Raw genomic sequence first — 144,179 nt, 5'->3', positions numbered from 1 at the left:
CCTGAGCACTGGGTTCATGCGTATGCTGAATAGACCTGTTTCAACTTGAACATTAATAGAAACACTGAATTCTGATTACATATTACTCAGTCTGCTATTTTAATCCACAATTTCTAACACTTCGTTTCACTCTATGCTTTGGGTATTTATTCCATTAAGAGTTCCTTAGACATGAGCTTAATGCCAGAAAGCCAGAATGAGTGCAGGTCAATTTCCAAAATGGAAGTTAAAGCAAAAACTAAAAATCACATAACCTTGAAACAAAGTCTTTGCTTTAGAAAGTTAAAGCAATTTTTCTGCTTCCTGAATTAATAAGATCATAACTAGTGCTTATTTTTCCTTTGCCAATGTGGTCTAAAATTATATGGTATTCATTCACACACACTAAAAAGACATAACATGAAATTTAAGCATCAGGAAAAAAGCATCATAGATAATAAAAAGGAGCAAAAGACAATAAAAAAGCCTTGTTATCCACCCCCAATATTTCTAGAACACACAATCGGTAAGCGATTATGAACTCAGAGAATGCCCTCTATCAGTAAGGTCTATGAGGTAGAACTTTGTCCTTTTAGGGATTTTCACACACCAAAATCACCCACATGACAAATCAGGAAGATGGAACCAGGTTGCAAAGTCCTGTAACAGGCAAGAAAGCATGGGCGTCACTGTGTCTTTGAGGTACAGAGTCCTAGGACTGATAAATCTGAACTCTGGCAAACGCATTTTGTTATTTTCCTTTCTTTAGTACTGCACTATATTTCTAGTAAAATACCAAAACAAAATTGTGCTTCTCAATTTTGGAACACTAACTTTTGGAGTAGATAAGGCACCCCTGCGTTTTAGGAAAGCAGACTCTCTGAAGGGTAGGCACTTATAAAAAGAGTGGGTCTCAGCCACGGGATGGTGGACTGCCCACTGAAAAATATATACTGTATCTTTAAAATTGTATGTCCATTTTTATAGACAACAAATGGACTTGAAAACCCGTTCTGCTTGGTCTTTGGTTCTTCTCTTACCAAACAGCCCCCCTCCCCACACTGCAATGATGAATAAACAAAGTATAATGGAATCATACAGGAGCTAACACAAGTGGGATCAAATCGGTCCCAACAAACATGACAGCTGGGTTCAGAAGGCTGGACAACTCAGTATGAGACTGTGTGACCCTCTGGGCAGAGCTGCAAGAGGCAGCCAAGCCATTTCATTCAACAAATCAAGCAGGGTCTTTCCCCTCAAAGAGAGGCTGTGCTGAGGGGTGAATGCATTACAGGGTCAGGGTTTCAGAAAGAAAAAGGATGCTTTTCCTACATTCTAGAAAACAAGGTGATTTAGACATATGTGAACAGCCCAAAAGAACCTAGCTGACTCTTTCTTGATGGAGGAGAGCTACAAATAAGGTAATAAAATTCCAATTTCATGAAGTCAGTGTTAGAGAGTGGAAAGATTTTCTCTTTCTGCCGTGGGTCATGGTGGGGGTGATTTTAAGTCATCACCATGGAATTCGCACAACATGAGCCCAAAACGGAGCCTTGGCATCAATGGACTGCCTGCTTTCCACTCTTCAGTCCTTCATGATAGCTCTTACATGCGTGGTATTTGCTTAGGGTGTTTTTCCTCCTCACAATTTTGATACATAAATAGCTTCTTTCCCATAAGTTTCTTATTTTATTTTGTTGCAGAATCTAATGACTTGATAAGAATAATTAAAGAAATGTAAATCTTTCCTTACTAACCAAGCACCTTAAATATAGAACGTGCTCCATAAATACTCAGGAAATTAAACTCTGCTTAATCAACGTCTGTTTGAGGTAAATAAATGCAAACATTATTCATCAGGGTCTAGGCCATACTTTGAAAATTTGCTCCTGCTATAGTCCTGAAAAGTCATACGCATGAATATTTAAATAAGTGCAACTTCTTCGTGGAAAAAAATGTAGACAGAAAACAGATGGCAGGTGCACTCCACAACCTCGCTCTTTCCTACACCCACGATCTCCGCCACAAATTCTGTCCCACCGTACAGCATGTAGAATTTCACATTTTTCTCCCTGTGGCAAGTCGTGTGGATTTTCCCTCACAACTCCATCCACTCCTCTTGAGGCAGGAAAGCTAAGGGCTCCCCAGGCCGATGTCTCCAGGGCTCCCTCTATGAGCTGGTCTCCGCCATGGAGATGCTCTGCGTGCGATTTGGGAGAGAGACAGGAGACAATGTATACTCGTGCTGTTTCTTAAAATTGACAACCACAGTCACGGAGTGTTTTGGGTTTTCTGTACCAGCCTCTGGTCCATAGTATTGTGAATGCCAAGATGCAGTGCCATTTCTGCAGTTGGGGGCATGGCTGAGCTGGCACACTCCTGAAACAGGTATCTGCATGGCGGGCTCCCCAGGGTGGCAGAAATCAGCTACCTCAACGGGCAGTGCCTGGTGCTGTTCTTATTTAGTCCCGAAAGCTCAGCCAAGAGCTTGTTACTGACCCTCCAACTATTTTGTTAGCACCTAATTATTTTCTGCTAAACTAGCTACTAAAACACTGCCACCCTTGCATCTTTTTTCCTTTTCTTCTTTCTTTGATTTGCAATAATCAGGCAAGTTAAGGAGGAAAAGATTCCTCTAAGAAACTCAAAGGTTTATACGTGTACGTCACTATGTAAGCATGGACAACTACAGCACAGAATTTTTACAGGGAGCCATGGACTAGACGGGAGGGGGCTGTACAGTAAGGCTCCTGCTACACGGGACACAATAAGCCTCTCTGGGAAGAGAAAGACTGAGCAGAGTACAAGAAAGAAAGTGTCCAGACCCAAGGCTCCTGACTCACAACTCCGAAGGTAAAGCCTATGGAGAGAAGGAGAAATACACAGACAGTTCAGGCCACAACTGGTAATACCAATGCTCTCCTAACCTAAGAAGACAGCAGACCTCTTAGAAAAGCCCCACATTCAACACGACAGAGTGAAGGTAGCAATGACTAAGGGCAGGCGGGCAGAAGAACAACCACATAAGTTCTACTCCACAGTGACACAGAAAGAACAACCAGAAGTCCTGCCCCACCCCTCACCAGGGGGACAAAAGTAAATACTGGAGGGTTCAGGGTGGCAGAAGGACAGGAAGATGTCTGAGGACAAGAGGATGTGACTGCAAAGATAAGCGCCTTTGATGTTGGAGGCCAAGGCCAATGCTAACCTGCCACACCTCAGTGGATGCCAGGCCAAGAAGTTCAGGGAACAGGGACACCGAGGAACATCACTGCAGGTACCACAGTGACAGAGACTGACTGAAGTCCAAGCAGAACCAGAAACCTCGAGCAGAGGCCAGCAAGACCATGTATTACTTGCCTGATGCCAGAATTCTACATAAGCTCTCCTGTGACAACGGGTCACCTCTGAAGGGTGGAGAAGGACAAAAAGGAGGCATAAAGAAAACGTGAAAGACCAAGAATGCACATAAATGCAGTTAAGATGAAACTGGACTGCGATCATGATAACATTTAAATTCAACTAGAAAGTTACCGATTGGACAGAAAATAACCTAAACAGGAAAAAAGGAAGTTGTCTGGTCAAGGCAGATTGGGAGATTCAAGGATAAAATGAGCTTAATTATAGAAAACAGAACTAATTTTTTAAAACATGTCAGTCATCATGGGCTAATTTTGATCCTATCACAGTAGGTAGAACTTGAATGCTGGCAATGTGACTAATTAAATGAAATCAACATTATTTCATTTATTCTTGGTATAGTCTAATTATCTGCATTTTATGAGTAAGGAAAGTGAGTCTCACAAATATTAAATAACATACCCAAGGATGAACAAAATTATATATGATAAAGATATGATAAAGCCATACCTACAGATGAGCAGTATTTCACAAATATCTCCAATGAATAATCCGATGTTTTCTTCGTTCTGCATCTTTTTGGCACCGTATGCTGCAAAGACGCTACTGATCGCTGTTTGGAGTGTGAGTGTGAAGGGAAGAAGACAATTCATCTTACCGAAGCTGAGATTGTCTTCCAGCAATTAGAGTTTGCTTTCCTTGCTTTTTTCCTCAATAGTATTTCCAGAATCATAAGAACAGACAATGGATAGAAAACAAACAAAAAATACAGATATTTGGACGTGGATTAGAGTGTAGTTGCTATAAATCAGACATTTCTAAAGTCTCCTTCCTAGACTAATTTACTGTGTGGCTAATTCACATAAAAAAGACTACCACATATTCTTCATTTCTAAGTCCTGCAATTATGAAATCAAGTACATATTGTTTTAAAACTTCTAATGCAACATGATTTAGGTGTGCCGTAACTTAATATACAAGAACTTGCCTGTGGCGTTCATTCTCCTGCCATCCCTTGGGACTGGACCCGGATGTGGTGTTTTTCAATGTTCCCAGTTCGAGCCCACTCAGTCATCTCTACTTCTTTACGACTGTAAAAACCTTTGCTCACAGCACCTGAGTCAGAGCATGCAGGCTTGCAGAAGACACCCCAGGCTGGACACCTCTGCCCAGCCCTGTCATCCAGATTCCACTCCCTTGTTTTTGCCCATCAAGCTGACCTCTGAAGCAGAGGAGGCAGGCTTGGGTGCCAGGCGTCAGCTCTGAGTTGGAGAGCTGCAGTTGGCCCAGGCCCAACTGGGAGCCCAGAAACCAAGTTCTCCCAGCCAAGCAGCGCCTGGTTCCCAGCCTGACTGCTTTGCTAGGAGTTTCCAGGGCACAGGCAACGCCACTGAGCAGGTTCTGGAGGGCTGGGTCCACAATGTGTGCTGCCCTCGTCAGACTGCTGAGCCAGGAGCTTCTCCCAGAGGGCTAAAAAGATTTTACATTCTAGCTTCAGTGCTTCCTTCTGCATTTTTTTAATTAAAAAAACAAAACAAACAACAACAAAAAAACCCCAAGAATTTCTTAGCATGCCTTGCTTGCTTTTATATACACCCAAAACATGACAAAGCACTCATTTAATGTGTATGAATGAATGAATGATAGAATTAATCAGGAAAGCAAAGATAACCATGTAAAAATAGATTAAATTTTAAAACAGCTTTTCTTGAACCTGACATCATTGTCCGAATGCCAAGGAATGATCCCCAGTGATCTCAAACTTTAATGTGCTTAAGAATCAGCTGGGGATCTTGTTAAAATACAAGTTTTGATTCACCAGGTCTGTGGTTGGGCCATATCTGCATGTCTGAAAATCTCCCAGGGGGTTCTGTGGGCTCAGACCTCATTTAGAGTTGCTATGTCCTAATCAACATCAACTCATCGGTCTGACCAACATTAGAATCTTAGTGAACTTCTCAGGTCAGGCAAACTAGCCATGGTTAATAAGGTAACATATATGTCTTGGCACATGGTAAGTAATCAATAAATAAACATTAAATCAAGATTATATCAGGAGAAGAATAATCTTGGTTTATTTAAGGGACAGAGAAATTTCCCTAGTGATTCCAAAGGAGAGTTCACATTTAAAAATCTTCTCATTCCTTCACCTCGGAATGAATTTCAGAGCTCATTATCAAGTGAAGGCAGCGTGGTCACCTTTGGGCCACGGCCTGAATTTACCAGCCAAATCTTCAGTTAGAAAAAATCTTCAGACTTGGGTATAATTCTTCCAAACACCTGTGTAAATTTCATGTTCATGAAAGATAGAAAAAATAGTAAAAACCTGATCATTATCCCAGAAGAGTTTTAAAATTTTAACATTTGTTGTTGATAAAAAGAAGAAAGAAAGTAGAGAGAGAACAAAATGGAACTTACTGAGGAAAATGACAGATGAAGTTGCTTGTGGTTTTCCAGGCACCAAAGTCTTTGACAATGGAAGAGGCAACATATTCCCGCCAATAATTTAAAAGCATGATTTCATTTGTTTACGGTGGCTTTAGGACTCATATTGGTATATAGTACAGTAAGTATAGGAAAGTCTCTACTTAAACATTTTTTTTCTTGGCAACAAATATGTAAAATTGTGGCCATGGCCAACTAGGAGATAGTGAGCAAGCTTGCATCTTCATAGGGCTCAGCTCGTACAAGTAGAACCTAAATGCAGAGGGCTGAGTTGGTCCTGGCACAGTCATCACCCACCACGCAAGGTCCCTATCTCGTTTCCTTAAGTTCTTCTTCCTTATCCTCACTCACCACTCCTAATCTACTCCTCTGTCTGTAGGCAATTACTCTAACATGTTTCACATTTTTTTCCTTCTTGGACATGTAGATATATTGAAATACGGTACTATTTCATTTTGTGTTTATGTTTTAAATTTGCCTAAGTAAATCATGTTACAGGTCTTGTTCTTACTTTTTCCTCTCAACTCTATGTAGGAAAGATCTTTCCAGATAACTCTATCTTTACTTTGTTACTTCTGTGAGTATCCATAAGACTTCCCCATCTGTACCCTAGAGACAGATACCCGGGTTGTCTACAATGCCCCCCTCTACAAAGAATGCTTAAGCAAACATTCTCACACACGCCTCCTTGGGAACCGGACCACAAATTGCACAACAGTGGAGTGGATGGGTCATGGGACCTACACATACTAAATTAAGCTAAGCATCTCCTGATTGTTCTCCAGATTAGTTATTTGAGTCCATAGTCTTGGCTTTACCCATATTCCTGTTGGTTTCCTATTTTTTATAAAGGTTTCTTAAATATTCTAGATATTATCCTTTGCCAGTTTTGAATTCTCAGATAACTTCTCCCAACCAATTCCCTGTTATTTGACTTTATTGATGGTGTTCTTCATTGAATAGAAGTCTATAATTTTTATATAATCATATTAATCATTTTTATCTTATACCTTATACTTTTGGGGCCATATTTAATAAATCTTCCATAACTCAGAATCATAGAGATACTTCCTGATTCATTTTTATTTATTTTATAGTTTTATAATTTATTTTTAAGACTATAATTAATCTAAATTATATTTTTGAGAACCAACAATTTTTTCTATATAGCGGTCCATTTTCCCAATATATCTAATAAATAAACCATCCTTTTCCAGTAGGTCCATTTCTATGATCTACCAGGTTCCCTGGAACATGGCCTTGTTTTTGAGCACTCAGTTCTGTTCCAGTGATGTATATACATGTTTCTGCACCATATTATTTCATTTCTATGGCTTTGTAGTGGTCTTCTGGTCAGAATTTACCTACATTTTTCTTAGCTCACCTCGACTACATTATGATTTTTTTGGATACTGTCTTCAGCTTGCTAGCATTGGAGTATGATTTTTTGCATCAATATTCATAAGTGAGAATAACGTAAAGTTATTCTTTCTTGAACTATTTGTAGCCAATAAGATTCCCCTATTATTTCCTGGCTAACAAATCACAGCCTTTGTAGCAGACATAGATCCCTTGATTTCAGGAGACGGTAGGTACCCCTCTGACCCCACAAGATGAATCCTTATTGGTCTAATCAAGTCTACTTTCCTCTACCAGTGTTTTCTCTGGGTACCTGTGTGTGACCCAGTTCTGACCAATGAGACATAATAAGGTGCATGCTCGCGAGCTTCCCTTCCTCATGTATAAACAGCTTCGCCTGGGAAAGCCTCGCCCTGACTTTTTCTCTCCTTGGGAAGTTTGAGATCGTGCAGCACTAACTTAGAGCATGAAGTAGCAACCATAAAGATAAAAAGGCAATACTATAAATGGTCAAGGAGAAAATCAGACAGAAACTAGGCTCCTGATGGCATCATTAAGCAAGCGAATCACTTCTATCAACTTTAAGCACAATAATTTATGTTATGTGAGAAAAGTAAACCACTAGTTGTTTAAGCATGACTAAGTTTTCGTGGTTTGAGGTTGAATTCACCCTAAATTATACACTCTCTGTGCTATAGTAGGTTTTCCCAGAAGCAGATTCTAACAGAAGAATTCAAGATGTAAAAAATCCTATATAAAATATTAACAAAGTACAAAGATATGTGAAAAGGACAAATTTGGTTTATTCTAGTGTTACAAGGCTGATTTAACATTTGAAGATCAATGTAATTCACTACATCAAAAGATTAAATTAGAAAAATCACATGATCATCTCAGTAAATCCAGGAGAATGATTTTATTAAATTAAGCATCTATTCGTGATAAAAATTGCTACCATACTAGAAAGAGATGGGAACAGCTTATTGTGTGAAAAGCTATCTTTGATCCTACAGTAAAAATGAAACTTAATGGTAAAGTATTGAAAGCTTTACCCCTGAGACTGAGGACGAGATAGGGACGTCTGCTGTCGCCACCGCTAATCCCCGCTCTCCTGGCTGTAGCAACCAGGCAGGCGCAGGAAAAAAGGGAAGAAAAATGTCTGGAGGATGCTAACTTTGTTGCCCTGTATCTAGAGTTCTTCAGTGCAGAACAAAATTAGGGAGCCGGTTTTAAAAGACTTTTGAGAGACTAACCCCAATAGGGCTCTTTTTTTCCATTCTTCTTTTTCAAAATAGTTCTAGCTATTGTAGTTTCTTTTTCCTTCCATATACACTTTAGAATAATTTTTATCTATATTTATAACAAAATATTGCTGGCATTTAGATAGGATTTGCATTAAACGTGTTCATCAATTTGGGGAGAGCTGACATCCCTTTTTATGTTCAGTCTTTCAATAATGCCTCAACACGAAATTCTCTCCATTTGTGTAGATCCTCCTTAATTTCTTTCATCGGCATTGTGCACTTTTCAGCACATAAGTCTTGTACATGTTTTCTTATATCTGCACTGAAGTATTTCATACTTTTTGAGCAATTGTACATGGTAATTCAATGTCAGCGCCCATAGGCTAATCGCTAATACACAGACACTCAATTGATTTTGATGTTTATCTTGTACCCTGTGGCCTTGCTGAACTTAGTTATTAGGTCCTCTAATGTTTTATTTGTTCAGCCTCATCCTTTTTTTCATTTTGTGGACATTTTAAGTCCTCAAGAATCTACAATATGCTACTACTTTCATAGTACAAATTTCATAAAAATTATGTCTGAACTTCCTGGGGGGTCTAATTCCAGTGGCACTGATTGATACACATGGTTATTTCCATGTGTGCTTTTTATTTTGCAGGCAATAATCTCCTCTATAAGTGACACATTATTAGACGGAAATCAATATAAACTAGTTTATGCCGTTGATGTGATTGTACATTTTCTCCTCAAGCACTCCAGAGATGGTATTACCTTAGGACTATTCTTTATGTCAATTAACAATGTACATATGCATTAAAATGACCCACAATTAAAAATTATTTGAGAAGACATTTTTCTTCTATGAAAAAAAAAGAATCTTTCCTTTTAGGCTGGTGAGATAAAACACTAGAAAAATGACAGAATTATTCTGGTCCATTTTGCACTCAGGGTTTAAGCTTTCGGCATCTTTGGGTTCGAATTTCCCACCCCATGTAGCCTGCGTTCTTTGACCATTAAGACCAGTAGCCCCTTGGGTAGTGTGACCAACATTCTATCTCTAAGGCAACCACAAAATCAACTGCATTTGTTTCTCTGGTTTTCAGCATTCCTACCCACCTCCACTTTGGGTCTTTGCTGATTTCCTTTACTTTCTTAGAACTCAGTTATGCATTTAAGGCTATTTGTTATATATTTTCCAACATTTCAGGATATTCTGTGGTATGAAGGGTTTTTATTCTATTTAGATAGATGTAATGACAGCCATATTTTATTAGATTTAAATTCTCTTAAGATTTTACTTAGAATTTATCATCTAGGCTCATATGTGAAATAAATAGGCTTATAATTTTATCTTTATACGTTTCCTTGGCTATGTAGCCAAGCTTATAGTAGCTTCTATCTAAATGAGTTCAATAATGGCTTTAATATTTTTCTATTTTCTAGAACAGTATGTGTAATACAGAGAGATTATATTACTGAAATTTTTGGTAAAATTCTCCTATAAAGTATTCTGGGTCTGAGCCCTTCCTGGCAGGAGGTCATTGACCCCCCATTGCCTTTTCTAAATGATTACTGGTTTATTCATATTTTCCCTTTTCCTCATACCAATTTTGGCATTTTCAGAAATTACTCAGTTTATCAATGCTTTCAACTGTATGCATATATTTCTTAACAGTATTATTATTTGAAATCCTGTGCTATCTATAATTATTTGGAAGTTTTTCTCTGTATTTTGATTTCTTTCTTCTCTCTTCTTGTCTAGTCTAGATCAGTTTTATTGAGGTTAGTCTCTCAAAAATCTTTTAAAACCCGCTCTTAATTTTGTTCAGTACTGACGAACTCATAGAAACAGAGTAACCAAGTTAATGTCCTCCAGACATTTTAGTTATAAAGATGTTTCCTGTTGGTATAAACTCAAATTTCCCCAAAGCAACTGAAGAGTGTAATCACATGTAGACAGCACTCAGGGTCAGTGGGACCCTTTCCTATTGTGGCCGGGATGAAAGGACGACCAGTGCCCACACTGGCCCGGCCCTCATGCACCTGCTAATCCCCTGACATGTCATCTGTGTCACCCATCACTACGAACACTCCCCTGGAACACGCACAGCACCTGAGCTGCTATTGCGATGGCTCTGTTCTAGAAACCACCACATCGTGACAAATATCATATTCCATAATCATATTCCCTGAGAAAACACAAATGTCATCTCCACTTCCATTGATAAAAATGTATTCTGTGGGATTACTAACTATACTTACTTTAGAGAAGACAGAAAGCTAAGTGAACTCTTTCTGAATTATTTTTCATAGGGGCAATGAAATGAAGAACCGCAGGATTTTCAGACGAAAAGTGACCACAGAAATGAAACCGTTCATCACCCTCGTTTTGCAGTTGCGGCGTCTTGGCCTGCAGCGTCGGTGTGTACAAGATGGCCTGTGAGAACCAGACCTCCGACCACCGATTAGAGCCTGATGATAAACTGATTTTTCTTCCCTACTGAAACATGGTAGGAAAAAAGCAAAACTGTCAGAAACTACAAATTGGGCAATGATGAAGAGAGATGGAGAACGAGGAGTGCAAGGGAGGAAGCAGAACTTAGGGAAAGAGTCTAAAAAGCAACTTGAATGGGAACCCATGAACTTGAGAACACTCCTTCAGTTACCGTAGGATAATAAAAGAGAATTGAACTTTTGCTTCATGCCGTATCTAAATCAGAGCCAGAGGTTTCATTTGCAGCTTATTGCTCATGGGTCTCATTGTTAAAGCAATGATACATTTACCTGCAAGTTATCTTGGCAAGTGTAGAGGATGGGGTGCAAGAAAGAAGGCCAACTGAAAACAGGCATCAACAATTCACCTACTAGATAATGCTAACTCATGCCAGCATTTCCTGTCTGTCACATTTGCAATGCAGGAGGGAAAGGGAAAATGTACTATAATTTAATTTAAACTCGGAGCCTAATCATCCATGACCTTTAAACTCTGAAACCAGTGCTACTGCCCACATGGTAAATGCAATTAGGAAATTTGATTTCCTATGTTGTAGACAATGAAATTTGTTTTAATTGACACTGATATATATTTGCAATAACTTCTGTATAAATTAAAAATCAATGCCAATTTCAACTCTCTGGGTAATTTTTTATTGAACAAAATTTCACAGGGGCTGAACATTTGCAAAGGGCAAAACAACAAAACTGATCACTCAACTTTTCTAAATCCAGGAAGGGTCTTTCGGCTCCAGGGCTTACCAAGCCCATTAACCACACTAGCCAGGCCCTACAGTGGCTTCAGAATGCAGGGAGATTCCCAAAATGGTATGGCAGGTAGCAGCCCCTCAATCACATCCCCATTTCTCCCCTGCTCACCTCAGATTAAACCACCATTACAGTGTCTGCTTCCTCCTCTTTTCTGAGACCCTTTCGTTCTGCTTTAAATGAGACACAGCTGAGCATAATGGAGCAGTCCTCTATAATCAGGTGGAGAACCACGTTCAGAGACTGCACATGAGGAGGCGGCTAACACCTCAAACCCTGACCAGTCACCAGGCTTTGATTGCACTGCGCTAACCAGAAAAGCCAGCATGCATGGAACATGTGTGTGAACACACATTCGTGTGTACATGCACATACAACCTCCCCCACCCCCTCCATGTACTGGGTGAGAGGCATGCTGTTGAGGCTGTTCTGACCTCCAGTCGGTAATTACGGGCAGATAGCTCACGGTGCCCTTCATCACCAGTGAGGGCGATGGCGCTGTGCTAGGGGCACCGAGCGTGGCAGAGCACCAGGCGAATCAGAACCGAGGCTGTCTGAAAGAATAACCAGCCCCTCTTCAGTGCTCCACTTAAGCTTTTCCTTCCTCTCTACACTGCTGGCTAGAATTGAACAACGTTTTAACACAGAGCAAATGCTGCAGAGAGGGAAAGCCATCGGGGCTATTACTTCCTTTTTCTTTTCCACATGGATTTCACCCGAGACTGAGCATATCAGCAGTCATGTCTATCAACCCTAGATGTAAACATCCTCTGTGTGGATTCCCACATGTACACAACCACACCTGGGGGTTGCCTCCACTGTCACCATTGAAAAGTTCCTTTTCCAGCCAGGCAGCATTTCTCACAACAAGAAGCATGAAAATGAGGGTTATATAACACAAATAAATAGCCTGCTATGATATTCTATGCTTTTATTTACTTTTAACTTACCTATGTTTTCTAAGGTTTCTACAGCAATCTTGCATTACTGTTGTTGTAACATAATTTTTTTACACTAGCATGAGATGAGCTACAGGAAGAATGTGTAAGGGACATTAGAAGTCTCCTTATATGGGCCCAGCATACCCAAGTGTTTATAAACAGAAGGAAATGTACAATCGTATGTAAGTAAACATACGAGCTCAGGAAAATGGAGCTCAGCTTGCGAAAACAGAGCTAGAATCACCTCCCAAGAATATTTACACACACACAAAGATATTTATGTAACTCGCGGTCAGAGACTACCCATGTTACTTTCTCGCGATTTATGCGGCCCTGGACACTCCAGCAGAGCCTCCTTTCCAACCTTGTGTTGAGTGCCCTGCCCTTCCTCTGACATATAAATTCAAATGGCAGGGAATCAGAATATGGGGAATCTTCTCTGGTAACAGCACAAAAAAACAAAACTCACACCAATGCCACGCTTTTTTAAGAGAACTAAGAGACCAGGGAAAACAGGGGATGGTTAAAACAAACACACACAAACACAAACAAACAAAAAACGTATTTCCTTCCTTCAAGCCAAAAGCACTAAATTTTAACTACCTTGTAAATCTCTACCAATTTGTGCTCCAGGTAAATCTCAAACAAGAGTTCCCTTAGTGAACCCACCCTGGAACGTGCTTGCTAGGATGTTTATAAAATCATTACTGGGAGGTTTTTCTCAGCAGGAAAAAGTCACGGCTGCAGCTGCATTTGTTAGGGGTGCAAAAACGTATTGCGGGGGGCAGTAAGCCTTTTCATTAAAAAAAAAGAAGAAAAACTTAGTTCTGATCATAATTATATTCTCACAAAGATATTCAGAACTGGAATTTTCTTTTTTGGTAGATCAATGGCTTTATCCAAGCAACAGCTCATGAATAAATCTGTTTAAAGATCTAAAATGTGACAGAAGCTCATTATTAGAAAATACTCAAATAACTAACTATATGGCTCTAGGGGAGAAAAATTATGGTACAGTATTCTGAACCAGAGCTGCATTCTCAATGATGTATCTTTTTTTTTTTAATTATTGGGCAAGTACATTTTTAGTTAAAGTGTGTCTTCTGTGAGATCACTTTTCCTACATATTTCAACTGTAACAAAATAATGCAACACTAATCTTTAAGACTTTTTTCAGTAATAGATGTTTTTCCTCAGTAAATCAATGCAAAGGCTAATTGGGGTGGAAGGTGACTATCTCTCGTGGTTATAAATACATTTGCATTGCTATCAATCTTTTCCACTACCGCTGTTAAACGAGGCCGAACCACCGAGAGAAAAATGAAGTTCATGCCAGCACACAGTAAATGCTGCCATCAAGTGGCCACGTGGATAGTTGCCCTAACGAAAAATAAAGTTGTCAACTAAATTCCTAACACAACGTTTAAAACCAGAAATCAATCTTACTCAGAGCTTGGCGGGCATTTTTATCATAAGCAGGGGCTCTAAAGCTATGACCCACGGGCCAGGTCCATGGCCCATTTTTGTATGGTCCTTAAGCTAAAAATGTGGTCTGCCAAGCCGACCAAACACTAGAACGAACAAAAACTACAACACTCTGCACGTGAATATTCTTTAGTTTGCAGTTGCTTATTGCTAAATATGTCCCCGCCCCTAATCCTGTCCATGGTAATGTTATATGTTGGTGGCATTCAACTTGAACTATTTAATGTTAAATGTCATTGAACTCTTTATTGTCTGGTGTTAAACATATATACTATTTAATGATCTTAGCACCTTTAATGTGTGGGAATTTGTTTTAATAATCTTCACTATTCACTACTTAGAATTAACTTGGAGGTGGATGGAATATGTCTGAATTATGAGAAATGACTTTCCTAGAACACAACCTGATATTTTTACATGTCAGACAGGGGGAGATATAGGCTTTAAACTTATTAAAGATTGGCCCTTAAATCTCTATCATTAATTGTAATATCAACCTATTTCTATTATGCATGGCAGGAAAGAAAAGTGTAACACAGAAGTGAGAATTACAAAAACGTGCAATTTTTTTAAATCAACACATTTTAATGACATTCACGAGAAACCAATTTTTTCATTTACATAATGACATACGTGAAAGCAGTGAGCCCTAGTTAAGGTGTTTACTCTCAAAGCCTTTATAAGTGACGCAGATAATTAAATAATCATTGCTCAGTGAACAAAAACACATTTTCAAAATACATTTCACAATTAAAACAACTTTAAAAGTAGGGGTTGGTCCTAAGGTTTTCAAAGTTCTGTAATATCTGTGGTATAAAGTACTTCCCAAAACAATCTACCTGCACAAAATCGTATGCAGGTCTTATAGAAAATCAGATTCTTAGACTCTATTGTGGGACCTACTATGTCAAAACTTTAAGGGATGGAATTTGAATTTTTATCAAGTCCCATAGGTCATCTCTATGACCTTAAACCTTAAGAACCACCTCATTTTAGTAAACAAGAGGCAAAAGTAAACTGATTTTCTTGAGATCGCAAAGCTAGTGTTCGAATCAGAAATAGAAGCCAGCCTTTCTGCCCTCCTGCCCAAAATTCATTATCCTATACTACGCAAAGTGGAAAATAGTTTTCTATTTCAAGGTTTAGAATCCTTGCATTATAATTGAGAGCTATGAACCACAGAGAGTAGAGACACTTCTTAAGTTATATCTTAAGGTCTTATTAAACAAAAAATAAAAGGTTCTAGGTTATTTTAAAAGATAGAACAGTAGGAATTTTCTTATTATTCATTACCATTAAAACTTGTAGCTGACTTCCTATAAAGGCAAGAGTCTAAAATTATCTCTAATCTTTTCTTTAACAGGAAAACAAACAAAAATAAGAAACAAAAATTAGAAGACAAAGATCAGCGTGTTAGCCTGTTCACCCAAAGACAGGCAGAGCAATACCTCCCACCACTGGATGCGCACCCTTCTACAAAGTGATGCTGCCATCCCTTGCAAGTGGACTGTCCTTGTGACCTGCTTTGACCAACAGGATGCAGCGACGTGTTGATAGGGACCTAGGTACCTTCAGCCTGGAAAGGTCTTGCGCCTTCTGACTCTCTGGGCATTCTGAGATCACCACGCTGTGAAGATATTTAGCATGAAAGACCTTGTGGAGAGGGAAGCCCAGACATCCAGCTGCCTCAGCCATCACAGTTGAGTCTCCAGCTGACTGCGGCCAGATGAACGAACCCAGGGGAGACCAGCAGAACTGGAAGGATCAACAGAATTAGGAGAAGTGATATATTGTGGTTGATTTAAGTCACTAAGTTTTGGCGTGGTTTATTACATAAAGATAGAAAATTAATAGGCTAAGAAACAACCATAACACTAAACTACAACATAGAAAGAAACAAGCACAATGCCAAGTGCAGTGAAAATAATACAAAGGCAGGGAGAGCTCCACAAGAGACACAAGCCAGTGCAGGCTCTCAGGCAGTGAGGCATTGATCATAGTAGGTGGGATACACCAAGACAAAAAGAATCACTTTTCACTTGAATGCTGACTGGTTTCATGCAGAAGTTGTAGGAACCTCAGTAAACCTTACTTCATACCACAGAGTGGCAGATATTGCTAATCTAACTAAGGAAACATACAGACACGGCATCTTTTCAAGAAAGCTGCTGCGGATGACACAGGGTGGTAAAGAAATTATTGGGGGTAAGTAGCCATGCACAGAAGCAGGGAAAATCAGTATAGAAAGAAGGAAGGAAAAAAGGAAGGGAAGGAGAGAAAGGAGGGAGGGAAGGAGGGGAGAAAAATGAATGCATGCACACACCCCCACACTCACAAACACATTTGTGACTTCACTACGTGCCAGTGAGACTTGTAGCCAACCCAGATTTGATTTATATGCCTAAGGTAGAATATTAGTGAAAATATGTTCAAAAGCCATGGTCTAAAAGCAAACTTCCTGCTGCACTCTACCCAGCCCTCCTCTAGACGATCCGTCACCAAATGGCTGATCCAGGTGTGTATTACAGGTGAATAATCCTCAGGAAAAAATCAGCCGGGCATATACAAAAATAGTTCCAAAAACCTAAAGAATAGGGCAAGCAGAAGGCAGATAAAAATATTTGCAAGGTTGTAACACAAATCAGACAAAAAATATATAAAGACTATAGTGCTATTTAAAGAAAAGTAATTTTAAAAATTACAACCCCTTGAAAACAAGAGTTCATACAAGACACAGTAGAACTCAAGGAAAAAGACAAGAAAATAGATGTAATAAAAAGTAGTGTGTCAGAGTCAAAAAACAGAAGAGAAAATTATTACATAAATGAAGGTCACATTAGATGCATCAGTAGAGAAAACACAAGCCATTTCGGAAGGAACAGAAATACAGAAGAAGAACAAAGATTTTTAAAGTATTTGAAAGCACATTACTGTTGTGGGAGCCAAAGAAGATTCAACATGTGTACAACTGACATTCCTAAATAGGAAACATAGAACTATTCAAAGATCGAATAAAAGAAAATTTCCCTGCAATAAAGGAAGAATCAAACATATAGATAAAATGAGTACATTGTGCAACAGGAAAAGGGTTTTATGGAATGATCAACATATAACCTGAGAAACTCACTGGACTTTACTGATAGAGCATGCAAGGGAGGAAAGAAGAAATCAATTTCCCTACAAGAAAGAATAAAACCTGGCTGACCTCAGACTTTTATAAAAGGCACTGTAGAAGGCAATAGAGCAATATCTACCAGGTCCTCAGGGAAGAAAAATATAAACTTAGAATATTCAGTCTGAACCAGTTATCATTGAAAGTATAAAAGTAATTGATGGATAATAGGAAACTTGCAACATAATATGACACGTGGCTCCTTTGAGCTCTTCTTTGAAACAATTATTGTGCTAGGATATCCCATACACTTACAGATGAATGGAGAAATCATTGTAAAGACACCACTCCACTGTGTGAATTATAGGTAGAACAGTACATAAATGTTGAAGACCACAGCAATTTAGAAATAATAATACAATAAGGACAAAGCAGTAAAGTAAACAGACAGACCTGAAACTGCTGATCAAAGAAAAACCAGAAATCCCGCAAATTTCCCCACAGAGATGGGAGACTTTACCCTCCCTCATCCGTGGGGAGGGCGAGGAAGCCCATATCTGCCTGCAGGAAGTGCACTCTAAAATGGAAAACCGATTTCAACAAATAATTATAATAAATCATAGCCCTATTTCAACATGCCTCACTGCCTCATTCAACATTTATTCAACAGCATCAGCAGTATGAAAAAGTACATTTTTGCCCTGGCTGGTGTGGCTCAGTGGATTGAGTGCTGGCCTGAAAACTGGAAGGTTTCAGGTTTGATTCCCAGCCAGGGCACATGCCTGGGTTGCAGGCCAGGTCCCCGGCTGGGGGTGTGTGAGAGGCAATGGACTGATGTTTCTCTCCCTCTCTTTCTCTTTCCCTTTCCCCTCTCTCTAGAAATAAATAAATAACATTTTAAAAAATAAATAAAAATAAGCTTTGATGTTTTTGTATTAATTAGTCATTTTAAACTGAGAATGAACCTATTCTGAATTTTTAAAAGATTGTTTCTTGCAATAACAATGCTAAAGTGTTATCTTTGGAAAAACATTACTTCCCTTTTTCCATTTTTTTAAGAACTATCTTTCATATCATTGGCTCAGGGGTGAAGAGAGAAAGGGGAGTTTATCTAAAAGATGACGGCAACCCATTGAGTTTGATATTCTTCCTTTCACATTTGCATAACTTTTACAATATGCTTCAAAGCTTCTTCAAAACAAGTTGGCAGGAAAATCTCAGACATTCCACGCAGCAACATCCTCACAGACACATCCCCTAAAGTAAGGGACATAAAGGAAAGAATAAACAAATGGGACCTCATCAAAATAAAAAGCTTCTGCAGGGCTAAAGAAAACAGCACCAAATTACAAAGAGAACCAACAGTATGGGAAAACATATTTGCCAATGATACCTCAGACAAGGGCCTGATCTCCAAAATATATAAAGAACTCACACGACTCCACTCCAGGAAGACAAACAACCCAATTAAAAAATGGGCAAAGGACTTGAACAGACACTTCTCCAAGGAAGACATACAGAGGGCCCAAAGACATATGAAAAGATGCTCAGCATCACTAGCCATCAGAGAGATGCAAATTAAAACCACAATGAGGTATCATCTCACACCAGTCAGAATGGCCAACATAAACAAATCCACAAACAAATGTTGGAGAGGATGTGGAGAAAAGGGAACCCTAGTGCACTGTTGGTGGGAATGCAGACTGGTGAGGCCACTGTGGAAAACAGTATGGAATTTCCTCAGAAAACTAAAAATGGAACTGCCCTTTGACCCAGTAATTCCGCTGCTGGAATTATACCCTAAGAACACTGAAACACCAATCCAAAAGAATCTGTGCACCCCAATGTTCATAGCAGCACAATTTACAATAGCCAAGTACTGGAAGCAACCGAAGTGCCCATCAGCAAACGAGTGGATCCAAAAACTATGGTATATTTACACAATGGAATTCTACGCAGCAGAGAGAAAGAAGGAGCTTATACCCTTTGCAACAGCAAGGATGAAACTGGAGAGCATTATGCTAAGTGAAATAAGCCAGGAAGTGAGGGACAAATACCATATGATCTCACCTTTAACTGGAACATAAGCAATAGAAGGAAAAAGCAAACAAAATATAACCAGAGTCATTGAAGTTAAGAACAATCTAACAATAGCCAGGGCGGGGGTGGGGGGGTGGGGGCGGGGACAGTGGGTAGAGGGGATTACAGGAACTACTATAAAGGACACATGGACAAAACCAAGGGGGAGGGTGGAGAGGGGGGAGGGAGGTGGGTTCAGCTGGGGTGGGGTGGAGGGATGGGGAGAAAAGGCATACAACTGTAATTGAATAACAATAAAAAAAAAAAAAAAAGATTTGATGGCCCCAAAAAGCTGTGGTATAGTCCTCTAGGAAAAGATACTCGAATTTTATTCCAAGAACCTTAGAACTCTAAGACTCATGAAACCTATTAGCTGTTCCTGACATTAAGAGAATTACAAGACAATCAGAGACTGCTGTTTCATTTTCTGCCACCCTGGATGTGATAGGGCTTCCTACTAAGGAGGTGATGACCAGAGGTGACAATCTGGGTCATAGCTTAGAGCCAAAACAAGAAGCCACCAGGATACAGGCAGGGAAAATTTTCAGAGGTGGCAAGTTCAAAAGAGACCAGGAATACCACAAAACTGGGCATACTAGTGAAGAAAGAAACCCTTGGCAGCAAATACCAATATGCACTGCGCTCAGAGAGAGGAACAAATGATTTGGTTGATTTAAATAGGTAAATAAATATTAAAGTTATAGGTACTTAACCATGACTTCTTAAAATTACTTCTAGTTAAGCTGTAACATTTGAAAGTGACTTCAGTTTAACCTTCCCACTAAAGTGGATCCACCAGGTTCTGGGGGAGTGCTTGAGCCAATAAAACAAGGAGGAATCACCAATTCTCTCTCTAATGAAGTGATTACACAATGCTCACACTACTTTCATGGTTGACTGATCATATCTAAATGAACTTTTAAAATCCATATCTTGGGTGTCATCATGTGTGATGTCAGCTGAGAACAGTATGTCCCTCGTTGACTCTGAACAACCGACCTAAGTGGTGTATCTGAAGGACGAGGTGGCAACAGAGAGTAAGGCAGAGACGTCAAAGAACAAAAGGCTGAACGCTAACATAACACCGTACTTTTCCTTATAATCTAGATGCACGTGGGGCCAACAATTCACTTTCTTTATAATAGCCGACCTTTATGGAACACTTAGTATATAGAGGCGCTATTCAAAGTAATCCTATGAGGAGTAGGCATTACCATTTCCTCCAATTGTCACCTTGGGAAGTGGGCAGAGAGCTTTAGTAACTCACCCAAAGTCACAAAGTCGAGGTGTCCGTGATTCCTACCCAAGTAAGTGGGTACTACAGTCTGTGCATTTAATTTTTATATCCACCCCTTTGAATTTGAGTTAAATTTCTTGAAAATGTTTAATGTGAAAAATTCCTAGTAACTATAACACATTTATATGAATTCACTTAGGTAATCTAATTGCTTAATTACAAAACTGAACATATAATTTGCTACTACATACTTTACCTTTAGCAACTTAAGTTTTTATCTAGACAGCTACTAAAGACTGCCTACTTGATTATTTGATATCTTCTTTTTTAAAAGACCCATTTGGAAATATTTCCAATTAACCAATTGAGTAAAATAAACAAGGTACTATTCCGGGTCCTTTGAAGGTGTTTTATTTCACATAAAACTACCCTGAAAGGAAAAAATTTAAAATAAATAGAAAAGTTTACTGTATTTTGATGCATTCACATTATTTGACTCAAATAAATTTAAATGCCAGGTATGCTTCATCCTTCTGTTGTTGATTGGTTATCACTGACAAATCAGTTTCAAATGGTCAGAGAGAATCCAGCAGGTCATCATTGGCACCCTCTCCTCTGAGAACACGGGTCACCTCGTTTGGGTCTCTTTGAGACACAGTCGTCATCCTCACACCTTTTCTCTTCTTCGTGATAAAGTGCACACTCAGCAGAGAAACATCCAGCTTCTTTCAGAACAGCAACTTCTTCATATCTGGGTGGCTCATTTTTTTTACCAAGGTTCTCATGCTCTTCATTATATCTAGTAGCTGTGACAAGTAAGTTCTGTTTTCTTTCAGCATCAGACTTTGTGATAAACAACTTTTCATAGTAATTCCTACCCTGGATGCACCAGACAAAACGGCAGGCGAGGCAGTTTGCGAAGGTGTGTAGGAAAGGTCAGTATCCATCAGTGTGACTCCATTAAGAAAGTTAGCAGCTGTTTTCCTCAAAATTTCTGACTCTCCAGCATGGGGTGGCAGGTTTAAGTCAATGAGAAAGCCTTCAAAAGCTCTGTAACAATAATTAAGCTGCTGTATAAGAAGTGGTTCACATTTCAAACTCTGTTCAAGTGCCTTCTCTTGTCCAAGAGGACTCCCCCACAGATTTCCAACAAATGGACTACATACATTGAATTTGTCTACTTTGCAGGCCAAAAAATGCACAAGTGAACATTATTTTCCAGGGGTGATATTCCATTACTGAGTTATTAAGATAAAAATGCTTGAAATACATATAAGCTGTACCCACAACAGACCTTGGCACTGCTGGCTTAAACACCAAACGAAATTTCAAAAATCTCTTCTCACAGTATTCGCAGAGTGTCATTTTTCATGAGTATCAAGAGAGACTGGATCATTTGGAAAAATCCCTGTTCGCCACTGCTTTGCATTTGAACTTACAGCTGGCATTGGCGGCAGTGGTGCCAGCTGCTCCTCACGGGCCAAAGTCCAGTGCTGCTTCTGGCTATTGTTGTGGTACGTTGTTAAGTTCGAGGCCATGCCTGGGAAATCTGGAGAAAAAGACCCCAAAGGCCACAACACCGTGCTGTAAGTCAGCTAAGCCACCACAGCTGAGGGTGGCAGGTTGGCCATGTGGGTGCGGTGATGAACAATTAATTCACTTTGAAGCCATTCACTATTTTAGCAGAATCACCTGCTCGAGTAATTACCTATGCCATCTAATGTAATCCTCACCACAATCCTGAAAGATAAGTGGTAGTTGTTCAATATTTTGCAAAAGAGCAAACAGGTAAGAGATTTATGTAACTTCTGCACTCCTCTCAAACCACACCTCCTCCAAGCAGCTTTCCTGAATTCCTCTCCTCCCTAATTGCATTAGGTGGTATCAATCTCGCCACCTCAGCATTCCCTTAGTACTGGGGTACCTGCTTGTTCACCTCTCCCTCTCGCTCTAAACAGCCTTGAAGGCAGTAACCGTGCTTCCTTTATCTCTACATCTCTCAAAGTGTGGCTGGTATATAGATGGGGCTCAATAAATATTTCATAAAAGTAAAGATTCCTCAAAGGGTGAGGGCAACTTCTGATAGCTGGCCCGCCAGTGCGGATGTGATATTAGTGGTCTTCTGGTCCTTGTACAAGTTCTTATGGCCCTGGCCAGTCTTCTCACTTAGGAACAAGCCCAGATAACACACTTCACATTCAGGCCTGAGGCAGATTAAAAACAGTAAGTCTCTCTGATTCTTATCACCAGTTGTTTTTAGCTAACACTGCCATTTAAAATTACATAAATTTGTCCTAAACTATCCCATAAAACCCTCAGTGTTTATCTAAGGGAAAATATAACCATTTCTACATAAAGTACTTTTACTTTTTTTTTTGACAACCTACCTTGTGTATAATGTTTCTGGCCATTAATTTCGGTTCGGGAAGAGGGAATTCAGCCATTTTTCATAGTCTTGCAGAAGTCATACACATTTCTGCTGAATCAAGCTCAAGGTAATGAAATGCTACAAGACCCACTCAACTGAATCGCATCACCTCAGCAGCCATACGTTACTATTAAAACAAAAGGGGAATCGGTTTTTCAACCCAGTAGTTTACCTAAAAGTCTCTCTTAGGCAGGTTTGACCTTTACATTATGAATTTCATTTTTCTGTAAGCTCTTACATTTATATTACTGCTTAACATTCACTCCGCACAGAAATCTGCCCTAACAATTTCTAACTATATTTACTCAGGCTGACCATTCTGCTTAACTACTGTCTAAAATGCAGTACAGTTACCGGAGAAATATTTCCTGTTATTTCAGACCTGTGAAGGTCAGACCAGTTTCACGCAAAGAAAAATGAAATGTTTTGTGTCTTTAGGCTGTGTAGTACAATTTATATGCTTTTTTTGCTCTTTATATTGAGGCTTTCGACAGTTCCTCATTTTGCTGTTCACCATTGTTCTCCCCTGCCTTGTCTCTCATGTCTTTTTAACTAAAGCAAGGTTATTTCTAACGCTCTACCACCTATAGGTATTCTATAACATGCACAGCATCGAAAATTTAAGTTAAAAGCAGCCATTGTTACCAGAAAGCAAGAAGAATGATATTCATGAAGTAGTTCTGCAAAGTTGATTAATCCAGTAATTAATCCTTTGGATAAAATAATTTTTTATTCCCTATACCACTTTGAGGAATCAGATGATCTCATAGAGATCGCCTATTGTTGGGTTCCTATTAAACTGGCACACAGTGGTGACATAAGCCTGTCCCCGGTGTAAGTGGCTCTTTTCCAATGGGACCTTATGGCCTTGCGGCTCTGGAGTCAGAGAGACCTGGATCCGAAGCTGACTTCTACCAGCTATTTGCTGTTGTATAACCTTCTTTGTTCTGCATTCAACAAATTGAGTGCACGCTGTTCTATTATTCCTTGTTTATGAAACTACAGCAAAATGAGCCTAGGTACAATTGCTGAATTTGTAAATATTTTCTTCATTGAAAATGCAATGTGCATGGAAATCAGGCCAGGACCCCCACAATATGGCTGAGAATAGGAGAAGTTCTACAGGAACAGATTATATGTTAAAGTTTGTGTCTACATAGGGTCAGCAAAGTAAAACGCAAAAAGAACAGAGCCAACTTCGCTGGGGTTGGGGCAAGTGTCAGTTCAGGGGAGCCCAGCCTTGGGGATGAGGCAGAGCAACAAGTCAAGTCCTCACCACATTCAAAAACAGGTCCTTAAAGGTCCTTAAAACAGTCCATTGGTTTTTCAACCACCACTGCAATAATTCATTATGTTAGAGATCAGGGGGCAAAAAGGAGGTGGCGTTGTAGCTAATTCCTCAACAATTTCACATAAATCCCAGCTTATGACTTTCCTGCACATCACCTTATTAATGATGTGTATGTCAGTCATACATGAAAATGTTCTCTAACATGTGTTTTGCAAGTATAGCAGGTTGAATGGTGGCCCCTAAAATATATATCCACCCAGTACCTATGAATGTGACCTTATTTGAAAAAGGGATCTTTGCAGATATAATTAAGGCTCTCAAGATGACATCATCCTGATTAAGCTGAAGGAGGGCCCACCAGGTAGGCCCTAAATCCAGTGACAGTGTCCTTGTTACAGGAAGAAAAGATGACATACATACTGTGGAAGGGCATTTGAAGACAGAGGCACCAGGTAACAGGGCCTCAGGTGAGGAGTCAGGGTTGAAGCCTGACTCTAGTACTAGAAGGTAATTAAGGCATTCATTCATTCCGCAGCCATTTTATGGAAGTGCAGAATTTGATGGGGAAGGTCAAATAATGTAAGCTGGGTAGTAGGAAGGTGTTTCTGTGATTTGTCAGCCACCTAAATACCTTGGGCTACCAGGGGTGTCCAACCTTTTGGTGGCTCTGGGCCACACTTGAAGAAGAGTTGTCTTATGCCACACATTAAATACACAAACACTAATGAAAACTGGTGAGCAGAAAAAAGGTTTTAAGTAAACTTATAATTTTGTGTTGGGCCACATTCATAGCCATTCTGCGCCGCATGCGGCCCATGGGCCGTGGGTCAGACACCCTTGACTGAGCGCACTGTTAACTCCAGGTCTTTACCAACCAATGGATCTGGGATTGTTAACATCTTACCTTGTTCAAGACCGTCTCAGGAACCAAGGAAGTGCAGTCCTTAAGAAAAAAATCCCAGTGGCTCTCACTGTGACAATCAGTGTCTCAGCAACTAGGGAATACTTCTTTCCCCTTCAGTTTCTTCACCCTGCAGGCAGCTGCCACTCACGCTTCCCGGGCACTCTTCCATAGCCTTCCAAATGTGATAAAGATAAATGCAGATTCCAGTGTCATCATAGCATGACCTCAGTATCTCCAGGCTGAAAGGGGATTGACAGCGAGAGCAATGCTTAGCCCAAAGGGATGACCGCCTCATGTGACCATCATGAAATTGTCTAGTTAGTATGGCAGGGCTTGGACTATCTTCTTTGAAACAAACTCAAAACTATTTCCAAAATAAAAGCAGAAATATGAAATGTAAATGCACATGTGTGGGCAGCCACAATGGCGAACCACACTTTAAGAAGTTTGCCAAGGACCGTTAGTATTAGACCTCACTGAGGGGAACGCTGAGAAAGCCACAGCATCAGGCAGCGCTCCAGCATGACAGGGAAGTGACCAAATGAGGAGTGAAATCGACACCTGCTTCCTTGCAAAGGCAGGACCCAGGTGCATGGGGTGCACTTTAAGGTCCCCACATCCATTTGACAATCTACTGTGGCAAAAGACATGGAGCCAAGTGAGGAAAAACTGACAAGTTGAAAGAAAAACTTACCTGTTGAGATGAGAGAAAAGAGACGGAGGAGTAACCTGTTATTGATGATGTAAGAAGTAAGTACACAAGAAAAACTGTGACATAGGAATTATCAATGTGACCCAAAAAGTTCTAGATAATAGCAGAATCCGACCCACAAATGAGGTTTTTCTTTAATTTGTGAAGCCTACAAAGACAATTATTAACCCTGCTCACTCTTGCAGCCCTTCCACTACACATTACCTTCAAAAATAACTGTCCCGCCGAAACCAAAATGGAATTCCAAACCTATTTTACTCATCAAAAATTGTGTGTTCATGCTATTCTATCTTTGCAGCATCCAATGTCCTGACTTCTCTTAGGGTTTTATTTTTCTCTTCATTTCTTTTTAAGCTCTGCCAGTTCACTATTTATTTCTGCTGTTTTATCATTTTTCTTTTTGTGTTTTTCACTTCTTCTCAATGTTCTTGTTTCAAAGGGGCATATCTTATTTTGCCAACAGACTCATCTTTCCCTCCCCTTTTGTCAAAAGCCTTGGTTTTACAATGACTAATAATTAGAAATGAACTAGCATAGAATATGTAAAGAGACACTTCAAGAAAAATGAAAGTACCGAAATACATTAAAAATACTTCAGGAAAAAAATCTAAAAGACAGCCAAATACTACACTAGAAAAACTATTTCACAATGCATACAAAGAAAGTAGATGAAAGTTATGGGGAGCTTTTATATAGAATTAGTAAAATAGAATAAACAAAAATAAAATTGCAGTTTAAATGTATGAACCACATTGGTAAAACTGGAGCAAAATAAAACCAAAAACAGAAAACACTTCACAAATAGTAGATTAAAAATGAAAAAAAAATGACAAACACACAGGTTCTAAAATAGATAAAACTGATATTGCTGAAAAAGGAAACAAAACAAATAAAACAGAATTTAGCTAAAGGTAGTAATAGAAAAAACCTTCCTTCAAACAAGATTTAAAAGGTAAAATTTGCCCCTCCAAGGCTGATACAGAACAATCTCTCCCAAGATTTCAAAGATGGACTTCAAAAACACTTTGAGCTCCCAGACCCACCCCCAAAATGGATCAAGTGACTGACGGGGGAGGGGTCCATGAGGAACTGAGCTCACTTTCCATGGAAACCTTTATTGTCAGTAGACAGTGAAGCAGGTCTAGAGGGTACAAGGGGCAGAAGGGTGATGTAGAAACTGTATTCCCAGCCAAACTATTTGTCAAAAATAAAGGCAAATAACAAATTCTCAAACATGAGGGAACTCAAGAATAATTGAACAAAAAATAATAGTTATAGGAATGGTGAAGTAAATTGATTCTTTTTTGATATAAAAACTGGAAATTGTGGTGAAAGAACTGAAATGTTATAGGTCATGAATATGTTGAAAAACAATCTAATTAATAAATATTGAGATGGCTCTGGCTGGTGTATGAACCAAAGGGTTGCAGGTTTGATGCCCAGTCAGGGCACATGCCTGGGTTGTGGGCCAGGTCCCCAGCAGGGGGTGCATGAGAGGTAACCACACATTGATGTTTCTCTCCCTCACTTTCTCCTTCCCTTCCCCTCTCTATAAAAATAAATAAAATCTTAAAAAATAAGAAATAAATATTGAGATGAAGAATTCAGGAAAGACTACAGTATAAGTAAGGAACATAAGCACACTGACTTTTCTAATTTTCTAAGCAGATATTGTTTAAAGCTAATAAATAAAGCAGTGGAGATAATCTTACAAAGGGAAACTCTTAAACGATATACAAACAAAAATACAAACAGGTAAATTAAGGTGATATGCATACACTGTTATTACATAAGAATACTCTTAGTGACTTTAATTCTCCAAAAATCAATCTATTGAGTCCAGAAAACTTTTACAGGATTAACATTTATACACTAAAAAACATGAATTTTAAGGATTTAGTCAAAAACTAAACATACAAAAACTGGTGAGTAGCCTAATCTGACATTTAAAGATATTACAAAGCTATGGTAATTAAAAAACTGAATAGATTAGTTGACTGGACAGAATACAGCCCGATTATACATGGAATTTATTCTATATGGAATTTGCATATGGATATACACACGAAATTTAGCATACAACAAACGTGGACATTGCAGCAGTGGAATCTCCCCAGCAGAGAGGGCTGGGGAAAGCAGCGGCTATCTGGGAATGGATCTAAATTCCTACCTCACTCCTATCAAAATAAATTCCAAGTAGATCAAAAGTTTTTAAAAGTTGTAAATATACATTCTCTTTGACCCAGCAATTCCAATTTTAGGAATATGCCTAATTTATGTATTTCCTAATAACTAATACTTATGTCAATATGAATTTCTAGATCTATTTTTAAATAAAAAAGCAAAGTACAAAACAGTTATGGGCAGTATGTTTGTACTTTATATATTTGTGTATATGTGTATATATACCTACAAGTAATATAATGCATACGACTATACACACACAGTTTGCTCATCATAGAGCGTTTCTAGATAGGGTTTGCAAGACATTTACAGGTTGCTTCTGAGGAGGAGGTCTGGTAGACAGCGTAGCTGGCATCAGGAGGCTTTCCTTGTACAACCATCTGTACTATCTGGATTTCTATCATTGGCATAAATTATTCTTTGGAATAATGAAGAGTCATTTAAAGGCTCCAGTTAGCAGAGGTAGTCAGACAAGCTGGACCCTGGGCTGCACTTCCTGGGACTCTAGGACCCCAGTAAGGAAAGTCACAGGTGATGTTGAAACAAGTCATCAAATACTTGATTAATTGAAAGCACAAACTCAAAAGATACATAGAGTCATTGAGATATTATACTGTTGTAACATACTTATTCAAAGAGTTAATTCTAGAGTCACTGGCCTAATATCTTAATACCAGGATGTGAAGATAGAAGAATTAATTTTATATATTCTACAAAACAAAACATAGTTTAGGAAATTATGGAATTTACTTCAGCATCAAATCTGATCTTTTACTGGAAGACAGATATTTTGATTTCAAGACACAATTAGAATAAACTGTGAAAAGTACCTGGTGATGTCTGAGACCCATAAATACGAGGATCACAGTCAAAATAATTTGTTGTGACCCAGTTGAATATGAAAATTTTATTTTCCTAATCAATTACAGATGCTTTATGGAAATAGATCCCAGTTGCAAGTCGGAGCTTTGTCATATTCCTGGTGATAACTCAAGTTTCAGCCGTAACTCAGAGTGAACTTAAAGCCGTAATTTCACAAGAGCTTTCTTTGAGCCAGAAGGAATTCAAAGCTTACAGTGTAGTTCACGGGAAACTGACAGACCCATTCACTGACTTTGTCCTGAAGACATTTTGCAGGTCAAGCACATGTTTTTAAGATAAATAATAATGGCATATTCAACTTGGTGAGAGAGAAAGGAGTCCAGGGTATTGTTGCAATTTAGATATAAGTTATCCACCAAGAAGGCTCTAGAAAACTTCTCACAAGTTAACTACCTGTCATTTTCTGACTGAACTACAGGCTTCTTTTACTATCCTTACAAAACAGAAGAGTCAATAGTTTTAGAAACTTATTCAGTGTAGAGACTCTAGGAGTTAGATGCTATACAAATCAACAGAAATTTTAAAGTATTTCACTAATAGTACTAGGTATACTATTGATGTTATTTAAAATGTTTGTAATACATATATTTTAGTTATATAGAGAATATAAACACAATTGTAAGAGGAACATATTAATGTAACACGTTGAGTCTAACTACCATCCAATTTTTCTTAGCCCAGCTCAACCTTATTAGTACAAAAATCACACTTGCTGTTTAATAGACTTATGTCAATCAGTGCTTTCCTTCCTCCCGAGCCCTGACAGAGTCTCATTATATGTAGTCCCTACATAGCTTAGAAAAAATTTTCATTAGGCTCCAACAAAAAAACCAAATAACAAGCAATTATTTATTGAGTACTAATTATTTGTAAAGCCCTATACTAGGCTCAGAGAGATTCCAACATCTGCTTCAATATCCTCAAGTCCTTGGATGGAAGGATACTAGGGAAAGTCCCTCTCAGCCTGTTCAGTGGGTTCTTGCCATATGAGCATTTAGGCACCTAGCAGAGTCACTCAGATCTAGAATTAAAACACACATATACACTGGTAGAACAGGAAAGATGAAAGAATTAGATTTAGCGGAGTGATCCTTAGACTTAAGCAACTAGAGAGAGAGGATACAGACAATACGAGAACCATTTCATCCTGCAGAACCCGTACAAGGCCAGAGAATGGGAGACACCAGGAAAAGAAGAGTCATGGGTTAAGACCTGGATTAAAAACAGGGAGATGGTTGATAAATTAATGAAAGAAAGACATGTCCCCTTTCTATCCACCAAACATAAAACACTAGGAACTAGGCAAATACCCTTCAATGGGAGAGATGAAATCTCAATAGATACTAAACAATGTCAGATAAAAAACACTCACATGCCAGTAAGTAGGGGAAAAATGGCAAGAAAGTGAATGATTTTTCTACCCATATGATGTTTTGAAATGAAATTTTAATTTCCAAGGCACAATTTATGAGATAATGGTAATGGTATCTCATGAGATCTTGCAAGAGTGTATTTGACTTGTTAAAGAGATTTTTAAACTAAATGAGGATAAGGGAGAAAGATAGTTTTTAGGGTGAAAGAAGGAGGTGGAGGGAAGTATGCTGAGGTGATGTACACCTACAATGATACTCAGGACACCCAAGGTGAAATGCACTACAGAAAACATTTGGGCAACGCAGAGAGAAAAAAATTGGAATTATGAAAATACATAATTCCAGACCAGAGACAGAAAAATAGATTAATGCACACAGCTCATTGCCTGCCACAAGGTGTTAAAAAAACACCTGCTGAACACATAAAGTAATTAAAAGTGCAAAATCAGGAAAGAGAATTCAGTGGTGATAGAGAGCTTCAAATGTCCAAACAACATCTCTAACTTTCTCCCCCTAAAACCAGAGCATCTGACAATTCTTTATAAGCCAAAAAGCTAATCTCTCTGAGAGTAGACATAATAAATGACCAGCAAGAAGGAAATGAAAAAGTGGAAGTGTCAGGCACCTTGAGAGAATGTGAACATGTCATCTTAAGATCGGTGATACCTACTGAAGGGAACTCAAGACTGTGATCTGCAGTTCACACTGATGTCATCAGGACAAAAGGAATAAGCTTGCAAAAACAAGTCTCTTCTGACAAGCTCAACTTTTAAAAGAACATACACAAGAACTGAAATAATGCGCAGAGGGAATAAATGAGAAAATGTAAAATCTTTACTCCCCATTAGTTGAGTATTTCTAAAAAAAAAATACTAAAGCCAACAAAGAAAGGGTTTTATAAAGTCAGTATAAGGCAGGTTAAGGAAAGGGTTGAGAGATGACAAAGAGAATGGGAGGCCTTGCTTCCTTTCATTTATTTTTCTTTTCCTGTTTTTTTTCTTAAATCAAGAATAACCTTCAGCCTGGAAAGTTAAGGGAGAAAAACAGCAAGAAGGAAATGAAGCCCACCATAGATATATGTTTAAAAAGGACGACTAAATCTCCAGATCTGGACACATTTCATACTGAGAGACCACGCGGGTGGTGAAGGAAGCAAGGCAGAACAACTAGACAGGAAATGGAATTTCTATTTCAAAAAAAAAAAAGAAAGAAAAAGGTGAATTACACTACAGATTGTTGATTCCAAGTGATAATATTAGATACTGAAATCGTGGTCCTCAGGGATAAATATGGGTTCACTGGAAAAAAATTGTATCAAACTTAATCCAGTCCCTTATTTTTTGATGGGATAATGGGCTAAATTTAGGTGGACTAAATGGCTCACCTGAACTTCAACAAAGCATCTTGTAAATACCTAACGGTAGTCAAGAGATGGAGAAAGATCACCATTCATTAGAACACTCTGACATTGTGTTACCGGTTCAGTGGGCTGACCTTAAACTAGCATTACAGTGGCTTGACACCAGGTTTTGGCCTGGATCTCCTGTTTGTCTTTTTTATCAATAAGGGTACAGAATAAATGATTCTGAATTCATCAATGCCACTGAGTCAAGAGAGCTAATTGTGCAATGTGATAGAATTGGGTGCAAATATTTAAAAACAGGAATAATGACTTCAGTCTAAGGCAAAATGTAATAAATACTAAGCAAACATCCAGTGTGGCTTGTCGGGGGGCTTTACCACAGAGCCCCGCGTCCTCCGCGGATGAGAATAAGTCTACCAAGACATGATCTGCTTGGGAAGGAAGGGTGACCAATCTCTCCAAGGAGAAGGGCCAAGAGTCTTTTCCTCCATAGGCTTTTATTAGGTTCATTTTGCACAGGAATACAGGTAAAGCTCATCAATCATTGTCAGGCAGTAAGGGTCAAACAATAGATAACATACAAAGAACTCTGAGGGCTTATTCTGAGTTAGGGTCAGTTAGTTAAAGGGCTATAAAACTTTGGGAAACAAACTCATTTCAGGCTTGGACCCTTATCATTTAAGCTGAGGGTATAAACAAAGCAGGTTTCACAGGATTGTATGCATTCTTTCTAGACCTGATTCCCCAGGGAATCAACCCTTTCCAGCACAGGACTGCACTGCCCTCTGTCATTGTTTCAGGCTTAAGTCAGGCAGGGGAAGTAAGGCAGCCAAGAGATTAGGAGACTTCTTGCAGACAGAAAGAGGACTCAGGCTATGTCAAAGCCGAGGGGCGAGGGTCCATCACCCCCTTTTCCTATGGCCCCCCGAGTCCTTCCCTGTGGGCCTTTTTCGTGACCATGCCTGTCTTAGGTCATCCCTCCCTTGAGGAATCTTACCCGTCATTGGCTAACTGGTCAGGCTCAGGGCCTAGTAGGGTAAAGTGGGCAGAGATGGCACCCCTGCCAGGGAGATAAGCTTTGTCTCCTTAGTGGCTTACGGTCCCAAGGTCTCTGACTCAGCCTTAGCCATGGGGGTTTACAGCTTCTGAAACCAGGCAGGGTGGTTCCCAACAGTGGCTCAGTTCATTGGGCGTTATTCCGCAAAGCAAAGGGTCACTGGTTCAATTCCCAAGTTGGAGTGTATATAAGAGGCAACTGATCACACTGATGTTTCTCTCCCTCTCTTCCCCTCTCTAAAAATAAAGTCTTGAGAACAAAATTGTAAGTACTAGGCCTTATTCTTGTCTCAAAAGGCAGAAAAATCGCTGAGCATGAGGAACTAAGGTGTTGCTCAGTTTTAAACTATATTATGAGGGTCATGGTAAACATACCCTGCACTGAGAAGCACTACGAAAATTTCTAATCCTCAGAACCATCCTGCAAGTAAGGCATTATCTCTAATTTGAGATGAGGAAACTAATGCTAAGAAGTCAAATAATTTGCCTCAGTTCTCACAAGTTAGGGGGCTGAGAATCAACTCTATTTGTCTGACCCCCAAATTCATGCTCTTTCCAAGACCACGCACTGCTTCAGCATTGAGGTTCATGTGAGAGCCAGACTCATATACTTAATCCTAACTCCCCCGCATGTGCTGTGATACATTTTCTTTAACATTATCACAATTCTTGATGCTAATTTAAAATGGCCCTTGAATTTATAAAAGAAATAAAGATTATCCTTTGGTAAGAAGTGTCATTCAGTTCAGGAAAAAAAAAAAAAAAAGCAAAACAGTACTTTATGTCAAACATCCAAATCTTTCCAAAGTCTAGAACAGAGGCTGGCAAACTGCCAGTCCAGTCTGCAAGTCAAATCTAGCCCACTTCCTGTTTTTGCTTGACTCACAAGCTAAGAAGGATATTTACATGCATAAATGGTTTTAAAAAATCAACAGTATTTCATGATACATAAAAATTACATGAAATTCTAATTTCAGTGTCCATAAATAAAATTGTATTGGAACACGGCCCTGCTCGTTTGTTCGCATATTGTCTTGGCTGCTCTCACACAACACAGGCCGAGTGAAGAGCGGAAACACAGACCAGACGCAGCACCCGCATCTGCGCACTGCTGTTCCACACACCACAGATCCCAGCAGTGCGGTCACAGTTTGACAGCATTTACAATTTCCTATTACTAATGCAGACTAACTTTGTAAACCAAAGGAAGGGTGAGCTTTGAGTGCTGTGCTTTTAAGGCACAGTGGAATATGAATTATCCTGTTATACAATTATATGGCAAAGTATCATGTTTACTATGCAATGACACTTCAGCTGTGCTAATACAATTTATTTTAACATTACTGGACTAAGCACTGATCACGGTATCTCCAACTAACAGGAAGGCAATGGTCGGAACAATTAGAAAGCTTAGAATATCTCATTACAGTAGAATTTATTCACACACAAAAAGATGAGTACACTGATATAACCACAGTTACTTTGCAAGTGGCTCATTTGCTAGCCAAAGAAAACTATTTACCAATGCTAAGTTAAAGTTAGTCGTGTTTGATTGCAGCAGCCAGAAAGTATGCCGAGAGAAAATAAACTTAGGACTACTAGGTTTCTAGCAGAGTCAATTACATGAAGACACAGACAGTCAACTAAAAAACAAGGCAAATGATTTCAAGTAGTTTTCCTTGGCTTTTGATGAGTGAATAGACATAAATGTAAACAAACAAAAGAAAATTAAATGGAGCCACTTAAAAATGGAGCCAGAGCTGCCACACCAGAGGAACTGCTTTGCAGTCTTATGCCTCAAATCTTTGGAATGTTAAAACAGGGCAAAATAACCTTTGAACTGGGCCTAAACAACCTTGTGTCCCAAAGAAGTGTTTGCAAAGACAACAAGAAAGCAGTTACTATGATTACTGGACCGATGACTACTAAATAGAAATTAAAAACACTGTTTAGAATTAATACCACTACATTACCTGCACCAATAGAAATGCCTTCCTTCTACTGATATAACTTTTCTCATAAATACCCATTGTTTTTGTCTCCTAACTGGAACATTATCTGGGCCTCTGCATCAATTAATGATAGCCGAATAGCTATTCTTATTGCTATCAATAAATGGTTGTTGCCTCTTACTTTAAGAGGCCTTTTATTTTTAGGTTAACGTTACCAATACTGCCCAGTTGTTGTTTGCTAGAAAAGTCATTGCTGAGTTTGAAGTCCCTCAAGAATTAATCAGCCTCTGTGGACAGTCTTCATGGAACAGCTGCAAGAAAGAATTCTTTTAAAGACCTTGAGAAAACACCAGTTCAGAGCAAACTGAAGTGGAATCTGCAAAGATATAATTGAGGGTGGTAAAAATGTGTGTGGAGCAGGAAAACGTTTACTGGGCAAATTCACGAAACTTCTGAAAATATAAGATGATTAAAGTCAACGTCTATACTTTATGTTATTCAACACCAGGTATTTTGTGGAAAATACGTGAATCTGGCATGTTATTGAACTAAGAAAGTCAATTTCATTTATTGAATTTCATTCAGTTTCATTTATTCACGCGGTCTAACCGACCTCACTTCCATTAAGCTTTGTCAGAAACAGAAACTCAACCCCTGACTCACCCAACTACAGAGCAGTTGGAGGGCAGTGGTTCCTGAGCTGCACAGCAAGACTGACATTTTTCTGAATGAGAATCACCCTCACTGAATGGCTTTGGAAATTAGCTTCTGCTGCAGATTTGATCATATTTCTTAAGAAATTCAAAAGTAAGGCAAAACAAAACTTACATGTGAAACTTATACTGCAACAAAGCCATTTTGATGACAAGTAATGCTGTTTATAGCACAAGTAATGCCAAGCTACTTTATAAACTTCCCACGCTGGCGTCAAACAAGCAGCAAGATCTCCATTTTTCCCACACAAATGTGCAGTGGCTCCATTTTCCAAACTCAACTACAGTTCCAGCTGTATTTTCGGATCTCAGGGCAAGTGCAAGGAAATTTCCATATTTCAAAATCTAACTGTACAATTGAGGAGCACCTAACTATCCTTCAATAGGAAGTGATTAATCTGCAATGGAATGAAATGCCAAAAGGCAAGTATCTAATGGAATTCTATGTACCTTCCAAATTATGAATATGCTCAATTAAAATCATGTACTAAAGGACTGATAACAGTATTTAGTAGTATCTATATCTGTCAAGATAATTTCAAAGATGAAATAATGTAAAATCATATCACAAATCAGCGAAACAATTAAGTGAAATATTATCCCCTCAAAATAATTAAATTCTTATCAGTAGAGCTGTACTACAAAACTTGTACTCAAGTTTTAATATGTTTTAAATTTCCTCAGTTCAAAATTAATCAGAACTTTTCTCCATTGTTACACAAATATATAAAAGCCTCAATTCTGCCTTTGGCCCACAGTCTAAACTTTACCAAAAATGGTTTGGCAGCCCCAAGTCTAGGGCAGCGCAGGAACGTTTTTCCATTTAACTAAAGTCACAGTGTGGTAAACATCCTTCGAACTATTGTTCTTTCTAACAAAGCCAAACGTTTCTCAAAGGGACTCAGTCACCGTGATTTCTAGTAATATGTTCAGATTAATGAGTCTCAATAATAATAATGTTTTATAATTTAAGACAATTAGGTTTGCATCTACGCTGTACTTTGTTTTCCTCATATGGCAACGGATATCTATTGATTTTGCCTGTGCAGTATCCATTCACTCACCGTCTGATAATCATACTTTTCACTTCCTTTTGGGTAACACCCCTTCTACATCCTATCTCAGTCAAATGTGTCCTGGAAGGTGGGCAAACAGCATTCCTCTGGCCCTAGTAATTGGCTCAGGGGTGGGCATATGCACAACTGAAGGAATGTTAGTCTTACAATTGTTATCGAAACTGTTAAGAGACAATGCCCCTTGTTTTGGCTGCAGAGAAGTCTGAAGCTGCTGGGTGGCTTCTTTACCATCACGTGAAAAATATCTCTGACAATCAAAACAGAAGGGTAGAAAGCAAAACTGAGAAATGGAGAAACACAGATGCCTGACTTTGCACGAGGATCAAGCATGTCTAAAATCAATTCTACTACTGGACTTTTCAGCTAAATGTGCTATTGCATCAGCCAAGTCAGGTTTCTATTACCTGCAATTCAACGGGTGCTCACTATGCAACTATGTAATCATTCAGATTGAATCTTAAATCAGATTTTTCTACACAGGGCCTATTAACTATTTCCTGAATGCTCATGCTTGGTGTGTGTTGCTTTGCCTTATCTTACCTGTAACATCTTCTTGGTGTGTGTTGCTTTGCCTTATCTTACCTGTAGCACCTTTTAGTAAACAGAGAACCATTAATACCACTTTGTGAAATGCCTTAAATCACCCAGGGCAATGATAAACTGTGAGATATTGTCACAGATATATGCCCTCCATCTGTGATAATAAAGTCATATTCATGTAAAGTTGGATTAGTAATTTCATTTCTATGAATATAACAGTATAACTACATTCTTAAAAGGAATAAAATGATTCTGTTTCTCTCCTTTGGTTTACTAGTGGTACTCATTTTAATTAATTGCTTCAATAAGTAATTCACAGAAGTGTAAAAAACCTTTTTAAACTTTCATTAATGAAAGGTTAGACTTCCTGGTATGTGCTCTGTACAGGGGGTTCCAATACAGCAAAACAAAAACCAAAGTATATTCCTATAGCTCCATTTCTCCCATATACTAAAATTAACGGACTAAATTTTAAATATTCCTATCTCAAATTAGGGAATGGCATTATTTTACCCATGATTAGAGGAAAGGGGAAAGAGCAAGTTTAAAAAAACTACCTTTATTTTTTATTTCTTTTTCAGTTACATACTTTTAAACAGGGATGTGTTTCTTTATTCAGACATTCAGGCAATGTTGACTTCATTAGTGTTGACAGAAAAGAAGCATAAAAATGCAAAACCTTGTTGGCTTAACCTGAACATACCTGCATTACCTATTATTGACCAGTTTGTGTTGCCAAAAGATTTATTCCTTGGCATTAAAATGGAGCACTTAAAAATATTGCTAAAAAGCAAATGTCTACACACTGGTCTTTGCAGCAAATAAGGGTATTTATACCTTTAAAATATTTTCAGTCCATAACTGGATTAATATACACACCTTCTTATGTATAAGGAGTTCAGATCATATAAACACTGTACAGTCCAAAAACCCTACTGAGAATAAAACTAAATAGGCTTATGATAAGAAATACAGATATCGCATGTATTTACAAATATCATAGACACACAAATTTGGTCAAATACTGTAAAGAAAGAAGTGGTTTCACATTATAATGGCCAAAACATCCATCTACCTTGCTCAAAGCAGACAAAATTAACAACTCAGTGTGTGACTCCTGTATTTTAAGACATCATGACAGACACAAACAGATAGGATGGAAACTGCTGACCAAATTATACAGCAAATGTTTTCTAGGCTGAGTGTAGGTCTTTAAAATCAGGAACTTAAAAAGATCATTCATAGGACTCAGAGCAACAATGATAAACAAAGTCCAGATTTCCGGTATTCATATGGGTGTCTAATTCATCAACAATGCATTGAACTTTTGGCTAATAAGAAAAAATAAATTACAAAGTACAATTAAATCCCTGTAAATGCAATATAAAGTCAAAAATGTAGATTTATTTACTTTAGTTACACATTTTAAATGTTACCTTGAGACAATAAAAATAAATAAGCATGCCTGGAGGCATGCACTTACAGACACAGAAAGGGCTGCACGGAAGGAGTAAGGAACAATTTGGTAAGTGAAAGGTGAATATAAGATTTGAACAACATAATTCTCTTTCTAACCAGTCTTTCCACTTTAACTCCTCGAAAATTCTGGCTGGAAGAATATGACAAAAAAAATCTGTATTTATGGCTTAAAACAAAGCATACTTGAAAAATGGAATGGGTTTCCTTTTTTACAGAACCATAACTTTGTTCATATGCAGGCACTTTAAAAGACTAAGGAGGCAAAGCACCTGACCCATCCTCTCCAAAATAGTTTTCAATCATCAAAATTATGCTAAAAAGTCAGAAAATTCTAGAGAACCAGCAAAGTTGAATCCAAGAGACTAATGTACACAGAGGGCAATAAAGTGACCCCATGTTTATTGCTGGGGATTTTTTTTATCAAAGAGCAAATAATTAATAAACAGACACCATTGCATGGCACATCTGGAGTTTTTTGCTTAAGGGAGAATATAATCATTCAGCAGTGGGTTTCAGTGGGATCTCCTTTGACTTCAACCTTAAATGTTGCAAAAAGATTCACATTTATTTTTTTCTCCTTAGTGTATTAAAAAAAACCAACCCCAACATATCTCATTTCTCAAAGTATTCATCTCTTGCTGTCTACCATACATAATCTGGAAGCATAAAGTTACATTATACAAATATTTTCCTTTTTTTAAAATAAGCGCTTTCGCCAATTCGGCAACACTGTAATTCACATAGCGGTGCGATGAAGGCAGAGCTCATATTTACCACATTACCCGTGATTCATTTTACCACTACCATCTGCCGAAGCCATGGACTCTATAGAGCTTCTCCTCGGTACCTCTGGGCAGTGACTGTACCATGATTTCACAGAGAGAAAAGTATGACTGATGAAGCAGTACCATCAGTAATACTGGTATCAATGCAGGTGTCACACCAAAAATGAACTTCTCAAAGAACAACTTCTTTAAATATTTGGGCAACTCTGTTCTCTTTGTTGCATGATCCACTGTGGAGAAAATTCCTATTTGATTATGCTCTTACAGAAGTTATAAAAAACCGGATTTAGATATATAACTGGTTGACATTTAAGATACTGTACTGCTTTCTACAATAGCAGAGCTTCTGAAAAATGTTCTACAGAACTATTTTCATCAAAACTACTTCAGCCCTGGCCAGGTAGCTCAGTTGGTTAGAGCATCTGTCCCAATACACCAAGGCTGCAGGTTCAACCCCCAGTCAGGGCACATGCAAGAATCAACCAATGAATACATAAATAAGTGGAACAACAAACCAATGTTTCTCTCTCTCTCCCCCCACTTCCTTTTTCTCTCTAAAATCAGGGTTTTTTTAAATTGAAAAAAAAATACTACTTCATTGGTCCATTCCATTCACTGATGGGCAAAGCACTCATATTTTGACAAAACTTTAAAGCTTTCGTAAAAGTTAAATTAGAAAAAAATATGAATGTAAGACAACCACAAAACGAAGTATGAAAGTCAGACATTTCTGTTTCTAAGAGAGAGTCCTTGAAAATATAGGTGGTCACTACAGAGATGATTTCAATCACAAGACTGAAGATGAACACGTAAGTAACTCCCCATGATCCGTCTGTGTCCAGAGTCATTTGTGCCGCTGTATGGTTTTCCTTTTCCTTCGTTTGAAAAAACAGCAGCACCTGAAGATGGAGAGAAACATTTCTTTTACTATAAAAGTAATCAAATGTCTCAAAGTAAAGCTGCCAATACCCTATTAATTTAAATGGCCATAAGAAGCAAGAGACTAATGCAAGATAGTGAACATGCCAGTGAAGCATAAATATTAGTGAGATTATGGCAGAATTATCACTATTATTTTCTCAGTGTGCCTTTTAGGAATAGCAAGACATTTTAAGCACCATTAAAAGGAGTCACTAAACTGAACAGGTTCTGCACAAAGACTGGCTGAGGAGCTACGGGGTTCTGCACCCAAACTGGCCCACCACATAATTATTTTGGATACTCATCAACCTCTGGCTCTGGCATGCTTTTATAAAATTCATCTTACGGATTCTCTCCCTTTCTTCATTGCACTTGTAATATAATTATTGAAGCCATTGTTAGAAAAGCAATAATGATCCCAACACTGGTGAATTTGTTTTCACTAAGAATAATTTTTGATTCCAAAAATAAAAAAAGGAAATCCCAAATACACTCTTCAGCAAACATTTTCCATCATATTTACAAACTAGAAGAGAGAAAACATTAAATAGGGTGAGAATGTCAAGATTAGCATTTTTAATTCTTTAAGGGTTAAAGAAGGTCAAGCTTGTCCTAAGCTATTCTAACTAGAGTAAAAGTTACAGTTATCATTTAAAATAGCACAATCAAGGTGATTTAGTTTTGTATTTGAAAACTGACTCGGCTTTGTAGTCTGTGAAGGGAATGTTGTACTTTTTTTGTGGTTATTCCTAGGTGAAAGAAACCTAGAGACGACCCCTGAGAGAACTAGTTATCCTGACAGTACATTCCCCTCCTCGCAAGAGGATGAAACACGTGCAACACATGGACAGCAGTGCTGAGGCTGATGCAAACTCGAAGTCCGTGAGCACGAGAACTGCCGGTCAGGGTCAAGAACACAAATGTGTGTGTGTGTGTGTGTGTGTGTGTGTGTGTGTAAAAAAACACTTTTCCCCTAAAAGTCGGCCATTCCTTTAAATAAAGATCTGGCTTTCCCCACTCTCACCCTTAATATAAATTCAATCTATCTAATCTATCAGAACATAAAGATGATAGGCACCACATGAAAAGGGGCTCCTTTTGCTTCCCCACTGAAGTTCAAAGTGTGCACGTATAAATCATATTTTGTAATAAAAGCAAGACATAGTAATATACATGGTGATCCAATCAACAAAATGCTGCCAGTTCAAAGCCTCAGAATGGTGACCTTGTAAAGATATTCCTATAAATCTTATCAGTCCACCTTCAAAAAAAGGGTATTAACTGGACATTTTCAGGTTACGCATAATAGAGACCATGTAGCTTCACGTGTCCTACCTGGCAAAAGATTATGGAAGATGAAATAATTGCTAGAAATCTTTTATATCTTTAGGTGAAATAAATGTAAACAGAAATCCACCCTGTCCAGTCAAATTACACAATTTCTCTACCCACAATGTCAAAAATAATTTCAGATCACTTAGTGCATTTATGCCACAATTATGAAATCACTGTGGGACATTCGAAACCAAAGCACGCACTAAAACAGAACACAACGACCAGACTATAAAGAGTGAATGATTCAAAAGCCTATGTACCACTGATAAAAATTCAACTAGAAATATGTGCAGTTATCAATCATCATGAATTTTACTTTTATTGAGGTGAGTACCAGAAATAACAGAAATAAATTGCCCAGTCAAGGGCCTTAAAAAGAGCTACCACAATAAAAGAAGAATCTAGGTGCTATAGATTTTCCTAGACTTAAAAAAATAAGTCAAATTTACTTTTAAATGTCAGCTATCTAATACCTTCCCAAACCATTTAAAAATAAAAAGCAAAACAAAAAGTTATTCAAGTCAAATGATGGATTTTATCTGAGATATCTCATAATAAAATCCATCATTCCAAAAAGAACCTTTCAATTAAAACTTTAAAGAGTCAGAATATGTCCATACAGTTAAAAATACCCCATAAAATTGGTATTTAGAAGAAGCAGACCAAGTATTTATGATATTAAATAAAAACAATATGATCTTATCTCAATGAAAATTTATTGTTTCATATAAAGTCTACTGATAATGTTTAATGTTTCTAAATACTGTGTCTTGACTATTCAAATTCCAAAACATATTCTTTTAAAAATGTTCTACTGAAAATGTGTCTTAAGGTACATATAAGCCTTCTGGAATGGGGAATTTAATGTTATACATGTTTTGATGAACAAATCCAAGTCCCAGATTTTCCATACTTGTATTAGCAATTCACCTTGCTTTGCTTTATTTTTCAGCACCATTAATCAGCTTTCAGTTCTGAGAGCTGAGTTCTTCCCATTTCTCAGGCAACCATTCCTTCAATATTATTGATCACATAAAACTACTCCCAGAATTTATTTGAGACTGAATATGATTTTCAAGTGAACCATAATTGTAAAGGATTTTAAGTTCAAAAGCAATCTAAAGAAGACATCTTTTTTTCAGAAATAAATCCTAATCCCACTTAATAGTGCACCCTTGAAATAGTTGAAAAGTTGGCATGCTACTAAACTACCACCAGAGGGCAGCATTGCTTTATGCACTAAGAATGTATCCACCTAGAGAAGGGAGATGCTCTCAAGATACACTTACAGAAGTTAAGAAGAAAATTGATATTCAAACTTGTGGCTGATTTCTTAGAATCATTATCGAGACAGCTGGTTTACAGTCTTGGTGCTTAAGAAGTTAACGTATCATCTCAACAGTCTGCTGTCCTGCAGCACTCAACTACCTAAAACATGCTGCTCCCATACCACCACTCTGTCACATGACTGTTTCATTTTCCTGTACAACATTATATTCTACAGTGCTAATCCCTGAGAGACCAGTGATTTTCAATGCTGGCTGCTCCTTGGAATCGGCTTAGGAGCTTTTTAAAAATATTGGTAAACAGATCCCACCACAGACCACTTAAATCAGAAACTCTAATAGTGCAGCCTAAGTATTATCATATTTTTAAAACTCCCCAGAAGATTGTGAAATGAAGCGAGCAGAGAACCACTATGTAAAAGCCACTGTTATACTTACTATCTTCTCTAATGGAACATAAAGGCCTGGATTTCTCTTCCTAATTATCATATTAACAAACACACAATAACTGTTCATCAAATATTAGAAAGGGGAAAGAGAAACAAAGAAAAATAATGGTTTCACACTACAGAAAAACTCTATAACGAAATTAAAGGAAGCTTTGTTTCAATTCCTAGAAGGAATGATGAGGGTGCTATTATTTATATCACCTGCCTTGCAAAAGATTCTCAGCTACAGTAAAAAAGGTGAAATCTCATTATTAATGAAAGAGTCACTTTGTTCTTGGGGGAACAGAATACTTTCCATCATTCAGAAATCATGTATTTACTCCATGAGATACTATTCTAGAAAGCTTAAGACTCTAAAATGTCCGTTGTGAAATACATTCTAATTAATGGGATGGAGTGAGGCGATCTCTGCCAATCATAGGTAAAAAGAGAAGAAGTTGGGAACAATTTCTGAAAGAGAATTCTAAGCAGGTTCCTAGCTACTTATAAAATGGTGGAAGAGAAAAGTGAAGCATAAGACGTAATTTAGAAAAAGAAATCATGCTCACATTTCTTAACTGCAGACTAAAAGGATACAAGGAATGCAACAGCAAACTTATAGGAATGTAAGAATAACCCTGATTAAAGGAAAGACAAAGTTTTATGTTCAGAGTTTTCAACTAATGAAGTTAGGAAAGTTCTGAGGATTTCTGTAACCTATCTGGAATAAAGCTTTACTGAAATCATGGATTGCTATCCATTTTTTAAAAAAATTACTGCTTTAACCCTGGCTGGTGTGGCTGAGTGGATTGAGCACCAGTGTGTGAACTGCGAGGTTGCCATTTCGATTTTCAGTCAGGGAACATGCCTGGGTTGCGGGCCAGGTCCCCAGTGAGAAGCAACCAGTCAATGTTTTTCTCCTCTTTCTCCCTCCCTTCCCATCTCTCTAAAAATAAATAAGTAAAATCTTAAAAAACATCACTGTTTTATTAAGATATACTTCACATATCATAAAATTCACCCTTTTGAAGTATACAAGTCAGTGGTTTTTATACATTGTAGCCATAATCACCACTATGTAACTTCAAAACATTTTCATCGCCCTATAAAGAAACCACACTGCCTATTAGCAGTCATGCCCATCCTCCTCTTCCCTGCCCTAGGGAAGCAATCACTGTCTACTTTCTGTCTCTATATATTTGCATATTCTAGACATTTCATATAATGCAATTATATAATTTTAGGCTTTTATATCTGCTTCTTTCACTTAGCATAATGTTTTTGGGTTCATTTTTTTATACTGTCAATTAATAGCCTATTGTATGGATATACCACATTATTTACAGTCAATTATTTAGTAATAATTTATTAATACATACTCTTTTATGCATTGGGGATCTGAAAACGAAAAAGCCCTTGTTTTTAAGAATTCAAGACATTTCTAGAAGTGAGAAATTGATAAGGAGGATAATATATCGACGGCAGAATGGAAGCAACAGAAGACAGGTTTCAGAATGAAAAGTGGAGCTGGGCAAGGCAGGAACAAGACTATAGAAAGTATGAAGGGCCTTGGTGCTATGCCAGGCAATTTAGACTCTATGCCCCAAGCACCGGAGAACCTTTCCTTCAGGAATAACCTTGCCACCATTTACTTCCTTTTTTCCCATCTTCCGACGCCTACATAAAGAAACCCAAACCCATAAACATACACATAAACACAGCCACACCCATCTCAACTAAGTAAATTACTACGCCATTCTTCAAAGCCACCCCCATAAAGCATTCTCTGATCATCCTGTCGGTAAGCAATCCTCCCCTTTACACCTTTTTCATAGTATTTATCATGTACTCTTATATGCTCACACAACTGTCATCTTCCCTGCTGATGTAATCGACGTACGGGCAAGGGTGGTGTCAGATACTTCCGAAACCCAAGCAGTGTCACTGCTGAATGAATAAATGGAAAAATGTAATAGATTTTGTTAAAAACAGGTATCCAGGAGGATGTGAACACCGAACAGCCAGTTTCAGTGAAGAGTTGTGAGTATGGAATGAAAAATATGGGACAATGATAGAAGCAGCACAGCCTTGGAAGAACACAGATGAGAAAGGCCACAGGCAACTGGAAGTGGAGAGAGAAAAAGGGGTGGTGACAACTACTGAGAACCTGCCATCTGCCAGACAAAATACCAGTTTTCTATCACATTTAACTTTCTCAAACCTGTGAGGTAGATATTATTAGCCTCATTTTACAGAAACAGGAACAAGCCTGAGGAAGGCAACAACATGGGAGAAGTAGGGCGCCACAAGCTGTGTAATTGCGAAGGACACGCACATTCTAATCTGCCACACTGCCACCCTACTTCTGTAACTGTACTCAAGACTGCAGAAATGGGCATAAACTGTTCTTATTTTTGACATAAAAATGCACAAGGATACAGGTGACTAATTATATCCTGCCATCCACTAAAGTGAATAACACTGTCAATAAATCACAGAGTCAAAAGTGATTAAAATGGGTACTTGATCATTGTCCTTTAAAAAGAAATATCCACAAAAATCTCCTCATCATGCAGCCAGCAAAGGAGAATTATTTTGGAAAATACGTAAGGTTCCTTTTGGATATGGTCAGAACTTTCCAAAATTTATTAATCTAAGCAAATGTCTTTATTTGCTCCAAGGCTAACTCAAAAATTGTCCAGAAACTGAGAGAAGCATTTTAGACACAGCATAACACTAAAGGCAAATGGCAGAAACGGTTAAATTCAACATTACTTCAACTACTGGAAACATTATCTTTGATAATATCTGCAATAAGCAGAAATATTCAGAAGAGGATTTCCCATAATGCCCTCTCAACTACAGTTTATCATGAAGTTTATCAATATATAGTATATGTTACTATAGCAATATTATTAGTTAATAAATGAAATACTGTTCTAGTGATAATACTGGGGTTGGGATAAGGGGTTTACTATGTGTATTTAACAATTACAAAGAGGAAAAAAAGAAAGTTTATCTCAAAAGTCTGCCTTTCTATCTAAAGTAGCAAATAGAGCCTCTGTATTACAAAGCAAATACACAAGCACAAGCAGGGTTGGTGTGTCTACTCAATTAAGAAGTGCCCCCAAATCTATGTTACTTGAAGCAAAAGTTGCAGCAGGCAAAAGAGCTCCTCAAACAATTATTTCTTGCTTTTCAGAACTAATGTAAATGATATCAAATATTTTTGAACAACTTCAACAAATTATAATGTTTATGTTGAAAGATGTATTTTTTAAAAGCACAATATGGTACTACATCTTTTAAATTATAGTCAGCGGAGCTATTTCTGCCTGCCTACACTTGGGAACTCACCACATGTTCAACACTTTCTGGCAGCTATTCACAAAAAGAAAAAAAAAAAAATACAAGGAAAAAAAAGAGAAAGAGATCATCAGAAACAGCCCACATTGAAATTATCACAGTTTTTCATGCTTAATTTTTTCCAAGCAGCATTATTGTAATTTACATTCACAAAAACTAAATTAAAACTAGTATTAATGCATGCAGAATACTCTAAATAAAAATTATATACTCTTACGCTTACAGAAAAAATAAGCATCTATAGCATAGCAGTAACTTTCATGCATCAACACTCCTAAAACTAAGGAGCTAAAAATATGCTGTTGATTCTAAATAAGAATTTCATCACAGTTCTTAAATAATTATTTTTGTATTATTAAGATATTTATTAAAATAGCACTACTCTAAACTTAGTGATTAAAATCGATTAAATATACCATTTATTTCACATGCACCTATTCCTTGAAAAAAATTCCTGGAATAATTATATGGGGCTACAAATCTCAAACATGCACTGTTTAAGAACAAAAAGTTACTAAAACAAGCAAAATGAATACATACTTGGTTTCATCCATCACTTCTACTTCCGTAGGGGCTGTGATGGGCGCATTTGAACGTCCCGCAGTAGGGTCATCTGTGTTTAACTCTCCATTTGTAGAACTTACAACCTGTAAAATCAAACAAACAAAAAAATATATATACAAAGTAATAGTTTATACAATGATAAACATAATTGAGCTAAAATATTTAAATTAGAAAGTTAATATGACGAATGTAAAACAATACGGAGTTGTTCATAAAGGTCTAGCATTTCGTTAAAGATCAGGGTTGTCCAATATTCGCTTTTCAACTTCCTTTTGATCTTGAAATTTCTCTCTTCTGTCTCCTTCCCTTGTGTTTTCAAGACTAACTACTACATCTTTCTCTTAATTGCTTCCCTCTTGTGTGCTCACTCTTTTGGTATCTTGCTTCATCACGAATTATGTCCCTTGCAAAGAAGAATCAGTATCGCTTCTTTCACCTTCATTTCAATGTAATCATGCTCAGGTCTCCCTCTTATACTGCCATTCATTCGCTCAGCTCTTCAAGGCCCAAATACAGGAGTCACTGTGATTCCTCTCTTTGACTGAAATCCATATCTAACCGATCAGCACGTCCTTTTCTATCTTCCCCCAGAACACCTTCCAAATCTGTCAGTTCTCCCCCTACTTTATTACTAAGAGTTCAGTCCAAGCCACCATTATCTTTTGCGTAAGAGCAAAAACCTATTAACTAGTCTTCTGCTTTATTACATGTATGTCCTCTCCCATTAATCTATTAACCACACATCAGCCAGGGTGCTCCTCTTAAAATGTAAGTTGGATCATGTATAATTCCCTGCTTAAAATTCTTCAAGTGTCTTACATCCCACTTTATGTAGAATAAAGATCCAAAGTCTTTACACCAATTTACAAAGACCCATAAAAAATCTGAATCCTGCCTACCTCTCTGATATCATACCACTTTCCCTTTGCTCAGTATCCTCCATCTAAGATCGTTAAGCTTACTCCTACTTTCATAATAAGGCCTCAGCATTATTCTCACCACCTGAATTTTCTTCCTTCTTATTGGCTATCTTCTTATCTTTTAGATTCTCTAAAACAGGACTTTCTATCATACAATCTAAAACTTCCATGCAGACCCTCTCTTGCATATTTAACTCTTTGCATAGCATTTATCCATATTCGTGTTTTTCTGTTTGATCTTGTCCATTAAAATTAAGCTCTGCGACAGCAAGATCCTTGTGTTGTTTCTTCCTGTATCTCCATATCTAGCTGGCAGAGAGTAGGTACTAAATAAATATTTGTTGAAATAAATGCATGCATGCATGAAATCCTAGAACAAGATAAAAACCCTAAGAAAACTCCCAAATTTGCTTGGTCCCACAGTCACCATACTGTACTATTTCTTGCCTTTCCCAAAACTTCTTGAAAACAAGTCTTAACTTTCCATTTACATTTTTATAAAATTTTCTGTTCATTTACTCCTTAATTCCTTGCAATATGTACTCCTTTCCTACACCAGAACTCTATGAGTTTTCTAAAAAATTACCAATGATTCCTAGAAAATATATTCAGAGATCTTTGCTCAATTCTCATTTTCCTGTCAATTTCTTATCACTTGGCACCAGCTGATGACTTTGGAGTAAAATGGGTCTGGATTCAAAACCTAGCTCTACCACTTACCAGCTACACAACCCTGGGAAAGATATCTTATCTTGCTAAATCTCAGTGTTCTCAACCATGAAATGGCAAACAAAATCTATTTACCAAGGTTGATGTGAGGATAAAATGAAAACGATATATAAAGTACAGTGACTGGCATATAGTAAAGAACTCAATAAATGGCTGCCATCATTATTACTGTCAGTTTCATCTACAATCATGGCTTCAACTATCACCTCTAGATAAGGGATCACCTGAGCCTAACCAAGTTTGCAACCCCAAATTCATTATTTCCAAAACTAAAATTTATGATACTCTCTTAAATTTGTTACTCTTCCTGTGTTTCCAACTTCTATTAAAGCCCTACCTTCTTCTCAGACCTTCAGACTCAAAATTTAAGAGTCATCTTTGATGCTTCCCCTACCTGATTTCTTTATGAGAAAAAAATGTTAACATATCAAAGGCCTGGGCACCAGAACAGCTGACTACTAGACTAAAAAGCATTATTTACAGAACCCCATATTTCTAAAACTTAATTAATGTAAAAGGTCTTACTGAGAGATACAACATGCCAGTCATTGTTACAGGAACTTGGAATACCATAGTAAACAAGACAATCACCCCAGCTCTTGTGGGTCTGATTTTCTAGTGTAAGGAAATAGGCCCCTCTCTTCCCAACTGTAAGGAAAGTAACTAGAAATCAACCAATACGCCTGAATTAATTCAAGAATTATGGAAATTCAGCTTCCTATATCCTATGTGGAGTAAGTACTTAGAAATGAACACTGCATTTGTGCCTACAGCCGAAAACACACAAATCTTCTCTGACCATCTTTAAAGACAGCCCAAGGAGAAGAAAACTGTCTAAGTCTGCCTCTCTGCCTCTGGGGCACCTGCCTCCTCCTTTCTGTCATTCTGTTGATTTTTTCTCTTTATTTTTCCCTCATCCTGAAAGTATTTTAAAATAATTATTTGTTCTAATTCTCAAGCATATTTTGGTTCTTTATTCTTAATTTTTTAAATGTTACAGCCCCTACACTGAATTGGAAAGGAGCTGGAAAACAATAAAACTGAATTCTTATACTTTCGGATTCCCTACTACCTTTAACTAGCAGAGTACCTTGAATGCGGCTGATAATCAAGACAGTTCATTGAACAATTAATTTCCAGTGCTGTTCCTTCAATATAATATTCAAACATCTTTTCTTCCTTTTTGTTCAGTGGCCTTAGAGAGCTACCTGGAGGGCCCCAACCTCGCACTAGAGGCAGCCCCTCTAACGGGTGTTCCCTTACTTTAAGCAGAATGACTGAAAATTTAAAACTCGGGTACTCTAAATATCCAGCAAACAGCAAGTATGTATGCACTGGAATTATATAATCTGATTTACTTCAGTTCACACAAAGTCATACCTTCAATAGACCTTTATTTTACTAAAATGTTTCAAATCCCATTCTACCTCATTGAGCAGAACCACATGAAAAAGAAGTAACATCTTCCTTTACATGACCTTCAAATGTAATTTTTCCTGGGCTTTCGCGATTCCCTAACCCTCAGAGTAAAGGCCAGTACCCCAGGGTCAGAAGAGAACCAATGTGGTAACAGAGCTCTCCTGTAAAGTCAGCCTATTTAACACCAATGACTTGAGAGTGTATCATGGTATTAAAATTCTTTTCACTTAAGAAAACTAGTGGTCTTTTCGCAAAGAGATTTTATAAATAAGAAACAAAGACAATATTAAAAATAATGTATCATTATATTCCTGAAAACCTAAATCAAACAATTAAAAATATATACACATAATTTTTACAAGCCAAATTCAAAAGAATGATTCCATTTAAGTGACATTTCCAGAATTGTAACTCCAACTAGAACATAGAAGTTTCTAAGATGTTAGTATTCATCAGGATGATTTCCTTAATGAAAATTCGTATAAAAATGACAGAAGCTTGGGTTTACATTTCAAAAATTAATTCAGGTATTTTATGTGGGAGTTGTTATTGCTGTTTTTAATTTTCTCTGACATTCCCACTCTGGAAAGAAACAGTACAGTTCTCATTTTAAGAGTGTTTTTTTTAAAAAAGGCAACCAGACTGCAGTTTTACTATTACTATATCAGAGTTTAAGGGAAGGGGATGGAGAAACAGCCTGCAGCTAAGTGGGGGAGAAAATGATTCACTTAGTGGCTGCCTGCCCAAACTACTTCCAAAAGGAGTCATTCTCATAGACTTTGAGTACAAAGATAACACATGGTATCTTTGTAGTCAATGATTTGAAAAGGCCAACTAATATACTTCCCAAATATAATGAAGTCCCAGAAATTATTATACTAATTTTCTATTTGTGTTCTTGTAAGCATATTACCAAGTGTTCAGTAGAGGCTTAATATATTATTTAACCAGATCTCTATCTGTCCAAAAAATATATTAGAAATAGTAAAATATTTTACTTATCAACTCAGCTTTTCTAAAAGTCATCTATCTAAGAAATCACACTAATAAATAAGATATAGTTAAGAGTAGTTTCCAAAAACTTTTAGATCTGTGCACATGTACTATAAAAAACCAACTTCCTTACATATTCTAAAAACTATAGCTAGTTATAATTAATATTCCTGATATCCCAACTGATGACCTGAAGACATAAAACATTCTCATTCATTGTCTTTCAACAAATATAAACCAAAACAGATTTTCATTCTAACTTTCACTTACGAAAGTATTACGCAGAACACAATATTCTTTTAGTATTCCTATCCTTCAAGATGTTACTGTAACTGTTACTATAAAAGGATATCGAAATAAGTTCACAATGCTGATTTACCCCAATGATAACCAGACAAGGAATTTCCTAAACTAAACCTAATGGAGATGAGCTGGAAATTACTTATGTAATAAAAGCATGTAACTACAGTAGTCTCCCCCTTATCCATGGTTTTGTTTTCCACCGTTTCAGTTAACACGGTCTGAAAATATTAAATGGAAAATTCAAGAAATAAACAATTCAGGAGTTTTAAATTATTTGCCATTCTGAGCAGCATGACAAAATCTCCCGCCATCCTGCACTGTCCACCCAGGATATGAATCAGCCCTTTTCCAGCGTATTCACATTGTATATATTACCCACCTGTTTAGTCACTTAGCTATTTCCATATCCCAATGCTTGTGTTTAAGTAACCCTTATTTTACTTGATAATGGCCCCAAAGCACAAGAGTAGTGATGCTGATAATATGGACGCACCAAAGAGAGGCTGTAAAGTGCTTCCTTTAAGTGAAAAGGTGAAGAGAGTACAATATTTTGAGAGAAGCCACATTCACAGAGCTTTTTACTAAGAATATATTATAATGGTTCTATCTTATTATTAGTTATGTTGTTAATCTCTTATTGTGCCTAAGTTATAAATTAAACTTTATCACAGATCTTTATGTACAGGAAAAAAATAGTGTATGTAGGGTCGGTACTATCATGGTTTCAAGCATCCCCTGGGGGTTTGGGAATGTCTCCCCCTAAGTAATGGGGACTACTATACTCTCCTTCCACCTCTTTTGCAAATTTCAGTAGGAAACTATGAATAGAAAGATATGATTGCACTACTCATTCAACTTTTTTCCTTGTTAGTACCTTTTCGAAGACTTGACAGAGAAAACTGAAACTGTTTATTTGAAATGTTTTAGAAAGGTCAATGTTAAATATTAGCATAATAAAGAACTGACTGAAATAAGGCATCTACTACTCCTCTGACTTTTAACTACGTGTGCTTCTTGCCATTTCAAGATACATTTGCCTAATTATTTTTCTGTTGTCATCACCTGTTTTTTGTTTCTGAAGATGTACTGAATAAAATATCAGACTGCTTATTAATGTTATTCTTTTATTTTCATCATCAGTGCCTGGCTGCCCAACACGTTGGTACCATTTGTGGTCCTGCACTTTTTTCCCCAAGTGCTCAGTCACATTTTTCCTTAATGCAAACCAAAGGCACCCTGACTGCTGTGACTCAGTTGGTTGGGCATCAACCTGCAAAGCAAAGTTGGTTCAATTCCCAGTCAGGGCACATGCCTGGGTTGCAAGTTTGGCTCCCAGTCAGGGTGTGTGTGAGAAGCAACTGATTGGTGTTTCTCTCTCACGTTGATGTTTCTCTCCCTCTTTCTCCCTCCCTTCTCTACTCTCTACAAAATAAATAAATAAATAAAATATATTTTTAAACGCAAACCAAAGGCTATACAACTACAGAGTTCCAAACAATCAGGAAGTATACCATACCATGTAAAGTAGTTTTTCAGTAGTTAGTGTCCTTAATATGGTCTCCTTCCCTCTGCTTGCAATTACCTCTCAGCTTTATAGGATCAGATCTGCAGTTAGCTTTGATCTCAGTGGAGTTGTGCTACAGTGGAATTAGAGATTAGCAATATCTCCTGCCAGGAGTACCTTTTAAAACTTTATTTTGGAGACCCTGATTTGCCCAGTAGAAAGATGTCAAAAAGGGAAACTGATCCCTTCCTTTCCACTCAGCCCCCACATCCAACTAAATTATGTTGTCTAATTGTCTTTCACGTCCTTTTATTTCTCGTTTCCACTACCCATCGTTTTTCCTCAGCTACAGTCTTGATAGCTGTGTCCCTGCCTTAGGCTTATCCCCCTTTAATCTTGTCTCCAGCAACAGCAATCATTAGAAAACACTCATATAATCAAGTTAGTTTCTTATCTAATTCTCCTTATAGCTACCTAATATCCTCGGAATAAAGTCCAAATTAAATACCAAGAACTGTTAGGAGCCTTCATGACTTACTTCCTGCCTACCTTTCAGTCTCCTTCCTCGGTACACACCAGCTTGACTGAATTTTAATTCAGTTCCTCAATATCTCACTCTCCCCCTTGAGCTTTCTTCACTTAGCACCAATGGCTGTTCACTCACCTACCATAATGCTAATTCATTAGCCTTCCCCACCGACTGAAAAGTTCCATGGGGAGAGGCACTGTATTATATCTGTTACTCTGCCTTTGATTCCAAGAATCTAGAGCACAGTGCCTCGCCCCTAGTAGACATTTGTATGTATTTGCTAAATAATGAATGGCCAGAAACTGAAAGCAATGGGTCTCATTTTCTCACCCATATTCATGACCAATGGTTCTAAGAGGAGCAGAGAGGGGCACGTTTGATTCATCTAGGAGCTTCTTCAAAATACATACAAGTCAAGAACATATTCAAAATAAAGTTCTCAGATATCTGAATATTATTCTTAGTCTCTTGACTGGGAAAAGCTTCTTAAATGTATAGCTGTATCCTTCTAGGTCAGTTAATTAACATGGTCACACTAAGAAGATAGCATTTGGCAATACTTGCTTTTGGCTATACCTCTACACTTCACTTCCTAGAGATGAATAAAAATACTAGTCAAGTTTCTTAATTTGTAGAAGCAATAGATTACTCTGTTTAGTATTGCCTGTATATATAATTCTAGAAAGACAAGGAGCTTAAATTTACAGTCCACAATTCAGTCCCTATTAAAAGCACATCTGAAAAAAAGAATATCTGAAGATCCTTCTGTAGATCAAAATGGCACGAGGTTTCATCTTACATGTCAACGGGAACCACCTTAGTGGGGACACACTGAGAGCACCTCTCATCAGTTCCATGGAAAAGAGTGCAGCGATTTTATTACTGACAAACTTCCAGTAATAAAATAAGTCAGTCCTGGGGGTGTAATGGACAGCTTGGTGACTATAGTAAAAATACTGAAAGTTGTCAAGTGAGTAAATCTTAAAAGTTCTCACTCAAGGAAAAAAATTTGCAACTTTGTATGATGACATATGGCAACTAGACTTACTATGGCCAGATATCTCTCCATATATACGAATATCAAATCATTCTGCTGCATACTCGAAGAAGCCAATGTTATATGTCAATTATACCTCCCAGATAAGGGATGAATGCCACAGTACCAAAATGGCACATTTTAGTACTGATTTAGTTACCACTGATTCTGCTTCTGAACATTCTGAACCAGTACCACACTTTATTACCGGGTAACTTCCACTTATTATGGAAATCTTTCCTGAGAAATTATCTGATGATATGCCTTTCATGTATTTGTTGCAGATAATTTCTTCAAGTCAATGCCTTAAACTTTGTCCAAAAGTTGGTTTAACGGCCATCACACAAAGAACCTCAAGGCAACTCTTCCTCATACTCTTGTAATAAACAGAGGTTTTTCTCTCTTGAGCTCTTCCTTTCACCAGGCAAGAGAATGACAAAACACACTATATTCTTTTCTTCATGCATTCAGAATCAAATATAGTATTCAATTATTGTTATAAAAATCACATTAGCTTAGATTTTAGGCACTATTCTTTCCTTCTTATTAGCCTTAAATTACAATTTCATTAATCCAGTTATACAAGTGTCATATTATAACTTTTCAAAACTTGAAGTGGGTAGGACATAAATTACAAATGTGCCCAATGTTGTGGGGTGGGGGAGATTCGGGCACCATCTTTCTTAGGCTACTAGTAAATTTTTCATGACATTGAACAACTCCAATTCCTTTAATGTCCATCATAACAGATTACTTAATGCTGTAAAATATATTCTGGAAGTTAATGAATATACTGTAATATTTATTGTTTTACCTATGTATTATTAGAGTTCTAATAAGTAAAATTGATCACTTATTGAATATTAGAATGAAGCCAGATGTAATCTCTACAGGCAGACAGTTTTAAAGAGATTATGAGAAATGAGCAGCGTGAAAATATCTTTGAAAACATGTGAAAAAATAGAATATAAAGTGCTGAAGTGATGAGCCAATATAACTGAACTCATTCTCTCTTTGATAGTCCAAAGAGATCCCGTAAGCTACTTTTGGGACTTCCATAGAGCAAGGATAAGCTAAGTTTTTGTGGTAATAGTACAAAAGTGGTAGGAAATCTTTCTAATAGTACCTTAATTGCTGCAGATTTCCCTGAACACTCAGCAAGACACTTGCTATGATAACATACAACACTTAGGAACATGTAAATGTATACAGATACATACACAATCCAGCTTGTGTTGTGCAAATTAAGTATAATTTACTCAAGTAACTTTTCTAATAGTATGAATTGGGATCATTAAAAATTTTATGATTCAGGCAACCTTGCCTCTGAGTCCATCACTCTGAAGTTTTATAGCACTATTCAAATACTTCTGTTATACATGACTGAAAGTTCCATATACTACAAAGTCCTATAAAAATTCTTAATTATATTAATGTAAATTACCTCTAATATTTAATGGTGAGAAAAATATAGGAACTTATAAGACTTAATCAAGAAAGAATAAAAGAGATTCAGTAGATCAAACATATATATAAAATAATTGTTCAAGTGGCAATATGTGGAGGAAAAAAATCCAAAAACTTTTAAAGTTTCTAAATTAAAATGGATTAAAATAACATTTATAATCTCAATCACTTTAAACCAACATTTAGATTACCTTAAGCCAACATTTTAAAATACATAAGAGACTCAGTAATCCTTCCCTATTTCTACCATACATATAAAAGACTACAATTTGGGGGCAAGAGAGGACAGAACATAGTAGCTATCTCTAGAAAAGGGAAAGAACACATATCAAAAAATAAGAGACTTCTTTACATTTTCATAAGTATCCAGAAAATTGAGGAGAATATTTAATAAATACTTGTCCTTGAAATTATTTTCTCCATCTGATATTTCCTACAAGTACAAACAAAATACACCAGTCTAAAAATAAGAGCCATGCTTACTTGGCTAATCAAAAAGTACATTCTGAATATTTAGGATAAAAAAAGTTATATATCTACTTAACTGACTTAAGTTTGAAAGAGGCATGTCAATGAGAGGGAAAATGTATTAAAATATTCTATTACTTAAAGCTATTTTAAAAGATTAAGTTTATTGTTGGAAAAATCAAGTTTAACACATATTTCGAGTAATACAGTTTGTTTTTCTAACCTGTTGTAAGACTTACTTACATACTGTTGCATGTACTTGCAAAAATGAACAAAGGCAAAATCTTAGTATTCCTGCTGGTCTTTCTAGGCCATGTTAATTTTGCTTTATTGTTAAATACAAAGGAATAGAATTATGGAGAGTTCAGCAACAAGTTTTTTATTAGGATATGAAATCATGCCATGAGTTCCAAAAAAGGGTTAGTTGTATAAATCTGGGAAATAATCACTCATGCAAAAATCAGAAAATACCTGTACCGAGCCACCATGTCTGTCTGCTGCAAGGTGAGCTCTCAAATGGTGGGGATTTGCCTGCTGGGAGTCCCAAGCTGCCCTGTGGTCTGCCGACTGCCATTTATTTAATGCATGTGGCATGGATGAAAGAAGAAAAACCCAATATGTTAAACATCTCATCCTTATAATATAGAAAACAAACGTATAAAAGGAAATTTAAAAATACCCTTACTATTCTGAGTCACAGATGCAATGATACTGCATGTGGAGAGATTTTAATTAAATTGCTATGAATCTGTAATGATCAACTATAAAATAAAATACAACCATAGACTTTCAGAAGTGAAAAAAACTTTAAATATCACCGCCTCTAACTTCATAAAGGAACTAAACAAAGAACTGGGCAGGTAAAAATGATGTGCCCAAGAAAGGCAATCCAAATCCATCATGAGTGAACTAAAAAGCCATCTACTGTATTTTCTGTAGTCTATAGAGTTTCCCATAGGTTTTCTGATGAGGAACAACAACTTCTCTATCAATATAAGAAAAAAATAGTCCTTAAATAGCTGTTCTTAAGATGCTAGAAAACTTCACTCTTGGTTAGTACCCTGTTTCTGATTGTGAGGATAATATGAGAAAACAGAAAAGTTCTTTGAAAAGTGAAAAGTACTATATAGAATACTACGAGAATATGACAATTATATAATAGTGGTGTGAGTGTGTGTGTGTTTGTGTGTGTGTGTGTGTATGAATCTCTTGGCTTCCTTGATCTCATTATCTGGTTCAAATTAAGGAACCCATTTTTCTGAAATAGGCTGACAATTCTTGATGCTTTTAGATGACTTGGCAATTGCTATTGCATAGCAGTAACTACACACTAATAATAATCTACTAGCAGAATTAGAAGGAGTCAATGTCTATGTTTCAGGAAAATGTGGACAGCACTAATAAACAGAAGAGGAAGAAATAACAATATTTAAGTTTTATGTCATGTTTGGTTCTGCAGTAGGTGCTTTATATGTGTTATCTCCTTCTGAGATAGATAGTATTATCCTCAATTTACTGATGAAGACATTGAGATGTTCAACACTTCCCTAAATCACAGATGTAGCAAGGAGTGCAGCAGAGATTCAAACTCAGAGCTTACTGCTCCTCCAATAACACTACCTAGCTCCTTACCACCATTACCTGTGGTCTAAAGCCTTCAGTGCTCCTTACTTTCTTTTTTAACCAAAGTCACGAAAATCTTGCCACGGAGGGCCAAGCACATTGATTTAAAGGGAGCCTAAGAAAATCAGTGGCCAGAGCACCCCTTTGGGGAAGAGATATTAAATTCAAATAGACACAATGAATAAAATAAAAATTGAGGCACTAAGCTCCCTAAATTAAATTGTACAATGCAAAATTACATACTTTGTGGCATGAAGTATATCATCAAAACCATTACAATAGTTTTATAATGTCTTTTCATTAAACCCTCTGAACTCATCACCAGAATTCACAATTCAGCAGAATTGTGGCTTAAATAAATGAGGTGAGATCAAATATAAACAGGCTGGAAGAATGAAAATGATGCTAAAATTGAGACAAATACCTAAATGTTGTCTAGGACAATAGGCAACATTTAGGGGTCATGGACCTCTTAAAGAAGATAGTGAAAGCTTTGCAACCCCTCCTCAGAATAAACACTTACAGGCACCCACCACTTTTATAAACTATCAGGATCCACTAAACTTCAACCATTGATTCTAGGTTACAAATTGTTTATCTTGGGACATAATGAAGGTTTTGGTCATTTAAAGAATTAACTTTTCTTCTTTTGGGATTGTAAACTATAGGTTTCTCAAGCAACTTAAAACTGTTTACTGCTTCACAGATATTTGAGAATTTTTTCTAGATAAACAACTTTTCTATTATGATGATAGTTTGCATATCTAGGTTTCAAATTCAACATGTAAACTATATTAAAGAATTCCCTGAAAAAAAATTGACTGCCTACACTTAGTGCAACAAGGACTACTGAATGAAATATGATTCCCGCCCTCAGTGAGCTCACAATCTAGCTAGTAAGACATGTCTGAAACATGTAGAAAGTTAAACTCTAAAATATTAATATTTAAATTAAATTTTAATTCCACAATAGAGGAAGTTTTACTTATTACAATACCTAAGAGCTCACATGGGAATCTTCAGAAAACTTGAATTATTGATTTTCTTCCAAAGTACATTTGAGAAATTAACTCTAATTTAAAAATACTAGCTCTGAGTCCTGACTTCTAAGACATTTCTTTTTATACAACACAGTATCTTGTCAGAGTGCTCAAGATATCAACTAGTTATAATTTATATTTTGAATACATTCACATATAAGACCCTCATTGTCCTAATTTTTCTAAGGCAAAATTCTAAAACGAAACCTTTTAAATTGGCTGTACTTTAAAGAATACTGTTAAACATCCCCGAAATGTAGCATTTTATTTTGCAATGATTTTTAATGAATTGTGTTCTTTCCTTTGATTTTTGATTTCTTGTTTAATCCTTATTCAAACTCCGATGGGATGAAAGATGTAAAAGTAAAAAAGGATAGTGTACTATCCTCTAAAAATGGTTACAATCAAAAATACTAAAGACACTTTTAACTCAGGGTGATAGAAAAAATTTTTATGTCAAAGATGGCTTCATTAAAGCTTCTTTTTACAAAAACAGAGAAAAGTGAAAACATTGCTCAAAAATTTTAACAGCCCTCAATTATCCTACTCAGGAAATACAAACTCTTCACTCTCAGTAAAACTGCTATGTGTGGTCTTGAATCTACTCTCTGCTCCAAGTAAACTGAACTGCTTGCTATTCCTCAAATTCTGTATTTTTAAACCTCTGCTTCATATTTTACATTGTTCACTTTCCTTAAAAATCCCTTATTCCTTAATTTGCCTTTAAAAATTTCATTCATTCTTCAGGCTCATCTCAAAATTCACCTTCTCCATAGAAAATCTTTACAGTTCCCACATATTCCAATGATCTTCCATGGCATTTTACTAATATGCTTCATGCAACAGAACTTAATTCTGCTTTGTAATGTAGTTATCTGTGAATTTATAATAATCATGATCACAATAATACCAGCCATGAGAGTTAATATTTATTGAAGGCTTACTATACGCTAAGAACAAGCACACATTATTTCTATGCTGTAAAAGAGAGAACTGAGGCTTTGCGAGACAAGTAATTTGCCCAGGGTTAAACCATACCCAAGTACGAATGACAGCAGTTATTGAGGGAGCTCTTGGCCGCTCATTACAAAACCATTTCTTATAGCTTATATTGTTTTTTTTACTTCTGTGTTTCTGTAACATGGAGAACAGTAGCTTTCCAATACCAGAAATTCAGTAAATAATGTATTAAATTAGACTATAGTTCAAAAGAGCAACTGCTATTACAATTCATTCTAACAGGGTATTCAAATACTTCTAATAGAATGTCAAATGTTGCTCAAAATTATATAATTTATACTACTAAATTATAAATTTATGATTAAACTAATTAGTGAACATTATGGGGAAATATGTATTTTCAATTGTTAGCATGTGTGTACATAATCTGCTTTATCTATTGAGGGAAAAATATACATATCATGCATTTAATATGTGTACGTATACACTCACACACACATGCAAATACACACATAAAGCAGTCATCTGGGCATCATAAAACACCAAATACATTTATATACCATCAGAAGGCAATACAGAAGAAGACTAAGACATTTCTTATCTGAAAGGGCAGCAAACCTGGTTTTTAGATTGTTGCATCTTATCTCTGTGTTGATGTGCTTCTCTGTTTGATGACAGAGCAGGATCTTGCTGAACTGCCCCTACTGGAGTAGGCTACAACACAATAACAATTAGATCAACACAATCTATTTCAGAAATCTTATTTAATAACATTTAGCTATTTAAAAGAACCAAGGACAAAATAAAAGACTGGACTAAAGTAAGGCCTTAAGAAAAGACATCAATCTCAAAATATGAAAGCTGACAGGTTAGAGCAAAGAGAACATAGCTGCTCTTTAAACTGTTTTCAAAATATGGGGTCTGGCACAAATAACACCCCTTTTTTATTACAAAATTGTAAGCTAATAATTCTGTAACATAACAATACCGCACTCAAGCACACCATATGACATTTTAGGTAAAATGCTCAAATTAAAACTATAAATAGTTATACCCATATTACTACCCTACCAACCATACTCAAGCAGGCCGTATTTCTGCTGGGGCCCTGTATTTAAATGCTTTATCAAGTATTTATTTTTATATCTTCAAAGACCTTCTAATGCTGTTATTACTTTTAAGTTGCTTTTTTATATCAAAAAATTAAAGTGTATCTGTTCATGTTTCTAATTTTCAAAGCTAATGTATAAACAGAATAAATTATTTTTAAAAATTAAGTGAACAATTTTTTAAATAAGCTAATAAAACTGCTTACTGTCAACCAGAAGAGGCTTATAAAATTTTTAATTTTCAAATACAATTACTTGACTCAAAATTTATTTAAATTTGCATCACAGATACCACATATATTCAAATCATTTTGGATTTATGAAAAATATAGATTAATCGCTTTAAGTCAATTGTTCAAACATCCTGGAATTGAGGGTTCAGTGGCTCTATGCATGGGTAAAAATTTGTGAACAGTGAGCCACAACTAAAGAAAATCTTGCAAGACAATTCTTATCTAAAAAAGACTACTGAGAATATTTGATCATCTCTTCAAAGAAAAAATATAATGATGTGTCTCTTTCAGTGATGATCACTAATCCTGCAGTTATAATAATTGTTTAAGTTATGAAAACTTAGGTACAGTTTTAAAAACCTAAACATGCTCCAAGTATCAATCTATTCCAAAAGATACCTTAAAACTGTTAGAATAATTAAAACATTTTTAAATTACAAATGTTTTGAAAGATGACTAAATTAAACATAAATCAAAACTAGCTGATCTTTTAAAGTAATCACTAGAATATTATACCAAAAAAAGTATATTTAACATTAAGAATTAAATCAGAAATGAAAAGTTCAAAATAACTTAACACTCTAAAAAGTAGAGTCCAAATGTAGGGTTTTTATAAACTTCAAAAAATAGCAGTGTTGTGTTTTACCTGAAATATTCCTAAAAAGAAAATTAAATGAACCCTTCCATAAAAATATTGGTTCTCAACTATTTTCAGTTGAAGAATCTATACTGTGGAAAAGAAACACAGTAAAATTTTTTATTATATACCATAGAGTACTCACCAACTGTTTACCAATCCAGTCATATTCATAATCAAACATATATCCTTTTCGATCAAACAAGTCAGTAAAAAGCTTTCTTAGGTAGTCATAGTCTGGTTTTTCAAAAAAATCTAGCCTTCTTACATAACGAAGATATGTTGCCATTTCTTCTAGAAAGGAAATAAAATTATTCTGATTATACTTTTCTATATACTCAGTAATAAAATTACTTAAATTTCTAAATGCACATAGTAGTATAAAAACAGAAAAAAATAAAAATTCTATTATGATTTAAAATTTTATAAACATAGTTACAATGAATTTTTTTAAATAAAAGGAAAAGGTGGGGAAGGAAATAGGAACAAAAGGAAAATGAGAAGTTTAATTTAACAGACATTTTTGCTTCACTTCAGTAAGAAAGGCTAAAATTTTTATTTTACAATTTTGGGGATTAAAAACTGGCAAGTATTAGAGGTTGAATTGACAACTTAATGCATGATTATCTAATCACAGGGCACCATACACAGCTCATAAATTTTTAAAATTATTTAAAATATTGGTAGGAACTGAATCACTAGCTTGCTGGATTCCTATAGATTCAGTGACATAAACTAACTGACCAATAGAGGATTCAAATTCCTAATTGTGACTATGTGCAGCATTTGAACCAACTGACCTAGCAGAATAAATCTAAAACAGATCTCAGAAATAAAACATAGAAGCTCAGTTTATTCCTTGTTTTAATTCCTGGTCATATAATTAACTATCATGCATGCTATTAAAATTTCCAAATACATTCTATATTTTAAAAGGTCATATTTACAAGAATGAAAAAGCCATAAAAATCAACAGGCAAAATGGTGAGCAAAAACAGTGTTTCACCATGACAGCACAAAAAATATCACTGCAATAAGAAATGGTAGATTACACCTAGCTGCTTTTCTGGTCCAATTCACTCATGGTAGCCAGTAAGAACAGAACCACACACAGCCTAATGGGCAGTGAAAAGTGGCGCCCAGTGACCTTCGTCACATGTTGAATCTCACTATTCCACTTCCTCTCGAATTACCTGGTTAATTTGCTTAGGCACCACCACTTTTCCTGCAGAAATTTGCACAGGCGGTCAATCTGCCTACACTTAAACTGCTAGTTCTAGACTACGAAAGAAAAACAAAGTTTGCTGACAAGGAACAATGCAGCAAACTTGAGAAAGAGCTACCAGAGATTAGACTGCTGACACTGTCACGATAGTAATGCCAGCACTACACAGGAGAACCTGTGAATATCAAAGCAAGATACAAATTCAGTCTTGTATCTTCAAGTTTGGTTCTCTTTTTACTCAATGTTATTACATAAATCACATCAGGTATTTTAACACATTAGCAATACATTATTCTTATTTTTTACTCTTCTTCATTGCTTTAAAAATCTTAAGTAAATTTCTGTTGGTTTGAGTTGCCAAAAATCTACATGAAAACAAAACTCTTTTCATAAAGCTCCCCAATATAAAATTAGTCTAAATGTAAGAAGGGTAGTAATATTTTAGTGTACTTTGAAAACTAGACTAAATCATACATCACATACCCACTTTGAGTTTGACAGTAAGATTCAAATGACTAACATTACACACCAGAACTTTACAGTTGGTATTTTTGGCAAATATAACTTATTAAAAGTACATCATTGAAGAAAATGTAATTTCAGCTAATATTTGTCAACACTAACAAAAGATGGGATTTTCTTCTACTAATACCATCTTAACAAAGCAGATATACAAATTGTCCCTGTGGTGTGTGCATCAAATGCTGACATTTTTTAAATCATATTTGGAGCTCAATTTTTTAAAAACATGAAAAAGTATTCATAGCTATAGCAATGACCAACACTGCTGGTCCTCTGTGTATGAGCATATGTATCAATGTGGCTTTATTCATTACCTGGAAAATTTTCACATAACACTTCTATTGGTGTAGCTCGTTTTGTATCTCCAATTTTCTGATACCTCTCTTTTAATGTGTCAGCCTAAAATAGGAAGAAAAAAAAAACCTTGAGACAGTGGTAATTTTAAAATTAAATACTTGGAAGAGAGGATCAGAATATATTAACAATTTATGAATTTCAATAAGGAAATACAAAAACAATTACCTTTAAACCTTGCCAAGGAAGACTGCCTCTAAGAAAATACATGAACATATGACCTAAGGCTTCTAAGTCATCTCTTCTACTTTGTTCTGAAATATAAGAAAAACAGAATTTCACTTTCCTCTCCCAGTTAAGAATGCAAAAATGGAGAACTGATTCTTTTGTTATGTAACAATTAATCCCCAAAAGTTCAGAATATAAATACAAAAATATAGATCTAGTGCTTATAAGCAACAAGTCATGGCTAGTTAAACAATAATGTTTTTACGTTAAAATTATCATCTTTAAAATATGCCACTATGTCTCTTGAGATGCTGAGAAATTACTTATCTCCTTAGATATCTATTCATAGAAATATAAGGCAAGAGAGAAATGGTTCCATGGTCAAATAGTGTCACTGTGTACTATAGCTCTTTCTTAAAGATTCAGATCATAGCCCTGACCATCCTGGCTCAGCTGCTTGAGTGTGTCATCCCACAAAGCAAAGATCACCAGTTCGATTCCTGGTCAGGGTACATGACTGGGTTGTGGGCCCAGTCCCCAGTTGGGGGGTGTTCAAGAGGAACTGATTGATGCTTCTCTCACACATCAATGCTCTTTTCCTCTCTCCTTCCCTCCCTTCCCTCTCTCTAAAAATAAATAAATAAAATCTTTAAAAACTCACAACGTAATATATTAAAGATTCTGAAAAACACTAGAGATTTTCCCTAAAAGGTTAACCCTATTGTTAACCCTAAATGTTAAACCCTAAAAATGTTTAACTTTATTTAAACCTGCATTTCTTAAACTTATACGAGCACAAAATTTCCATCCCACAAACTTTTCGGGAATTTTAAACACAATTAGTATTTTGTGTAATATCCTTTTAAAAAAATACTTGACACATACCAACATTAATAACCCTTCCAAAAATATGCTGCTAGAACAAATCATCATTTTCAAGCTATTACTGTTTTAGTAACAAAATGATGTATAGCACATAACTGAGTGACAATCACAGACTTAGACTGAAGGAGGTATTTATAAATATTTGCTGAGTGTATTTTTTTCAATTTTTCATCACTGAATTTAAATGCTTAAGATTTTTCAGTATTTGAAATTAACACAAAAATGCTGACCAACAATAAAAGGAAAGAACAATACATTAATAAAAGGATGTTCCTGTGAAAGATGTTTTATACAAATGAATAATCATACTAGCCAAGCAGTACTAAATGCTTTTGAAATAAACTTCGAAGCAGAGACCTACACCAGGGTTAAATCTTCAGAAAAGGTTTTGATTTTTACCATGTAAACTCATAACATTCTATAATTGTCTTCTGTAACACCTGCTACAGTTTTTATTATTTAATCAATATCAATATTCTCACCAAATAGCAAGGGAGGCCAAGGGTCTCTTTGACTCATTATCCTCAGGACCTAGTATAATGGTTGCCACAGAGCAGGTGCTCAACACATACTATTTAAATTCATAAATGAATATTTGGAAATACGTAATACAAGATAGATGTCCATTTTCTATAAGCATAGGAAAATATGTAAAAGAACATGCATCAAATAGTAGTAATCAGGGATATAGAAGACTGGAGGTCTAGACAGGACATTTAAATTTCTCATTTCTTATACTCAAAACATTGGAGTATAACAGGAATTTTTTTCTTCTACGTAACAGTGTAAGCATACACTCTTGAAAACAGCAAACTTTCAAAATACATAAAATACACTTGAAGTTCTTTTTAAAGCCATTAACGAAAGTGAGTGTGAATAACATGAAAAAATCGATAATACCTTTTGTTACTAAAATTACATTTATGAGATCTTAGGAATATTAAAAAAGCCATGCCAAAAAAAATTATTTTTGAAGTCATTCTGAGAATCAGAATAAACCCCTGAATCTTTTAAAAACCTCAGATAAGCAGGTCTAATGCCAGAGATTGATTCTTTGGATATGACATGGGGTAGAAGAATGTACATTTTAAAAAGTTTAGCAGATAATTCTGAAATAGAGTGAGATTTTATAAGCACTAAAAAAGAAATTTCTTTCATTTAAGTGTAATTAACATGTAATAAAATACACCCATTATAAGGGTACACTTTGATGAACTCCTACAATACACAACCCTAAGTACCACCACAGTCAAGAAGTATTTCCAACACTCCAAAAGGCTCCCTTGTGCCCCCGTGTGTTATTCTCCCTCTCCTCTGGCATCCAACCAGCTATCTGCTTTTTGTCACTCTACATAAAATTTGATTTCTTTAACAGACTTGCACATGAATGGGATCATACCATATGGACCTTTGTGTCTTTCTCTTTTGCCTCAGCATAATGTTTTCAAGATTCAGCCATGATGTTGCATGCATTGATAATCTTTCATTGTTTTTTATAAATAAATAGTATACCACAATATATTTAACCATTCACCTATTTAAGGACCTTTTTGTATAACTTCCAGTTTGGGGCTATTGTGAATAAAACTGTTATGAACACTCTTGTAAAGTCTTTGTATGGACATATGTTTTCGTTTCTCTTGGGTAAATATTCTCCCAAGGGGTTGTGCCATTTTATATTTCAACCAGTAAAGTATGAGAGTTCCCGCTGCTCCAGGCCTGTTCGACAATTCGTATAGTCAGTCTTTTAAATTTTAGCCATGCTAGGGGCCATGAAGTGTTAGTACATTGTGGTTAAATTTCAACCTTACTAGTAATTAATATTTTCAAACAACATTTCATGTGTTACTGGTCATTCACACATCTTTTTGTTAAATGTCTCTTCAAATACTAAGTCCTACTCTTTGACTTATTATAAATTTGTAAGAATTGCTTGTATATTCAGATAAAATTTTACAAATACTTTCTCCCACCCTGATAAATTAAGCTTTTGTCAAAATACAAACTTCTGTTCTTTGAAAGGAGCCCAATTTATCAAGGTTTTTTTTACTTTATTATTAATGTTTTTTTTGTCCTATCTAGAAAACCTTTGACTACCCTAAGGTCACAACATTTTTTTCCCACTTTTTCTTCAAGAAATTGTATAGTTTTACATTAAAATCTATGATTCATTTGAAGCAATTTTTTTTCATTTAATTTTGGTGTGGGGTAAGGACTTAGGCTGATTTGTTTCAACATTGATATCTAGTTATTCTCACACAGTTTCTTTACAAAACTATCCTTTCCTACCTTAAATTACTTTTGTGCCATTCCCAAAAATCAATTGAGCATCTATGTTTGGGTACAATAAAAGTAAGCAAAATTGAAGTTTAAGACCACATAAATTAAAATATACACCACTTTAACTTACTGTACAGCTACAGTAACCAAGAGAGCAGGGTGTTTGCAAAAGAATAGACAAATAGATCAATGGATAGAATAGATAGCCTAAAAATAGGTCTGTATAAAAATATAGTTAACTGACGTTTGACAAAGGAGCAAGGGCAATAAACTAAGCAATGTAAGTATTTTCAACAAATGGTACTCTTACCATACAATCCAGCATTAAGATCCTTGGTATTACCCAAAAGAGTACGGAACTTACGTCCACACAAAAACCTGCACACGGACGTTTACAGCAGCTTTACAAAACTTGGAAACAATGAAGACGTCCTTCAGGAGGTGATTAATTAATCTACAGTACTTCCAGACAATGCAATATTATTCATCAGCACTAAAAAGAAATGACCTATCAAGCCATGAAAAACATAAAGGAATCTTTCTTAAAGGAATATTACTATGTGAACTAAGCCAGTATTGAAAGGCTACATACTGTATGATTCCAACTATATGGAATCTGGAAAAGGAAAAACTATGGAAACAGTAAAAAGACCAGTAGTCACCAGGGGTTGGAGGGAGAAAGGGTGAATTAGATGGAGCTTGGAGGAAGTGAAACTATTCTGCATGATACTATAATGGTGATACACATTATCATAAATTTGTCCAAAACCACAGAATACACAACACCAAGAGTGAACCCTAAAGTAAACTAGGTGACAATGACATGTCAATGTATGTATACCAAGTATAAAAAATATACCCTGCTGGTGGGGAATGTAGTTAATGTATGTGTGGGGACATGGGATATTTAAAAAAAAAACAAAAAACAAAAAAACTCTGTACCTTGCATCTAATTTTGCTGTGAATCTGAAACTGCTAAAAAAAAAATGTCTATTTTTTTTTAAAAATCAACTATTTAAATGCATTTTCTCTAAACTTACTTAGATAAAAGTATACACCCTAGCACTCTCTAATTGACTTTGAAGGTATCACCATATAAAATAGTAATCATACGAAAATTATATCCTAAAACATCAAGAAAATATCAATTGTGCTCATCATGCTTTGTTTAAGAAAGCAAGTAATCATGCAATACATTTTTAAACTGTTAAAATGTAAACACATGTCTTTCAGCTGTTACAAGGCTATTTGGAAGGCTTAAAGAGCAGGCCTCAGAAATTTAGGCAATTAACCTAGAAATTACATTGTATAAATCCATCACAGAATGATAGCACAGAAAGAAAACATTTTTCAAACAGCATAAGTCTGTGATTCCTTTTCTCCTATACACAGCACTTACCACTTAAAGTTTGAAATATCATTCTTCTATGGAACACAGATTTTTATTAACACAAAGCAACTGGCAAAGTATTTTTCAAATCTTAGTCTCTCTATTCATGAATACTCAATAATAATTTAAAAAAATAAAAGACAATGTTATTTCAAGAGTACTTATTACAGAGAAATACATAACATGTACTTAATTTCAAATAAGCTTCAACAAGAGAAGAGACTAATATAACAGGGTGAAAAGTGATCGAAAGGAATATGATAAAATAAGATTCAAAGCAATAGACAAGAAATGTCTTCAAAAAGAGAGTAAGAAGAAGACACCTGGTGGGACACAACTGAAAGAAAATTCAACATGACAATACTAAAGCAAGCTTCCATTAAAGCAGACCAAGAAAATCTACATTTGTCACTAAATATTCCATGTTTACAGCTGTCTCAAACAGAGAACGTTTTAACTCATCAGCACTCAAACTTGCATTACTTTAGCTTATTCTTAATTTTTAAGAACTGGAACTCATGTAGTCTGGCAAATAATATTTTTCCCTTTTCCTATTAATATTATCCATTGACTCCCAAGTTCTACATCAATACTGAGAAGGAGGGTTTTACTGCATAAATGGGAGAAAGTAAGAATTAAAGCTTTTGTCCTCTGCAATACTTGCCAAAGAAATTTTTTGTTTTCTTCCTCAACAAGAAGTAAAAGGAGATTAATGCAATAGTTAAATGTCCTTTCCCAAATTCTGAAGGTTTTCCCTAACAAAAACAAATATGTCAGACTCACTTTTCCATTTCTACAAATAGAATGCTGTTACATTTACCACTGTTATGATAAAGAACACTAGACCATAAGAAAGTTGTGACTTCATATCTCACAATAAAATGGTGGTGAACCTCTGTTAGCTGTTATAAAACAGTCTGTTAACAACTTCTATGAAATTAAAAATTCTCACAAAAACTGTTCATGTAAATGTAGGTGTGCCTGGTTTTAATAAAAGACACAATCATATTTTAAAACTACCAGGAAAGTGTGCTACTGAAAGGCACCGCCTCCAAATACTACCTGAACACAATTTGTGCTTTAAAATTTTTGATGTTTGAAGCTTACTTTTCTTAAAGAAAGGCAAATTTACACTTTTCATGTTTTTTCAGACATCTGAAAAGAATAATACCATCAGCCTACTATCAGGCAAGCTGTAAGGGAAGAGGCCAAGTGCTATTTAGTTCTGCATGGGAGGCAGAAACAGTGACAGGCAGTATATAGCTTATAAACAGTCAAACTGGAAACTAAGACCAGGAATTGGCGGTTGGATTAGATGACTTCTAAGGTCCTGTACAAATTATGATCATACACTGTAAGGTACATTTGAGTAGTGATTATGGATAAGTAATGACTGGTTTATGTTCTTGTCTATTCTCCCTTATAAATGAGATGTCAAAGATAAAATCTAAAAGCAGAAACTTAAGTTCAACTTCCTCTGATATGAAAAGTGACTGTGCTTATGACTTAATAATAAACTATTGTAAACACACCAAGAACCAAATGTTTTTAGAAAGTCACAAAAGTAATTCAATGGGAAATAAGCTATCATAAAAAGAACCTCATCCCCATCTCACTACATATGAAAAATTAATTCTAGGTAGCAAAACAAAAAATGTCTTCATCACATGGGGGGGAAGAGATTTCTCAATATTCAAAAAGTATTAATCACAAAAGAAAAAATGATAAATTAGACATAAATATTTACAACTTTTGCTCATCAATTGACATTATTAAGAAAAAGAATAGGCAAGCCACAGACTACAATAAAATAATCACAGAGCATATATTTGGCAAAGGACTTGTATCCAGAATATATTAAGAAATCCTATAAATCAATAATAAAATGAAGCTACAAATATGAGCAATATAAATTCACAAAGTAGTGCTCAAAATCATTAGCCACAGAGAAATAGAATACCTCTATGTATCTATTAGAATGGCTAAAATAAAAAAGACAATATCGAATTTTGTCAAAACTGTGAAACAAAACTCTCATTCATTGCTGATGAAAATAGAAAATGGTTAAAATGCTTTAGGGAAGTGATTGGCAGCTTCCTATAAGTTAAACAATATCTACCATATGACCCAACAATTCCAATCTTAGGTATTGATTGACCCAAAAGAATTGAAAACATATGCCCACTGAAAGATTTTCAAGAAAGCCATGGCAGTCTTATTATGATAGCAAAAAAAAAAACTGTTAATAGTCAAAATACTCATCAACATTAGAATGTATAAATAATTTGCAAAATATTTATGCAATGGAAAACTAACAGTTTTACGAAGGAACAAAGTCCTAATATTGCAATAATATAGATGAATCTCATATACATTATAGTGAGCAAAAGAAGTCAGATGATTTCATTTGTATGAAGTAATAGAAACAGCAAAACTAATCTATGGTGATAGAAATCAGAAATCAGATCAATAGTCACTTTTGGAAAAGTAGGGACTGACTGAGAAATAGCAAGAAGGAAATCTGAAGGGTGAGAACCATGTTCTAAATCTTGAGAGGGCTGTGGGTTATACAAATGTGTACATCTGTCAATTCCCATGAATTGTACATGCAAACGTGATACATTTTATTCAATGTAAATTTTACTTCAATTTAAAAAGAACTCCTCAATTAAAGTAAGAATTACAAATATTGCAAATCTAGTAAGCTTGCTTTACTAAGTGTTGTTAGTTACTAATTCTGAAACTACATTCTTAGTATCCTAGGCTTCTAAAAACTAGTAAATAGAGTAGTGGCAGCCAGATTTCTCACTGTTGACAAAGTAAGATATAAACACAGAAAAGGGAAGGGAATTACAAATATGGAAAGGAGGAGATACTACTTTGTGGTGTTAGATTGAAATTAAAACTATCAGTAAAACACATGGTTTGTAATAGATATTAATATATATGTGCATACACATGTATCAGTATATTTGTGGATATATGTGCACATACACACCAAGGAGTATGTATGTGTAAATTCACATAACCATACCAGGTCTGTCCAGAAGGTATCCAGCCATGTACTATGAAAAATAGATACATTTACAGAAGAAGATACCAGATACAAGAAACACTGCACACAAAACAATGACACCTTAGTGACCTTCAAAATAGGCACGTTGGGACCTCACACAGTTCTCCCAGTCGTCATCAGTTGTCCTGTTATATTTTCCTGAATTTCACTGACAGTCTGAAATCTCTTCCTTTTCAAAGGTGATTTTAGTTTTGAGAAAAGCTGTAAGTCGCAGGGTGCCATTTCTGGGCTGTAGGGAGGCTGAGTCACCTGGGTGATTTGATGTTTCACCAAAAAGCTCTGCACAAGACGTGATGCATGAGCAGGCGTGTTGTCATGAGGAAGCTCTCTGAATCATCCGGATAGTTTCCACAGAGCAATGTTCAAGCTTAATGCAAAATTTGATGCAGATTCGTTGCTCTACTCACTCATTCATTTTGAATGTGACGGCCACACAGTACACATGCTCCCTCAACAGCATCTACCAGCCCCACTGACTGCTACAATGTTTCCGTTAGTTCTCGGAAATCGTTCTCATTATATTAACAATTGCTGGACTGCAAAAGCATTTTATTTATTGATTTTAGAATGAGAGAGCACACACGGAAGAGAGGGAGGGAGGAAGATAGAGAGATAGAGAAATTGAGAGATTTGTTTTTCCACTTATTTATTAGGAATTTGTTAATTCTTATATGTGCCCTGACCAGGGATCAAACCTGCAACCTTGTCATATCAGGATGACGCTCTAACCAACTTAGTTTCCCACCCAGGGCTATCTTATTGAATATATTATAGTACATTATTATCATTATTTAATTTGATGCTCAAATTGTGCCAGATTTGGCCACTGGTTGCTCCATCAAGTTGGTCCTCCGTACTTTAGCATTTTCTGATGATTCAGTTCTCATGAGAACTGCTTTACTTTCTGGTGCAACAAGTTGTTTCATGTTCATCTTGTACTTTTTCTGCTCTAGCCCCAAAACAGACATTTCTCCAATAAGTCCTGGTTCTTTTATTGGACAATGGTATGTAAAAACCAAGATTTGGGCACTAGGTATGCTTATTCCTACTGCAACGTTATTGCTTCTAGGCCCTTTATGCAGCAGAAGTAGGAAATAAGAGGTCTGTCGAGAAAAAGTCCAGCCATTGTTAAAATAACAAGAACAGTTTGAGTGACATCAATGTAACCTGGCCAAGGAGAGCAGACTGGAATGCAAATGTGTGAACCATGATGACTTCACTGTACTAGTCAGTGGGAGTGGTAAGTCCTGTTGAATGAGCATGTGTATTAAGTGGCCACCACATTCAAAACGACTGAACAAGTAAAGCAACAAATTTACATCAAATTTTGCATTAAGCTTGAACATTCCTGCATGGAAACTATTCAGATGATCAGAAGGCTGCAGCTATGGGCAACTGGTAATTGGCAGCTTCATCACAACAACATGCCCGCTCATGCATCACATCTCATGCACAGCTTTCTGGTGAAACATCAAATCACCCAGGTGACTCAGCCCTCCTGGAGCCCAGAAATGGCACCCTGCGACTTACAGCTTTTCTCAAAACTAAAATCACCTTTGAAAGGGAAGAGACTTCAGACCATCAATGAGATTTGGGAAAATACAACGGGGTAGCTGATGGCAGCTGGGAGAACTGTGTGAGGTCCCAAGGGGACAGAAGGAGACTGAGGCATCACTGTCCTATGTACAATGTTTCTTTTATCTTGTATCTTCTTCAGTTAATGTCTCCATTTTTCATATTACATAGCTGGATAGTTATATTCAGTAAGATAAGAATCCATGAGTACATACTGATATAAGTCAGTAAATGGAGGAAGGGAAAGCTTTTGCTTACATTAGAATACCAACTAACTATATAATGGATAGAATTAGAAAATCATCAATGAATGCTAAATCTATTGGGTAAAAATTTGATGCAGAACAACATATTTATATAATCTCAGAATTTATTTACAAACCACTTTTTAATTACAAAGGGAATATAAGAAATTTTAAGTGGAGAAATTTAGCACACACTACCCCAAACAAATCATCAAAGCTACTTGGAATCAAGTGACATCATGTACCTCCTGGCTTGATGCTCTGAGAACACATCACTTTTATGATATTTGTGCTAAAATTGCATACCTAAAGATAATCATGAAAAAATATCAGACAGATATAAATTGAGGGCACTCTACAAAATAGTCTGTACTCCACAAAAATATTAAAGTCATGAACCATAAAGAAAGGCAAGAAAACGTTCCAGAAAAAAAGAAACTAAAGACATAGGACAAATAAATGAAATGTTTGGTCCTGGACCAGGTAAAAAAAAAAAGCTGTAAGAAACCCTGTGAGGTTGATATTATTTCATCCTTTTTACAAAATGGAAACCAACGTCATATAGCTAGTACGTAGTAAACAGCACCACTATGGTATGTACTTTTAGCATTAAATGTATTAGGCAGTTTGCTAGCTCTCTGGCTAACTGTATCAAAGAACTACAGTCTCAGGTCAAAAACCTATACACACACTAAATTCAATTAGAATTAAGTATTCTTTCATATCCTTTAACAGAAATAATCAAATCGATCACTCTAACTGTATCAAAGTTGAACGTTTCAAGTTCTATTAAAAAAAGATAGTGAATGCAAGGATATCTGTCATTCATTTACTGCAGAGCAACTTATTTTTAAAATGTTTTATTAAATATAAATAAAATAAATTCTAGCTAGATGTCATAAATATAAATTGTAATAAAAACAATCTTAACCTACAAAAACTGAACCATAACAACAAATAAAAACTCACAGTTTAGCATAGTTACTGAATTAAAACAAAAGGTACACATACCTTTTCCTAAATGTGTATTTATGCTCATATATCTAGCTGTTCCCGTAAGGCTCTTGTGTTCTCTGTATGGTATGTGTTTCTTTGTCTCTGGATCAATATATTCCTTTGCCAAACCAAAATCTATAATATGAATAACTTGCTGGGTTTTATTTCCTGGTCGTCCTATTAAGAAGTTCTCAGGTTTTACATCTCTGTATATCAAGTTCTTTGAATGAACATATTCCATGCGAGAAATCTTGATTCAAAAAAAAAAGAAGATAAAGTTGATTTGAGGCTTTGACTAGCATAAAAAAGCATGACAGATATAACTATGACAATAAAAACAACATAAAGAAAAAAATCAGAAATTGTTTCAACCCTTTAAAAGTAACATGGTATCAGTAGTTTCTCAAATATATGTCTGATTATGATTAAAAATATCTGCTTTCACTATTAAGGTCACTTATAAATGATAGTGTTTGAATTTTATGAATTCCTTTCTATCAGTAGGCCTGATCCAATCAATACTTTCACATGGTGCTACATTATAAAGTCAAAAAGCTTTACCAATACTAAATCTTGAATTCAAAAGTATAAACAGACATATTCACAAAGTTGCAATTTATTCTTCCTCATCACTTCTATAATCAAGCAACTTTTACATTTTAAAAACTTAAAGAGTCTAAACTGTTAAATAAAAACAATTAACAGAGCACCTTTTAGTATATCTTTGTTTTCTTTTTGGAACATGTTTACTTTTTCCCATATGTACGAAACATTTTAAAATATCTTGAAATTAGAAAATTTTCAAATATAACTCTAATGATGCAGTACATTTTTATTATTTTACACATTCTCCAATAATGTTCACTATACAAACTGTCACAAAATAGAACATTACAAATAAGAAAATAAAAATTGCATCATTTAGTGATAATCATGGTTGATAATGCAATGGACACAGATAGTCACTCAGGTCATTTTATCTTTTTTAAAAGTTTTGGATCATATACAATATTCTATGACCTATACTTCTAATTAATTATTTTATGAGCATTTTCCAGATCATGAAACTTTATTTTAATATATACTTTGTATTAAAAATATGTATTACTATAAGTTTTACTATTTTATGGCTATTAACAACTTATTCAATTAATCCTGTTATTTCTGTATATCTGGGTTGTTTTCCACTTTATAATCAATATTCGTGCACAGAAAGCTTTAAATATATCTGAATACTTCCAACAAGATAAATTTATAGAATTAGAATTAATAAGTCAATGGATAAAAACAATTTTAAGGCTTCTGCAGCATACTTCTACTGGCATTTATTTCAAAACTTCCTTAAAATTATCCTCTACATTGTTTCCCCATAGGTTCCCTGAAATTTAAATAATTTAGAAGTCTCTGTCATTAGTTTCCTCTTTTTCTCAGCCACTAGGATTTATGACCGAGATTTAGAATCCATGTGACTGAAAGTTCTCTTTTCTCAAGTATGCATCTTCTAAATGAAAAGTGCTGGGAACAAGTTAATTCTCAGCATTAGCATGCTGTGAATTCTGATCTGAAAGCAGTAAGATATTAATTCTTTCATATAAATAAAAATACGCCTGATTCAGTTATTTTAGGTTATATGCATCCTAAAAAGGCAATAATATTTAACGCAGAAACATTTTTAGGTTGAATGCTCCGCAACATAATGTAACAAAACTTGAAACTTTTAATATTAAATACGTGACCTAAGAGCCACACAACTGTTGAAACAATTTCCAATCATCCTGCTTTACTTACCAGCTGGATAGCTATCATGAGAACTGTTTTAAGAGAAAATGTTCGGTCACACAAATCAAACAAATCTTCCAAACTAGGTCCCAGCAGTTCCAGCACCATAGCGTTGTATTTACCACAAGGGCCAAAATAGTAAACTTGAGGTATACCATCTGAGAGAAAAAGAGAAAAAAGGCTTTTAATAATTTCCTCATCTTCAACATCGAACTTTATTTCCTAGAAATTCAATAAGCAATTTTTTAAGTTTTTAGTTTTAAGAAATGCAGTAGTAGTTTTACATTTCCCATACATATAATAAACTTTCCCAGTTTCTCCTACTGAACAGTATAGCTGCTCACACCTCTACTGCAGCTATGTGACTGAACTATATTACAAACAGTGCTTCGCTGTTGATTTCTCATCAGAGACAGGAACTGGGCATTTTAGCCTTATATTTCCATGACCTAGAGAAATGCTTGGCACATAGGAAAGATTTGATTTTTACTTAACAAAAGAGTCACTGTTCTCTGTAATAACCCCTATGGTTAGGCATAATGCTATAATTGGCTTCCAAGATTCCCATCCTCTGGTGTATACATCCCATATAATCTCCTCCTGCGAAGAGTGGGCAAAATCCCCATATTTCACTTGTGATTGGGTTATGTTATATGGCAAAGGTGATAAAATATCTCTATCAGTGGACTTTAATCAAAACAGAGAGTATTCTGGTGGCCCTGACCTCATCAGGTAAGTCCTTTAAAAACAGGGGCTAGAAGTCAGAGATCAGATTCAAGGCAGCAGAGCATTCCTGTTGGCTTTAAATAAGCAACCTGCCATGTTGGGGAGAAAGTCTCATGCCAGGAAACGGTGGGCAGACTCTAGGAACTGAAGAACTTCGTCCCATAGCCATGAAAAACTGAATTCTTGGAATAACCAGTGAGCTTGGAAGAGAACTGAGCCTCAGGTAAGACTGCAGCCTGGGCTCACACCTTGATTTCAGCCTGGCAAGATCCTTAACAGAGGACCCTGCTATGCCTGGACTCCTGACCCATGGAAACTGGGAGATAATAAAGTCTCCTGTTCTATGCCACTAATTACTAAATAATTCATTATTCAACAATACAAAACAATCAAACTCCAAGTATAAAGTCTAAATGAAGAGAAATCATCTGTATTTTATTTTCAGAACCAAAACACTCCCAATAAACAAGCATCAGTAGGTGATCAATTTATCTTAACATTGCATTTATCTATTTATTCATCACGAGGAAATGAATTTCCATCTTAAATCTCTAATTTACTTATAAGTGGTTTGTTTGTTTTTGGAAGGGAAACAATCCTTTCAAATAAAACCTTCCCGTTCTTTTTAAAATAAAGAGTTTGGGATACAAGTTTATTCTTGTTATTTATCATTTTAAATATTATTTATTGCAGGGGGAGGACAGAAAACATTAAACTAGAAGCAACTACAACTAGGTTCTTAGTTTGTCCTAATAACCATTCAGCCTCTCAAACAGGCTTCCACTGGCTTATCTATAGTATCACTAGTTTGGATAAGACCAGTTTTTCACAATGTGACTATGAGCAAGGCAGCAGAGTATCTGAAGGAGTAAGATAATATAATCACAGCAGGGGAAGGGGACAGGGACAAGATCAAATGGCATACATGGTCTCCTCCCCAGAAAAAGAGAGTGTCATATACCTCCATGTGTATATGTGTTAGCACCCCCTTATCTCTCTCTCACTCTCTCTTTCTCTCTCTCTCTCTCACACACATACACACTCACACATTTCCTCTTGCCACCGGGAATCACTACCTTAGTGTGAGCCACTCTTACCAAGGGCTACTCTTATCATACGTGTGTCAGATCTACTCTTCACATGTGTAAAAGTAGATGAGAGGCTCACTAAAGTTTACTTCAACTTTGAAATACTGCTTTTACTAAGCTACATACATTAAGAGCCTAGGGCAGCAATTAAAACTTACCAATAGTCCTCAGCTACTAAGCTTTTAAAGTCGTTTCTACAATGACTTTTTCCCCTCTATACCATGGAGTTTTTTAATTTTAGGCTCTTAATTTGGCAATCTGTAATAATTCATTTGCACTCTTTAGTCTATTGCTTCTGATCTGGGTACAAGGAAACCAGATCACCAAGCTTGTCAGAACTATATAGAGAATGTGAAAATAAACAGGTTCTAAAGTATATCAATGGAAGGAATGTCAAAGAGTTTTTCTACTTCCTTCTGAGTCACCATCTATATTTCTAATACTTGAAGTTATTGTGAAGTGATCACTTCATAAGGTAGCAATATATTTTGGTTTATTAAATGACTGATTTTTTCAAAGGTTTTCAAAAATGGAAAAGCACTTAAGAAATTTCAGTGTCTTAATTAATTTAATGAATGTTTTTTGAACTTCCACTGTATCTGTTTGGGACTGGGCTGGACATTACAGATCAAGTGTAAACAAGATGCCAAGATCAAGAATGATTTAACCCAGGAATGCAAGTTTAGGTTACCACTCAGAAATCTACCAATTGTACTTCACCATAATAACAGGATAAATGTTAAAAAACATAAGATCATCTTAATAGATGCTGAAAAGCATCTATCATAGCTCTCAGCAAATTTGGAACAGAAGGTAACTTCCTTAGTTTGGTAAAGGGCATCTAAGAAAAACTCACAGTTAACATCAAGCCTGAAGGTAAAAAAAATGAATGCTTCCCATTAACGACTAGGAGCAAGAAAAGGATGTCCACTCTCACCTCTTCTATTCAACAATGCAATACAGCAAAATGAATGAATGAATGAATGAATGAAAAAATAAATGGCATTCTCAAAAATGAACAGAGTCTGTTAATTTAAGAAAAACTATTTGTTTTTCCTATTTGTTATTAACAATAAAATTCACACTTTCAAGTAAATATTAGAATTCTGCAAAATTTTCATCTGCCAGGATGGACTTGACAGCTTCCCAATACTTATACAAACAAACCTTTTCTGAGGAAATTGGGATGATATTAGCTGTTACAATTTAATTTGGGGTATGCAATGTGTCAGTATCTGCATTTGAAGTATCTGCCTAACTTAGGGAGCCAGTATTTTCCAGTCACCAAGGCATATATTTACAAAATCATGCACAGAAAATTGATCTATCAAAGTATGATATTTTATTGTAAGAGAGACCAGGAAAGGTGTTTTTTTTCATATGGCTTCTAACTCTACATTGCAACTGACCTTTAAGAAACAAGCACTTGTCAAGTATTGGTACAGTATCAAAAAATATTCATAATTTAAAAGTTAACTTACTAACCAAGGTTTACAAAATTGTGAATTAAAACCTTGTTGGGGAGAATGTGAACTGGTACATTTTTGGAGGAAAATTGCCCTTTTCTTTTCAAAGGAAGCAAAACTATGCATACAGTGATGGTGAAGCTGTACTACCTGTAACAGTAAAAAAACAACAATAGGGAACCATCTAAACATCCATCACTCTTGCACTCATTACGCAAATTATGTCACATCCATTTTGGAAGCACAGGTGATTCCTACTTTCTCTTTTATATTTTTTAAACTTTTCCTTTTTTATGAAAAACACATGCTATTTTTGCAATCAGGAATTAAATGCACACTTTTTAAATTCTCCTAGGACCACAAAGAAAAACCTGAATTAGAAAAAGATTTAAACCACATTTATTTAATCCACGTATTAACTGTAACTGAGTTAGTATTTCTCAAACACTCTCTCTAATCTTCAAAGTTATATAGCCTTACCTCTACTCTTAACTATTAACTTCCTTTCGGAGTTCCTAGAAACAAAGCAGAGTATACTATTCAGACTCTATAATGTAAGTTTGGCTTCTTCTCCCTCTCACCATACCTCCTTAACAGAAGGAATGAGGAGATGCAATTTAAGGCTCAGATTTACTCTGCCCTCACTTGGTTGGAGCTCTTCTAAGGTTGCATTTCAAAAAATCCCTACCCTAGTTATGCCATCCCAGTTAGCAAACTTTTCTTTTTATCCAACCTTCAAGTCTCCTTTTTTCAAACTATACCTATTAAGCATGACCCAAATTCATGATTATTCACACAGAATTTCTCATAGCCAAGGAAAGGTATGTATAAGTAAATCTGCTCTGTTATACTTCACGTATGCCAATTCATTGTTGGGAGGAGATCATGTACCTAACAAGCATATTCAATCAAGCAATATCGATACTATTCCTTTGGGTTTCTAAAATATCACCATGAAATAAATCAGTAAAGAGACAAAAAGGAACTACTTCAATTTTCTCCAAAATTTCCTTCCTTTATCAGTTTCAAAGTGTCCCAAAGTTATGTATCTCTACATTATCCAAGATGGTTAAATTTCATAAGCAGCATGACGTTTCAATGGGTAAATTAAACAGACATTTAGTCTCTAGTGTGAATAAAAATACTTCAGCTTTATCGTGCAACATAATTTTACTTTAAAATATTACTCAGTACAAACCTTTAGTGAAAAAATGATGACCTAGCTCTGAATGAATCCTTGAGATACATACTGTTTTGTGAGTCAATGAATAAAGAAACTTCCTAGATAACTACTAATAATGTATTTCAACACAACTCTTATGTCATTGAGATACAGAATCACGAGTTATAAATTGTCTTAAAATCAAGAATGTAAAGCATTACTGTAAAGACCAAACTAGGATTTCATATCCAAAGACATGTCTGAGTAGTTTTCTAACACTGAGCAAACAAATTTGTTAAGAGTTAGGAAAGTTTGCAACTAACAAACAGGGGCTAGGGAGCATGCTAAGCAAAAACAAAACCACCACAGCAATATAAATATGGTAGTCAAGAACACAAGGGAGAGTATTTTGGAAGTGGGGGAATTGGGGGGCAGGGGGAAGAGACAATAAAGAAAAAGGCTCATAAAGAAGGCTTAGAAGGAAGAGTAATGAAGGTGTTAACTTACTAGCTATGTCTCCAGATCAAAGTATCTGGCTACTGAATTGCATGGATGCAATTAAACTCATGGACAAAAGCAAGCTTTTGTATTTGTTTTTATATCCAGTGAATTTTCAAATATAAACTTTTACTCTACCCAATTCCTATTTTTCTGATTATTTTTCAAACCACTATAAAAAGTCACTCATTATGATTCATCAAAGCTCTGATTATTTCCAACATCAGTATTTTTCAGGGATGCTTATTGGCATCCCTAATTTTCTTTCTTTCTTTTTTTCTTTCTTTATTAATCCTCACCCAAGGACATGCTTATTGATTTTTGGAGAGAGGGTAAGAGAGGGAGAAGGGGAGAAACCAATGTGAGACAGGAATTGACTGGCTGCCTCTTGTACATGCCCCAACCAGGGAATGAACCCACAACCTAGGCATGTGCCCCCACTGGGAATCAAACCCACAATCTTTCAGTTCACAGGATGATGTTCCAACCATCTAAGCCACAATGGCCTAATTTTCAGGACAAGTATGTTTTTTTTCCCCCAAGCAAAGCTTAAGGATGGGCCAGAATACAAAATTCACATATTACTAGAAAATACAATCTTACACTTATCCTACCCAAATTAATGTTACTAAAAATTTCATTTTATATTTCAGCATTCCATTTAAGTGGCCAAACAACATTAATTAATTTAAGTAACAAAACATCATTAGGAGGCCTAACATTCTTAAAGAATGCTTAGTACTTTGTACCAGGTATTGAAATACTTCAGTTCCTTATATGTAGGCAAGAGTTAAGCATATCTTTGAAGAAATAATATCATGTTTCTTTCCATTTTCATGTTAAGTAGCATTCATGTAGGAGATATTCGAACAAAGGAATTATTATCCCTCTTGGGGAATTTAAATTGTACAGATACAGTTAAGAAAACCTAAAATTTGATTACAAATACAAAGTAGAGAATTATCACATAGACTATGTTCTTTCCCAAGGCAGTTTGACTTTAAGGCATTCTTAACCTTTAGCACAAATGCTTATACTCCTAGCTCAGCAGTTCTCAACATGTGGTTTAGAGATACTTGGGGACAGGGGTAGAGAGTCCATAAGGTCAGTGACATCAAATTATTTTTATAATAACACCAAGATGTTTTTTACTCTGTTCTCACACAAGTGAATAGTCAAGATTTCCAGAGGCTACATGATGTAATTTGGTAATGGACTGGATGTAAAAAAAGATACGAGAATCTAGCTGTTTTCTACTAAATCAGACATTAAAAAGATGACCACAATATGTAAAACAATGCCACTTTACTCACATATTTTGATTTGGAATATATAGTTAGATGTGATTTTAAAATATTATTATTGTTACCTTTAAATAAATATAGCAATATTTCTGCATTTCTATTTTAATTTCTCAAATGGTAACTATCAATAGCTATAACCTACAACAAAAAAAGTTCTCTGGGATCCTCAAAAAATTTTAAGAGTATAAAAGGACCCCAAGACCAAAAATTTGAGAATTGTCCTAGCTGAATAGTAAGCTCTGATATAAACAGGTAAAATGAGTTCTAGAGTTGGTAACAGTTATTCCATTAAAATACCACAGCACCCACATTTAGTAGTAAAATTCTATCAGTTCACCCCAAATAACAAGAATAGAGCCACCCCACTGTAAAAAAAAGCAACACTCCTTTCTGTCATAATCCTATTTATAAATTTAGAAATTATTCTAAATTTTAAAGAATACTAAAAACAAACATTACAAGTAGTTATTCTCTATTACAATGAATATTCAATTAATATAGTGAATATTATATTACATTATATTATTCATTATTCAGTTTTCCCCGTGGGGCCTAAACAATTAAGAAAACAATGATTCTATCATTTTTACCACTAAGCTTCAAGCTTACAAACTTTTTCCTCTCCCAATGTGCTATTTTATATTTAAATTTTAAAAAATGAAATATAAAATCTACATGTTGTTTTCCATGGCTTCTTGCTTTCTATTTACTATTAAATAGGAAATTACAAAAATGATGCTGTAGTTTTAGAAAATTAAATCTTTCCTCTCCATTTAGTCATAGCTTATTCAAAAAGTAAGGCTTCTTTTTGTTCGTGATTCTTATGTGATTAATTAATCACTAAAAATACTATAATTACCACATAACACACAACTATCCTAATACCTACCCCATATACACAAAACAAATTTATTTAAAGAATGCATACTATAGCATTCCTTAAATGTACACATTCTCCATAAACTATAACTTTAACAGAAAAACTTTGTACACTTCCATCTACTAGTACCAGTGCACATATAAATTAGTACAAGTCCAGCAATGCATAACTTACAGAAATTCTCATACAGAAGAGTCCTCCATAAAGAATTAGAAGTGTTACATATATTTAAGATGTCTCCTAAAAGCAATTAAGCTGAGACAGAAAAGGGAACTCTAAGAATCTGCTACACAAACTGGTGGTTATCTTGGCTAAGATTAAGTCTACACTAACCATCTACCCACCAACCACATAGTATTCTTCACTATTTTTGTTGACACCAAAATACAGTAGGTAATATTCTAATTAGTTTACTCACTTAACTTTCATGATTTTTACAATATTTTCTTTCAGTTTTCTCAAACAGAAACTTCTACATAAAAAGAACAGAGTTTCTTAAACATGATCAGAGAAAATTTTAATCTGGCAACTCAGTGAATAAAGGGAATTTTAGATATTACTGCAAGTGTACACCCATGTTTCAAAGGCTAATACTATTACACACAACTTTTCTCAACAGTGAGTAGTATGATAAAATTTCCATCCATTGTGGAATTACCAACACTCATTCAGTTGACAGACAGAGCTAAATAATATTGAAAAGAATGTGAAAACAAAGGTATCTATAAACCAAAGCAAAACACAGGGAACACATAAATCCTGCCCGTTTAACAAAGCACGAACTGAGAAGGCAGAGCAATCAGTCTAAGGAAGGAAGAGAAGCTTTTTTAACAGCTCTTAGAAGGCAATACTATACAGAGGTATAATTTTAGAAACAGCCACTGATGCTATTATCAAACTACATATTATTTAGAACATCATAATTCAGGGAACATAAAAAAGTCAAGCCACTTATTTAAGAAACAATGCTTTAATATATGCATGGTCTCACAAAGTATATTTAATATCATTTCTATAGTTAGAGATTTGCTGTGAATGGTAATTTATGACAGAAAAGATTATTTTCCTTCCTTTTATAAGTAATAATTTATGACACAAAAAGTAGTTATTTTACTTTCTGTGATAAAGATATCAGCTTGATAAAGAAATTCCAAGAAATAATTGCAAAGTTCCCACCAGTATCACCAATTTAAAACCATCTAATGTCAAGGAAATAATTTATCATGGAGAAGCATTACTCAGAATCACAAACCTTCAAAGAAAATTGCCCGATAAATTTAAAAATACGTTCCAAGCATTTTCATAAAGTATCGACAACTCAACCAAATTTTTTTCAAGTACACAAAAACTAAATTAATTCTAATAATTAAAGCCAATCCTACTTTGAAAAGTGGTAATTTTTGGATGACTGAATTGAACAGTTCAGATAATTAACCATTTGCCTATCTCTTTGCTCTACCATTTCCATTAATTTAAAAAATATTACTTGGAGGTAGAAGAGGGTGTAACGGGGATAAATGCTAATGGAAAGAATACAATAGAAAATAAACTATTAAAAATATATAACTGATTTTTCCTTCTATTTCTACATCTCTAAAATAGGAAATTAAATTTACCTTCTTACAGGATAATAAAAATAAAATTAACTAAATAACATTTTTTGAAATTCAATGAATGTGTTTCTTTGTCAGACAAAAACCCAAAATTTAATAATAATTTTATAAAGTATTAAAATCAAACTTTAAACATACAATCACAGAAGTTAAAAAGCTTTAGGCAATTCTGCAGACAAACAAGCAAATAGCAAATAATAACATTATGATATTATAAAAGAAAAATAAATATATATTCCAAATAATTTCTGATCAAAGAAGCAGCTTTTCTGGAGAGAAACAAACAGATGTCATGAAATGCATTGCAAAAGGGGTGACATTTAACTGGGGCCTGAAGAAAGAAGGAATTCATTAAGAAAGACATTCTAAAAATAATACACACATGAAAATAATAAGATCTATTCAAGGAATAGTAAGTTTAATGCAACTAAACAGTGAGTCAGTAAAAAGAGAAAGAAATTTGGACTTTATGCTAAATAACAACCCTGTATGAAGAAACGAAGGTAAGAAAGAGGTGAGATGCACCACAGAAGGTCCAGATCAAAGAAAAGTGACAAGGAGACTGAGAGAAGAGACAGAACTGAATTTTCTGACTATTTCTCAAAAAGCCAAAATCAAAGGTGACTAACATTTTCAGCTTTAAGGTATGTGCCATTAATGGACTGAGATAATTCAGAAGAGAAAACGGGTCTTTTGGAAGAGAGAAAAATCATTGGAGAAGGGGGAAAGAAGATAGGGAGAATAATTCTGGGTATATTAGAATCTCTGATTCCAGGAGGGATATACATGTTTGACTAGATTTTAAGAATGGAGACACGATAAAGAATTGGACGTTGTCTTTATATAGATTGTAATTTCATCCTTTCTTCCTCCCCCCCCCCACCCCGCCCTGGTACAAAATATCCAGGACCATAAATACGAAAGCCACATACTAAAAATAGGAACAGGAAGTTAGAGAGAGCCTGACTCCTTACCTTAGAGGAGCTAGCTGAACCTTGTATCATCTACCTTGGAACTCCTTACTTATTTTTCCTCACATAATATCCCTTTACTTGCTGAAGCTATTGCTGTCATGATTTTTGTTACTGATAATCGAATTCATTCCTACCCAATGCAGTGGCCAGAATAGTTCTCTGCCTGTTCCCCTTCTCTTGTCCTATTCTGTATTTCCCCCAGGAGATCACATCTATTTCCTTAGCTTGAAAAACCACCTATGTTCTGATGACTCCCAAATCTTAATCTTCATTTTACTCAATAAATGTTGAATAGATGTGACAAAACAAGATTATTCAATACATTAAATTTTTGCTATCACAGAAAGAGATAAAGGTATAAAACAATATTCTAATCCTATGGAAAGCTAAGAAATATAAAGAGCCAGCCCTCATATTCACACTGCAGGGAAGTTGTACAATCCCAACTGTATGCATATAACAGTTTCAGTGAAAAAATGAGAGAGAAAAGAGGAATATTGTCAGGGAAGTTAAAGAAAAAGAGACATATGGACTTATAGGAGGATCAAAACCCACACAGGTAGAACTAGATAAATTGTGTATATTTTCAAAAATATCTCATTAAATAATTGAATATAAATCTATTTTTAATTTGTTTTCATTGTGGTAAAATATACATTATATAAAACTATCATTTTAACCATTTTTAAGTGTACAGTTCAGTAGTAGTAGGTATGTCCACACTGTCGTGCAACCATCACTACTACCCAACCCATTAAACAATTATTTCCTATTCTCCTCTCCCCTCAGTTTCTGGTAAACACCATCCTTCTTTATATCTCTATGAATCTAACTATTTGGGGTACCTGAAATAAGGGGAATCACAGAGTATTTGTCCTTTTGTGACTAGCTTATTTCATTTAGCATAATGTCCTCAAGATTCATCTATATTTTACTATGTATCAGAATTTCCTTCCATTTACAAGGCTGAATAATACTCCATTGCATATATACCACATTTTGTTTATCCATTTGTCCTTACACTTGGTTCGTCCATACCTTTTGGCTATTGTAAATAATGCAGCTATGAACATGGATGTTCAAATATCTGATTTAGGTCATGCTTTCCATTATTTTGTATATATGACCAGAAGTGAAATTGCTGAATCAAATAATAATTCTATGTTTAAATTTTTGAGGAACAGTTACACTGTTTTCCACAGCAGCTGCGTCATTTTACATTCCCACTAGCAATACACAAAGATTCTGATTTTTTGCACATTCACACCAACATCTGAAAACTGGTTTCTGGTTTGTTTGATAAAAGTAATCTTAATGGATGTGAAGTTTTTGTGGTATGTTTTTGTGGTTTCGATTTACATTTCCCTAATGATTAGTGATATTGAGCATCTTTTCATGTGCTTATAGACCACTGTATATCCTCTTTGGAGAAATGTTTATTCAACTCCTTTGCCCATATTTGAATTGGATTGTTTGTGTTTTTACTGTTGAGTTTTAGAAATTCTTTATATATTCTGGATATTGATTAAATATATCTATATTTAAAGAGAGCACTAACAAGGAAGTTGCTACTGAAATGATACTTAAAATACAATAAGAGAAATGTAGGTTAAATTATCCTGAACAGACTATTTATGATTAAGAGTAGTCTGAGCCCTGGCTGGTGTAGCTCAGTGAATTGAGCACGGGCTGCAAACCAAAGGGTTGTTGGTTCAATTCCCAGTCAGGGCACATGTCTGGGTTGCAGGCCAGGTCCCCAGTGGGGGCCACATGAGAGGCAACCACACATTCATATTTCTCTCTCTTTCTCCCTCCCTTCCCCTCTCTCTAAAAAAACAAATAAAAGAGTTGTTTAAAAAAAAAAAGAATTGCTCTTTAAAAAAAATAGTCTGAAATATAATCCTTTCAAATATTAATTCCAAAGTCAAATTATTCTAAAGTCAGAAGTCTTTCCCCAAACAATTAAACTCTCCTGTTTCTCTACAAAGCTCACATGGGTATTCAAAAATGTTTTAAAAATTCATTATTGATAACACTAACAAGTAACTAACATACACATGATTTATATGAAACACTCATATCCACACTTGTCAGTGTTTCAGAGTCACCACAACGCACACCCTCAGGCAATAGCACTCATATTGCAATTTCTGTGAATGCTATGCCATGGAGCACAAGGCACCCCTGTATATACAGACTACCCTGTAAATGGTGGTCCCTGGAGTTCTGTGTAACACTGCAGCCCTATGGTATTCAAGTAGTAAAAGATATATGTTTAATTTTTATTACTCTCTCTGACCTAACTTGTAAAGATAAAAAAAACAAAGAATATTATTATAAAAGTGCACCTTTGGAATTCAACTCAATGACTCCCTAAGTTCTAAATTGGTTTATTCACTCTTATCCAATTAAAGTATTCATTCCTAGTTTTCCAAATGGTAGTTTTACGACTTAAGTAGATAGTACTGTTGTCATTATCTCTCAGCATGCAATCTTCCTTTTTTGATAACACCTCAATTTTCCATTAGGCTACTACCTCTCTCCATTCTCAGTCCCTGAGTTTCAAGTAGCTCTTGAGATAAGTAGAGGATCTAAATCTGGACAATTTACAATAGCCAAGTGTTGGAAGCAACCTAAGTGCCCATCAGTAAAGGAGTATATCAAAAAACTATGGTATACCCCTGGCTGGTGTGGCTCAGTGGATTGAGCACCAGCCTGTGAACCAAAGGGTCACCAGTTTGATTCCCTGTCAGGTCACATACCTAGGGGTTGCAGGCCAGATCCCCAGTTGGGGATGTGTGAGAGGCAACCACACATTTAAGTTTCTCTTCCTCTTTCTCTTGCCCTTCCCCTCTCTCTAAAAGTAAATAAATACAATTAAAAAAAAAACAAAACTATGGTACATTTATACAATGGAATACTATACAGCAGAAAGAAAAAGAGATCCTACCCTTCACAACAGCATGGATGGAACTGGAGAGCATTGTGCTAAGTGAAATAAGCCAGGTGGTGAAAGACAAATACCATATGATCTCACCTATAAGTGGAACCTAATCGAAAAAGCAAACAAGCAAACAAAATAGAACCAGAGACTCACTGAAATAAAGAACTGACAGTAACCAGAGGGGAGGAGGAAGAGTGATAATGGGGGAAAGAAGGGGAAGGGTCGTCAAGGAACGCGTATAAAGGATCCATGGACGAAGGCAACGGGGGCAGGGGGAGGGAAGGACTGAGGGTGAGATGTGAGGGTGGGTGGTGCAGGGGAAAGTGGTGGCAGGAAAATGGAGACAACTGTAACTGAACAACGATTTTTTAAAAAAGGAAAGGAATGGTATACAAAATAAGACAGTAAGATTCAGTTCCTAGAACTTTTGCTGGATTTTTTAGTAAAGATGTGTTTTTATCATTGCTAAGCTATTGGTAACCACCTCTGCCATCTCATAAGTAGGGCTAATCAGAGAGTGAAGCTTTCGCACACACACAACAAAAACAGCAGAGCACAGAGACAAATTTAAGACTGTCCTGATGACAATGATGTCTTATATATAGGTCCTTTCCCTAAATTTCTAGTATGTAAGCCAATAAACATTTTTTCCCCTAGTTTTTTAGGGCTCTCTGTCACTTCCTAATCCTAATATGTGTGGTTTGACATATTATTAGTCTTATCCCCTTATCCTTTTTTTAATTTTATTTTTTATTGAACTTATTGGGGTGACATTGGTTAATAAAATTACATAGGTGTCAGGTGTACAAGTATACAATACCTCATCTGTATACTGTCTTGTGTGTTCACCATCCGTGTATTGTACTGTGTGTCAAGTCTCTTTCCCCTCTCCTTTCACTGCTGTCAGTGATAACTGATTATCACTGTCTGTGATAACTCCTGAAAGCCTGTCTGCATTATAAGAAGCTTATAATGATAAAAACATTAATATATAAAGGTTGACTCATTGGCCCCACAATGACTACTCATTTGGAAAGTATACTCTTACAAAAAAAAGAATGCAAAATTGATAATGTATTAAGACATGGAAAGTCTACCAACCAGAATGTAAACATGAACTTACAAAAAGACACAGGAATAAAATTCCATTTTATTAAATCTCAGTTAACAAAATATCCCTGCCTAGTAAGAAACTGTACATATGAAATCATTACAGTTAGTAGAATAGAAGTGAACAGAAAAAGTAGTGCTGTGAGAAGTTTTAACATAAAGGAAACGCAACATAAAACAGGAATTTTCTCATTCGTTTTTTCCAATGGCACAAAATATCCATCTCACTTAGATTTAGAGTTTATATAACATATGCCTGTATTAGTTTCCTACAGCACTGTAATTACCACATACTTGTGGCTCAAAACGACAAAAATTTATTTTCTCACAGTTCTGGAGGCCAGAAATCTGAAATCAGTTTCACTAGGTTGAATCAAGGTGAGGGCAGCGTAACACTCCCTCTGAAGTTTCTAAAAGCAAATCTAGAAGCTTCTTTCAGTCAGCAGCTGCCAGCATTCCTTGGTTTATGGGCACATCACTCCAATCCCTGCATCCTTAGCCACTTTGTCTTCTTCTCTTCTTTGTATGTAGAATGTCCCTCTGCCTCTCTCACAAGGACATTTGTGATTATACAGGGTCCAGCACAAATAACACCCCTATTTTATTACAAAATCATAAGCATGTAATTCTGTAACATAACAATGTCACACTCAAGCACACCATGTGATTTTTTAAGTGAAGTGTTCAAACTGCTGTCTATCTCGCATGAGACATTCACATACCCCACCAACCACACTCAAGCAAGCCTTACTTCCGCCGGACCCTGTATCTAGGGGCCGCCCAGATAATCCAGAATAATCTCCCATCTCAAAATCCTTAACCTACTAATACCTGCAAAGACTTTGCTATAAGGTGACATTTACAGGTTCCAGGGATTATGATATGTATATCTTTTATGGGACCATTTTTTCAGAGTACTAACAATTTCATAGGTCATTTTAATAATTATATATCCTAAAAAAGGCTAAAAATATGGAAGCTAGATGCATCTTATATTCTTAAATTAAATTTTTCAACAAGTTCTCTACTCATATTAGTACCAACACAAAAAGCTCCAAAAATGTCCTATTTAAAGTAAAAAGGGAACATTAAGACTCTATTAAGAAAATATCTAGTAAGTACAGCCTTAAGAGGTGATTCACTTTAACTAAATTTAAATACTATTCTTTGAAACCAAGAGTTATTATGACAATCCATTTTGTTACAAATTTAAAAATTAACATAAGACTTTACCTCCAGATCCTAACTGTTTATAGAATCTATATTCCAAATGTAGCTGTGGTGCTCTGGATTTCATGGGTTCCTAATTAAGAAACAAACAACAACAAGTTATTAAAAGATCATTAGGCCCCAATTCCAAATGTTATAAATCTAGGTGTCAGCTCTTACATAATGTAATATTTTACTAGGCATCTTTGACTCTCTAAGGTTAGATCAACTTTACATTTATTTCAATGTAAAATAAATTAATGTCATAAACATACACAAGCTTAAGTGCCTATCAGGTCATGCATTAGGGAAATTTTTATGTTTGACTCTTTGACCCTGCAAGAAAAATCTTCATGACTAGGGAAATGGTGACTCTTACTCTTTCTCTTGTTCTCAGCTTCTCTGAACTGTGTATTTATCATGTAAAAGTCCAAAATTAAAGTGAAGTCATAGAAAAGTAAAAACAGAAGAACCATAAAGATAATGAAAATTTCAACAGTAACAATATATTTTTTAAAAATTTTAGTTGGGATATAAAAACAGTTCATAAGCATTAGGTCCCAGAACATTGTTAAGTGTATATACCCCACAACTATCACATCAAAAAAACTTTAGAACACTTTTATCATCCTTCCCTCAGAGGTAATCACTTTTTGACTTCTATCACCTTTGAATTAGTTTTGTCTGTTTTGTATTTCATATAAATGACATTATACCGTATATGTTTTATATGTACGTCTGGTTTCTTTTCATTCAACGTAATGTTTTTGAGTTCGACATATAGATACACATACACAGAGACAACATAAACAGGAGCAAAAAAGATTATAGATATAAGAAATAAATAATAAATGTGTTGAAATATCTGTATGAAACAGCAAACTATAAAACGGTAACAGGAAATTAGAACAAGATCGAACAGAAAAGTATGACAAAGTAGGAAAATTTGAACAAAATCAAGAGAACTTCAAGAAATTAAAAAAGCAAATCAATAATCAAAATTTAAAACACAGTTTGCCATCAGATTAACACAAAAGAAGAGAAAATTTGGACACTGGAAGATAGACAGAAAAATGTCTACAAAATTAGAAAATTATGTAGAATGCATCTATACAAGTAATACAAAATGTATTATGAAGAAAGTAAAATATAGAAAAAAGATTAGTTTTTTCTTGAGAAGATCTAATATGCATTTGGTAAGAGTCTCAGGAGAAAAGGAGGCACAAAAGTCAGCAGAAATAAATGAAAAATAATTTCTATAAATATTCAAGACAATGAAAGAAAAACCACAGACTTATGAAGAATGTGAATCCCAAAAAGAATAAAAAAAAAAATTTTATACTAACATATATCATAATAAAACTATGACCAACAACAGAAACTTCAGGCAAGGAACTAGTAAAATCCCAATGGAACAATTGTAATCATAAGTTTATTATTAAAGAAAACAATCAGCTTAGTTCTTAGGAGGCAGCTAAGAGTAGTAGAGTAGAGTAGTTAAAAGCACAGACACTGAAACAAATTGTTCTGGGTTTGAAAACAAAATTCACTAGACTTATTAGCTGTATGACTTTGGTAAATTAATTAACCTTTCTATATTTTCAATGCTCTCAACCATAAAAGACATAAATTTTATCTTTTTTACACATATATTTACATATATATAAAACATATTAAGTAAATATAAATATATATAAAATAAACAATTATGGTAATAATGATATGGCATTAAAATAAACTAGATATACCCATATACCTCATATACGAATATACATGACTTAAAACAGTACCTTTCACATAGGTTTTAAGAATTATTAACTATAATTCTTCAATTAACAATATAAAAGTACTCAACCACAAGATGTTATAAAAGATGCTCACTTATACAATCACAAATGAAATCAAATATATAACTTATTCAATCACTAATATACCCTAGATCAGGGGTGTCAAACTCATTTTCACCAGGGGCCACATCAGCCTCACAGTTGCCTTCAAAGGGCCAAATGCAATTTTAGGACTGTATAAATGTAACTATTCCTTAACCAGGGGCAAAGAGCTGGGCAAGAAACAAGGTGCCGGGCCAGATAAAACAAGGTGGAGGGATGGATTTGGTCTGTGGGCCTTGTGTTTGCCACCTGTGCCCTAGATTAATGCAGAAACCAGATATAACTTAATTGAGTCAATTTAACTTGATTCCGATACTTTACTAGCAGGAAAACTTTATTATACCACTATGTAACAAAAGTCAACTCACCACAGGATAACATTTTCATTATTAATAAAAAACAGGTTATTATGTAGGTGCAAACAAGGTGGTAGCGAAGGTCAAATTAAAAAACTATCCTGAAACAAATTGTCAATCTGTACTAGGGTAACATTAAGTAAATGTAAACATCTTTAAAGGAGACAGCAAAGCTGAAAGTAGTGACTGAAATCTGCTTTATGAACACCATTGTTATCAAACAATGCCTTTATTTGTACCAAAAATCAGACAGCATTGAAGGTATATAGACTAACATTTTCAATTGATTACTTTTAAGGCAGGTTGTGAACAAAACTTAGTTTATGTTTGGTACCTAGTAAACTAAGTACTGCCAATATATTTTTGGATGAATTTCAGGTAAACATGACTCTATACCTCAATTCAACCTCAAAATACTAGACATGGATACAAAAATTTCCCAGTCACCCCAAAGAACAATGAATAACCACAATTATTTATATGTAGTATTGATCACTGTGCTTTAAAAAGGCAAACAGAGGAAGAATGTTAAAAAAAAAGAAGAAAAATGATTAAGGGGATATTGATATAGAAGGAATATCAACTAAAAAGATGATATGTGTAAACATAATAAGGATGAAAAATGACATGATAAATTTTACTAAGGCATCAATGGTGTCAACAGGGTAAGTAAGTTGCAAATTTGAAAATAACAGGACCTAACAGGAACCACTTAATGACTGAAATAGACAAGGAAAGGTCAGCCTAGTGCTGTGGCTCCTGTTTTGACACAATGGTTTATCTGCCTTAACACATCAGTAAAATATCATTCACATGCTCCAGGAAGTAGATCTGCTCACTATAGGGTGATGCGTCAACAACACAGCACATGGATGTTGCCAGACTCTGTTCTTTTTTTTCCTATTTTTTTATTTAACCATTTTTATTGTTATTCTACTGCAGTTTTCCCAATTTTTCCCCCTTTCCCATCCTCCACCCATCCCATCCCCTGCTCCCACAGTAGATTCCCACACTGTTGTCATATCCATGGGTTATTCATACATGTTCTTTGTCTAGTCCCTTCACCTTCTTCTCACCATTATCCTCCTTCCCCCTCCCCTCTGGTCACTTTCAGTTTGTTCCATGTTTCCATGTCTGTGGTTCTATTTTGTTCATTAGTTTACTTTGTTCATTAGATTCCTCTTAGAGGTGATATCATATGGTATTTGTCTTTCACCGATTGGCTTATTTCACTAAGCATAATATTCTCCAGTTCCATCCATGCTGTCACGAAAGGCAGGAGTTCTTTCTTTCTGCTGCATAATATTCCATTGTGTAAATGTACCACAGTTTACTGATCCACTTATTCACTGATGAGCACATAGCTGGTTCCAGCACTTGACTATTGTAAATAGCACTGCTATGAACATAGGGATGCCTAAGTTCTTTTGAATTGGTGATTCGGGGTTCTTAGGGTACATTTCCAGCAGTGGTATCACTGGGTCAAAAGGCAATTCCATTTTTAGTTTTTTAAGAAAATTCCATTAATACTTTCCACAGTGACTGCACCAGTCTTCATTCCCACAACAGTGCACTAGGGCATTTTTCTCCGCATCCTTACCAGCACTTACTTGTTGATTTATTAATGATGGCCATTCTGACAGAGGTGGTATCTCATTGTGATTTTAATTTGCATCTCTCTTGATGGTAAGTGATGTTAAGCATCTTTTCATACATCTATGGGCCATCTGTGTGTGTTCCTTGGAGAAGTGTCTACTCAGGACCTTGGTCCATTTTTTAATTGGACTGTTTGTCTTCCTGGTGTTGTCATATGAGTTCTTTATGTATTTTGGAAATCAAACACTTGTCCAGTATTTCATTGGCAAATATGTTTTCCCATGTGGTCAGTTCCCTTTTCATTTTGATGATGGTTTTTTTAGCCTTGCAGAAGCTTCTTAGTTCGATGTAGTCCCATTTGTTTATTTTTTCCTTGTTTCCCTTGGCCTAGGAGATATTTCAGCAAAAATATTGCTACATGGGATACCATAAATTTTCCTGCCTACATTTTCCTCTAAGACTTTTATGATATCATCACTTATGATAAAAAAAAGACTTTAAGTCTTTTATCCACTTTGAGTTTATTCTTGTGTATGGTGTAAGTTAGTGGTCTAGTTTCTTTTTTTGGTATGTACCAGTCCAGTTCTCCCAACACTATTTACTGAAGAGGCTATCTTTACTCCACTGTATGCTGATGGCCCCTTTGTCAAATGTTAATTACTCACACAGACTTGGATTTATTTCTGGTTTCTCTATTCTGTTCCAATGATCTATGTGTCTGTTCTTATGCCAGTACCAGACTGTTCTGATTACAGTGGACTTGCAATATAGTTTCATGTCAGGTATTGTGATCCCTCCTACTTTTTTCTTCTTTCTCAAGATTGCTGAGGCTATTAGGAGCCTTTTTTGGTTCCATAAAATTTTTGAAATATTTGCTCAAGATCTGTGAAATATGCCATTGGTATCTTAATAGGAATTGCATTGACTCTATGGATTGTTTTGGGTGGTGTGTACACTTTAATGATGTTAATACTTCCAATGCATGACCACGGTATACACTTCCACTTATTGTATCTTCCTTAATTTCTTTCCTCAATGTTCTATAGTTTTCCAAGTACAGGTCTTTTACCCATTGGTTAAATTTATTCCTAGGTATTTTTCCTTGTCACTATAGTAAATGGGATTTCTTCCCCAAGTTTCTCTTTCTGGTATTTCATTGTTGTACAAAATTGCCATCTATTTCTGAATATTAACTTTGAATCCCACTATTTTGCCAAATTCACTTATTAGATTGAGTATTTTGGGGGTGGAGTCTATAAGAATTTCTATGTACACTATCATGTCATCTGTGAATGATTACAGTTTTACCTCCTCCTTTCTGGTTCAGATGCCTTTTATTTCTTTTCTTGTCTGATCACTGTGGCTAGAACTTCCTGTTCTATGTTGAATAAGAGCGGTGAAAGCAGACACCCTTGTCTTGTTCCTGATCTTAATGGGAAAGCTTTTAGTTTTTGCCTGATGAGTACATGTTGGCTGTAGGTTTCTTGTATATGGCTCTTATTACATTGAGGTATGCTCACTATACTCCCACTTTGCTGAGTGTTTTTATGGGTGCTGGATTTTATCAAATGCTTTTTCTGCATCTATTGATACGATCATGTGAATTTTGTCCTGCATTTTGTTTATATGGTATATTCGTTATTGATTTGCAAATTTTGTACCACCTTTGCATCCGTGGGATGAATCTCACTTGATCATGGTATATGATCTTTTTAATGTATTTCTGAATCTGGAATGCCAATATTTTGTTGAGGATTTTAGTATCTATGTTTATCAGAGATATTGGCTGATAATTTCTTTCTCTGTAGTGTCTTTACCTGATTTGGGAATTAGGATGATACTGGCCTCGTAAAAAGGGTTTGGGAGCCTTCCCTCTTCTTGAATCTTTTGGAATCCTTTGAGAAGGATATTAGTTCTCCCTTAAATGTTTGGTAAAAATCCCCTGTGAAGTCATCCAATCCATGGCATTTATGTGCCAGGAGTTTATTGATTACTGTCTCAATTTCACTAGTTGTTATCAGTCTATTTAGGCTCTCTGCTTCTTGATTCAGTTTTGGTAGATTATATGTTTCTAGAAATGTTTCCATTTCACCCAGGTTGGCCAATTTCTTGGCATATAGTTATTCATAGTAATTTCTTTCAATCCTTTGTATTTCTGTATTGGTTGTAACTTCTCTTTCCTTTCTGATTTTATTTGTATCCTCTCTCTTTTTTTCTTGGTGAGTCTGGTTAAAGGTTTGTCAATTTTGTTTATGTTTTCAAAGAACTAGCTCCTGGATTTATTGATATTTTGCATTGTTCTTTTAGTCTCTATGTCATTTAATTCTGTCCTGATCTTGATTATTTTCCACTTGCTCTGGGCTTTCTCTGTTGTTGTTGTTCCTCCAGTTTTTGTAAATGTAGAGTTAGGTTGTTTATTTGAGATTTTTCCATTTCTTCAGGTAGGCCTTTATTGCTATGAACTTCCCTCTCAGTACTGCCCTGTGTCCTAAAGATTTTGCATTGTTGTGTGTTCATTTTCATTTGCTTCCAGATACTTTTTCATTTCCTCCTTTATCTCATTGTTGACCCATTCCTTATCTAATAATGTGCTATTTAGTCTCCATATATTTGAATGTTCTTGAGTATTTTTTCTTCGAGCTTGGTTTCTAGTTTCAGTCCATTATGATCTGGGCACATTTGACACGATTTCATTTTCCTCAATTTGTTGAGGCTTCTTTTGTGTCCCACCATGTGGTCTATCTTTGAAAATGCCCATGTGCATTTGAAAAGAATGTATATATTGCTTCTGGGTATGAAAGGTTCTATATATATCAATTAAGTCCACTTGATGTAGAATGTCATTCAGTGCCACGTATCCTTGTTAGTTCTTTGGAAGATCTATCCATTGTTGACAATGGGGTGTTAAAATCCCCTACGATGACTGCATTGTTATCGTTATCTTTCTTGAAGTCCTCCAAGATTTTCTTTATATATTTAGGTGTTCCTATGTTGGGTACATACATGTTTACAAGGGTTATATCCTCCTTTGGACTATTCCCTTATTATGTAATGACCTTTTTTGTCCCTTTTTATGCCTTTTGTTATGACATCTATTCTGTCTGATATAAGTATTGCTACCCCAGCTTTCTTTTTGTGTCCGTTTTCTTGGAGTATTTTTTCCTCCATCCCTTCACTTTCAGCCAGTGTAGATCTTTTTTTCTGAGGTGGGTCTCTTGTAGACAGCATATATGCAGATTGCATTTTCTTATCAATTCAGCTACCCTATGTCTTTTGATTGGAGCACTGAGTCCATTTACATTTGACGTTATTATTGATAGGTACTTATTTGTTGCCATTTTTCCATACCTGTGTTTCTGTTTCTCTCTCTCTCTCTCTCTCCCCCCTCCCTCCCTTTCTCTCTCTCCCCTCTCCCTCCCTCCCTCCCTCTCTCTTTCTCTCATGCACGTGCTCTCTCCTCCTCCTCTTTATAGCAGTCCCTTTAGTATCTCTTGCAGTACTGGCTTGGTGGAGATGTACTCTTTTAGCCTTCTTTTGTCTGGGAAGCTCTTTATTTCACCTTCCATTTTAAATGAGAGCCTTGCTGGATAGAGTAGCCTTGGTTGTAGGTCCTTGCTTTTCATTACCTGGAATATTTCATACCAATCCCTACTGGCTTGTACTGTTTCTGTTGAGAAAACAGTTGATAGCCTTATTGGAGCTCCCTTGTATGTTACTAGCTATTTCTCCCTTGCTGCCTTTAAGATTCTCTCTTTGTCTTTAAAGTTTGCCATTTTAATTATGATGTGTCTTGGAGTGGCCTCTTTGGGTTCATCTTGATTGGGACCCTCTGTGCTTCCTGCACTCACATGACTTTTTAGTTCACCAAGTTAGGGATGTTTTCTGTCATTAATTTTTCAAACAGGTTTCTTATCCCTTCCTCCTTATCTTCTCCTTCTGATATTCTTATGATGCAAATGTTATTAGATTCCCCGTTGTTCTGAAGCTCCCTTAAACTATCATCATTCTTTCAGAGTCTTTTCAATTTGTTACTCTGCCTGGGTATTTCTTTCTCTATTGTCTTTCAGCTCACTGATTCAGTCCTCAGCTTCATCCAGCCTGATTTTAATTCCTTCTAGTGTATTTTTCATTTCAGATACTGTATTCTTCATTTCTTCCCGGTTCTTATTCATAGTTTCTATGTCCATTTTTTATGCTGCTATAGATCCCACTAAGTTCCTTGTAGCTCCCATAAAATTCCTTATAGGAAGTTCCTTCACTTCCTTCTAACCACTGAGTTCCTTAAGCAACCTTATAACCATTATTTTGAATTCTATATCTGATAGATTGCTTGCCTCAATTTCATTTAGCTCTTTTCCAGGAGATTCCTCCTTTCCTTTCAATTGGGGATTATTTCTTTGTCTCCCCACCTTAGGTGACCTTTTTGTTTGTGTATCTCAGGTTGCTCTGCTGTGCTTGCCTATCTTCCTGGGGTGGAATTCCATGGTAGGAATTCTATGGGACTCAGTTGTGCAGCTTCTTTGATGTCCTTATCTGGATGCTCTAGGGTTGTCCTTTATTCAGTTTATGTGGGCTCTCTTTTCGTACTTAGGCTTTGATTATTGATGGCTCATTCATTTGTGGGTTCTCCCCTCCATCCAGCTAACTGGGATTCACAACTGCTGCCACGTGTTATATGCTGTTGTACAGGTGCTGGTAGAACAAAGCAAAACTATCCAGAAAACCAAACCCATGCCAGCAAAAATACCCTCCTACCACACCAGCAATATCAACAATAATTGAGCAAAGACTAATAATGGTGGAAAGAGATTAAGAATATTATAAAATAGGAAAAGGGGGGTATAAGATGATTAAAGGAGAGAAAAATGATTGTGAGTGGGAAGAGGGAGGAGAAATAATAAGAGTAAAGAACAAAAATAAGGTAAAGAAAGGAAGAAAATAAAATTGAAAACCTAAGTAAAACAGGGAAGGACAATAGCAAAATGGAGTAAGACAAGGAAAGAGTAATATATGAGGTTTGAAATAAAATTTAAAATGTAGGGAACAAAAGGGAAGAAAATTGCAAAAAAAAACCCACACAACTGGTCAGTAACAATGATATTTGAGCAAAGATTAATAAAGGTGGAAAGAGAATAAGACTATCATATGAAACAGAAAAGAGACTATGAGATGTCTACAGTAAAGAAAAATGATTTTGAAATGACAGAGGGATGAGAAATAGTAACAGTAAGGAACAGAATCCAAGCTAAGAAAGGGAAAAAAATAAAATTCCAAACTCAAATAATCAAAGGCAGGAGGAAGGCAAAATGGAGTAAGACAGAGGAAAAGTACTCTATGAGATCTGACATACAAAAAATACAGTGGACAAATAGGAATTGCTGAAGAACAGCAATTACTGTTAATATCCACGCTAAACAAACCACAATTTATAAAAGTGGAAAGAAAATAAGGAAATTATAAGTAAGGGGGAAAAGAATGTAAGCTGACTGAAGGAAGAATGATATTGAGAAGATAGACGGAGGAGAAATAGTAAGAGTAAGGAATAGGAATGAGGCGTAGCATGGGGAAAAATAAAATTACAATGAAAACAAGAAAGTGAAGGAAGAAGGCAAAATGGACTAAGATAAGGGAAGGGTACAATGTGAGATTTGAAATAAAAATAAAATATAGTATAAAAATCTAAATAATAAAAAACAAAGAATAGTGAATGAGTTGAAATACAATTGAAGCAAAGGAATAAATTATATTAATAGGTCATGCAAAAGAAAGGAAAAAAATAACGCAAATTCTGGAGAACAACAAGGTGGAATTCGTCTCTGCAGAGTTTGGTGTTTGCCTTCTATCTTCTCTTTCTGGATCTGCCTCTGGCTTTTTATCAGCTCAAGGTCCCAGGGTAGGTCATCCAACTTCTGGCAGCACCACCTACATCCCCTGCACCTGCCTCTAAAGGGGCTTCTGTTGTGATCGAGAGGATGGGATCCCTGGATCTCCCTTGGGAGGCACTATTCAGTCTTCTGGGAAAATTGTGGGTGTGTTCCCCCTGCACCACCCATCTTGGTCTGACCCAGCTTATTTTCAATAATGTATAGTTTCTGATGAACTAGCTGTCCATTTCAAGGGAGAGGCCAATCTGTGTAAGAGTGTCAGCTCTTTCCTGCTTGGTGCTGATGGCAGCTCTGTGTGCATGCCGAGGCTGGGCGGGGCCCTTATCCCCCTTGCTGCAACAATTTCTGATCTCCCTGCTTTGCTGGCCTCAGTAGAATAGAGCCTTAGGAATAAGTATATTTTGTCTCCCTGCAAGTTCAAAATGGGCCTGTTAGGCATTTCTCTTTCTGTCTTTCTCTTGCAGATATGCACCCTGCAGAGAGTTCTTAAGCCTGTCCTGTCTGTTCTGCAAGATGTGGGGTTGGGTGAATCCTTCCCTTCCCAGAGGATAGATCTCCATTGAAGAAAGGGGCTCTGTCTGGCTGTAAATAATCTCAGGTGCTCCACTCCTACCCATCCAGTTCCCAGACCACTGCCTTTGCAGCAGATATAGTCCCAAACTCTCCACTCTGCACAGCCTCCAGCATGCTAGCCACGCCAGGCTGGGGCCACAAAGTCCCTTGCTGTCCACCTTTCTGATCTCTCTGCCCAGCTGCACTCAGTGGGATTAAACCATGTCCTCAATCCTTTCCCCTTGTTAGCAGGGCAGCTGCACAGGAGGTCTCTACCCAGCACACCTCAACTCCCCATTTTAAAAAGTCTTTCTAGGCATTCCCACTGCAGCACTGAGTCACTTATCAGGCTGTCCGTACACACCACTTCTCCAAAAAGCCAAAAGTCTCTCACAGTCATGGCTGGCTGCATCCTGCCTCCTCCACCTGACTCAGGGGCAGATAGAATCCCTCTCTCTCTCTTGCACTCTCCCAGTTGGTGTTTGCCACTGCAGCTATGGGTGTGATGCTCACTGTGTATGTATGTAGTCTGGATCTCCCAGACTGTGTATCCAAGTCACTCCTGGCCCAGGTCTGGGGGTTCTCTGCCCTGGGACGAGAGGGAGCTGCAAAGCTCTATTTCTCACTAGGCTATCCACATTGCAGGTGCCATGCATGGGGTATTTCCCCTTCACCCTGTAAAATCTCCTTACCCTCCATTGTGAGGCATCTTCTGCACTCCTTGGCTTCTAAACTCATGTTAGCTAAGATTCTGTTGAATGTTCAGTTTATTTTTCGGAAGGTCAGCCAAGTATCCACGTTGGGGGAAAGAGCAAGTGGACTCAGCTTCCACATACTTGGCCACCATCTTCTCAGTCTCCCACATTTCTATTCTTGTGTGCCACCCCCATTCCCCACACCATACCACGTCTAGATTCTAGACAACTGGCGCAGAACATGGAAAAAGGAAGAATCCCAAAGAAACAAAAGTTGGTAATACCCATTCAAACACTGTTCAGTCCCTGCACTCTGAACCTCCTCATTGTGATTCATACAAACTAACTCCTCTTGTCCTGATTTCATGTTCATGAGGGAAGCCTGTCATTTTAACTTAGCCTTCTATGTATATCAGCCTATAGAAAAGTAAGATTATTTAAACTGATTTAGGCATTCTGAACCTGTAACAGTAAAACACGTCATTGTAAAATTAGAAATCAGAGCCCTGGCTCATGTGACTCAGTGGATTGAGTGCCCACCTGCGAACCAAAGGGTTGCTAGTTAGATTCCGAGTCAGGGCACATGCCTGGGTTACAGGCCGGGTCCCCAGTAGGGGGTGTGTGAGAAGCAACCACACATTGATGTTTCTCTCCCTCTCTTTCTTCCTCCCTTCCCCTCTCTCTAAAAGTAAATAAATTAAATCTTTTAAAAAATAAAAAAATTAGAAATTAACTCTTCCCAAATATTTCTGAGAACTTGATTGATTTCGAGAATTGATTGAATTCACCTCTGATTAACAATGGTGATCCTAATGAGATGACCAAACCAGATTTTCTGACATGGAGCCAAGGACCAGGCCTTAAAACCAAGATGAACTCCTCTAGGTAAATGCCAGACCAAATTCACATGTCAGCCAGCCAGCCAGTCAACCACAATCCTACTGTACATCTTATTTCCCAGAGAAAATAAACATCTGTTGTAATGAAATTTGGTCTATACTCACAAATATGCTCAAAATTAAGTAGTACAGTTTCAAGCTTATCCCAAAAGATTTTCTGTTTCTCCCACATGCCTCTTCCTCTAATCATCTCTCTTTATACATTAATCTCACATTACCTTAATACGGTGGTTTTAATGTCAGGGACAAGATTGAGAATGTCAGGCAGACTGGAAAAACTAAGCCATGCTTTAACCTCTCGGAAACCTTGCCAAAGGAAGGTTTTATCTTATAAAAATTCCCAGATCCCAACTCTTCTTAAAAAACAGGAGCTGCCTTAGAGCTGTCATACCAGACGCATTTAGGACTTCAGGACAGTCCAATGGGAGTTTGCTTTCCTTGCTTTCCTCCACCTACATCAAGCATTTCTGAATCCCTGAAGGTCAAGCAATAGTAGGCTTTATAATATATAAAATATCAATAGAAGAATAGAGATTTCGGAAGCTACCTGGAAATAGTTTCAAAGAACATAATCCTAAATTCAAAGGGCACTTTTATTCAAATGCGTGAATCAGAAAGAGAAATCTTGCTTTCAAATTTTTACCTTTTTTCAAATTTTTACAAATTTTTACCATTTTACCAATTAAAAATGGCAATATGCCAGCTTCCTTAAATTAAAAATAGCACCAAAATTCAAAAATTCAATTCTATAATGCTGCCAAAGTAAAGGGACTGAGTTTTCATGGCACAGGAAGACAACAACATCCTACACTTTACCATATATTTGAGAAGCCTGATGACACTAGGAGATTAGTAACAAAAGGTTAGTTTCGCCTATCACTTTCCTAATAAGCACTCAAGTTATAAATGATATGAAAATTTAAAAAGTAACTAAAATATAGGTTAATCATTAAAGAAATAAAAAGGAATTAAGGAAAAATAAGACATATGAACTTACCAGTTTAATTGCCACATATTCATTTGTATATAAATTTTTCCCTTAAGAAGAGAAAGAAAAAAATGTTAGATTTTAAAAGTAACTAATTTTTAAAGATATATTATAGAAAACTGCATTCTACATGAAAAAGGAAAAGAGCACACATAATGCATTTAGAAAAGGCATAGGTTGCTTCCAACTATTTAGCAAAAACCTCAGTGATGAGGAAATACTAATCAACTCAATAACATATTTAGTATTTCACCGGAACTCAGAATAGAAAATGATACTAATAAATACACCAGCCCACTTACAAAAATAGAAAGAATTTTATTTTGTTGGTAAATTGTACACAACTTATAAAGTAATCAGGAGTCAAACACATGCTAAACTAAATTTCAAAACCAGAACTCCTATATAAAAACAGAAATACAAATTCCTCTCCCAATCACCACCTCATTTCAAAATCATCACTATGGGATGTGATCTTATTGGGGTTCATAAATAATCCAGTAAATAGAATAAATACATGGAAAAATCAGTAATACATTACAAATAAAATAAAATAGTATTATTCAATTATTAGCTCTGGTAAACTAGCTAAGTACTTTGAGGGAAAAAAGTTATTAGCACCTGTATAACCAAATTAAATTCCAAATATTTTGATTTAGATACAAAGCACAAAACAAGAATATTTTTATTTTTAAATTTATTATTTAGAGGACATCCAATATTATTTTAATTTCAGTTGTACAACAGTGATTGCACATTTACATACCTTAGTACCCATCTGACACCATACATAAGTATTATAACATTAATAACTAATTCCCTATACTATACTTTATATCCCTCTATTTTTATAACTGCCAATTTATACTTCTTAATCCCTTCACTTTTTTTCTACCCATCCCCCAACTCCATGTCCCAGTCTGGCAACTATCAATTTGTTCTCTGTATCTATGACTTTGTTTCTGTTTTCTTTGTTCATTTATTTTGTTTTTTAGTTATCACATATAAGTAAAATCATGCAGTATTTGTCTTTCTTTGACTTATTTCACTTAGAATAATACCCTCTAGGTCCATCCATGTTGTTGCAAATGGCAAGCTCTCATTCTTTTTTATGGTTAAGTAATAATCCATAGTATATATGTACCACGTCTTCTTTATCTGTTCTTCTATAAATGGACACTGACTTTTTTTCCATATCTTGACTATTGTAAATAATGCTGCAATGAACACAGAGGTGAATATATCTGAGAAAAATATTTATCAGCCCAATATATGGAAGATTTTATAAGTATTAAAAGTGGGAAAAAATTAAGAGGTCAGAATATTTTATACAGATTTGATTGCATAAAATATCTTAAGCTTCTGCATGTTGGAAAAAATCTGCCAAAAAGACAGGTAAATGACAAACCAGAATAAACATTTAATATCATTAGTATGTAAAGAATTCAAATAAATTACAGTAATCTTTACAATGGCCAATTGAAAATAATCTAAAAAGGCCCAATGGGTGAACATCTGTAGCCCAAGTAAAATACTATGGAGAATTTTAAAAGCAGTAAGTACATGAAGAAAATGTGATATGTAAATTCATGTTTCATAAGTACAGTAAAAAGAATAAAAATAGAATATGATTTCTGAATTGCTAGTATTTTTTCATAAGCATGTAAAATTTTTATTAAAAAATTACAACTATGATAGGTTTGTTGTTGTTTTTAACAGCTATGATAATAACTGAACCTGGTCACATTGGCTACTGAACACAGAACAGACAAGCATCAACTTTCACACACGTGATTTTCCAGCATAACCCACCTAATTTCCTTTTATAAAGCAGCTGATGATTGGCAATAAAAATTCAAGGCAAAATCTCAAGTCTTAGATATGTTGCCTCCATTGTACAGCAGTTTGTTCATACAAATACTATACTTTTCTGAATTTTATCCTTATTTTATAAAAATAAATGAAAAAAAGAGCATTCATGCGGATACTAAACAGCATAAGTCTCATAAACCCATTATAATTATCAGAAAGATGGAACTCAATAGTATTGAGTATCAAAAGTGGTGAATGTTAAGCTGTATTCAGGAACTCATTGAGCCCATATTTTTAAAAATCAGAAATCATACATTTTTAGTCAATTAGTTTAGCATTTAGCTCTGCTTTCATATACATTTTCAAGACACAATATTTTGTGTATGAAAAAGTTAGGCTTCCTCTAAAAAGTATATAGTGAATAATTTAATCTTTAAGAACTGCTGCCTAACAAAGAAACAATTCGATTTTTAGTTCAAAGATGGAATTCGTATTTTTCAAGACATTATGATCTTTTCATGATTATTTTGTATGTTATACTTATTTACATGTACATGAGGGCTAAATATTTGCAGGACAAGAAGTCAGGTTTAATACAGATTCCACAGAACCAAAATATACCAAATATTCCTAGAAGTACTTTTTGTTGACATTTATATAGTCAAATGTCTACTTTCATATCACAGCAGAAAGCACTAAAAGCATCATCTTTTCTTGAACATTAGAGATTTTGCTGAACTTTGAGGCTTATATTTACAAACACGAACAATGATTAAAAAATACTTCCAGTGCAGTTTTGTCATTTAGCATAGGCATAGATCTCACACAGTTGGCTTTTAATCAATATTTGTTATTTGCATCACCAAACAAATGATGCACAAACTATGTGTTTGTGTGTACAGTATTAGTGAGAGAGGAGTGTACATGTAGAGGGAATCCAGTTAAGAAAAGGCTCCAAGTAGTCTGGTTCCAACTAACTGATGTTTTAATCCAATTTTTAGAAGATATTCCCAACAGAACTTTGTGCCATATTAAACTTAAAAATATACTTGTACCAATTTTGTAGAATTTGGATGATAATTAGAAAACCAATATGTTCCACAAAAACCATGTATGTGTTTATAGCAGGAAGTACTAGTTACCCACCAATATCTATGCTCCGCCTTCTATAAAAATAGAATGCCTCAATTGTTGAATGGTTATCCAGCAAGAGACTACATTTTCAGCCTCTGTTTCACACAGTGTGGCCATGTGATTAAGTTCTGGATATTAGGATTTTGGATACTCCAAAATCCCAAGGAAAAGGGTTCTCCTGTTCCTCCTCCTCCTTGCTGGCTGGGAGACAGCAACAACTGGAGCCAACGCCTCACACACAGAGACCGAAGCCACATATTGAAGATGCAGAGGTACCCTGACAGCCCTGGGTGCTCTCCGTCTGGTTTGTGTTATACAAGAAAAGTAAACTATTTTGCTTCATACCATTTTACTATAGTATCATAGTCTATTCCCATTATTACACTTTTCAGATAAGGTATATAATACGCTTCAGTTAGGAACAGTAGAAAAATCAATAAACATAAAAGTGATGAACCCATTTAAATCTGCATATTTATTTGATATATAACATAAAGCCTACAGAATTTTCAACAATTCTTAAATATAAACAATAAAATAGAGTTATGACCTATACAGGAATAAGAAGAAACAAAAATAAAAGAAATTAGAAAAACTCCTGTGTCATACTTAATTATGTCAAAAGTTTACAATATTTTATTTCAGATAAGGTAATTCATAAAGTAATTCATAACACTCTTGTGGTTCATTTTTTTTTAATGTGATGCTCACTCAGGTGTAGCCACAAGAGGGGACAAAAAAGAGGCTCAGGAGAACAAAGTTTATTATGCTCATAAGTCCTCCAGGACAGATCACGAGAAGGATAATGTTTTGGTCAGGATGTAGAAGACAGAAGCAAGGAAAGAGCTCAGGCCAAGGCCTTTAGTTTCCACGGGAAAGGCAAGGCAGTGCAGGATAAACAGTTTAGAACTAGCTAGCTTGAATAATTCTGGCAGCAAATAATTCTGGTGGCCTTTGGACTAAATAGGTGGTTCTCTAGTTGCCTTGTACCCAGCCATGAGATGATTAAGAAAGAAGACAGCTTCCCAGAGTGTCAAAGCCAGACAGAGGAGGTATGGCGCTGGACTGTTTAGTTTGCAGATCAAAGGCATGATCCCAACTGAGAACTGGCTAGTCCCAGGAAGAGCAATCTTTCCCCAGCCAGAAAGGTTTGGCAAGATGTCAAAACATCTTAAAACACATACAGAATGTACAAAACATATACAGAATACATAAAACGTGCAGAACAAATAAAATATATATACAGTATAATTCTGCACTTTAGCTAGCTACATTTGGTCTCGTTCAATGCCCTTTAAAAACATTTCTAGGGATTTCAGTGACTGTCTAAGCTAAAAATACATCTACTAATATGCAGAATGCAAGCACTACCACCAGTACATGTAAAGATAAAATAAAACCAAAATACATTAATTCATCATTTTACAATAAAAAACAGATAAGATGATGGTAAATAATTTTCCTAAAATTAAGTTTAGAGTATTGTTTAAGATGTTTACCTATGTTTTAAAAATCTCCAGACCAATTTTTTATGTCTAACTTTATTTTTTTAAATAATTATACATAAGAGTAGTTTGATCAGTGAGTAAACACTGTCCCTTCTTGGTGCATTTGGGGTTGTGTGTGGTGGTGCAACTCCTACTTAGTGACCAAGAAGTTGGGACCCCAGGCAGTGCAACAGTCCTCTAAAAAATAAAAAATAAAAATACCTGTCCAGGCCAAACTGCCAATAGCAACTTTGTTGAAAACCACTTACCTACAATATGTATAGCTTATATTTTCTTACCCAAAAAATAATCACAAAAGTTTTAGTGCCAGAAATCAAATGTTTGAGATGTGTCTATAAATGTGGCTTTAAAAAGGCACATTAAGAATCTAAACCAACTTTTAACACAAGCATGTTTATCCAGGTATAAAAAGAATGATGCTTGTAATAACTTTTTCTGTATGGGGCCTTAAAAAAAGAAGTAAAATATCCCTTTAGTAACTGTTCAAGGGTCAACATATATGTATCTGTGCTTTATAAATATACATAAAGCACAGATACATATATAGATATAGATGATATTTAAATAAACATACATAAATATACAATAAACATCCAAAGATAAAATAAAGAGATACAGATAGATAGGTAGGTAACAGATGGATAAATGGATAGATGGATGAACAAGTCATCTTATTCCTATTCCTGCTTATTCATAGACTACAGAAGAAAGGAGTATTTAACAACTTTTTCAGTATATAGCATATACAGTTTCAGTATATGGGACATATAGTTTCTCATGTTGCACTGGTTAAATGGTCCAGGAGGGTTTTTTTGTATATGTACACATACATACACACATACATACGTACATACATATACACTACAGATATTTAAATGCACATATTTTGAAATAAATCCTATGAAACCAATTTTGAATAAAAATGGCCAAAGTACTATACAGTGTTATAGTCATATACATAATAGACAGATATAGTACAAACAAATGTAACTTAATATATAGCTGCAGAGCTAATTTATATAAATTTAAGAATATGCACATATAACATGCCATAATTTTAATTTTTAAAAAGAATATCTTGAATATCATCTTTTAAAAGGACAGAATCATCATTTACCTAAAATATGCAGGCACAGTGCTAATCCTTTTATATCATCATCTAAATTTAATCTTTGCAATAACCTACACAGTAGAAATAATATCATTTTAAAATTGAGGAATTTGAGGCCCTGTATGGTTAAGTGACTTATGTGTTCCATAATGGTAGTGGTAATTATAATATTTTTCAGTGCATTATCTGTGCCTAATCATGCCTCACACATGATAAACATGCAATAAACTTTGAATGGATGGATGATGGTGCTCAAAGTTAGACAAGTAAATAAACTGGTTTTTCTAAGTCCCAAATCAGAAACAGTTTAAGAAATTCAAAATACCTAATTCAATATCCTTCAAAAAATGTCAAACAGGCACCCTTTAAAACAGTTGAGTCCCTACTAAAATGCAAAAGAGTGTTCCAGTCACATCATATTACAGCAATGTACAACATATGTCATTACCTTTTACTAGCTGGCTTCATTTAAAGAATTAATATATATTAACTTCACAAAACACTAATAAAATGAGAGACTAACTACAAATTAGGGTGTTTTTACAAAATGAAAGGAAAAGTAGTTGAGTACATAAACACACAGTTGAACTTATTTCTAACAAGTAGAGTTGGATCTAAGGAAATCTGTGAAGCCAAGTCTTTTTTTTTTATTTCCTAAATTTCCACTACTGGTGGTCCATTACCCAGAGCCCTCAAGGTACCTCAATCCTGACTCCCATATAACCATGCTGCCCTCCTTGTTTCTGTTCAGTAAACATCACCACATCTCTAATAAGAGTTAAAAACCCAGATTTTGGTTCTGAGTCTGTCATTAACTTGCTGTGTGACATTTGGCAGGTAACCTTGCCTGAGTTTCAATTTCTTTAAATGAAGAGTTTGGAGGTTTAATTGTACCAATGTTTCTCAAGCATGCCTGATTATAAGAATAAACTGAATCGGTCCTTTGTATCTCCCACTCTGAGCCCTGTCCTGGATATACTCTGGGGAGGTGGGATAAGTTACAACAATGTAAATTTTACTGATTTTTATGGAGTTTCAGTATATTAACTCGACTTTAAGCCATACATATTCTCCAAAAGTGATCAGTTACTAAATTTCAGATCTGAAAAAGTAGCCTAAACACAATTATCATTCCTAAGGAACACATTGCAAAGGCTTCCCTGGCACCTATTTCAGGCTTCTGTGACTTTTTAATTTACTTTTTCTCATATTCTGCATGGTTAATCTCAAGCAAATGCATATTCCCATATAGAGAATTTGTCACAAATGAATATTCAAGTACATAAAAAATTTCCAGCATCTATATTCTTCTTTTTATATTTTACTTTTTTATTTTTTATTTTATTTTTTAATTAATTTTTTTTATTTTTATTCAGTTAAAATTGTCTGCATTTTCTCCCCTTCCCTCCACCCCACCCCAGCCAGTCCCACCTCCCACCCCCACCTCTACCCTCCCCCTTGATTTTGTCCTTGTGTCCTTTATAGTAGCTCCTATAGACCCCTTTGCAATGGCATGGATGGAACTGGAGAGCATTATGCTAAGTGAAATAAGCCAGGCAGTGAGGGACAAATACCATATGATCACACCTTTAACTGGAACATAATCAACAAAAGAAAAAAGCAAACAAAATATAACCAGAGACATTGAAATTAAGAACATTGTAACAACAGCCACAGGGGAGTGGGGAGGGGATAGTGGGGAGAGGGGTCTATAGGACTAACATCTATATTCTTTAAAATTACTACAAACTAAACAATAACTAAATCATTTTCATTAGAAAGTATCCTTCATTAAAAAAAATGCTTCCAACATAAAAGAATAAACAAAAAAACCTTACCTAATCGTAGTTCTCCAAAATTGCCACATCCAATTTTTTTTCCAACTCTGAAGTTAGGTCCAACCATTAAAACTCCAGAGGATGAAGACCCAGTTCCTCGAGTGCTGTGTCCCGATCGACCACTAGGTCGTGCCATTCTATCATCTGATTTGTCCTTGTCTTTCTTTTTATTATCCATATCAAGTTTACGGTACTCCACTTTGAATTCTTTAATCAAGACAAGTACACTGAAATAGGGTATTGTGAGAACAGGTACATCACTAGATCACTGTACCAGGTGGGTAATGTTAACATTCAAATTAACAGTAGATAGTCAATTAACTGGTACGTGTTCATCCCATTCGTAAAACTTTTCTCAGTTGTCTTTTCAGCAAAACATGTCTTCAAAATTTTCTTTTCAGTGATGTATGCTGATGATGATAGGGAGCTAAAACAAAAAGGAAAATCAGTCACCTTAGAGAATTAAAAAAAATTTATGTTTGGGAAGTTAATAACAAAGTTCAGGCAATGGATTACTGCTATTTACTGATGCCCACTAAAACCAAGCCACAGTAGACTCTTAAATTAATTATTATTCTTTATTCCTATACTTTAATACGCAGAGATCACAAAAAAAGAAAGAAATCAAGGATTCAGCTACACGTCTTAAAAATAAAAAAGTAACAAAAATGTACTGAGCATTTCATAAGCCAATATACATTCACTAAACTACACCTTTCAATTTAAAATCATTTCAATACTAAAAATAATCCACTAAGTCAATACAAGAATTTCAGTTAAAGAGCAGAAAAAGAGAATAGTTTGCAAATTAGTAAAATCTTAATAAAAATATCTCCATATGTTCATTGTTCATACACTTAATTTTCAAAGTCATTTTCAAATATATATTCCCGTTTGATCTTCATTTATTCAAATATTTATTACCCACCAGCTATACATGGGAATGGTGCTCAGAACTCATAATACAAAGATAATTCTTGCTATCTATCAAAAATTAATTATTAATGTAACATTTAAACTGGGCTTAAAGCATAAATGTAATTTTTCAATCAGTCAAGAAGAAATAAAAGGCATCCAAACTGGAAAGGAAGAAGTAGAACCATCATTAGTTGCAGATGACATAATACTGTATATATATAGAACCCTAAAAATTCCACCAAAAAAACTACCAGAACTGAAAGATGAATTCAGTAAAGTAACGGATAAAAAATAAATGTCCAGAAATGAACTGCATTTTTATACACCAATTATGAACTATCAGAAAGGAAACCAAGAAAAACAATCTCGTCCACAATTGCATCAAAAGAATAAAGTTCCTTGGAATAAATTAACCAAGGATGTAAAAGACATAGTCAGAAAATTATAATATACTGAAGAAAAAACACTGAAGATACATATAAGTGGAAGCATATACCATGTTCACGGATAGGAAGAATTAACACTATTACAATGTCCATACTAATCAAAGCTTTCTATAGATTCAATGCAATTCCTATCACAGAACTAGAACAAATATTCCCAAAACTTGTATGCAACCACAAAGGACCCTAATATCCACAGCAATCTTGAGAGAGAACAACAAAATAGGAAGAATAATGCTACCTGATATCAAACTATACAACAAGGCCATGGTAATCAAAACAGCATGGTACTAGAGTAAAAGCAGACATATAGATCAATGGAACAAAGAAATAAACCCATGCCTTCATGGCAAGTTAATATTTGACAAAGGAGGCAAAAACATACGATGAGGTAAAGATACCGTATTCAATAAATGGTGCTGGGAATATTAGACAGTTATATGTGCAAAAAAATGAAAACAGACCACCTTCCTCCACCATACACAAGAATAAATTCAAAATGGATTAAAGACTTCAATGTTAGACTCAAAACCATAAAAACCCTAAACAACATGGGTAGTAAAATGTCACACATTTCTTATAGAAATATTTTTTCTGATATATCTCCTTGGGCAGGGAGAACAAAAATAAATAAGCAAAGGGGATTACATCAAACTAAAACATTTTCACACAGCAAAGTAAACCATCTACAAAATAAAAAGACAACCCACTGAATGGGAGAACACATTCACCAATACATCTGATAAGGGATTAATATCCAAAATTTATAAAAAACTTGTAAAACTCAACACCAAAAAAACCAAACAATCCAATTAAAAAATGGGCAATGGGCCTGAAAAGACACTTCTCCAAAGACGACATGCAGATAGCCCATAGACATATGGGAAAATGCTTGATGTCACTAATCATCAAAAAATGCAAATTAAAACCACAATGAGATATCACTTCACACCTGTTAGAATGACTATCATCAATAAATCAACGAAGTGTTGGCGAGGATGTGGAGGAAAGGAAACCTTCGTGCACTGTGGGTGAGAATGCAGACTGGTGCCACCACTGTGGAAAGCAGTATGGAGTTACCTCAAAAAATTAAAAATGGAACTGCCCTATGACCCAGTGATCCACTTCTGGGAATTTATCCAAAGAAATCCAAAGGAATATATGCACCCACATGTTCATTGCAGTGTTATTTACAATAGCTAAGATTTGGACGCAGCCCAAGTGTCCCTTAGTGAATGAATGGATAAAACAGCTATGGTACATCTACACAATGGACTACTACTTGACCATTAAAAAGGGCATTTTTACCCTTTGCAACAGCATGGATAGACCTGGAGAGCATTATGCTAAGTGAAGAAAGCCAGTCAGAGAAACATAAGTGCAATTATGATTTCACTCATAAGTGGAATCTAATGAACAAAATGAACTAACAAGCAAAATAAAGACAGACTCATAGATAGAGAGCAAGTTGACATCTGTGGGGTGGGGGAGAGATTCGGTAAAAAATGAACAAAGAGAGGAAGAACTCATGGACACAGACTACAGTGTGGTGACTGCCACGGAGGAGATGAAGGAGGTCCTGAGGGGATAAACAGTGATGGATGGAGATTTGACTTGGGGTAGGGAATACACAATACAGTGTACATTTGATGTGTTGTAGAATTGTGCACCTGAAACCTGTATAATTTTGATAATCAGTGTCACTCTGGTAAATTCAATTTTTAAAAAATCACTGGATTTGTGAAGCTAATAATATGAAAGAAAAATACCAAAAAATAATAATAATCTGGAGGAAGCCGATCATTCAAAAATCAGAAGAGAAAAATAAAAACACTTAATCTTCAGAAGCTTTTGAGAAAAACAATACATACACAGGATAAGAAAATAATGCTACATTAAATGGGATAGCCAAAAACAAAGTGGGGCAATAATTCTAACACAAAAATACAAAGGAAAAAAAACAAAGGACAAAAGAAAGAAGTCATTCAATACCTCCAACTTATAACTAATAATTGAAATTAATAGGGAGGACAAACAAAATTTAGGAAAAGAAATTTTCCAAAACAAATTTCCTGAGCTAGAAAAATAAAAAAGCCCAGAGTGCCAAAGAAAAGAAGCACGAGAATACTACTTGCTTATTATACTACAAGTCCTAATAGTCTAAGGATGGTTCATTGATTTTCATCTTTTAGAATCCATCTTACTCAATAAAAATACAAGATAAATATTACAGGAGAGAATAACCTTGACAGTATTAAAATAACACTGCAATTGATAGGCACGAAGGTGATAAAAAATAAGAGAGATACAAGGAAGGATAGGGATAAGACCATCTGTACTTACACAGTACAAAATAGATAATATAAAATTTGCTAAAATAAAAAATAGAGATGTAAGAACATTATTTAAAGTGTGAAAGGTAAAAACAACAGATGAAGTAAATGTAACTAGCCAAATATTTAAAGACAGAATTGAAATGGGAGTATGTGAGTTAAAAATCTCACTTCTCTTGCCCTGGCCAGGTGGCTCAGTTGCATGGAGCATTGTCCCATGTACTAAAGGTTACAGGTTTGATTTCCAGTCAGGGTGTGTACAGGAGGCAATCAATCTCTCTCTATCCCTCTCTCTCTTTCTCTCTCTCAAATCAATAAAAACATATCCTCAGGTGAGGATTTTTTTTTAAATCTCATTACTCTTAGGTATAGAATTAAAACTTAATGCATCCACAAGGACTATTTTACTTCTTCCTTTCCAGTTTGGATACCTTTTATTTATTTTTCTTGCCTAATTGAACTGTCTAGAACTCTCAGTACTATGATGAGTACTATGATGGAGGTGGAAAGAGTGGGCATCCTTGTCTTGTTCCTGATTTTACAGGAAAAGCTTTCAACTTTTTGCCATTTTGCCATTGAGTATGTTAGCTGTGGCTTCTCACAGGTGACCATTATTATTTGAGGTTCATTCCTTCTATACTGAACATGTTGAGAGTTTTATCATGAAAAGATGTTGAATTTTGTCAAATGCTTTTTGTGGACATATTAAGATGATCATACAATTTTATTCTTCATTAAGTTAATATGGTATGTCACATTGATTTTTTTTTTTTGTACGCTGAACCATCCTTGCACAGCAAGGATAAATCCCATTTGGTCACAGTATATGATAATTAAATATTCCTCTAAATTCAGTTTGCTAGTATTTTGTTTAGGATTTTCACATCTATATTCATCAGGAATATTGGACTGTAATATTCTTTCCCTGTAGTGCCTTTATATGGCTTTGGTAATAAGGTAATGCTGGCCTCATGAAATGAATTTAGGAGTGTTCCCTCCTCTTCAATTTTTTTCAAAGAATTCAAGAAGCATTGGTGTTAATTCTTTAAATATTTGATAAAACTCACCAGTAAAGCCATTTGGTCCTGGACTTTTATCTGTTCAGAGAATTTGTATTACTAATTCAATGTCCTTAGTAATTATAGGCCTATTCAGATTTTCTATTTCTTCCTGATTTGGTCTGCACACACTGTATGTTTCTAGGACTTTACCTTTTTCCTCCAGATTACTTGATTTGTTGGCAAATAATTACTCATAGTAGTCTCTTATAAGCCTTTGTATTTCTGTGGTATCAGTTATAATATGTCTTCTTTTACTTCTGATTTTATTTGCTCAAATAAATGCTTTTTATTTTTTATTGCAGGATAAACTTTTTTTGGTTAACATTACTAACAATGAATTCTGTGAAAGAGAAATTATAAAAGTAACACTTGCAATAGTATCAAAAAGAATAAATTACTTAGGAATAAATTTAATCAAGGAGGTAAAAGACCTGTACAATGAAAACTGTAGACAATAATGAAAGAAAGTAAAGAAGATGCAAACACATCACAAGATATCCCATGTTCTTGGAATGGGAAGAATTAATATTGTTAAAATATCTATACCACCCAAAGTGATCTACAAATTCATTGGAATCCTTATCAAAATTCCAATGGCTTTTTTCAAAGAAATAAAAAAATATCCCAAGATTTGTATAGCACCACTAAATACTCCCAATATCTAAAGCAATCTTGAGAAAAAAGAACAAAGATGAAAGTATCACACTTCCTGATTTCTATCTATATCACATAACTATGATGATCAAAACAGTATGTTGTTGCCACAAAAACAAACACATAAGGCGGAAAACTTGGAAAGAAAAGAGCAGTGATCCCTTCTACCGAGAACATACTTTTTTCCGAGGAACCGCAGTTGCGTGGATGCGGGTAGACTTTTTACACAGGGACAAGTTCTTCCAGCATTTTTAGCTGCACGTTCCGAGACACTCTGGCACATCGGTCCTTTCAGCAGAACCTGCTTTAGGCACTTAACCTTTCGTGGCTCAGGCACACCAAGACAAAAAAAATGGCCCAAATGAAAGAACAGATCAAAGCTCCAGAAAAAATACAACTAAGTGATGAAGAGACAGCCAACCTATCAGATGCACAGTTCAAAACACTGGTAATCAGGATGCTCACAGAACTGGTCAAATCTGGTCACAAATTAGATGAAAAAATGAAGGCTATGCTGAGTGAAATGAAGGAAAATGTAGAGGGAACCAACAGTGATGGGAAGGAAACTGGGACTCAAATCAATGGTGTGGACCAGAAGGAAGAAAGAAACATTCAACCACAACAGAATGAAGAAACAAGAATACAAAAAATGAGAAGAGGCTTAGGAACCTCCAGGACATCTTTAAACATTCCAATATCCTAATCATAGAGGTACCAGAAGGAGAACAGGAAGAACAACAAATTGAAAACTTACTTGAACAAATAATGAAGGAGAACTTTCCCAATCTGGCAAAGGAAATAGATTTCCAGGAAGTCCAGGAAGCTCAGACAGTCCCAAAGAAGCTGGACCAAAGGAGGAACACACCAAGGCACATCATAATTACATTACCCAAGATTAAACAGAAGGAGAGAATCTTAAAAGCCACAAGAGAAAATGAGACAGTTACCTACAAAGGAGTTCCCATAGAACTGTCAGCTGCTTTCTCTAAAAAGACCTTGCCGGCAAGAAGGGGCTGAAAAGAAGTATTCCAAGTCATGAAAGGCAAGGACCTACAACCAAGATTGCTCTATCCAGCAAAGCTTTCATTTAGAATGATAGGACAGATAAAGTGCTTCCCAGATAAGATCAAGTTAAAGGAGTTCATCATCACCAACCCCTTATTATATGAAATGTTGAAGGGATTTATCTAAGAAAAAGAAGATAAAAAATATGAATAGTAAAAATGACAGCAAACTCAGTTATTAACAACCACACCCAAAAACAAAAGCAAACTAGGCAAACAACTAGAACAGGAAAGAATCACAGAAATGGAGATCACATGGAGGGCTATCAGCAGGGGAGTGGGAGGGGGAGACAGGGGGGAAAGGTACAGAGAATAAGTAGCATAAATGATAGGTGGAAAACAGACAGGGGGAGGTTAAGAATAGTGTAGGAAATGTAGAAGCCAAAGAACTTATCTGTATGACCCATGGACATGAACTAAAGCGGGGGAATGTGGGTGGGAGGGGGTGTACAGGGTGGAGGGGAATAGAGGGGGGAAAATGGGACAACTAATAGCATAATCAGTAAAATATATTATTAAAAAAAAGAACAAACACATAGATCAATGGAATAGAACAGAGATCCCGGAAATAAATCCATGCATATATGGTCAGCTAATGGAGAATCAAGAACACACAATATAGAAAGGACTTTCTCTTCAATAAATGATATATGGAAAACTACATATCCACATGCAAAAGACTGAAAATGGACGCCTATCTTACATCACTCACAGTAATTAACTTGTAATGGGTTAAAGACTTAAAGGTGATACCTGAAACCACAATGACTAGGAGGAAATATAAAGGAGAAAGTTTCTCATTTTTATTATATTTTATTGATTATGCTATTACAGTGTCCCAAATTTCCCCCCTTTAATCCCCTTCATCCAGCATACCCTACTCCCTCTAGCAATCCCTCCCATATGTTCATGTCCATGGGTCATGCATGTAAGTTCTTTGGCAACTCTTATGTCCTATACTGTTCTTAACACCCCCTTGCCTATTCTGTAACTTTGAATTTATACTTCTTAATCCCTTCATCTTTTCCACCATTCCCCCAAGCCCCCCTCCCAACCAGCAACCATCCAAATGTTCTCCATATCTATGATTCTGTTTCTGTTCTGCTTGTTTGTTTAGTTTGTTTTTTAGATTCAATTGTTGGTATTTATGTATCTATTGTCATTTTAATGTTCATAGTTTTCATCTACTCTTTCTTAAATAAGTCCTTTTAACATTTCACATAATAATGGTTTGGTGGATGAAGTCCTTTTTCTTTACCTTGTCTGTGAAGAACTTCATCTGCCCTTCAATTCCAAAACATAGCTTTGCTGGGTAGAGTAACCTTGATTATAGGTTCTGCTTTTCATCAGTTTGAATACTTCTTGCCAGTCCCTTCTAGCCTGCAAAGTTTCTTTTGAGAAATCAGCTGAAAGTCTGGTGGAAACTCCTTTGTAGGTAATTACCTGCTTTTTGCTTGCTGCTTTTAAGATTCTCTCTTTATCTTTAACCTCTGGCATTTTAGTTATGATGTGTCTTGGTGTGGTCCTCTTTGTGTCCATCTTGTTTGGGACACTCTGTGCCTCCTGGACTTGAATGTCGATTTCCTTCACCAAATTAGGGAAGTTTTTTTTCACTATTTTTTCAAATAGGTTTTCAATTTCTTGCTTGTTCTCTTCTCCTTCTGGCATCCCTATATGGCAAATGTTGGACCTCTTGAAGTTGTCCTAGAGGCTCCTTACATTATCCTCTTTTGGGGGGATTCTTTTTTCTTCTTCCTGCTCTGATTGGATGTCTTTTTCTTCTATATGTTCCAAATAATTGATTTTATTCTCAGCTTCATCCACTCCACTACTGATTGCCTATAAATTATTCATATTTCAATTACTGCATCCTTCATTTCTGACTGGATAATTTCATGCTGTGTATACCCACTGAGTTCCCTGAGCATCCTTGCACTCTGAATCTGATAGATTGCTTATCTCCACTTTGTTTAGTTTTTCTGGAGTTTTGTTCTGTTACTTCATTTGCGCCATATTTCTTTGTCTCTTCATTTTTGCAGTCTCCCTGTGTTTATTTCTATGTATTAAGTAGAGTTGCTTTGAATTCCTGTCTTGGTAGCGTGGCCTAATACAGTAGGTGTCCTGTAAGTAGGTGTCCAGTGGCACAGCCTTCCCTATCACCCAAGTTAGGTGCTCCCTTCTTATGGGCTGAGTACTCCTTCCTCTTGTAGTTGAGTCTTGATTGCTGTCAGCAGGTCAATGGGAGGTATTTACCCAGGCCAGTCAGCTGGTAGGACTGCTGTGACCACTGGCCAACTACCTCTCCCTGTGGATTGTGGAAATGGTTGGGTGGTGGTACTCCGACATGGTCTGTAATTGTCCACTGGGTACATCTTCTGGGGTTTCCCAGGTGGTGTAGGCCCAGGTCAACCACCACCTATGTTCTGTCTGGGGCTACTTGGCATAAGCCATAAAGCAATCTGCAGATGGTTGCTGCTAGAGCTGGGCCTGAGGCCACTTAGCAAGAAGTACAAGGGCTGGGTTCTGTTGTTGCTTGTTTGAACAGGTTTAGGAAGGTCTGAAGCCTGTGCCAAGCCATTCATACGGAAAAGCCACTGTTAACAGTTTTGGTGGGCCATAAGTTGAATGGGGTGAATGAAGCCTTAGGTAATCGCCACTGAAGCATTTAATACTAAAATAATTAAAAGTGGTTTTAAACATCTTCAGACTCAGAGAAGGAACCAGACATGGGAGAGTTTAGAATCTATAAAGTTAGCTATTAAAGTTTATGAATAGTTAATAAACTCCTTTTTGGCTTCAGAGTACTCCTTACTGAAAAATATCAAAATGATCACTCCTGTAAACATCAGATTTTTTTTCTATCCAGGATCCTAAAGGAATGTTCTTTTCTCCTTTTATGGCCTGGTAACAGACTTTAAATTGTTCCTCCAAGATAAAAAAAAAAAAAAGAGTGATTTTATCTACTAAAAAATTCAAAGACTGGAGATATGAGGCAAGAGACTTACTTATACCTATTTCTGTATTATTTTAGTATTTTACTGTATGTAGGCTTTAATTTAATAAAATATTAATTCTATCAACAAACTGATCATTTTATCCTAAAATAAATTTTTAAAAATGCTTTCAAACCTTGGTAAGAATACTTCAGTGGGAAGTGGGGAGGCTGGGGTGGGGGGAAGTGGTAGGGGGAATGGAGACAACTGTACTTGAACAACAATAAAAAAAATGTGAAAAAAGGATATTTCAAATGATTGAATATTAAAGTATTAAAGTAACTTTATAAATCATAGTTTTTGTCTTGATTTGTTTTCATTTGCTTTGCTCTGAAAGAAAATAAAGTCACCAATATTGAAGACAATCGTAGAGTTCTTAACCTGAAATCCATGGACCTCCTGAGCATTTTCTTAAGAGAAAAATCCTTAGCTTTCAACAAATTGTCAAAATATTATAGGATCCTAAAAAGTTATGAACTACTGAAAAGCATATTGTTATTTTCTCACTGAATTAATATATACACATGCTTAGAAACAATCTATTCTAAAAACAAAATAACATCTGTACTTTATTTAAAAGCCAACCTTGTTATAGAAAAATATTGAGGGCTGTTTACAATAGGCACACACACTACCAAAGGACTGAGAAAAGTTTTAAGTATGGAAATTAGGAAATAAAATAATGTTAGAAATAAAACTATATAATACTAACTTATAAAATGAAGTTCAGTACCTGCAGTTAAAACAAATTTATTTTTCTGTCTTCTAGTAGTCAAGCAAAAAAATAGAAATATAAGTAGATACAAGATTCAGTATCCATTAAAATTACACCAATTACTAAAAAGCCCACAATTATCCTGGCATTAGATTACACCTAAAGATGCAGTCAACAATAATAACTACAAATTTCTCTCAGAAGTTTTAAATTCCTAACTTACAAGAAAGAAAAAAAATACACCTTGAAAACTTAAAAATCAGGCATCCACAGAAATAAAAACTACTGAAAAGGAAAGTTTCATAGAAAACAAAGTTTCATGTCTGGCTTACAATTTCTTATAACACAATAAAATAATTTATATGGCTTAAGGAAATTTGACTTTTTATAAAACATACTACCAATTAACTGAAACCTTAAGCCGTCTACAAAAAGAATGGATGTACATTTAATGTGCATAAAGCTACACGAATGTACATAAATGGTAGCAAAACATCTGTAATATGTTTGAGTCTATAATTATTCTCAGTATACTAACATTAAAGTATATATTAAAAAGACTAAATTTATTTAAAGGATGCATTTTTAAATTATCCCTCAGAATAGATGAACAAATACGAATTATCAATCAACTGCTTTGCCTTCATAAACAATTACAATTTTGCTGTAGTAACATCCACTAATAAAGATAAAAATGAGCTGCTAAATACAAAAAAAACATTAAACATAATCTGATTATAAGAGTAGAAATGTAGGCCACTGGCATACTTCTAATTTGATGATTACTGATGAATCTTCAAAACATAAAACAGAAATTCAGATTTGCTAATCTGCATGGCCCAATAATTTAGGATATTACAGAGCCAAATAACCTCCTTTAGATTGCAGCTACATAAAACAGAATAAGTAGTGAGAACATATCAGTATAGTAGGTTCTAGCTCTAACCACCCAGAGCTAGCTAAAGCTTTCAAGTCAACACTAATGAGCAGTTCTACATTTAAAAATATATATATTAATATTCTACCTAGCTTCTAAACTACTGCTGTAATAAAAATAGAATTGTTCTGTGTACCGATAACATTAAGTATTAAAAGTTTCTGTGGGTATCTTTTGATGTTCAGCATGTTATTCAATTTTCTTCGCAAATACAAAATTAAAAAGAATGAAAATTTTTAAGTTTTCTTCATGTTACTTGTCAAAGCACCTATTTCTCACTGCTTTATCTTCAATGAAAAAGTCCATATTTAGTACATGAAATGACCCCTTCATTGTTTCAAATGTCTTATTCAGTCTCTATAAAAACTACATTATAATACAGGTCCCTAGGATTCTCCTAAATTTAAATGAGTAAGGATATCTGTGATGTGACGGTTAGCTGCTACATCACATGCTTCTATTAGCAGCAAGTGTCCCAGTTACTGGTTTCTGGCATGAGCTCAACTGTGGTTGTCTAAGAAAAGACCAAACACTTATTTTTTAAAAAGTTAAATCATTAACTGTAATGTCAAAAATGGAGATCAATTTTTCTAATTACATACTACAGAAACTTACTTTGTCTCAAAAATATTAACTATCATTACATCACTTTACATTTTTAAAATCTGATTTGAGTGATGTCCCTTATATGTTCCTATTAAGATCCAGGATACTGTAGCCTTTAAAAATTATCACCAATCCAATTAGAGCAGCGTTCTCCAAACTGTGGATCATGACCCATTAGTGGGTCATGATTTAATAGGTCCCAAGCAGCAGTTTTTTCCAATTAAATAGTTTCAAACACAAAAGAAAATGGAGCGCACATATGTAATATGAACACTTTAATGAGATTTCCTTTTGGCTTTTTATATGAATGTATGTGTATCACTGGGTCACCATGTAAAATACATTTCTATAGGTTGTGGTAAATTTATTTCCATGAGTTGTAGTCAAAAAATATTTCTAAGTTTGAAAGAAATTTAGCAAAGGATTGTCAAAACATACTATATTATAATCAGTAATAACTATATCCATTTTGAAATGAGAACTTTTATTAAGATCTAAATTTTCTTAATATTCATAAATATTATTGAAAGTCTAATAAAATATATTTTCTAATTCCCAGGCCTGACTGCTCTCCAGTAATTAAGATACAATTGTTTCACAGGTCCTCAAAATGTCTTTTGTGCCTCCTCTTTTCAATTTCACAGGTGAATTTATACTCCCTTTGATAATACTCCTTTCCATAGCTAATGAAGTCTCTGTAGTTGAAAGAAGGACTGTTTAATTTTAAAATGTCTAGCCTCCTAATCATTTATCATAATATGTATACCAAGGAAACCATAGATTACTCTCATCTCCTGATCTTTAAGTATTAGAATCAAAAATCAAGTAGAGGCCATACTAAATTTATATCACTGAAATATTCACCGTATCAATCTCAATGAGCAGGTCATCTCACTATTTATAAACATAAACTTGATTACAAACCCCAACCATAGGAATAATATTAAACTTAAACTCCGGGCCACAAAGGAAAGTCATGTTCCTTTGGGGGCACTTATTTTCATTCAACAAATACTAAGTACTTACTCTGTACCAGACACAGTCCAAGGTGCTGGAGATTGAGCAATAAACTTGCCCCTAAAAAGGTCTCACCAAGGCTCTTAATGACTACTTCCATGACTACAGCCTTCTGTAGCATATTTTTATATCAATTAAAAAAAGGACATTCTTCTGACCTCAGAAAAACCAAAAACAGTTGATTCGCAGTAATTACATTCCATAAAGTTGTTGCAAAACCTGAAATAGATAATACTGAGCCACTACTCTTAGGAAAAAATACAGGGTTAAGGTTCTGTAAGCCTATGGTCACATTTTCATAAGCTAATCAATACATAACCTCATTTTAATGTGTGTTTCTGTTTAAAGACACCTTATTAATATATATTGCTGAGTAATTAACATTAAATTCACATCCAACAGCACTATAACTGATGCCTGAACTAAGCTCATCTAACACATGTATTTTCTCCATAAAGTACATCACAGCCTCTGAGTTTAGGAACACTGGACAGAACTTCAGGACTATGTCTGGGGGCCACTTTAAACAGCAAAATGACCCCCAAAAAGAGTTAAATAGGCCCCAAAAGTAAAACAAGAAGGCAATGCTTCATTACCTTGTTTGACTTCAGCTGGGAACGTACCATCAAGTAACTCAAATTTTTGCCATTCTGTACATGCACATATCTGTCTGTGAATGACTGGGAAAGCACTAGGAATATAAATTTTAGCAGGTAGACAATTTGCAAATAAGGAATTTGGGAATAATGAGGATCAATTCTGATAAGGGGTATGTTCTCTTTAAATATATTCCATCTAGTAAGAAATTATAGAATTCAAATATAATTATTATGCAATGCCTAATGAATTAATGGAACTAGGCAAGGATCCTCAATTGCTGCCAACACCACAAAAATAAAGACAACCTTTGATCTTCTTGATGGAAGAAAAAAAAATGGAATTGAATTTTATCAAACCTCTACATCTCACTACCAATTTATAGGAAAGACAAGGGAAAATGTTGTTACTCTTAAAATAGCCCATTTTTAAATCTGATGTCCTAAAGTCAGGGAGCATATTTTATTCAACTCTGTCTCCCCATTATCTTTTATAATCCATAGCACACAACAGACATTGGTTAAAAGTCTGCTGAATAAATGAGCAAATGAATGAATGAATGAACAAATGAACTATCACTTGGAAATTTAAGAATGTTAATTTATATGATCATCCCTTTTTCAAATAAAGGAAAGAAAAAGGTACGGGCAGACAGGCAATTCATCGCTCTAAGAAATATTACGAGAAGTGGAATAACACCTCACAAATCAAAGGTCATTTATTCTGTAATTTTTTAAAATTTTTATTGTTATTCAATTACAGTTGTCTGCATTTTCTCTCCATCCCTCCACCCCACCCCAGCCAATCCCACCTCTCTCCCCCACCTCCACCCTCCCCCTTGATTTTGTCCATGTGACCTTTACAGTAGTTCCTGTAATCCCCTCTCCTCACTGTCCCCTCCCCACTCCCCTCTGGCTATTGTTAGATTGTTCTTAACTTCAATGTCTCTGGTTATATTTTGTTTGCTATTTTCTTTTGTTGATTATGTTCCAGTTAAAGGTGAGATCATATGGTATTTTTCCCTCACCGCCTGGCTTATTTCACTTAGCATAATACTCTCCAGTTCCATCCATGCTGTTGCAAAGGGTATAAGCTCCTTCTTTCTCTCTGCTGCATAGAATTCCATTGTGTAAATGTACCATAGTTTTTAGATCCACTCATTTGCTGATGGGCACTTAGGTTGCTTCCAGTACTTGGCTATTGTAAATTGTGCTGCTATGAACATTGGGGTGCATAGGTTCTTTTGGATTGGTGCTTCAGGGTTCTTGGGGTATAATCCCAGCAGCGGAATTGCTGGGTCAAAGGGCAGTTCCATTTTTAGTTTTCTGAGGAAATTCCATTCTGTTTTCCACAGTGGCCTCACCAGTCTGCAGTCCCACCAACAATGTACTAGGGTTCCCTTTTCTCCGCATCCTCTCCAACATTTGTTTGTTGATTTGTTTATGTTGGCCACTCTGACTGGTGTGAGATGGTAACTCATTATGGTTTTAATTTGCATCTCTCTGATGGCTAGTGATGATGAGCATCTTTTCATATGTCTCTGGGCCCTCTGTATGTCTTCCTTGGAGAAGTGTCTGTTCAAGTCCTTTGCCCATTTTTTAACTGGGTTGTTTGTCTTCCTAGAGTGGAGTCGTGTGAGTTCTTTATGTATTTTGGAGACCAGGCCCTTGTCTGAGGTATCATTGGCAAATATGTTTTCCCATACTGTTGGTTCTCTTTTTATTTTAATGCTCTTTTCTTTAGCCATGCAGAAGCTTTTTATTTTGATGAGGTCCCATTTGTTTATGCTTTCCTTTATGTCCCTTGCTTTAGGGGACGTGTCTATGAGGATGTTGCTGTGTGGAATGTCTGAGATTTTCCTGCCAATGTTTTCCTCTAGGACTTTTATGGTGTTATGACTTATATTTAAGTATTCTGTAATTTCAACTCTCCAAAACATAGTTATGAGCTGGAAGAAAACAAATGTACTGAAGGAGGTAACAAAACACACATTCTGTTCATTAAACAATAAGAGCTCCTAAACTCCACCTTAATTTTAAAGTAACTTTAGTAAAGTTTATACTAGAAATCAAACTTAAAGTGAAAAAAGTGAGGTTAGTAGTAAAAATTTGACAGAAAACAAGGAAGACGATCTTATATACTTCAATAAATTCACAGACATCCCCATTCATAGCAGCGCTTTGTTGTCAATGTTCAGAATGAGAGCCCTGAACCATCAAGAAAAGACTATGTTTAGAAAACACTAAGAAAACAGTACTAACTTGTAAAGTTTGTCACTTAAACAGTAAGAAAATAATTTAGTATAAATTCAATCTTCTAATATATCTAACATGCCATTCCATGATAACGCCGGATAAATGAGAAAGCATCTCAGAAAAGTCACTACTATTTCACACATAGTACTTATTTTTTAAAAAGTTACATTCTTTCTTAAGTACAGTGCTAATTTCCTAATTTATAAAAATAAATAATTACAAGTAAGTGTCCAGTGAAGGCAAAGATCACAAATTTAAAAGGTTCATTTAAGGCTATTAACATTTGGGACTTTTAATTATAACATTAATATTTTCAACTTTCATCATTCTTCAATGATGACTTAATAGTGTAACTGACAGTAAATCATAAATAATTAAGTTGACTTCTATAAAATTCTGGAATGAAACATGAAACAAGTGATAGAAACAAGCTCTCCAGAGGAAGGATTTCCTTCTGCCCAATCTAAACCAAGAGATTTCTTCCCAAATTAAGTGCTGTAGCCTGAGATGGACACACAGAATTTATCCAAAGGCATATAATCCCCAAAATGAGCACCACGGTTAAAGGCCTAGATATCTATATCTATCTATCTATCTATCTATCTATCTATAGAGATGATGACAGATAGATAGATAGATAGATAGATAGATAGATAGATAGATAGATGATAGATACATAGAAAGCAAGCAAGAAATCTGGGTCGCATTACCAGAGTGAGAAATAATACTTCCAAAGTTTACTGAAGACTGCATTCACTGAAAAGTGAGGCTCCCCTAAACCACTATCTCCATCTGATACACCTCCAGCAATAAAAACATTATGTTCATAATTAATGTTATTCTCATGATAACCTGGTGTGCAAACTAATTACTAAAAAGACATTCAATATAGCCTTTTAAATTTTAAGAACAGCTTATTACTGGAATTCTTCTACAAAGCTGGTGGGAAGAGAAAATGGCACAGCTGCTTTGGAAAACAGTTTGGCAGTTTCTTATAAAGTTAAACATACACTTGCCAGATGACCCAAAAATTCCAACCCTAGAAACTTACCCAAGAGAAATGAACACTTAAAATTCACACACACACACAAAAAAACCCTGCACACAAATGCATTTGTGGAAGCCTTATTTATTAATTGCCAAAAACTGGAAACAATGTTTCAACTGGCAAATGGATAAACATGCTCAGATACATCTATATATTGGAATACTGCTCAGCAGCAAAAAGAAACTGATACAGACTACAACATGGATGAATCTTAAATGCATTGTGTGAAGTGGAAGAAACTAGATTCAAAAGGCCACATACCACATGAATTAATTTATATGACATTCTGGAACAGGCAAAATTATAGGACAGAGAACAGATCAGTGATTGCTAAGGACTAGGAATAGGAGAGGGGGCTGACTACAAAGGGGCAGCATTGCGGAGTATTTTGGATTGATGGAATTGTTTTGTATCTTGATTGTAGAGGTAGTGATTTAGTGTGTGAAAATTTAAAAACAGAAAAAAGAGAAAAACTTTTAAAATGTCTTACAGTAAAATCATAATTAACTGAAATTCTCAAAAAATGGAATACTTGCTTTAACTAAATTGTCTGGCTAGCGCATACTTGCATTTAATTTCAACTTCTGGCATTTAAAATAACTTCCTGTAACTATTTCTTTACTTTTAAGCCTAGGTAACTATGTCTGATGCTTGTGTTTGTTATTTTATCTAAAGTAGGACCAATTGATTTGTTTGAGATTTGTCTCATACAACTGTGATGCTGCAAACTAAATTGCTTTGGGTGAACACGGTACCCCAGAGGAATTTAATCAAGATTGTTCAATGTCAAAATTCTCCCGGATAAAAAATAATAAAATGACTAATCCACGCATTCAACAAACAAGAAATCATTAGTGGCCTATTAAGTGCCAAACACAGGAAATACAAAAGGCAAAGATGACAATCACAAACCCTGACATCACATAACTTAAACGATAACATAGTGTGATATGTACTACAAGAAAATTACAGTGCTTTCAGAGCACAGAACAAGTGTACATAACCTAATCGTCCAAGTTCTAAACCTCACTTTAGGGTCACAGCTCAAAAAGCTCACCACTGTATCACCCTTCAGTGTTGAAGGATAGAAAGAAAGCAAAGACCACATACACAGAACACTATATCTCCACAAGCAGTACAGTAATCACTGCCCAATTGTAAGATTTCTTTCTGTCACCTTTTTAACAAGGGAGACACTTTCCTGATAGAGAACACCATGTTATGAACTTCTCTCATTGAGGAATATTATTTTAAAGGAGAGGAAATGATAAAGATAAGAAAAGGATGGGGGAGGGAAACTGAATAGGTATAAAGATTTTTGCAGTGAAGTCTTAAAAACAAATTAAAGAAGTTTAAGGAAACTAAAACAGAAGCACTGAACCACACCCCTGCTTCTTTCTGTTATGAAAAAGGAAGCCAAGATATGTAAAAAGAGGGCAGCCTGCAGGTTCTTTGGCATGAAGTTATCATGTACAGAGGTAAAATTATATAACCCCAAGGAGTAAAGCGTGTGTGTGATGAATACTCAGCTATGCCAAAGTTACCCAAAACATATGCCATCTCAAGCATCCTAATAATACAATACTTCTGGGACAAAAGTGGGGCTCAAAAGTACCAAGGTAAATAAGTTGGTGTCAAAAGAAACAGAAAAGCCTTCAATAGCTATTAAAGAAACAAACACATTAAAATAAAGTGCCTCTTGGTATGTATATATTTATAACGGAATAAAAGCCAAAGAAATTTACCAGCATTTTACTGAAACGTTATCTCAGAGGAGTAAGATGCTGAGTAGTTTCCATCAGGACACAAGGGCTAGAAGCAAATTAATGTGTTCCACAGTTCCTTTTCCAAAGTTCTTGCGGTAAAACATGTTTTGGAACTCAGAATTTTAGGTTTTTCACAGGTGATACAATATGCACACACCATATATTTTTTAAAACCCCTAGAGAAGGCAGAGATGGCACAGAGAAGTCTGAGACAATACAGTATAATCACATATTTGCTATTTCTGCAGTGAAACCTACAAATATATGAAATAAAGACACAGTATTTCACTACAGACTTTGTGAAAACGTCAATTTGTACCAAAAAAAAATAGGTTTTCGGAGCATTTTCCATATTAGAATTGTTGATAGGGAATTACAGTCCTGTAAAATAATACCCATTACTCCAAACGTAATGGTATGTGCCAAATGTTCCTGGTAACCTCTTAGTCATGGTACTGACTTTATTGTGGTACTTTGGTGAACTCAAAATATTCAATACTTCTAAAAGTCTTCCACAGGGTACACACATAACATGTCCTCTAAACTATAACCACTCAAATTTGTCTACCATAAAATTTCCTACTAAGGCAGTTTGCAGAAATATAACACTTGAAATTTATAGAATTGCCAAATCCAATTTCACCACCATGCAAAAAATGTTCATTGCATAAAATTTAACATATTGAATTCATAAAATGGCTTGCTCTTATTTTATCACAAGAAAAATGCTCTAACTAGTAAAGTCATTCCTAATCTATGAAGTAACATCAAATGAGTCACGAAAATGACCCTGACTTGTCATAAGTGACAAGATACAATAACAATAAAACTCTAGTACCATAGTGCATTAATATGTAAACATTCACTAACTATGTACAATATACATAATATTTCCACTGAGGGGAAAAGCAGACATAGTTCCTTGTCAGCAATGGTAGAAAGAATAAAGCAGTAAAAGTATAGTTAAACTAAAAAACCATTAAGGCCCCTTCCGTCCTTATGTTACATGAAAAATACAACTCAATGATACTGTGTATATGATAACTATAACCTAAAACTAAAAACTTTCCAATAACAATAATTCTTGCCTTCTTATAACTTAAACTTTAAGGATATAATTGTTCTTATCACTTAAGTTTCTTAAGATTTTCAGGGTCATCTGAATTGATGTCTTAATTTATTCTTGATAAATTTCCCTTTAACAAATGTTCCAAACATCAAAAATCTTCTGATTTTGGTACTATACTTATCAAAAACTGCTAATGAGCAATGAATATAGTGACCTTGCTAAGGATTCTGGGTATGAAACTATGAAGAAAAATTACTTCATTAACCTGATCCTCTTGCAAATATTTTTTAGGCATTTCTTCTTCCACCTTCAAGACACCCTCATTCCTAATTGAAAAGAGAACATGGAAGTAAAAGAAAGTCATTTTTCGAAAAAGAGCTAAGAGATGTGTATGAAGAGAAGAACTCAGTCATTTTCAAACCTGAAAGCACCTGTGAAAATCCTAATATATATCATTAGTGCCCTGGCCACATCCCCAGAATTCAAATATAAATTAACACGGGTAGAATCCCAATATCTATCATTTTTTAACTTCCTCAGAAAACAAATATTAATGTGATGTCAGGACTGAGAATCCCTGACAGCACAAGCTGCCTTCTCCATAAACCCTTTTTTCTTACTTTTTAGTAAGTGGTAGCGATCCCAGCCCTCCAACAAGGACTGTAAGAGTTGAATTTAAAATTGTCCATTTATCTTCTCTCATTTATTGTCACAGAAAAAAAAATATTAATTTTCAATTGGAAAATTTTATACAAGTACATATAATAAAATATATTTTGGCTTACTTAATTATTTTATTCCTAATGTTCAGGATTTTATTTTTCAGTCAGTTTTTCAAAAGACAACCTTCATTAGTAGGGTATTTAGATGAAGAGCAGACCATACAGTAAGTACACAATATGCATTCCTGATATCAACTTTCAAGAAGTTATCAGAAAATAAGAATGATTTTTAAAAGCTGATTACATTTTGATATTTGATTAACTACAAAAATTTTCAGAATCTCAAATATATTTAAAAATTAGCCACAATAGACCTCACACTCACATAACAGAAAAAGGATTCAGGAAATAATGTACCAAATTGAAATGAAAATTGGCATTATAAGAATCCACATCTTTAAGAGTTATTTCTATTTTTCTATTTTGTTCCTATTGTTTTCAAACCCCTGGAATAAAAGAAAATAAGCAGTATCTTAATGCAAATATACATCTACAAATACCAGTTTGTTGTTTGTTTTAATGTCACCGACAACTGATACCTACTAGTTTCACTTCTAAAACAATACTAGGCTATTTTTGCATGCCTGATTAGGGTTTTATTAAAAGGCCTTGTAGCCGTGTATTTGCACACCATAAGACTAGTGGAATACCAGGAATTTTCTCTTCTCTCCTTATTACATTACCTACTATATTTGCCTGCCATATGAAAGTATTCATTATTAGAATATAAAAATAAATATTCTGCAGAAATAGAAAATAAACATAACGCAGACTGGGTGTAAGGGAAAAACCATTTTCACTTCCCTTTTTACTAAAGGAAACTCTGACTATAACTCTGACTCTAATATATCGTACTCTAATACACTGCCAAGTATACTACCTCGAGTCAAAACCTAACACGTTTAAAAAATAGATTAATTAATAATTACAAAATATTCAGAACTCCACCACCTTTATAAAATACATTATAAAGTATATTATAAAGTACATTCAAGTATAAAGTACATTTGGATGAAAAGATATCATATGGCCAATTTGAACTTTAAATTCTAAGGTAAATATTTTCATAAGTCCAACTTTAAAAATAAAGACAATTACAAAGTATCAGTGTATTTGAGGCACATTTTATTCAAGGTAATATACAAGACAGCACAATTACATGTTAAAATCTAAACTGGTAGAAAATATCCCACATTCCAGGATTCCACTTTCCAAAAAAAAAATTACTATTTTCCCCAATGGTAAAAACAATACATGATGATACCTGAAAATCCCAACAATACAGAAAAGTACAAAAAGTATAAAAGTAAAAATCATTCCAAATCTCACTATTTACAAACAACTGTCATTAACAAAAACATCCTTCCAGGGGAGAGATGAATTTATTCTGCATTTTTAGAACAATAATTGCAACAACTACAAGAATTAAAATCACAATAATTAATTCTATATATTTATTGTGTGGGTATATATATATATAACCCCATATGTATGTGTATATACATACACACAAATACATATATTCTTTTACAGATACCAAAAGCAGAGAAATCTTTTCAATAACAACTTTCATGAAAATAACAACATATATATTGTTTCGAGCACTCACTCTTTCTTCATTTTCATTTAAGCAAGCCACCTTTTGAGGTTACTTTCTGTGTGTGCAGCGGTGGTAGTGATGTTGACTGCTTAGAAGATTATACGACTTGTCTATTTACTTGTTTTACTTTAACAAATAAATAATCTGGCTACAATTTTACATTGCCTGAGAACACAGATATCTGCAACAAAGGTAACTGGCTGACTGATTTAAAGAACTAGCCCATGATCCTAAGCAAAAGAGCACAGTAAACAATACATTTTCAAGGTCTCCCACCTCTTGGTAGAAAGAGCACACAGGGCCCTAGCAATTAGGATATGACAGATCTATCTTCCTACGAATTCTCAATTCTAAAATTCTGTGATTCCCTGCCTCCCCATTCTCCCACCATTCATATATTTCATTCATTCATTTTGCTGCTCTCAAGATATGTGAAACCTTACTTTCCCTCCTATTTGACTGGGATTCTGTGATTCAAAATAAACCCTTCCTCTGACTGACAAACTCCCATTTCCTCATGCACTTATTTGGTCCTAGATGTGATAAAGAAATCTAATAAAATCAAAGGTGTGGGCAATTTTTGGTGAAGAGGTAGGGCAGTAACTCAAAAAATTAAATAAATTTACAGATACAAATTTTTAATTTAAAGTTAAAATACCTTTATGAGTTCCACAGAAAACATATATAGTCTTAGAACTTAGAAAATGGATTTTATTAATTCAAAGTTAGTCATTAAGAAAATTAGTGTTTTTAGCTCCTAAAATATTCATACCTGAGCATATTTAAGATAGTAACATAGAAGCAGCTTTCTAATCTTTCATCTGTTACATTTGTACAAAGCTTTAAGGTTCAAAGTGCACTTATATGCATTATTTATTCTCATTCTAAGCAAACAGATGTAGTGGTCAACTATCGATTGTCTCTCAAACACCCACTTCCCTCGTATTTTTCCTTCCCACCACTTTTTAAATATCCTCTCCACTATGTAATTCAGGGAAATGTGATGCCATCCCCAACTGCAGAAGATACATCCTAATTAGTAAAAACCAACTATGATAACTACTTTCCCCTTGTTATACCTGATTAGGAAGTGTACGTAACCTGATTCTGGTCACTAAAACATGAAAAGTATGCTGGTAGGCTTATGCAAAAGATTTCCTGGCCAGTGCATGTCTAGATACGATCTTCGTATCAGCCTGAGGATGAATCCAACACACTGGGGAAAACCAAGTCAAGAAAATCAGAGAGGCAAACCAAAGCTCTGAAAAACCAGCCCTACTTCCATACTTCAGTATTCCATGGCAGTAGGCATTGAAATGTGGTGACACCACATTACAGATAACTAGTACATACCATCTACCTTTCCTTCTCCAATCTGGACCTCCTTCTCTTACATCTACAAGTTCTCCTTTCAACTTGGGCTGAGCCAGCCAGGCAAACAAGGAGGGTAGCTCCTATAAGCTGTTAGACCAGCATGCTTTGCAACAAGCACAAGTACTCCTGGTACACATCAAGGGTATGGCATTTCCTCTTCGAAGGAACCATTTCCTCTACCAATTCACTCCAGCAGTCCCTACTCAAGTTCGGGAGACACTGGAATTATAAAATAGCTTTTCTCCAACCCTGGTGATATAAAAAAGCTGAAAGATAGCATATGAAATCAGATGAGGAACTGTATCAAGAAATACGTGAGAGTCACATATTGATCACGTGACAAGGTAACTGAACAATTCACCCTATGGTAGAAAGACTGTCTATAGGGTCAGGCATGAACAGGCAACTGATCAATCTCTCTCTCTTTTTCTCTGTGTGTATGTGTGTGTGTGTGTGCGTCTGTCTGTCTCTGCCTCTCTCTCTCTCCTCCCATTCCTCTCTCTAAAATCAATAGACATAACCTCGTGATGATTTAAAAAAATAAAAAAGAGGATGCTATTAAGTAAATCTCTGAAAGAAAGTATAAACTAGATATTTTAGAAGCAATTATTATCTTTAATATATTTTTATTAACCAACAGCTCTTAAGTTAAAAATGGGAATCATTTAAAAATCTACATACCTTTAAAATTTTATTGCAACTAGAACATAAAAACATACATTCACAAGACAATCTTTTAATGCAAGGCCACAACCTTGTCTTTAAGTAAGGGTATATGGACTGTAGTTCTATTTTGCGTTTTTCTAAAAACCCCATCCATAGTTCATCACCTGTGACTTCCAATTTCTGTTTCTAAACATGGAAAGACATCTCACAAACATTTAAAAGTAATCTTATTGCAGAACCTTTTTAGATTTTTAGGGGTTTTCTCCCCTAATTGTTTAAAGTTATTTCACCTCCACCTATTTCAACTGTTAGTTTAGCTACTCACCTGTTTTCAAAGTGACCACTGGTTCTCATACAAACACCTTTTCTGCCTTCACAGTTCACTGAATGTTACATTAAACTACACAATTATAACATCAAGTACAACTGCCATTAACAATTTGTTGGGTATAAACACAAATAATTCTTAGTAAATATAAAATAACTGGCTGGAATAAAAATTCAAGAACAAACTACAGGGTGGTCTACTGCTATTCAGTGATGTAGCATGAGCTTCAAGCAGTAAATTAATTAAGAGAATCACTTAATCTTTTGAGTGAGTTAAGCAGAGGTGAGTTAAAAGAGATTCATCTGTAAAATGCAGTTCCTAAGAGTCTTTGCTTATTTTACCCAACAATCAACCCTGTAACAACTCATACATATCAGCAACTTCTGAATCTGCTTCTAAGATTTATATAGTGCCTATCTGTGTACCAGGCATCACACCTTGGCACTTTATTGAATTTTCTCAATCTTGATGAAGAGCATAATCACAGAATAACTCTCTCCCTTTATTTAATTTTTAAAAATTTTTGAGTTTTCTGTGTATATGTGTTTTTGTTGAATTGCTCTTGAGGTGGCTATACACCAGAGAGAACAGTGCCCTCATAGTGTAGAAAGTAGTTCAATACAACTCAGCTAAATAGACATAATGATTCTGAATACAGTTAAGTCTGATATTACCGCAGTACAGAAAAAAAAGCATTAGAAGTTTAGGAAGAGTACCTATTATGAGATTTTACCTAATTCCAGTGAAAGCTATAAAAAATGTGGATGTGATTTAGCCAGATGTGGACATAACTTAGCTACAGATTTTCATTCAATTAAATTGCATCTGTGATATATCATTAGTAAAGAAAATGAACAAAATGTGTGGAGTCTTTTACTAACTACATAAACACTTCAAGTCCATTGTTAAGAATTCTTTCTAATAACTAATGATGAGCAGGGAGTGGTGTGAGAAAATATAACCAATCACTTACAATAGATTTTTTTAATTTTTATTTATTGATTTGAAAGAGAGAGAGGTTTGTTTTTTATTCACTTATCTATGAATTAATTCACTGATTGAATCCTGTATGTGCCCTGAACTGTGATCAAACCCACAATTTTGGTGTATTGGGAAAATACCCCAACCAACCAAGCCACCGAGTCAGAGCAATCACTGTAGTTCAAGAACAAATCACTACACACCTTCCTCAGGTCCCACAATGGGAGGAACACAAACATTTATAGTTTCTAAATCTCCACATTGAAAAGAGAGCTGGAGGAAACATAGCTGAACAGCAGCCTCTGCTATGTTTCTGAAACTTATCTGTCCCCATATAGCTCTCTCATTCCATATTTTTGAGTAGTTCAGAGGCTCTCCATATCAATGGATTGTATCTATATTAATGGATAATACACACTTTATTTCTACACATTAAGAATCCCAAGTAAAGTTCTGTTCTGCAGATCAGCACAAAGGTGATACTCTGAAGTAGCTTAGGTTACTATAACCATACTGTCTGCTCCTCTAAAATCTCTATAATTAGAGAACTTCAGGTACCCCAAAAATGCTACTTCCAAAGAAATTACACCTTGAAGATCCAACATCCAGACACATATTAACAATACCAATCAATACCACTAAGTGCTAACTGCTTGAGAAAAGACAAAGATGAAGAAGATCATTAGAAAAACAGATCATCACTGGTGGTTTCAGACTTTGAAGCCAGAAATGAAAAACTAATTTAAATATGCACTGTACTACTTCCAAAACATAAAACTGGTTGCTCTAGAAGACTGTTTCCTATGGTCAAAGTGAAGAGTTATACCACCTAACTCATAGAGTTGTCTGAACAGCAGCATTTATGGTTCCTATACAAAGTAAGTACTTAATACACTGTAACACGTATTATTGTTAGTGTTCAAAATAACACAAATACAATCATAATGTAAGTTCTTTTGAAGACTAAGAGGAAAATAGCAAAAACCATCAAGCAAACTTCCCTGTAACATGATTCTACATGTACTTAAACACCAGTGTTTGGGAGGATGATATTCTTCTAAACACTCTTACGAAAATAAGTTTGGTGTTAAATTATCTTAGGGCTATCTGTTATTTAAGATGACCAAAAAGCCTTATACATTATTTGTCTGGAACTGTTGAAGTTTCTCATTTTGTCATCTCACTATTATAGTCAATTCTCTTTGTATGTAGACTCCTTACATTGCACTTCATCCACAGTAAACCTCACCTTCAAATGTTTTAACAATAATGTAACTATCAAGTGAACTGTATTTTGTTTTGTTTTTTAATATTTTAGCATGCCTTCTACTTAGTTAGATAAACTCGTTTGGCAAGCCCTTTGAAACTAAACAACCACCTGTTCTATTCTGAAAAAAAACTGAACCAATAAACTACACCAGAATAATGGCCCAGTCACAGCATGGAGGGGATCAGAGAGGGGACACAGAGAAGTAAATGGACTGCTGCTTTCCACTTATTCCTGAGTCACATTTTTACAGTCTGTATTTCTATCACGTAAAATCGATTACCAGATTACCATACACACCCATATTCAAATGCAAATAAAGAAATATGGCAAGCAATGTATGAACTGTATTAGTTTTTATATTTTTGTGTTTTCCTCCATTAGCATGAATGATGACAAGTTGACTATTCTGCTATAATTTATTTCCTTCATTTTACTATCCTTATTTGCCTTACCTACTCTCTATCACCATAGAAGCTATACACTTGGACCTTCGTACCTCAAACTGACTCATTTTTAAATACAAGGCATTCTGGACTTCCCTGGCCTGATCTCCACCTACTTCACAGCGTTCTCTCCTACAAAGACCTCCTGGCACAGCAGCCTTATGTCCAGCTGAATAGGCCCCATAATACCCAACCCACATGCCTGTGTTCAAGCTGTTCCCTTCACCAAGACTACTACCCCCACATACACACAGCCTCCATTCTGCCCATTAAAATATGATAAGACCCAAAGGGACTGTTACCAGGTGTAAACTCATTCATAATTCCCCAGTCAAAAATTAGTAAGACACACTCACACACACAATAAACTCACAGGAGTTTTGTGTTGCAATTATATTTGTGCAAGTCTGCTTCTCCCTTGAAGGCAGCTACTGGGTCTCTATTCATCTTCATATTCTACCTACTCTTCCGGCCTCACCACACATAGTAAAACTCTCGTGTGCATATTAAAGGTCCAGGTTGAACTAAAACTATCCTTGATTCTAATCCCACTCTGTTTATTTGAAGAGATACAAGACTTTCATGTATTAAAGATTTTGTTATTAGTTAATGCTTACAAATAAGTGATGAAAACATTAATAACTACATTATGCATTAATTTTTAAGTTTATTATTGCAGAAGAGGTCAATCAGCACAATAAATCATCAGTAAAGATAATCACTTTCAAAAAGCCCCCCAAGAAGTTTCATACACATCAACATTAAAATTAACTTATCTATCCCCCATTCTAATACATATTTATATCTGATGCATACCCAGAAATGCAAACTCCCTAAAAGCAAGAAGTGTCTACACACTCTACTAAGAATCTGCCAGTCAAATGATTTGATAATTTCTGCCAATGCCCATAAACATAGTTTTCATCTTTTGTGCAACTACAGAGGCTAATGTATATAAAATATGACTATACTTAATCTTAGCTCAGAATACAGTTGGGTCAAAGTTTAGGAATAGTTATAAAACACACTAAGCACATCTCTCCATCCAAACCCCTCCTAAACGCTACTAAAAATGTCACAAACCAGATCTGATTTTTAGTGGAAAATGTTTTCTTAAAAACTGGCCTCAGATCTTTCTAATTTTAAATCATTGTTATAATTTTTGTGATAATTTTCTTCCACAATATATTTTTATAGGGAAAGCAAACATTCTTCAAATATATATACATCTGGCTTTAAAAATTAGATAGTTTTAATTTTAAAAAGTATTCCAACTTATAGTTCAACATATTTTACTGTCTGTAGGCAAATGTCATTCATATCGTAAGAACTGCAAAACCAAAAGAAATGAATATTGACTTATTTTCTTAGGTTATTAAAAACCAGTAGGTTTAAATTTTTCCAATACAAGTCGATGTTCTAAAACAAAAGGCTAAAAACCGGGTCACTTACTGACCAGCCTTGGTACTCATTACAACAGTTAAAACTAATTCGCACAGTGTAGCAACAGTAGCCATCTCCCACGCACACTCTCTCTCTCCCCACCCCCCCAACCCATTAACTTTTCCTCCTTCCTAGGGAGAACGAGAACGACCGTAACACAGGCCTGACTACCCCCACCCCATCAGGACACACACACACCCCCACCACCCCACAGAAAAGTACTGTGGGGGCTGTGGACCGAAAGAACCGGCGCTCTGTGTCACTTCCCCTGCATGTGGGATAAACAAACCAGCACCGTAACAGTAACCGTCAGAGTAATTTTGTTACTCCGACTAAAGCCTTGGTTAAGTTTTGAGCTAAGTCAAAAGCTCTATCAAAGAGGTAAATCCCTGTTCCTTGCCTTAAAACAAACGCCCCAACGGGAAGTTTACCCCTAAAATAAAAGCTGGCCCCCGACACCTCCTTCCAGCAGACCGATGCCTTCGTCCCTCCTACCCAAAACCCCCACTCAGAAGGTAATTGTCTGGACACAATCAAGGAGTGCTGGAAACTACACTCCCGACCTCAAAAACGCTCCCAAAGAAGTCCCTGCCTTTCCCCAGCTCCCCACCTCCCTCCAGGACCCACTCACAGCGCACCACTCGGGCAACTTCTGCAGCCAGCCCGGCCCGATGCCCCTGGCCCCCTCCCAGCCCACCCAGCCCTCTGCGCCCTCACCTCCCGGCAGCGGCCCCCTCGGCGCACGCAGGGGCGCCTCCCGCCCGGTCCTCGCCCACCCCTCCTCCGAGGCCCCCCGCCCTCCCACCGCGCAGCCCCCGCCGTGCCCCACCCCACTCAGCCTGGGACCCCAGCCCACCCAGCCCCACCCGGGAAGAAAAGAGCGCGGCCACCAAGAGCTTGCCGCGGGCCACACGGCCCAGCGCCAACACGTAGGGGGCTTTACCTCAGAGGTGCTGTCCTCGGGGGTGGGGGTCGGTCTGGGGCGCGGGCGACGCCCCCGCTCCGTCAGTCAGCGGTGGCGGGGGCAGCAGTGGCGGCACATCACACCGCAGGCGGTCGAAGGAGGGAAGCGAGCCACGCAGGGAGGGAGCAAGCAAGGTAGGGGGGAAGGAACCAGCGAGGAAGGTAAGGCTCAACTCAGACTGGGTCCCTTCACTCCTGACGGTGCCTCCTACCGCCGCCTCCGGCTGGAGAGTCGCCGCCCGGGCCACTGCTGTCGCCACCGATGCAGCCGGGAATGAATGCACAGCGGGGCCTCGCTTATCCGGAGGTCAAACATCCTTCTGCCTCGGGCATCCGGATCGGCACCGGACCCGGAAGTGAACACAAGGAAAAAAATAAAAAAAAGGAAAGCGTCTCTCTATCGGCAGCGGTGGCCCCATGCTGCCCGCAACAGCGAAAAGAGCCGAGTGGAGCCGAAGATTACACCGACTTGCTCGGATTGGTCGGCTGGCCGACCGGAAGAAAGGCAGCACGCTCATTGGCTGACAAGGAGTATAAAGAACAAACCACTCTTCTGTCCACCTTTGGAGGGATAGGTGGGGACATTGTGGAGTGGTGGTGTTTCTCTAGTTAAGACACTTGGTGAGGTCTGTGGAGAGAACTGGAAGAAAAACATCCACAGTTCCAGGAAGCTATTACAAATTTCGTGGCTTTAGTGAGCAAAGATCCTAGGGGTTTCATTGTGCCAAGTAAGGGTACCGAGGCTTTCCCAACGGTGCCTAGCACAGCCCTCCAAGTGCCAAAGGATTTAGGAGCTGGTTTAAGAGAGTGACAGCACTGGCTCAAACTCTCCCAGTTTTTTTTTTTGGGGGGGGGGGGTTGTTTTTTTTATAACACCAGTGCTATTACAGGTATTCCACTAGTCCATTTGAGAGCTCAGGTAATCCTCTGAACTATTCAAATCACACAAATAAAGCATGCAGGTAACACTGAAACAGAAAGAGTAAGAGTTTTATGTTTGTGCTGCAGGTATACATAAGGAGGGACTGGAAAGAGAGAACAAGAAAGGGGGACACACAGACACACTTAGGAGTGCTGTGAGGGCCAGGGCACAGTGCTGACTCCCAAGGCAAGGAGGAGTTCGGCTCTGGCCAGTCTTGGGGGCTGTGGCTTTCCCCCAGCCTCATACATACAAAGTCCCTAGAAAAATGGGGGCTCTTCTGGACACAGGAAGACAAAGGGTTAACCCCAACAAGGAAGAAAAAAGCAAAATATACAGGGTCCGGCAGAAGTAACTCTGTTGAGTGTAGTTGGTAGGGTACATGAATGTCTCCATGAGATGGACAGCAATTTGAACATTTCAACTAAAATGTCTATGATGTGCTTGAGTGTGATATTACGTTCCAGAATTACATGCTTATGATTTTGTAATGAAAGATTTGGTGTAGATCACCAGCACATCCCTGTATAATGCATAGTTATTACCTCAGTTTTTCAAAGGACACTCCTGGAGTTCTGAGAGACCAAACCATTCAAGTCATCAAGTTGTAGAATTCAAACTGGAACCGATGTTTTCTGCCTCCACTTTCTAGCCCTTTCTGCCCACAAAGAAAAGGAAGAAGATTGTATTCTTCTTCTTTCTTGTAGGTGGTTAACTAAAATGAAGGCCTCGATAGGAATAAATCCACCACGAAGACACTGTAGAGGACTCTGAAACTTAATTTTTAAAAAATTGTTATTCTTAATATTACTTATGTCTAAAGTCCTTTCAAAAGTCAAGCATTAAGGTGTGCATGAAGAAAAACCATAGCCTGGTGCTTTGTTTAAAGATTTATTTATCACTTTTATATTTTTATACATTCACTTTATGAAGAAACTTGAGTCTCTCTCTCTCTCTCTCTCTCTCTCTCTCACACACACACACATACACACACACACACACACACACCCCATAAAGTTTTCAATGAACCAAATACACTTTAAAATAATTAAGGATTTGTCTCATTTTCCCTCTGCGCCTTACCAGACATATGGTAGGGTTAATATGTAACCTTCAGATGGGTAATTAGTATGAAAAGATGCTGGTTTTGGTTTTGTAATACAACAGTGCCTTTTTTTTTTTTTTTTACCTCTCTCACACTCTCTTGCAAACTGAAGGTTAAGAAGTGACTGGTATTACCAATCTTAGAAGAGCGGTAATATTAAAAGTACTGCTTCTGTATTTATCACACCACCATCACTCTTTTAGAGACTCAAAAGCAACTAAGATTTATGCATGCTCAGATGTGGGAATAATTTGCCTAATCAAATTACATCCCAAAGTTTGTAATCTGTCCCAGAACTCAGTAAGTACTAGACACAAAACATAGTTAATCCTACCTCACTAAATGGAGAAATGTCTGCTATACAGAGAACTCTAAATATTGTCATCAACAACCAACAAACCGCTTTATACTCTCTGCCTCAAAAAGCACAATTTGGATCAAGAACATCTCTTATCCACCCTCGAAGTTCTGATAAATGTTTAAGAAATACACATATATAAATATATGATCAAATCACATTTTTAAATTACATATGGGTTGAAGTAAATGTTTACATTTTAAACACTTGAGTAAAGATATTTATTTTGTCCTTTTTAAAAATTTGCCTAGAAGTTCCTATAGATTAAAATTGGCAAGTAATCTAGGTAGAAAGTCAATAAAATTTTCATATCATTCTATTGTCAGAAAAGAATGGCAATATCAAAACAGCTTACCTTAATAAAGAAAAAATAAAACCCAAACTACAGACATCTCAACCAAAACTCTTTTGTAGCATGATGTCTCAACATAAGCAAACAGATCACGTTTTCATGTGCTATCTCATATATCAAATACAGTTAAATTTTTGTGTCACCCCATGTTTCGTAGCATTACCACCACTCTTTGGATATTTATATTCTACTGATGTTTCTTTATGTTTTCCAAAGCACTTTCACATTTTTTTTTATTTCTCGGAACTTCATTCTGTTAAATTTATGTCTCTATAGATACAAGTAAATATTTGTTCTACCATTTAGGTATGTAATGATTACCTTTTTTTAAGCA

At 35.7% G+C, this 144,179-nt stretch overlaps 1 protein-coding gene and 1 pseudogene across 8 annotated transcripts; both read right to left on the bottom strand.

The window, feature by feature from the left end:
• Positions 1–20,775: 20,775 nt before the first annotated feature.
• LOC112314728 (cyclin-H pseudogene) lies at positions 20,776–22,128 on the bottom strand (annotated as a pseudogene).
• Positions 22,129–37,522: 15,394 nt separating this feature from the next.
• CSNK1G3 (casein kinase 1 gamma 3) lies at positions 37,523–141,529 on the bottom strand. 8 transcript variants are annotated; one of them, XM_024571446.3, is made up of 14 exons: positions 141,092–141,529; positions 111,846–112,272; positions 104,452–104,492; positions 91,607–91,676; positions 76,618–76,766; positions 74,845–75,079; positions 64,383–64,468; positions 64,175–64,259; positions 62,259–62,407; positions 60,753–60,848; positions 56,983–57,078; positions 47,120–47,226; positions 46,571–46,594; positions 37,523–40,142 (listed from the first exon to the last, which is right to left on the bottom strand). In XM_024571446.3, exons 2-14 carry the CDS (start codon positions 112,021–112,023, stop codon positions 40,088–40,090), a joined length of 1,371 nt encoding a protein of 456 aa, XP_024427214.1. In that variant the 5' UTR covers positions 112,024–112,272; positions 141,092–141,529; the 3' UTR covers positions 37,523–40,087. The 8 variants fall into 8 exon arrangements, with proteins under 8 accessions (XP_024427214.1, XP_024427215.1, XP_024427216.1 ...); XM_024571447.3 differs by having other exon boundaries at positions 62,259–62,404; XM_024571448.3 differs by lacking the exon at positions 46,571–46,594.
• Positions 141,530–144,179: the final 2,650 nt, after the last annotated feature.

Source organism: Desmodus rotundus, chromosome 1, assembly GCF_022682495.2.
Source record: "Desmodus rotundus isolate HL8 chromosome 1, HLdesRot8A.1, whole genome shotgun sequence".
Taxonomy (NCBI): Eukaryota; Metazoa; Chordata; class Mammalia; order Chiroptera; family Phyllostomidae; genus Desmodus; species Desmodus rotundus.
Note: the sequence above shows the minus strand (reverse complement) of the source record. Positions and strands in the feature narration are given on the sequence as shown.

Bases quoted from the DNA above. Each gene is read 5' to 3' on its own strand.
- CSNK1G3 (XM_024571446.3), bottom strand. From the start codon at position 112,023: ATGGATAATAAAAAGAAAGACAAGGACAAATCAGATGATAGAATGGCA. The intron at 76,767-91,606 runs GTAAAGTCTTAT...TTTTTCTCTCAG, and splicing joins TAAACAGTTAGGATCTGGAG to ATGGTATACCTCAAGTTTAC. The intron at 46,595-47,119 runs GTATGTATTCAT...TTTTGTGAATAG, and splicing joins GAAGTGATGGATGAAACCAA to CTGCCAGAAAGTGTTGAACA.